The 114,925-nt window shown below is 42.1% G+C and overlaps 5 protein-coding genes and 3 long non-coding RNA genes across 15 annotated transcripts in view; 5 read left to right on the top strand and 3 right to left on the bottom strand.

The window, feature by feature from the left end:
• Window positions 1–6,949, top strand: part of LOC109865739 (repetin) — a 9,699-nt gene extending 2,750 nt beyond the window's left edge. For both annotated transcript variants that reach the window (XM_031799211.1, XM_020454154.2), the window contains 2 exons: window positions 1,126–1,263; window positions 2,430–6,949. In XM_031799211.1, the coding sequence (XP_031655071.1) occupies window positions 1,126–1,263; window positions 2,430–2,897 (606 nt within the window). In that variant the 3' untranslated portion in view covers window positions 2,898–6,949. The remainder of the gene's footprint in view (window positions 1–1,125; window positions 1,264–2,429) is intronic.
• A 13,059-nt stretch (window positions 6,950–20,008) lies between these two features.
• Window positions 20,009–24,017, bottom strand: LOC109865954 (group XIIB secretory phospholipase A2-like protein). Of its 2 annotated transcripts, none has more exons than XM_020454470.2 (4): window positions 22,821–24,017; window positions 21,798–21,874; window positions 20,923–21,088; window positions 20,009–20,575 (listed from the first exon to the last, which is right to left on the bottom strand). In XM_020454470.2, exons 1-4 carry the CDS (start codon window positions 23,074–23,076, stop codon window positions 20,457–20,459), a joined length of 618 nt encoding a protein of 205 aa, XP_020310059.1. In that variant the 5' UTR covers window positions 23,077–24,017; the 3' UTR covers window positions 20,009–20,456. The 2 variants fall into 2 exon arrangements, with proteins under 2 accessions (XP_020310059.1, XP_020310058.1); XM_020454469.2 differs by having other exon boundaries at window positions 21,786–21,874; window positions 22,821–23,732.
• A 4,319-nt stretch (window positions 24,018–28,336) lies between these two features.
• LOC109865279 (uncharacterized) lies at window positions 28,337–37,249 on the top strand. 5 transcript variants are annotated; one of them, XM_031799210.1, is made up of 12 exons: window positions 28,338–29,251; window positions 29,407–29,542; window positions 29,987–30,215; window positions 30,307–30,714; window positions 30,778–30,908; window positions 31,058–31,174; window positions 31,360–31,474; window positions 31,737–31,846; window positions 31,953–32,092; window positions 33,739–35,462; window positions 35,560–35,661; window positions 35,897–37,202. In XM_031799210.1, exons 1-12 carry the CDS (start codon window positions 29,178–29,180, stop codon window positions 36,565–36,567), a joined length of 3,957 nt encoding a protein of 1,318 aa, XP_031655070.1. In that variant the 5' UTR covers window positions 28,338–29,177; the 3' UTR covers window positions 36,568–37,202. The 5 variants fall into 5 exon arrangements, with proteins under 5 accessions (XP_031655067.1, XP_031655070.1, XP_031655068.1 ...); XM_031799208.1 differs by having other exon boundaries at window positions 30,757–30,908; XM_031799209.1 differs by having other exon boundaries at window positions 30,307–30,735.
• Window positions 37,250–40,337: 3,088 nt separating this feature from the next.
• Window positions 40,338–76,443, bottom strand: LOC109865735 (integrin alpha-L). Of its 2 annotated transcripts, none has more exons than XM_031799204.1 (31): window positions 76,303–76,443; window positions 72,168–72,282; window positions 69,226–69,323; window positions 68,940–69,007; window positions 65,737–65,851; window positions 65,395–65,525; window positions 64,484–64,626; window positions 64,218–64,371; window positions 59,879–60,014; window positions 59,576–59,652; window positions 59,202–59,325; window positions 58,917–59,059; window positions 58,543–58,683; window positions 58,143–58,340; window positions 57,897–58,027; window positions 57,573–57,727; window positions 54,066–54,232; window positions 53,743–53,865; window positions 53,518–53,588; window positions 53,266–53,407; window positions 51,798–51,896; window positions 44,553–44,632; window positions 44,281–44,358; window positions 44,097–44,175; window positions 43,758–43,865; window positions 43,620–43,661; window positions 43,374–43,499; window positions 42,153–42,266; window positions 42,021–42,050; window positions 41,810–41,920; window positions 40,338–41,712 (listed from the first exon to the last, which is right to left on the bottom strand). In XM_031799204.1, the coding sequence occupies exons 1-31, from the start codon at window positions 76,349–76,351 to the stop codon at window positions 41,659–41,661; spliced, it is 3,402 nt and encodes a 1,133-aa protein (XP_031655064.1). In that variant the 5' UTR covers window positions 76,352–76,443; the 3' UTR covers window positions 40,338–41,658. The 2 variants fall into 2 exon arrangements, with proteins under 2 accessions (XP_031655064.1, XP_031655065.1); XM_031799205.1 differs by having other exon boundaries at window positions 51,831–51,896; window positions 76,303–76,436.
• LOC116355443 (uncharacterized) lies at window positions 65,857–68,287 on the top strand. The gene is made up of 3 exons (XR_004204443.1): window positions 65,857–66,186; window positions 67,548–67,812; window positions 67,948–68,287. It is a non-coding gene; the product is annotated as an uncharacterized LOC116355443 (long non-coding RNA).
• A 1,632-nt stretch (window positions 76,444–78,075) lies between the features above and the next one.
• Window positions 78,076–81,394, top strand: LOC116355442 (uncharacterized). The gene is made up of 2 exons (XR_004204442.1): window positions 78,076–79,625; window positions 80,646–81,394. It is a non-coding gene; the product is annotated as an uncharacterized LOC116355442 (long non-coding RNA).
• Window positions 81,395–90,344: 8,950 nt separating this feature from the next.
• Window positions 90,345–114,272, bottom strand: LOC116355440 (integrin alpha-L). The gene is made up of 31 exons (XM_031799202.1): window positions 113,847–114,272; window positions 111,332–111,446; window positions 110,408–110,505; window positions 110,121–110,188; window positions 106,692–106,806; window positions 106,350–106,480; window positions 105,453–105,595; window positions 105,187–105,340; window positions 100,551–100,686; window positions 100,250–100,326; window positions 99,886–100,009; window positions 99,601–99,743; window positions 99,229–99,369; window positions 98,835–99,032; window positions 98,582–98,712; window positions 98,257–98,411; window positions 97,578–97,744; window positions 97,255–97,377; window positions 97,030–97,100; window positions 96,781–96,922; window positions 96,266–96,364; window positions 95,839–95,918; window positions 95,529–95,606; window positions 95,345–95,423; window positions 93,100–93,207; window positions 92,962–93,003; window positions 92,716–92,841; window positions 91,467–91,580; window positions 91,339–91,368; window positions 91,119–91,229; window positions 90,345–91,023 (listed from the first exon to the last, which is right to left on the bottom strand). The coding sequence occupies exons 1-31, from the start codon at window positions 113,893–113,895 to the stop codon at window positions 90,799–90,801; spliced, it is 3,573 nt and encodes a 1,190-aa protein (XP_031655062.1). The 5' UTR covers window positions 113,896–114,272; the 3' UTR covers window positions 90,345–90,798.
• LOC116355441 (uncharacterized) lies at window positions 106,810–110,538 on the top strand. The gene is made up of 3 exons (XR_004204441.1): window positions 106,810–107,141; window positions 109,151–109,415; window positions 109,552–110,538. It is a non-coding gene; the product is annotated as an uncharacterized LOC116355441 (long non-coding RNA).
• Window positions 114,273–114,925: the final 653 nt, after the last annotated feature.

The following is a 114,925-nucleotide window of genomic DNA, read 5'->3' as shown; positions in this document are numbered from 1 at the left end:
TTTGCTTTGGAGGGGAGGGGGGTAGCATCCATCCATCAATTGAATTGAATTATTTCCTGGGCACTGCTCGGCGATGTAACCGTCTACCAACCACGGAAATTCCCTGGTTGGTAGGTTCGGGAAATCAGACGCAAGGTGGGTAAGTGCTATTTCTTTATTTTTTTTCACCTTTATTCAACCAGGTTGGCCAGTTGAGAACAAGTTCTCATTTACAGCTGCGACCTGGCCAAGATAAAGCAAAGCAGAGCGACAAAAATGCCATACTGCTAGACCCCTGGGCTAAAAAAGAATTGACAACTCATCCCCCTAAAACAAGTTACAATTACAGTGGTCTGGAGATATATGCAAAGTTAGTTATGTAGGTTCTCTAATTATGAATCATTCACTTTACATGTTATTACATGTAATGATAGAAAAACATACATTTCTCAGAATGCATTTGAACAAACACTCCAGAATGGAAGGAACATTACATGACAAAAATACAAACAAAATACTGTTTGACATCATTGAGTTATAATCAAACTAGCATTTTAAAATGGTATCTATTCTTTAGTAAGAGGTGTCAGGTGATTTTGGCAAAGTATCATATGTCCATATCTAAGTTTAATTTATTTAAAATTCTACTTTATTAAAGAAATCTGCTTCCTGTGGGGTGTAAACAACTCAAATTCAAATTTCAATTAATGGGTTGAATTTAATTAAATTCTGAATTGATCTCAACACTTATGAATAAATCTTCCCTGAGAGATCCAAAAGAAGTTGATGATGGATAGTAAAGAATGCCAAAAAAGCCTTTGTCCCAAAAAATCAAGGCATTGGCGTGTAAGCGTAAAACATGTTAAGCTTTTTATTGTTTGTGGCTTATGCATAGCAAAAATAAACAAATCCACCAATGCGTTGCGGCTACAACAGCCTTCGTCAGGGTGACCATCAGATCTTTCCTGATTCTGATGTTTCTGCTACATGGACTTAGCAGCAGACCCCCTTTACGCCAAACACAGATCTAAGATCAGCTACCCAAAACCATTAAGAGTCTAAGAGGTAAATAGAAACTGACCTGAGATCACTATTCAGAGACAACTGCATTACACATACTAAAATATTGTCTCCATTTTCCTCCAGGATACCCCTGCCAAGCTGAAGAAACAAAACAAGATGCAAGCATTGGATCTGATGATTAGAGCTCCCCTAGAAAATGAAGAGGCCCGTCCTCTGAGACTGAGGGTTTTAATGAACCAGCGACGCTATCCCGACAATGAGGTATGTAGCCATAACAAAACATACAGGTCGGCAAAAGTATCATAAGAAGGAAGTCAAGAAAACCATGGCCCCCGATTTATACTATCGATTTCTCCCATTGACACCCATTCCAAATTGGCAGGATATGAAGTGCCTACTTAATTGTACGCTTCATAATATTTTGTTGTGTTCTTATAGGCCTATAGTTATTTTCTAAAATGTCACAGCTACATTAGTGTTATCCCTGTCAGCCACCTGATGCATCAATTGCTCCCTAGCTTGCGAACAGTCATTGAGAGAACCTGTAGCACAACTAGCCAGCTAAACGCCAATCATTGCCGAATGAGTCATGCAACCAAATGCAATCATTGTGACGTTCAGATGAACACAGCCAAGCCCATGATAACACAAAGGTAGTGTGAAATGGGCGCACACACACACACACAAGTGATACGTAAGTGAAGGATTCGTTTGATGCAAATCGAACACATTTTGATTGTTTTAGTGCTGAGCGATTAGTGCTTTTTCAGTTTCTATTATCATTTTTAACATGAAATGCATTGTGGGTTGAATGCTCTAATAGAGTACAACAATTAATATAAGCCCCATGATGGTAGTGACTGCCAATTACTGCTTATCACTTATTAACCTTTAATTTATTCACGTTACTTTAATTGAATAAAATATTTAATTTGTGTATATTACATTTGTTTTATTTGATGACCTTATTTCATTCCAAGTCATCTCATCTCTATAGAGCTTCTGCCTATTCTGCCTTCCTAGTCCCTCAAAGTAAATAAGGCATATTTTTATGACTGCTGAATACCAACTAGATTATGTATTTTCAGGGAGAGATACCTCACAAAGCAACAGTTGCTCTCTATATCACCTCACAATTGTGCATTCTTCTCTCTTCAATAGATGGCGTAAAAGAAACAGACCAGACAAGTAGATGGATTATGGTCATTGTAGTTATGCGCTAAAGCATGCTGAATATTGGCCTGTTGGAAACTACAATTCCCTACAAAAAAAACTGAACGAAGTGGTATTCAAATAATTGAACATACGTCGGTCAATTAGTTTAAAAAAAGAAAAATACCCAAAATTTTGGTTAATCGCCCAGCACTAGTTTGTTGATAGCTGAAGTGGTTAGATATTCATTGATATTTCATCATGTTTCCTGTTAGGTGGTCCCGAATGATAAACGGCAAATTCAGAGGCCAGTTCATTCACTCAGGACACAGGAGAAAGACATAGCAGCCACAGGCTTCCAGCGCTTCCTCAATGTCCTCAATGAAGGGGTGGACCTCAACAAGCTCTCAAAGATCGTCAACAACAAAAATGGGTTACTCATTGTGGGCGAGGAGCTACCACAAGTTTGGCCGACTCTGCCCGAGGGTCATGTTGACTCCAGCAGTAGATCCAAGTCTTCTCTAGTTGTGGAGAAGACGAAGGTGAGGCTTGAGGATGAGCAGAGGCACGAGCAGATGCAGACCCTGCTGGAGATCGTTGGGCTGGACTTGGGGGTTGAGGAGTTGGGTCAGCTGACAGACCGGACCAATGACAGGCTGTATGGGAAGATGGGAGACTTGAAAAGGAAGGAGTTCGAGAATGAGAAGGGGAAAAGAGAAAAAGGAAAGCGAGCCTTCATTTAAACATCTTAGTACTTCCTCATTACCATCAGACAGCGCCAGCCCCCTTCTAAACCAGCACTCAAACATGACCGTTGAATACAGCAGCTCTAGTAACAGGGTATGGGACATAGAGAGACACAGGGAGAGATCTGAGGGACTACCAGCGACACTCTGGCGCCAGAGACAAGGACAGAGGGAGGGAGAAGGATATAGTCAGAGAAATGGACAGATCTGAAAGAGATGGAGAGAGAGATGGTCACAGACACTCTAGTACCAGAGATTGGGACGGAGAGTGAGACGAGGACAGAGTCAGAAAAGGGGACACTCCTGCGAGAGAGAGATACGGGCAAAGATGCTCTCGTACCAGAGAGAAGGACCGAGTCAGAGAAAGGGACAGATCTGAGAGAGACTGAAAGGGAGACGGACACAGACACTCCAGTACCAGAGAGAGACAAGGACATACCGGTAGTCAGAGAAACGAACAGATCAGAAAGGAACAGAGATAAAGACAGGGACAAAGACCCAGAGAAAGACTGGGACAGAGGCCAAGAGGGAGACCGGGACAGAGACCCAGAGAAAGACTGTGACGGAGGCCGAGAGAGAGACCGGGGCAGATCTGAGAAAGACAGAAACCGAGAGATAGACAGGAGGCTGCAAAGGACCAGAGACAAACGTTCTGGGACCAGAAACTGGGACCAGAAACTGGGACACCGACAGCAACTGCCACACTATTACTAGAGACTGGGACATAGAGAGATCTGAAAGGGTTAGGCATGGGGATGAGTCTATAGACCGCTCCATTGAACTCTACTCATACTCCATGGACCCTATATACCCTGTTTCTCATCCTCCTCATGCATCTATGATGGCCTACTCCCCCACCCAGTACTCTCTGTAGATGGCATACCACAGCAGCCCCTACACCATTGCCTTCCCTCCAGGGAGGGGTTATCCCCCTGGTACCATGCCCCCTGATATCATGCTTCCTGGTATTATGTCCCCTGGTACCATGCTTCCTGGAATCATGCCTGCTGGTGCCATGCTGCCTGGTAACAAGCCCCTCCTACCTAACCCCCCCTCCAGCTCTCATCTACCCAGCCTGCTACTAGCTACCTCCAGCTCTCATCTACCCAGCCTGCTACTAGCAACCTCCAGCTCTCATCTACCCAGCCTGCTAGCAACCTCCAGCTCACATCTACCCAGCCTGCTAGCAACCTCCAACTCACATCTACCCAGCCTGCTAGCAACCTCCAGCTCACATCTACCCAGCCTGCTAGCAACCTCCAGCGCACATCTACCCAGCCTTCTAGCATACTCCAGCTCTCATCTACCCAGCCTGCTACTAGCAACCAGCTTGCTACTAGCAACCTCCAGCTCTCATCTACCCAGCCTGCTAGCAACCTCCAGCTCACATCTACCCAGCCTGCTAGCAACCTCCAGCTCACATCTACCCAGCCTGCTAGCAACCTCCAGCTCACATCTACCCAGCCTGCTACTAGCAACCTCCAGCTCACATCTTCCCAGCCTGCCAGCACTCCAGCGGTCTTAAGTCAGAGATGCACATACATCCAACCTGCTCGCAACCACCATCTCACATACACCCAGCCCACTAGCAACCACAAGGAAAAGAGACAGAAGCATGCAGAAGCCATAGTGAAAGTGTCCTGTCAGATGGTGACAAAGAAGTCCCCCGCGGTATTGATCACTCGGATAGCGACAAAGGAGTCCCCCTCTGAAACAGGGCCTAAGAAAGAACTAGAAGGCGAGGAACCACATGCTGACGCTGCAGAGAAAGTGCCTCAGGTGACTGCAATGGACTCTGCGGTCCCCTCTGAATAAAATCTGATAAAAGTGTTGTATCCAGGTGTCTTCATGAGGATTCTAACCGGATGTCTAAAGAGGCATCAGTACAAGATGAAGGGGAAGCGTCTTGCAAAGAGGAGGAAAAAGGCTTGCCAGTACAAAGGGAAGACACCACTTGTACACACTAAGGAGAGCCTCCTCTAGAGGCTGCACAGGACTCTGGGGACCCCTCTGAGCCAAAGCCCAAGAAAAATAACAAATAAACAGTAGAGGTAAAAGGAGAGAGATTCATAACGGTACACAGAACCTATTTGACAAGGGGGAAACTGTCAAAGGCGAAAGCGGATGCTAAAGGCACTGAGGCCAATTCTGAACCAGCACCCAAGATGGAAGGGGATGGAGGAATGACAAGAAGGGAAGGAAATGCTTGCAGACACAATAGAGAAAGTAGTTCCTCAGTTGATTACAAATGACTCTTGGCTTCCCTCTGAACCAGGGCCCAACAAAAAAAACAGAAAGAGGAGAAACTGTTTGCAGATCATATGGAGAAAGTGTCTGCAAAGAGCCCTCAGGCCCTCTTGGAACCAAAGGCCGAGAAGGAGAGGACGACGCAATTAAAGATGGCGAGAAACTGCTCGCAGACCTTGTGGAGAATGCGGCTATAATGGGCCCTGGCTTTCTCTCTGAACCAGAGGCTGAGAAAGAGACGAGGGGAGAAACAACAAGTTCTCCCTTGGTTATCTGAAATACCCATGTTTTCACTAAGATGAGGTTATGTTGACCTTTTATCTACCTATGACTTGGCGTTCACCATTCAACCACATTTTGTCCTTGTTATGGCAAAGCCTTTTAATGACATTGAATTTCTTAAATGTTCCTCAACATGAAGTGTTCAAGCTGAAGATAGGCGTGCCTAACATAGCGTCAAAGGATGGCTAGCTGTTGTAAGTAAAAGCACCAGAAATACTTTGGTTTCAAGGGAACATGATTGTATTATATCATAGCAAGTCGTTCATCTCAACTCTTTTCTGCAGATCTTCACTGGGTGTCATGAGCTCATCTCCCACTAGAATAGAACCTGCTGCTGACCCATCCAAACCCTATGGACATCAGTTGGCTTACATTGTTACCTATCAACCATTTTATAGATTTGTAATGACACTAACAAAGGATTTGTTAAAGTTGCTCCTGGTCCTTAAGTGCTTCACATTGAAGTTATTTTCAGTGTCATTTATTGGTATTGTGTGTATGTGGTAGGACCTAGGCCGCTCATATATGCTAAGTATCGTCTACTGACGATAGTATCTTCTGGCCGGGGGAGTTTTATAAAGACCCCAGACACTTGCACTAAATGTTAACATGCATCATTTCACACATCGTTTGCGGTACGATTTTGGAAACATAAACGCCTGTTTATTGGGTTAGGGTTCCCACACGGCCATATTTCCATGTTCCAGTGCTGGTTTACGGAAAACGTACAGAGACAGTTGACTACCTGTGCTAATTAGCGATCTGCGTCTCCAAAAACCTGTATAGAAACGGAAGATGGACACCACAAACTCATCAACGAAAAATACTGTCGGCTGCAACTGTTAAAACCAGTTTTATAAACTGGGTGGTTTGAGGCCTGATTTCTGATTGGCTGAAAGCCATGGTATATCAGACCGTATACCACAGGTATGACTAAACATTTAGTTTTACGGCTCTAATTACGTTGGTAACCAGTTTATAATAGCAATAAGGCTCCTCTGGGGTTTGGGATTATGACCAATACCACTGCCAAGGGCTGTGTCCAGGCACTCTGCTACCCTCCTCAGGCACTCTGTGTTGCATCGTACATAAGAAAATACCTTAGCTGTGGTATATTGACCATATACCACTCTTCCTCTGGCCTTATTGCTTTTATAACACTGGAGTAAATGTATATTTTGCATATGAAAGTAGATGGCTTTATGTTTCTAGAACGTTACCTCAATTTAGATGGAGTATTTGGCTGCCAGAGACAATTCGCCTGTTTATAAACCAAATAAGGGTGTGGAGTTTACTTGGTCTGGTCAGGAAAAACTCCTGGCCCTGGACATTAGTACATGTGTATCAATGCGATGAGAAGACTAGCGGCGGAATTATGTTTGTAAGTTGTCATGCCATGCCTGTCATAGCTAAAAGAACTGCTAATGTTTCATTCCTCAGTTTGGTCAGCCCACCGATTTCTATGGATCATCTTTCACTTTGTAAATATGTAATTGAATAAAATATTCTGTCTATTGTAAGTGTGTAGTGTGTCATATTTCAACGCATTGAGCTTCACAGTCCTTTTCAGGGACACCTTCCATTGGTTTTGTATTAGAAAATCCCATGCACTTTCGCATTCTGCCCTATTGGTGGCAGTATTGGAATTTTTGGTCCTATGAAGCTGAAATAATTTAACCCGAATTAGGGGCCTGGATCATTTGACCGTATTGTTTGATCAGTTACGGTTCTAACAATTGAACAATGTTCAATAGTATTTCCAAGTCAAAGCACTTCGATTTTTTTTCAGACTCTGGTTGTGTACGTGCAAGTTATCGGTACCTCTGAAGATCCAGAACGAGACGGCGAACACAAAGGCCTGCGAAGGTAGCATTAGCGCGTTAGAAGGGGGCAGACGGGAGGTAAACAATTATTACAATCATTGAGTGCACCTTTTAAGTGGCAACGTGACTTTAGATTTTGATATTTTATATATTTTGTCGATATTCTCCTACCTGGCATGCTTACATTTGACAATATTTAGCTAGCAAGCTATATGCGGGCCTGCTCTGAAAATTAGATGACTACCTAGCACATTTCAGCTGACATTCAAAACAATATTTTACAAGCAGGTTGGCATTATATAAGTCAAATTTAACTACCTATATATTGGAACTTGTTTGTTAGAAGCCTGTTAATTACTTTGAGTCCTTATGTCTTGCCTTGAACAGGCATATCTGGGCAAAGAACATCCAATGTAGCATAATCAACGACAAAACATATATTCATCACATGCTTAACGTTAGTGATATAGTTGTCACCCAGACAAACAGTACAGTTCACCACCCCTTTATTCTCTGGAGTATCAGCCCAGCTCAGGCACCTTGGCAGAATGTACCCAATGGATCCAGAGAGGCGCAGTCACCAGAGGGAGTATGAAGAACCAGAGACATGCAGTCAGCGGGAGGAGTATGAAGAACCAGAGACATGCAGTCAGCGGGAGGAGTATGAAGAACCAGAGACATGCAGTCACCAGAGGGAGTACGAAGAACCAGAGACATGCAGTCAGCGGAAGGAGTATGGAGAACCAGAGACATGCAGTCACCAGAGGGAGTATGGAGAACCAGAGACATGCAGTCAGCGGAGAGAGTATGGAGAACCAGAGACATGCAGTCAGCAGAGAGAGTATGGAGAACCAGAGAGATGCAGTCAGCGGAGGGAGTACAGAGAACCGAGTTCAGGGCAATGGGACTATGGCCTTGAGACGAGAGGCAACGGCCAGGCTATGGCCAGAGATCTCTACAGTGAATACTCCAGCATGAGGAGGACTAGAGAAGATTGGGAGGACTATGGTGCTTCCTCTGATATGAGCTACACAATGGACCCATTGTCCAGAGACTGGAGCGAAGGCTCATTGAGGGGTAGTGCTGCTCCCTTCTCCCCAGACACAGATGGGGAGGTTGATGGAGATCCTGTGGAGCTCAGTGTGGAGGACCTGGAGCTCCTTCGGAACAGGATGGAGCTGGAGATCATCGAGGAACAGAATGCCCTTAAAAAAGCTGTTCTTGCCATGGAATTGGTTGGGCCTGAATCAAAGGCCATCTGTAAACAGAAGACGAAGGACAAGGACCTTGAAGTGTTAACAACAAATGATTCCAATAAAGATGTTACTCTTAAAGAGAGGGTGAATTGCATTTTGAGAAAGCGGGCATGGACCAATGAATGTCGCTCAAAGGTATGTGCTTGTTACTACATCTGTATTGATGAATCGATTGATTTCCTGATGTTTGATGCACTGTTCTGTTCCATTACATAGACTAAGGAGAGGCAGTTGAATAACCCCCAAGTGAAGATCTAGAATCAGTTACCCATAAACCTGTCCCCATTAACCATTTAGAGGTAAAAAAATATATTAAACTGACCTTAGATCAGTATTCAGGGACAACGTAGGCTTGATCAGCATCATACATCTTCAAAGTCTTTCTTAGTTCTTTGTGTGTCCTTTTCAGGAAATGTGTCTTACATCGCAAACTCAACAGCACAACTTCACCACATACACATAAATACAATAGGGATGTCGTCCCTTTCAAGACGATTTGACATGTATCTAGATGCATGTGCTCTGATACGGGAACGATACGTTTTAGTTTGAAAGGATTCGGGTTTGATTAGAGAATTAATAGATTTGGTTTTGATACACTCACATTTGTAGCATAAACACATCCATTTTCCATTCTGAATTGAAACGTGCTGCTGATTTAGCTCATAAGCTGGGCCTCTCAGAGCTGGAGCTGTGTGTGAGTAAACTATATACAGTGCCTTCGGAAAGTATTCATACCCCTCGACTTTTTCCACATTTTTTTTTACATTAGTCTGATTTCTAAAAATGATTAAATCAAATTTCTCCTCACACAATCTACACATCTACACACAATACCCCATAAGGACAAAGCAGAAACGGGTTTAGGCATTTTTGCTAATTCATCATGAGGGGAAAAGGAAACCGCACACTGCTCTTGATAGTATCACCGATCATTAAAAAAAACTGAAATTACATTTACATAAGTATTCAAACCCTTTACTCAGTACTTTGTTGTAGCACCTTTGACTGCGACTACAGCCTCAAGTTTTCTTGGGTATGACTCTACAAGCTTGGCACACCTGTATTTGGGGAGTTTCTCCCATTCTTCTCTGCAGATCCTCTCAAGATCTGTCAGGTTGGATGGGGAGCGTTGCTGCACAGCTATTTTCAGGTCTCTCCAGAGATGTTCAAGTCTGGGCGCTGACTGGGCCACACAAGGACATTCAAAGACTCTTGCGTTGTCTTGGCTGTGTGCTTAGGGTTGTTGTTCTGTTGGAAGGTGAACCTTGGTCCCAGTCTGAGGTCCTGAGCGCTCTGGAGCAGGTTTTCATCAAGGCTCTCTCTGTACTTTGCGTCAGTCATCTTTCCCTCGATCCTGACCAGTCTCCCAGTCCCTGCTGCTGAAAAACATCTCCACAGCATGATGCTGCCACCGCCATGCTTCACCATAGGGATGGTGCCAGGTTTCCTCCAGGCGTGACTCTTTGCATTCAGGCCAAAGAGTTCAATCTTGGTTTCATCAAACCAGAGAATCTTGTTTCTTTAGGTGCTGTTTGGCAAGCTCCAAGCGGGCTGTCATGTACCTTTTACTGAGGAGTGGCTTCCGTCTGGCCACTCTGCCATTTAAAGCCTGATTTAGTGGAAGTTTCTCCCATCTCCACAGAGACTCTAGAGCTCTGTCAGAGTGAACATCGTGGTCACCTCCCTGACCAAGGCCCTTCTCCCACGATTGCTCAGTCTGGCCTCGCGGCCAACTCTAGGAAAAGTCTTGGTGGTCCAAACTTCTTCTATTTAAGAATGATGGACGGCACTGTATTCCTGGGGACCTTCAGTGCTGCAAAAATGTTTTGTTACCCTTCCCCAGATCTGTCTCGTAGCTCTACAGACAATTCCTTCAACATCATGGCTTGGTTTTTGCTGTGACATGCACTGTCAACTGTGGGACCTTTTATAGACAGTTGTGTGTAGAGGTCGACCGATTAATCGGAATGGCCGATTAATTAGGGCTGATTTCAAGTTTTCATAACAATCGGAAATCTGTGTTTTTGGACGCCAATTTCCATTTTTTGTTGTACATTTTTTGTTAGTTATACCTTCATTTAACTAGGCAAGTCAGTAAAGAACACATTCTTATTTTCAATGATGGCCTAGGAACAGTGGGCAGAACGACAGATTTTCACCTTGTCAGCTCAGGGGATCCAATCTTGCAACCGTACAGTTAACTAGTCCAACGCTCTAACCATTGAACTCCACAAGTAGCCTGCCTGTTACGCGAATACAGTAGAAGCCAAGGTAAATTGCTAGCTAGCATTAAACTTATCTTTTAAAAAACAATCAATGTAATCACAAATCCATTTTAACCAGGTGAAATAATTTCTCTTGCGTTCATTGCACTTAGAGTCAGGGTATATGCAACAGTTTCACTGAAATAATAAACGTTTTGTTTTCGAAATGATAGTTTCCCGATTCGACCATATTAATGAACAAAGGCTCGTATTTCTGTGTGTTATTATGTTATAATTAAGTCTGATTTGATAGAGCAGTCTGACTGAGCGATGGTAGGCAGCAGCAGACCCGTAATCATTCATTCAAATAGCACTTTCGTGCGTTTTGCCAGCAGCTCTTCGCAAGCACAGCGCTGTTTATGACTTCAAGCCTATCAGCCTAATGGCTGGTGTAACCAATGTGAAATGGCTAGCTAGTTAGCTGGGTGTGCGCCAATACTGTTTCAAACGAACGTCACTCGCTTTTAGATTTGGCCACGGCTTTTGTGGAGTGATGGGTAACGCTGCTTCGAGTGTGGCTGTTGTTGATGTGTTCCTGGTTCGAGCCCAGGTAGGGGCGAGGAGAGGGACAGAAGCTATACTGTTACACTGGCAATACTATAGTGCCTATAAGAACATCCAATAGTCAAAGGTATATGAAATACAAATGGTATAGAGAGAAATTGTCCTATAAATACTATATTAACTACAACCTAAAACCTCTTACCTTGGAATATTGAAGTCTCATGTTAAAAGGAACCACCAACTTTCATATCTTCTCATGTTCTGAGCAAGGAACATAAACGTTAGCTTTTTTTACATGGCACACATTTTTACATGGCACATATTGCATATTGGCACATATTACTTTCTTCTCCAACACTTTGTTTTTGCATTATTTAAACCAAATTGAACATGTTTCATTATTTATTTGAGGCTAAATTGATTTTATTGATGTATTATATTAAGTTAAAATAAGTGTTCATTCAGTATTGTTGTAATTGTCATTATTACAAATAAGTAAATTGGCCGATTAATCGGTATCGGCTTTTTTGGTCCTCCAATAATCAGTATCGGCGTTGAAAAATCATAATCGGTTGACCTCTAGTTGTGTGCCTTTCCAAACCATGTCCAATCAATTGAATTTACCACAGGTGGACTCCAATCAAGTTGTAGAAACACCTCAAGGATGATCAATGGAAACAGGTTGCAACTGAGCTCAGTTTTGAGTCTCACAGCAAAGTGTCTGAATACTTATGTAAATAATGTATTTCAGATTTTTATGGGGTATTGTGTGTGGATTGCTGAGGATTATATATATATTTTTTGTCAATTTTGGAATAAGGCTGTAACGTAACAATATTTGGAGAAAGTCAAGGGGTCTGAATACTTCCCGAAGGCACTGTATGTCTATGGTGTGTGTACTATATAGGCACCTGATCTGGCCGTAAGGGAGACTAGGCATCTACCCACCCCCCTGGCAGATTTGGGGGGACAATGTTTTATGGTTCTGTAATCGGCATAACCCACTAACTAACTTTGTCATTTTTAGTTAGTGGGTTATCTCAAAATTGAATGGTTTCAAAATCAAATGTTTTTTCTTTCTGTTGGTCAGAATAGTTTGTTTAATTCTCTGATACTGGTGGTGCCGGTACATTCAATATTTTCCTCAATTTACTCCAGGAGGCTGCCAACCAGAAGGTCCCTCCCAAGCTTGTTCTCCATCCGCCCAAAGTGGTCAAAAGCTTTGTGGAACGGATGAACGAGTCCAACCTGCACAAAGACAGCAGATTGAAGGGCAGCCTTACCCTGGACGTCCATGAAGAGGAGCATCCTCTGAAACTCAAAGTGGAGGCTTTATTGGCGCAGCGACACAATCCCACGGCGAATAAGGAGGTATGTACTATGTACCATATTTGGGACCAATTGTGTTTTGGAAGCGGACCAGCATACACGTTTAAAATGTATATAGCTGTTGCAGTGGATGGTTATTTGTTGACATTTCCTCATGTTTGGTCCCTTATCCCATTGTTCAGGACAAAGCAGCCAAGGGCTTCCAGCACTTCCTCGATGTCCTCAACAAAGGGGTGGACATCGACAGGCTCTCAAAGATTGTCAACAATTTCAAGGATTTACCCTCTATGGGAGAGGAGCTGCCACAAGGTCAGCCGCCTCCACTTCATGGCCAGCCCGAGACCAACTCTAAGAGTGAGAGGAAGATGCCCTCTCGCAAAAGGCGCTCCCGATTTGATGAGTTCCCACAAGGTTCGTTCAATATACTCTGGGGTCAGCCCACACTACTCGGGGTTCAGCCCAATCCGTTTGGGGATCTGTTGCGTCAAGTGGCCCAAGCAGGTAACGTTCTGCCACAGCACCGCAGTCTCTTACAAAATGGAGGAGGAGAGATTGGGCAACATAGCCTTAGCTTAGGCTTCATCCAGGCTATGGATAGCCCAAAAAACAAAAAGCCCAAGTCTACACAGGTGGAGGAGACGAGGAAAGGGAGGCTTAAGTCCAAGTCTCCACCTGTTGAGCCGAAGGGGAAAGGAAGGCATAAGTCCAAGTCTCCACCTGTTGAGGAGAAGAGGAAAGGAAGGCATAAGTCCAAGTCTCCACCTGTTGAGCCGAAGGGGAAAGGAAGGCTTAAGTCCAAGTCTCCACCTGTTGAGGAGAAGAGGGAAGGAAGGCTTAAGTCCAAGTCTCCACCTGTTGAGCCGAAGGGGAAAGGAAGGCTTAAGTCCAAGTCTCCACCTGTTGAGGAGAAGAGGAAAGGAAAGCTTAAGTCCATTTCTCCACCTGTTGAGGAGAAGAGGGAAGGAAGGCTTAAGTCCAAGTCTCCACCTGTTGAGGAGAAGAGGAAAGGGAGGCTCAAGTCCATGTCTCCACAGGTGGAGGAGAAGAGGAAAATGAGGCCTGAGGATGAGCAGAAGTACGGACAGATCCAGAGCCTGCTGCAGACTGTTGGGCTGGATCTGGGGGTGGAGGAGTTGGGCCGACTGAACGACAGGATCCAGGAGAGGCTGTATGGGAAGAAGAGAGACCTGGGGAAGAAGGGGGGCAAGAAAGAAAGCGTGTGGGGGGTTGAGAAAGAGGAGAGCGAGAAGGAGAAAGAGGAGAGTGAGAAAGATAAACAGAAGGAGAAAGAGGAGAGTGAGAAAGATAAACAGAAGGAGAAAGAGGAGAGTGAGAAAGATAAACAGGAGGAGAAAGAGGAGAGTGAGGAAGATAAACAGGAGGAGAAAGAGGAGAGTGAGGAAGATAAACAGGAGGAGAAAGAGGAGAGTGAGGAAGATAAACAGGAGGAGAAAGAGGAGAGCGAGGAAGATAAACAGAAGGAGAAAGAGGAGAGCGAGGAAGATAAACAGGAGGAGAAAGAGGAGAGTGAGGAAGATAAACAGGAGGAGAAAGAGGAGAGCGAGGAAGATAAACAGAAGGAGAAAGAGGAGAGCGAGGAAAATAAACAGAAGGAGAAAGAGGAGAGTGAGGAAGATAAACAGGAGGAGAAAGAGGAGAGCGAGGAAGATAAACAGGAGGAGAAAGAGGAGAGCGAGGAAGATAAACAGGAGGAGAAAGAGGAAGATAAACAGGAGGAGAAAGAGGAGAGCGAGGAAGATAAACAGGAGGAGAAAGAGGAGAGTGAGGAAGATAAACAGGAGGAGAAAGAGGAGAGCGAGGAAGATAAACAGGAGGAGAAAGAGGAGAGTGAGGAAGATAAACAGGAGGAGAGCGAGGAAGATAAACAGGAGGAGAAAGAGGAGAGTGAGGAAGATAAACAGAAGGAGAAAGAGGAGAGTGAGGAAGATAAACAGGAGGAGAAAGAGGAAGATAAACAGGAGGAGAAAGAGGAGAGCGAGGAAGATAAACAGGAGGAGAAAGAGGAGAGTGAGGAAGATAAACAGGAGGAGAAAGAGGAGAGCGAGGAAGATAAACAGGAGGAGAAAGAGGAGAGTGAGGAAGATAAACAGGAGGAGAGCGAGGAAGATAAACAGGAGGAGAAAGAGGAGAGTGAGGAAGATAAACAGGAGGAGAAAGAGGAGAGCGAGGAAGATAAACAGGAGGAGAAAGAGGAGAGCGAGGAAGATAAACAGGAGGAGAAAGAGGAGAGCAAGAAAGGGAAAGATAAAGAGGAGAGCGCATGCTCAAGTAAATGTCACAGTATTACCTTGTTATCAGATAGCTCCAACTCCAGCCCTCCTTGCCATCGGTGGACCGCAAAATACAAACGCTCTAGCACCAGAGACCAGGACCGAGACAGAGACAGGGGCAGATCTGAGAGAGACAGAGACAGACGCTCTAGCACCAGAGACCAGGACAGAGACAGAGACAGGGGCAGATCTGAGAGAAACAGAGACAGACGCTCAAGCACCAGAGACCAGGACAGAGAGAGATACAGAGACAGGGACAGATCTGAGAGAGACAGAGACAGACGCTCAAGCACCAGAGACCAGGACAGAGAGAGAGACAGGGGCAAATCTGAGAGAGACAGAGACAGACGCTCCAGCACCAGAGACCAGGACAGAGAGAGAGACAGAGACAGGGGCAGATCTGAGAGAGACAGGGGCAGATCTGAGAGAGACAGAGACAGACGCTCAAGCACCAGAGACCAGGACAGAGAGAGATACAGAGACAGACGCTCAAGCACCAGAGACCAGGACAGAGAGAGATACAGAGACAGACGCTCAAGCACCAGAGACCAGGACAGAGAGAGATACAGAGACAGACGCTCAAGCACCAGAGACCAGGACAGAGAGCGAGACGGGGGCAGATCTGAGAGAGACAGACACTCTAGTACCAGAGAGCTGGATAGATATAGATGGTGGGAGACAGAAAGGAGAATACGCTCTAGTACTAGAGACGGGGACAGAGAGTGGGACAGGAGCAGATCTGAGAGAGACAGACTATCTAGTACCAGAGACAGACCATCTAGTACCAGAGACAGATCAGAGAAAGATGGTGATGGAGACAGATCTGAGAGAGACAAGGACAGAGAGAGATGGTGGGAGCGAGACAAAGAGTGGGATGGGGACAAGGAAAGCTTCCAGGGGCTTTACCCATACTCCAACGATCCTACACACCCTCGTGCATCTTTGATGGCAACCGACCCAGTGCAGTACTCTCAGTACATGGCATACCACGGCAGCCCCTACGCCAGCGCCTTCCCTCCAGGGTGTAGCTTTCCCCCTGGTACCGTGTTCCCTAGTACCATGCCCCCGAGTACCGTGCTCCCTGGTACAGTGCTCCTCCCTAACCCCCTTGGGTATCCACTGTACCCCAACTGCCCACCTTCTTACTATAGTGGCCCTTCAGAAAGATTTTTCCAGCCATACACACAGGCCACTGGAAACCCTCCGTTCACAAACATGGATGTACAAGTGCAGGACCCAAACGCATCCCTGAGCATCCCTGAACAGGAAATAGAGACTGTGTGGCCCAGACTTGTCCATCCCAGCATAAACCAAGACTCAAAGCCTGCCGGACTAAAACGTTTGAGTATAAAAGTGCAACTGAAGAGGGAACGCTATCGGATTAACTTGATTAATCGCAAAAATATACAAGAATTGAGGCAGCTTAAAGAAACTCCTCTGGTGGCTGCCAAGGAGCCCGGTATAAAGAAAGTGCCAGAAGGAGATGCAGTCATGGAAGGGGAGAAACTGCATTTTGTGGTCCCTCCGGTGGCTACAACGTATTCTGGGGCACCCTGTAGAACAGGATTCCCAAATAGAAAAGGGAGAAAGGGGAAAACACTGGAAGAAAAAGGAGGTTTATTCAACCAAGGTTTATCCATGAGAAACAGAGCCTATATGACAAGGTGGAAACTGCGTTTGGCGGAAGCGGTTGCAAAAGGCCTTGAGGTCCCCTCTGAACCAGAGCCCAAGACGGCGCCAGAAGCCAAGGACAAATCATTGACAGAATGGCAGAGGCTGTTTGCAGACTCTGTGGCGAATGTGGCTGCAACGGACCTATCTGCCCTCTCTGAACCCGAGGCTGAGAAAAAGCCAGACTGGGAGACCGAGCAGAAAAGGACAGACGAAGAGATGAAGGTGAAATTAAAGAAAAAGGTTTGTGACATTTAGAGTTCCGAGACCACATTTGCTCAAATGAATCAAAGTACTGTCTTTGCTATGAAGGTACTTCACTAATTTGTGATGTCCCCTATTGGTTATGAAGAATGCATGTCTGCATCTATTCTAAACGTTAATACATTTAATCCCCAGAGTGGCAGAAACACCAAAACCTTGATATGTGTCCCTCTTGATTTTCTACTAATTAAATAGTGAGGATTTGAGATATCAATATGACAAAGCCTTTTTAAAGACAATAATTCTGTTGTTTTTTTCCGCAGCTTGGCGAGTTCAACCTGAAGATGAAGCAGAAATCGACACATTTAAAAGAAGTCCCATCAGAAGCCCCATCAGAAGCCCCAACATAACCTGAAAGGGCGGCTGTTGTGGGTAAAACAGCTTGAAATTCAACATCTGTTTCATGTCAATGAATGTGTAGTCTGATAACACCTTAAAATGGAAGATGTCACTAATAATACCTAGAGAATCTTTTATTTGTGACACTCACGCAATGACATCATTCATCTCAAGTCTTCTTCTTTTCTGCTGATCTTCACAGTGCGTCATGAGCTCACCTCCCGTTCGAACCTGCTGCTGACCCATCCAGACCCTGTGGACATCCGTTGGCTAACATTCTCTTTATCTAATATACACTCACTGGCCAGTTTATTAGGTACATAACGGGTCGGATCCTCCTTTTCCTCCAGAACGGCCTGAATTGTTCGGGGCATTCTACAAGTTGTCTGAAACGTTCCACATGGATGCTGGTGCGATTGCATCACGCAGTTGCTGCAGATTGGACGGCAATACATTCATGCTGCAAACAGCCCATTCCATCTCATCCCAAAGATGCTGTACTTGGTTGAGGTCTGAGGACTGCACAGGCCACTCAAGTAAACTGAACTTGCTGTCATGCTCCTCGATTGTCCAGTGTTGATGATCACATGCCCACTGGAGCTGCTGCTTCTTGTTTTTAGCTGTGGAACCCGGTGTGGTCGTCTGCTGCAATAGCCCATCCGTGACAAGGATCGACAAGTTGTGCAATCTGAGATGCTGTTCGGCACACCGCCATTTTTTGTCTGTTTGTGGCCCGTCTGTTAGCTTACACGACTCTTGCCATTCTCTTTTGACCTCTCATCAACAAATTGTTTTCGCCAACAGGACTGCTGCAGAATGGAGTTTTTTTGTTTGTTTGTTGCATCATGCGCAGGGTAGCCTAGTGGTTAGAGCGTTGGACTAGTAACCGGAAGGTTGCAAGTTCAAGGCCCCGATCTGACAAGGTACAAATCTGTCGTTCTGCCCCTGAACAGGCAGTTAACCCACTGTTCCTAGGCCATCATTGAAAATAAGAATTTGTTCTTAAACTGACTTGCCTAGTTAAATAAAGGTAAAATAAATTATCGGTTAACACTAGACACTGTTGTGCCTGTAAAGCCTAGGAAGGTGGCCGTTTCTGAGATACAGGCGTGTCTGGCACCGACGATCATAACATGCTTAAAGTCGCTTAGGTCAGTTGTTTTGTACATTCTAACGTTCAATGGAACAGTAACTGAATGCCTTGATGCCTGTCTGCTTTATATAGCAAGTCACGGCCACGTGACTCACTGTCTGTAAGAGCGATCCATTTGGGGTGGTGTACCAAATTAACTGGCCGATGAGTGAGTTGTTTTTGGGAGTATCTGTTCTTTATTTGACTATTTTTATTTTTGACTACTTTTACTACTTTTACTTGCTACATTCGTAAAGAAAATAATGTACTTTTTACTCAATACAATTTCCCTGACACCAAAAAGTACTCATTACATTTTGAATACCTAGCAGGACAGGAAAATGGTCCAATTCACACACTTATCAGAACATCCCTGGTCATCTCTACTGCCTCTGATCTGGCGGCCTGAGTATTAGTGTGTGTGTCTGGCTATCCGTAAATTAAGAGAACACATTGTGCCGTCTGGTTAGCTTAATATAAGGAATTTGAAATGATTTTACCTTTTGATACTTAAGTATATTTTAGCAATTACATTTACTTTTGATACTTCGGTATCTTTAAAACCAAATACATTTAACGTAAGTAGTATTTTACTGGGTGACTTTTACTTGAGTCATTTTCTTTACTTTTGCTCAAGTATGACGATTGGGTAGTTTTTCCACCACTGATTGCATTCTACCACCTGAATATTTCTAGATTTGTGCACTGAACAAAAACATAAACGCAACATGTGAAGTGATGAAGAAAAAAAAAATCCAGGAAATGTTCCATATGCACACATTTGTTTACATCTGTGTCAGTGAGCTTTTCTCCTTTGCCAAGATAATCCATCCACCTGACAGTTGTGTCATAAAGAAGCTGATTAAACAGCATGATCATTACACAGGTGCACCTTGTGCAGGGGACAATAAACGGCCACTTTAAAATGTATAGTTTTGTCACACAACACAATGTCGCAGATGTATCAAGTTTTGAGGGAGAATGCTGACTGCAGGATTGTCTACCAGAGCTCTTGCCGGATAATTTAATGTTGATTTCTCTACCATAAGCTACCTCCGTCGTTTTAGAGAAATAGTCAGTACGTACAACCGGCCTCACAACCGCAGACCACGTGGGGGGTGCTGTGAAGCATTTCTGTCTAGTGAAGCCCTTTTGTGGGGAAAAAAATATTTGTGATTGGCTGAGCCTGGTGGTGGGTGGGTGGCCCTGGCTGCCAAGTGGGTGGGCCTATGCCCTCCAAGGCCCAACCATGGCTACACCTCTGCCCAGTCATGTGAAATCCATAAATTAGTGCCTAATGAACTTATTTCCTTGTTTGAACTCTAACTCAGTAAAAACGTAGAAATTGTTTCATGTTGCTATTATATTTTTGTTCAGTATAATAATACCACCATAGGTTTGTCTTTTGGCCATATCCTCTGAGGATTCATATTGAAGTTTTTTTTCAGTGTACTGTATGTTCAGATTGCTTTTATGGCATGGGCAGTACCAGGAGGTTGTTTTAGTTATAAAAGCCAGATAACTGTCTAACTATTTTCAATCCCAAGCTTATAGATCCTGTCCTGTTTCATTTTGTAAATATTTAACTGAATAAACTGCTTTCTTTGTAGAGTGGAGTAATGTATCATTTGTAGAGTGGAGTAATGTATCATTTCTACCTAATTGTGTCAATTAAATGAATCATGAATTAAGTTATGGCGAGATATGAAACACATTTGAATTTAATAGAAGATAATGTCTGGATCTTTGTAAATTCATGTACAGTATATTTGTATAGTTAGTGTATAGTTTGAACTTGAGATTTGTGTGCGTTCTGTGTTCCCCTGTTTTCAGGAAGAGATGCAGTCTGAAGCACATGGCATTCTCATATTTTCCACAACTCAAGAAGACAAATACAAGATTGTATTGTAGTACACATTTTTTTGTAGATTTAAAAAAAGAAACCCAACAGTTGTTGCAAATATACAGCACTTGTTCTGTTAAACAAAACCAAGTAAAACACCAAATAAATTACACAAATAGCCAAAATATGAGTCTTTTGAAAATACCCTAATCAAGTCGAATCTCCAGCAGTCATTTGGAGTGACGTATCATCCCATATTACTTGGTGAATAGGAGAGCTGTGTGTGTGTGTATGTCTGTAACCCTAATTTAAAGCTCATCCCTCTCCTCTCCTTCACAGAGGCAGGCTTCCCTCTGGCTGTTCATGTAGGGCCTGCAGCCCAGAGTCCAGACTGTGTTGAACAGGGTGTCTGCTACCGTCTCACAGGCTAGAAGGTAAAGAGGGACATGGGGATGAGAGTTAATTACTGGCCTATTTAAACATCTTGAACAAAATATCAATAGGCCTGATGAAAGTGCAATGAAGTTCAGGTATAGGGCTGTAGGTGTAATCTGTGGCTCTGTATGAAAAGTGTACAAGCTGTCAAATCTTAGATTTTTACTTAATTCCTTGCGCCCCCTCAATGTTCATTGGAGAAAGTTTGAGGGGAGGGATGTTGGCGCCTCCTGCAATGGACTTTGAGAGGGAGTTGAGGAACAGAGGAATCAAGGGCTTGATGGCTTATACACTTTTCAGACTGGAGCTCTCCATGTACACTGCATCAGGTTGACTGACCTTCAACCTTTGACATGAAGCCCAGGCTCTTCTTGAGGTCAGAGCAGATGCTGTGGAGACACCAGCGGAACTTGGAGTCGCAGCGGTACTTGTTGGAGCCGCAGGTGTCGTAACACATGTCCAGCTGATTGCAGCACTTAGTCATGGCAGGAATACCCAGATCAACCTTGATGGAACAGGACAAGGGTGGTGAGTGTGTGCTATAATGGTGTTATACACTAAGTGTACAAAACATTAGGAACACCTTCCTAATATTGAGTTGCACCAACTTTTGCCCTCAGAACAGCCTCCATTTGTCGGGGTGTGGACTCTACAAGGTGTCGAAAGCGTTCCACAGGGATGCTGGCCAATGATGACTCCAATGCTCAAGTTGGCTGGATGTCCTTTGGGTGGCGGACTATTCTTGATACACACAGGAAACGGTTGACCGTTTACAAACCCAGCAGCATTGCAGTTCTTGACACGCTCAAAACGGTGCGCCTGGCACCTACTACCATACCTTGTTCAAAGGCACTCAAATATTTTGTCTTGCCCATTCATCCTCTGAATGGCACACATACACAGTCCATGTCTCACTTGTCTCAAGGCTTAAAAATGTCTCCTCCCCTTCATCAACACTGATTTGAAGTGGATTTAACAAGTGACATCAATAAGGGATCATAGTGTTCACCTGGTCAGCCTGTCATTGAAGGAGCAGGTGTTCCTAATGTTTTGTACACTCAGTGCATGCATACTCTTCAATCTGTATATTATTGGAGTTGTATGACCAATGTACAAGTCGAAAAATACTTGATTGGGGAAATGTTTCACCGAGCATTAATGTGTGGGTGTGCGCGTGTGTCCAATCATCTACATATGCATACACTATTGGGTACCGGAAGGCCTAGGAAGTAGGCGCTGCATCCGTTGGGCTCTGGCATCTGGTAGTCAGGGCGAGGAAGAGCAGCTTTACCTGAGGTAGAAAGAATGTTAGAGACATCAGTTCCCTTCAATTCAAGAAATGCCATGAGGAATATTTATTTCCACTTTTAATTTATTTTTAAATCCAAAGAGGAAAGTAGGAACTGGAATTTCAGTTTTACTTGATAAATTCATTGAATTGACTTGAAATGAAACTGAACCCATCCTTGTTTGCCATCCACACTTGATTGACCAACCCAGCAAAGAGAGCCCACTGGTCACAGATGTCAATTCAAAGTCTACTCCACACTGGTTCAACCTAATTTCATTGAAATGATGTGGAAACAATGTTGATTCAACCAGTGTGTGCCCAGTGGGAGGTTGGATGTCCATAAATTGTATGTCAAACAACATATGTTGTTGGAGAAGATTATCAGTTCATCAATGGTGGCAACCAAAACAGAGTCCATGATCAACACAGGTAAAGCCCATGGGACATGTGATATCAAAGGTGAAGACTACAGCCTAGCTGTGAATCACTGAGTAGTTCACACTTTACCTCATGACACCTCTGCCAGCTCTCTCTCCTTGCTCATAGTCCACTGACTAAGGAGCATTATCAGATGTGAGGTGATAAAGGTTATTAGTAATGTCAAAGGAATTCCTAGTATAAGCTCTCCCTAATCAGTGATATGGTGTTCTTGCATTTAAGAGTTTAAATGGCTTCAACATGAGGATGTGTTAAAGACCTCAGAAAATGTCCATGTTTATCTCCATTGGGTACCATCTCGCTAATCTATAATGGATCTCTACCTGCCCGGATAATCGTTACGCAATTTGAATTTAGGATCACATAGAAGCGGTCTATACAGAACAGAATATCTCGGCTAACTAATCACTAACCTGGTCTAGGTGGGCTTGTTTCGCCAACTCCTCTGACTATCGTTGGCATGCCACGCATATGATAGGCTAGCCAGAGGAGACGATCATGTTCTTACCATATCGACAGCGGTACTGGCACACTCCATCGCGTCCACCCATAAGCTCCAGCACGGAGTCAAAGTATCCATTGACGGCTTCAAAGCCTCCCCTAACGGAGTTCAGTCCCCACTCGTCCTCATCCTCTGCCTGGGAGGGGTCGACAGGGGCCTGGCTTGGGTCCACAGGTGCAGGTTCCTCAGCGTCCTGGGAGAGGGTCCCCTGGGTGGAGAGGCTCAAAACCAGAAGGAGAGCAAGGGAGGCCCAGTGCGTCATTGTGGTTCAGAGAAGCGGAGGGACAGCTAGGGACACAGCGTTGACGATCCACCGAGTTCAGCTGGAGGAATGAGAGAAGCACAAACACAGAGAGAGAGAGGGAACGAGACAACTCACTCTGTCACGTCAACCGGCACCCAGACCTGGACTTTGAGCTAGACACCGGGACAGCCTCCACTGTGGAGGAACGAAGGTCAGCTCCTATCTAGATTGTATTTCTGTTTCAAAGGTGCCCAATGTGTGCTATATGTATCTGTTTCGTTGTAATCATATTGGTCTCAGTGTTTTGACTATGATCCTATAAAGACTTGATGTTCTGTTTTGACTATGATCCTATAAAGACTGACATTCTGTCACCAATTTTGACTATATCAAAAGACTGGTGATTATGGCATGAAACAGTCAACTAACTAATTGTACTTCACACTTGTTCACTATTCAGTTTTCTTACAAATTATGGTTAGAAAAAAAATCTATGCCCTGCATTACTACACTTGACTTATTAAACAAATAACATTGGCAAAGCTTGGCCCAGAGACCTAATTGTGTCACGTATACTACCGATTATTTATCTTTCAACACGTTCTAGTGTGCTGATAGAACATGCCCTTTAAATGTTTTTTTAATGTTTTTTTATTAACAACAAATCAATACAAAGCACATGAGGGAACACAAGCATACATATATTAAACAATGGACAATCGAGCTAGGGGGTACAATATCACATTACAATTACACAAGGACCTTAAGGGACATGCATATACTTACAATTCTAACAGCTTTTTTGTTAGTAGAGCATTTAACCGTCTTAAAATACAGTTCAATTTATTTTTGTAGGGTACGAAAATTAGTTTTTTTGTTTGTAAATTTGAATTTATGTATATGAAATTTGGCCAAAAGAATAATGAAATGAATTACATAAAAATGTTTCAGCTTATTTCTATTGTATGTAAAGAATCTAAATAGTACATCTCTCCACAATAGTGTAAAATCTTCATAAATGTGTTCAGTTATAAACCTACTGATCTCTTGCCACAGTTTTCTTACACGCATACAATTCCAAAAAAGATGCAACACTGTTTCTGGGTGGTCATTACAAAAGGAGCAATTTGAGTTGATGTTTTCCTTAAACTTCTTCATATAGTGGTTGGCAGGATAATATTTATAAATAATTTAAGGAAACTTCCTTAATTTTGTTAACAAGTATGTGTGTGGCAACATCCACATTTTTTTCCAACAGATATTATCAATAAATCCATTACAATAAGGCATGACATATAGATACAACATCCTGCTGAAACAAGGTTCGTATCGCTCTGTTGTTGAATGGACCAAAAGAGAAACAAATCTTTCCTACTGATGAGTCAACAGGGTCAATAGAAGGTAGGCTCTGAGGGTCAGGTCTTGACACGTTCCTGAATAATAAAGCAACACCTGAGGGAATGGCATCTAAAACAATTGCAAAATCTTTAGGTGTTACAGGGACCTTGTAAAGTGATAAGAATTCTTTATAACTGAGTAAAAGACCCTCTGCATTTACCAGTTGGCTCACCAATAGGATATTATTTCGGGAACCAATATTCTAAAAACAAAGAAGTATTTTTATAAATATATCCCGATTATTCCATATATAATATCTGTGTGGAGAAAAATTGTGTTTATAAATTAAGGACCATGACAAGAAAACCTGCCGATGAAAAGCAGAAAGTTTCACTGGACCTTTGTCAATATTATAATTGCAAAACAACATGAAGTTAAGGCCACCAAAAGTAGAGAAGACATGATGAGGTATAAAATACCAGATAGAAGTGGGTCTTCTTAGGAATTGTTTTATCCAATTAATCTTAAAAGTATTATTTAAAGTAGTAAAGTCCAGAAGATTCAGTCCACCATTCTCATAAGTGTTAATTACAACAGTTTTCCTAATGTAATGGGTATGGTTTCTCTAAAGAAAGTTGAAAAGCATCTGGTCTATCTCCTTGCTTATTTTACTGTCAAGATAGAACGCCATATGTTAGTCTAGAGATACCTTCGGCCTTGGTTATTAGGACTCTACCTTTTAAAGATAAGTCCCTCTGTAGCCATTGATTTAGCTTCTTCTGGGTTTTTTTAATAAGAGGGTTGAAATTTAGTAAGCCTCTAGACTTCTGATCCTTTGTAATGGTTATGCCTAAATATGTAAGTTCTTCTTTTACTGGAATACCATAATATGAAGGTGTCACACAATCTTTGACAGCTATGAGTTCACATTTATTAATGTTAAGATATAGACCAGACACTTTGGAAAAGGATTGTATCACATTGATCGATATGGGAATTTGGTTAGGGCCTTTCAGAAAAAGTGTAGTGTCATCAGCCAGCTGGCTTATAATAATTTCCTTACCAGCTATGGAAATACCTTATTTATAGAATTTGCAAGAAGTTGGGTGATTAATAAAAACAGGTACGGAGAGAGAGGACAACCTTGCCTAATTCCTCTCTTTTACTCAAATCTAGGTGAGGTGCCATATTTCAATTTGATAGAGCTGTTACCATTTGCATAGAGTCTTATTAGCCAAACAGAAAAAAATCCCCAAAGCCAAGTCTCTCAAGGGAGTGGAAGACAAACTGATGCTCTACTGTGTCAAATGCTTTATAAATATCTAAAAATCTAAAAATAATATGAAGCTATCCTCAGTTATTAGGTCTGAATAGTCAAGTATGTCTAATACTAGTCTAACATTGTTAGAAATATGTCTGTTCCTCATGAAACCAGACTGTGTTTCATCAATGATTGCATCCAGGACTTCTTTAATTATTTTTGCAAGTCGTAAGGCTTGATCTTATAGTCATTATTAAGAAGACAGATTGGACGCCAGTTATCGATGAGCAGCACTTATTTTTTTATGCTTATGTATCAGTGTTATTAACCCCTGACTCATTGTAGGAGGGAGAACATTGTTTTTAATACTCTCTAAAAATACTTCAAATAGGGAGCTACTTGTTCAGAAAATAATTTGTACAATTCTGATGTAATTCCATCAACACCTGGTGATTTATTGTTCTTTAGATGTTTGATAGACTCTATAATCTCTTCAACTTTGATAGGTTCATCACACTGTTTAAATTCTATATCACTGATAGAGTGAACATTATTCAGTGAGTTAAAAAACATCTGTGAATTCCTGACAATATGTAGAACTATACAATTTTCTGTAAAAATTACTACTGTATTTAGCGATTAATTTTTGGTCATCTGTAATAACACCATCAATGTTTAACTTGTGGATAGTGTTATTTTTAGAGTGAAATTTCTCAAGTCTAAAGAAATAGGATGAATTATGTTCTCCCTCCTCAATCCATTTTTTCCTAGATCTAATAAAGGCTCCTTCTGCTTTTAATTTATATATATTATCCACTTTATTTTTTAACTCAATTAGTTCCATCTTCTCCTCCCCCGAAAGGTCAGCTGGGGACCTCTGAGAAAGGGAAGTTATCTTAATGATCACCTTTTCCTCCTCAGCAAGATTACTACCATATTTTCTAAGGTATTTGGACCTTAGAAAGAGCTCCCAGTTCTTGCAATAAGATTTTTCTTCACAAGCCCTTTCCCAAAAGTGTGAGAGCAGATCTTTAACCTCAAATTTAACAATATTATTATTTAATAATGAGCTATTTAGCTTCCAGTAGGATGCTCTACCAAGGTTCATATCAGGGGTAAATATTTTGATATCAATGTAAATAGCCCTATGGTCTGTGAGGGGAGTGGTACAAATATTTGTAGTAACACACTCACTATGAATACATTTGGATATAAGCCAAAAATCTATTCTGGATTGTCTGGAACCTGTTTTGTTACTCCAAGTGAATGATCTTTCGGCCGGAAACCTCTCTCTCCATATATCAGTAAGATCAAACTTTTCCATAAAAAGTATTCAACCCAAATTCTGATTGGTTGGCCTACCTGGGGGCCATCTATCAGTTGAATTATCTATTGTAATGTTAAAGTCCCCTCCTATCAATAATAACGATTTGGGAAATTTAGATAACCAATGAAGTATATGTTTCTCTATAGATTCAAGCAACTCATCATTCTCATGTTTGGTGTTGAACCCGTAGAAGTTTACAGTAATGAGCGTAATGTCATTGTAACTGATCACAAGACAAATAAAGTGACCAAAGGGGTCACATTCCGAGTGTAGAATATTACCACCAAAGGTGTTTTTCATTGTAGTGACACCGGCGGAGCGTTCAGATCCATGGGAAAGCCAAATATCGTTGCCCCACTGTGACCTCCAGAAGTTGGCATCAGCAGAAATTGAGTGAGACTCTTGAAAAAAGCAAAAATCTGTTCAAAATTGTTTAGCAAATAAAAATAAGGCCTTGCGCTTCACATTGTTTCGTAACCCCCTAGCATTAAGAGAAACTATAGACAAAACAACAAAGATTATATAAAAGTATAAACTGTAGTAGGATGAGTCAAAGACTTAGGAGCAGTGAACGTAAACGATAAGGAACCGAGGTCTGCACCATTTAAGTCCATTTAAAGTGAAAATAGCTTATTCCATAACTTTGAGCTAGACGTTATCTGGCTTTGAAATTCAACTCAACTGAAAATGATGTTCAAGACCCAAACCAAGGGTTCTTGTAGTAAGAGAGACGAAAAAAAAACATTTAGTGTAATCAGGAACTATTCTGAGAAATAAAATAACAAATACAAATTTAAATAAAAGGGTACCTACTATTTTAAGTGCAAATGAAAACTGATCATAAAATAATTTAATAAAAAACGTTTTACATATAAACGTTCCTAAGACCTTTTTTGGAAATAAGTATTAATAACTAAATAGAGCAATAACCGTGTAAAGTCAGAGCAGACCTGTATGCCCTTTAAAACAGTATCTTAGTTACTGTATACATAAATACAGCTTTCAATCTTCTTGGTAAGTTTGTAAACAAAATAGGTCTTCTGGTCATACAAGAACAAACGAATAAATTGAAATACCTGAGTATTCCTGAAAAATAGTCACCTGATGATTGTTAGGTAAACAACATAAGGAAAATGAGATTACCATGGCCGAAACCATCAACCTGTTCCTTCTAGTGAGATTTTAGGGAGTAATATAGATTTCTGAACCGTTGATGAAGCCTCGTCCTCCGACGAAGTAAGCTGTTATGGGTGTAAAATGGCACAGTGATGCCATCTGTTGGTAAATGTTCATTACTGCAACTCTTGTGTTTTACCGGGGTGCTTGAGATACCCGGATGTGTTGTCATGTACTGAACAAGACTGGTTACTCGCATCAATGCCTCTGTCTCGTCATTTAACATGCTTTCCGCAAATTAGGGTCGCCTGCTCTGGTTTACAAACAAATGCTTATTTGTGTAAAATTTCGCCCGGAATTGGCCTTAGCTAGAGTGAGTTTGGTAGTTACATTTCGTGCTATTTTGATCGTTGGCCACAACTTGTTCCTTCTTTCTATGTCCTCCGGGCAGAGATGGTCGGCGAAACGCATACCATGGCTCTGAAGGAAGGCGTTCTTCCTAGCAGCTTCCCAGACTGCATCCCTCTATAATCTGGCAGTGAAGAGGATGACGATTACCCCTAGGTCTGGAATCGTTTTGCTGTGCCCTTCGAGCAGTACTACTTCTGAAGGAACGCAGTTGACAAGTAGGCGTCGCCGTGGTGCACACGTGCTCGGAAGTAAGCAAGGAAAACGTCATTGTGTTTCTCTGGCGATAGCACTGGCTTCGTAGTGGAAATTATATTTTGGGAGCGTTTATCGTGGAAACATTACGAAACGTGTTTGTGCTGTGCGCTAATCTAAAACGAACCGTTTACAAGTGAAGTGCGCGAGCGTCAAGATAGAGCGGTGCAGGTGCACGAGCCGACACGCATGTGCAACGTTGTCTGCAGTGAGCATTTAGCGCTACATTATTTGGCTATAACCTCGACAGTTTGCCCGCTACTTTTTTTTAACCCGTTAGCAAGTTACCTGGCTAGCTACTGCAGTATAAAGCTGACCTAGACACATTTGGTAGTGGTAATGAATGAAAAGCACTCATTTCTATTTTGAGGAGAGGAGTAAGGCCTACCCGACACGACATTGCATGTCAGCAACATGGCATTCACCAGCCTTTTTTCAAGTCTTCCAAACAAAGAATTTGACCCGACGCCTTGTGAGCCGATGGAAAGGTAAGCTACTATAACACAAATAGTCATTATTTCGACTGTCTCTCTTCTACTATGCTGAATTAATGTAACAAGCTAACTAACCTAGTCAAGTATTTCAGCTTTGACTTGGAATACATAGCCAACTGAGAATGTATTGTTTCCTCCATTTTTCTCAGATTTCAAAGGGATGAAAGGCAACTGGAACCAGTTAAACTGGAGAAGGGGAACGAAAGGGATGCCCAGTCCAAAAAGTGGCCATTGCAACGGGGTCAGCAGAGTGGCCCCAGGAAGAGGAAAAAGGGGGACCAACAGGTGAACTTGTCATGTACTAAATAGATGCTGAATAGGCCAATTCAGAATGGAGAAGTTTTTTTGCTAAACATTGACATAAGCCTAACTAACACAGGCCTATCTTGTGTTTGTGCCGTGTTTTATACTACTAGGCGAATTGCACACCACATACCTGTAGATCAGGCCTCTCCAATCCTGTTCCTGGAGAGCTACTCTCCTGTAGGTTTTTGCTCCAATCCCAGTTGTAACTGATCTGGTTCAGTTCATCAACCAGCTAATTATTGGATTGAGGTGCGCCATATTAGGATTGGGGTGACAACCTACAGGACGGAAGTTCTCCAGGAACGGTGTCCGCAAGCCTTACTGTAGATTATAAAGTTAGTATAGAAATAGGCTGCAAACTGTTACCATTTGGCATTGCCCCTTTTGATGTTGTAAAGTTACCCTTTTTGTGTTTTTCTGCAGGAGCAGTGTGGCCAGGCCAAGAAAAGTAACCTTCATAAATGCCCACCACAATCTTATAAAGACTTTGACTCTGTGGCCCGAGACTTCATGGTGAAGTGTGATTTCGAGCAACCAAGCTTTGACTTCAGTAGAGAACTGGACTTCTACAGTGATAGCAAGGAGGGTGCATACCCTGGTCATGCTACAGAGAAGTCGGGTTGGAAGAACATGAGGCCCGGAGAAGCCACGGGTGTGTTTTTATGGATTAACCCTTTACTATTAGCAATGTATTGACTTTAAAATGTGTGTGGGATTTTAATTTAATTGAACTGTTTCCACAGATCCTGATCAGAACAAGGATGTTCAAGGTGTAAACAAGAAGAAAGGACGGGAGCAGAAGAAGCAGCGATGGGAGCCTCAGCAGCAGAGACTTGACAACCAGGGCAGAGGGGGAAACTCTGCCAGGAGGGGTGGTGATTTTACCGGACTGGGTGGACACGGAACTAACCAGCCCAGAGTCTTCTCCAACAGGGGTGGAGGTGGTTCCAACAGGGGTGGAGGTGGTTCCAATAGGGGTGGAGGTGGCTCCAACAGGGGTGGAGGTGGCTCCAACAGGGGTGGAGGTGGCTCCAACAGGGGTGGAGGTGGTTCCAACAGGGGTGGAGGTGGCTCCAACAGGGGTGGAGGTGGCTCCAACAGGGGTGGAGGTGGCTCCAACAGGGGTGGAGGTGGCTCCAACAGGGGTGGAGGTGGCTCCAACAGGGGTGGAGGTGGCTCCAACAGGGGTGGAGGTGGCTCCAACAGGGGTGGAGAGGGGAGCAATAGAGGCCGGGGCTGTGACAAGAGGGGAAGTTTTCTCCGAAGAGGTGATTGGTCAAAGCGAGGCACTGACCGGTCACGTAGTGGTGGACGACAGTTCCCAGATGATGGCCGTTTAACACTGGTAATTCAAAAGGAAATCATGCAAACTTCCTTGTCAATTTCCATAGAAATGTCATTTGTAGCTTTACAGTGCTCGGTTACAGCTAAGTAACCCAAGTCAGTGATTTCAGTCTTATGTACATTTTCACAGCTAATTCCAACCTCTTCCAGGAAACTTTGACAGGAAAGGGGAAGAAGAACATGACAAAGGAATTCAAAGACCAGAATGCTTTGGAGATTGACGGGAGGTTAATCTGTCGACATTTCCTCAGGGGAAAGTGCATCAAGGCAGGTTTCTATATTTTATGATTAGAAATTGTAACAATATTAATGGGCAATTGACAAATTGAACCTAAACCCAATATATCCAAATGATAGTCAGGTATGTTGATGTTGACATCTTTTACAGGAAATACTGTCAGTGGCCTGACCCATTTTGTTTAGATACCCCGTCAACTTATTTTGTTTTGCAGGGTGATGACTGCCAGCTAGAACATGCTCTGGACGTCAACTACTCGATCAACGAAGTGTGTAAATTCTACGTCCAGGGATCCTGTTCGAAAGGAGAGAGCTGCATATACATGCACAATATCCTTTTCTCAGCTTATTCGAAATGTCCCTTATGTTGTGGTTGCCACTGGGTGGGTGAAGGGGAAATGACTGTACTGTTTTTATACTGTTTCCTTGTGTATCTGTCCTACTACCTCTTTTTATATTTTGTGAAAAATTTCACATTTGATCACAAAACAATAACTTAACGACCCGTAGCGGACTGTGCCGTAACAACAAAATGGATGCCGTAGGGGTAGACACAGATGTTTTTGCTTTCTTTCCTTGACCAAGTACCCACAGAGTTTCCCCTGCAAGTTCTTCCATACTTACGAGAAGTGCTCCCAAGGAGACCAGTGCAGGTTTTCCCATGAACCCCTGACTGAGCTCACCAAACAGCTACTGGAGGCAGTCAGTAACTGTCAACCCTGAGATGACACTCCTGCCCTTACACACTGACATATTGTTGCTCCCTGTTACCATTATCTACTAAGTAGGGCTTATTTCTCCTATGCAGGCATTGAAGAGGGACAAGGACATTGAGGAACTGGCTAAAAAGGACAAGCCAATCTGCATGGAGGAGTCAGTGGCCACAAAGGAGTCGGCGTCAGCTGAGGAGACAAAGCCTGTCATTAACATGTTCCTGAATCCCCTAAGGTTAAGAACGCGAGTGCGCGCGCACACATTTATTTTACTGTCCTTGTGGGGACCTAACATGTATTTCCATTAATTTCCCCTAACCCTTAATCCTAATTGTAAACCTACATTTATAGTAGTCCAAGTCCTGAGAAATGTCCCCACGAAGGAGAATTTCTTGTTAAACTATCCTTACTAGCCCACACACCACAGTAGTGTTAGAATAGTAAGCCCCCCACACCACAGTAGTGTTAAAATAGTAAGACACCCACACCACAGTAGTGTTAGAATAGTAAGCCCCCCACACCACAGTAGTGTTAGAATAGTAAGCCCCCTACACCACAGTAGTGTTAGAATAGTAAGCCCCCCACACCACAGTAGTGTTAGAATAGTAAGACCCCCACACCACAGTAGTGTTAGAATAGTAAGCCCCCCACACCACAGTAGTGTTAGAATAGTAAGCCCCCCACACCACAGTAGTGTTAGAATAGTAAGACCCCCACACCACAGTAGTGTTAGAATAGTAAGACCCCCACACCACAGTAGTGTTAGAATAGTAAGACCCCCACACCACAGTAGTGTTAGAATAGTAAGACACCCACACCACAGTAGTGTGTTAGAATAGTAAAAACCCCACACCACAGTAGTGTTAGAATAGTAAGACCCCCCCACACCACAGTAGTGTTAGAATAGTAAGACCCCCACACCACAGTAGTGTTAGAATAGTAAGCCCCCCACACCACAGTAGTGTTAGAATAGTAAGCCCCCCACACCACAGTAGTGTTAGAATAGTAAGACCCCCACACCACAGTAGTGTTAGAATAGTAAGACCCCCACACCACAGTAGTGTTAGAATAGTAAGACCCCCACACCACAGTAGTGTTAGAATAGTAAGACACCCACACCACAGTAGTGTGTTAGAATAGTAAAAACCCCACACCACAGTAGTGTTAGAATAGTAAGACCCCCCCACACCACAGTAGTGTGTTAGAATAGTAAGACCCCCCCACACCACAGTAGTGTGTTAGAATAGTAAGACCCCCCCACACCACAGTAGTGTGTTAGAATAGTAAGACCCCCCCCACACCACAGTAGTGTGTTAGAATAGTAAGACCCCCCCCACACCACAGTAGTGTGTTAGAATAGTAAGACCCCCCCCACACCACAGTAGTGTTTGAATAGTAAGACCCCCCCCACACCACAGTAGTGTTAGAATAGTAAGACCCCCCCACACCACAGTAGTGTGTTAGAATAGTAAGACCCCCCCCACACCACAGTAGTGTGTTAGAATAGTAAGACCCCCCCCACACCACAGTAGTGTTAGAATAGTAAAAACCCCACACCACAGTAGTGTTAGAATAGTAAGACCCCCCCACACCACAGTAGTGTGTTAGAATAGTAAGACCCCCCCACACCACAGTAGTGTGTTAGAATAGTAAGACCCCCCCACACCACAGTAGTGTGTTAGAATAGTAAGACCCCCCCCACACCACAGTAGTGTGTTAGAATAGTAAGACCCCCCCCCCCACACCACAGTAGTGTGTTAGAATAGTAAAAACCCCACACCACAGTAGTGTGTGGATGAGCTTTACATTTTACACTGTTGATAGTAAATTAAAGTTATTAACTCATGTTTTATTGATTGGCTACATTTGTCTGGATTTCAGGCCAAACTTTTACAACAGTTCATCACCCTCTGAGCCACATGCTGAGGAAAGTACCCCCATGTGTCAGAATGAAGTGTCAGCTGAGGTCGTGGAGAAGGAAATTGCCCCTCCTACAGAGTCCATTTGGTCTCCTGATCCTCCCCCAAGCTCTCCTGGCTTTAAAGAACCGGTTTCTTATTCAGTTGAGGCTGTGCTTGGGTCCCATAGGCCACTGGAAAAACCCTTCCGCAGCTTCTTTGCAGCCTCTATCAGCCAGACCTCACAGACCCAACCAGATCCCCTCACAACTACATTCGTTCCTCCAGACTCTATCCACACTCCGGATCCACCCCTAAACTCTACATGCGGGAAGAGAAATGTTCCTTATTCAGTCAAAGCTGTGCTTGGATTCCAGAAGCCTGTAGAAAAACCCTTCTGCAGCCAATTTTCAGGATCCATCACCCAGTCCTTCACACTCCCCACACAGATCCAATCAGATCCCCCCAGCACTACATTAGTTTCTCCAGACCCCATTAGTTTGTCTGGTCCTCATCTGAATAAGAGGCAGGCTTCTTATTCAGTTGAGGCTCTCTCTACGCCCCAGAAGCTGGTGAAAAAAACCTTTTGCAGTCTCTTTGCAGGACCGATCAGCCAGACCTCTACTAGACCTCTCATACAGAACTCTGCTAATTCTCCCATCAACACCCCAGGCTGTACGAGACCAGCTTCTTATTCAGTTAAGGCTGTTCTAAAGTCCCACAAGCCTGTGGAAACCCCCTTCCGCAGCCTCGTTGCAGGCCCCATCAACCAGTCCTCTCACCACCCTGATATACAGACCCAACTAGATCGTCCTAGCACTACATTAATTCCTCCAGACTCCATTCGGCCCCCTGATCCTCCTTCAGTCTATAAGAGGCCGGCTTATTATTCAGATAAAGCTGTGCTTGGATCTCCTAAACCTTTGAAACCATCCTTCAGCAGCCTCTTTGCAGGCCCCATCAGCCAGACCTCTCCCCAACCGCTCACTCAGTCCCAAGCAGATTCCTCTAGCGCTACATTTGGTCCTTCAGAGACTGCTCCTCCTGCAGGCTGTAAAAGGCTGGCTTCGTATTCTGTTACGGATGTGCTTGAGACCTATAAGCCTGTGGAAAACCCCTTCCGCAGCCTTTTTGCAGGAACCATCAGCCAGACCACTACCGACCCTCCCTCACAGTCCCTAAACTCCCCCGGTTGTAAGACACCAGCTTCTAAAAAGCCCATGGAAAAACCCTTCCGTAGCATCTTTGCAGGCCCCATCAGCCAGACACCCAATAACCACCCTCCCAGACAGACCCGACCAAATCCCCCCAGCACTGCATTTAGTCCTCCAGACCCCATTCGGTCTTCTGAGCCTCTGCCAGTCTGCAAGAGACGGACATCCTCAGTTGAGGCTGTCAGTGAGTCCCAGAAGTCCATGGAAAAACCATTTCGTAGCCTCTTTGCCGGCCCCCTCACACAGACCTCCACTTCCGGCCATCCATCACAGACCCAACCAGATCCCCCTAGAAATTTCACTGCTGAAAGACCAGCTTCTCATTCACTTGAGGCTATGCTTGAGACTCAGAAGTCAGTGGGAAAACCCTTTCGAAGCCTTTTTGCAGGCCCCATCAGCCAGACAACCCTCCCTGACCCTCCAACACAGACCTGGCCATATACCCCCATAGTCAAGCCTAAACAGAAGGAGCGTGACCCAACACCATCCACCGGTAAGGCCCTGCTTTACTCAATACAATACTTTAAATGTCCCTTTGTGGGAAATGCACCTGTATTATTGACATTTCAACACCACTTCATGGCCTCCAGAGCCGTCCACAACCCATTCTGTTCTGAGGACCCTCTTCCTACGCCTGAGCCCATGCCGCCAGGAGGGGGAGCAGGAAATCGGTAACAGCTGCAAAGATCCAGGTACAGACAGACACATCATGCTAGAAGTAGTGCATTTGTCCTTAAATGTTTTTTATATTTTTTACATAAATGCATTGTGGTAAGCTTGCATAGATATTTTTTATACTTATTTTCTCTCACCTACTTCTGGCTAAACTATTAGAATGTTTTGGCTCCTAGTGTGTATCAAAATATATTCAGGATTGTCTCTGTTACCGTTGGAAGTGTGTTAGACCGGTTGTGACACCTTTTTCAGGAGGCAATGGCCTGTGTTCCAGTGAAGATGAAATCACGAGAGGATCTACTTCCACAGGACAGCAGAGGCAGAGCCAGGAGGTGGAGGACGTTGATGAGCTGGAGAGTGAGCGAGAGGAGCCGGAGGAGGGCGCTCTGAGAGATGAGCTGTTAGTAATTCCATTAGAGCCGTTAGTGCCTTACGTGCCACTTGGTGACCCTCGCCACCATCGCCAGGCTGATATCACCCTGCCACGGTCCACCTTCGCCCAGGACGTGGTGTGGTCCTTTGAAGACCTTGCCCCTCTTACTCCCCTCTCACTCCATCACCAGCCGTCTGTCCCTCTGGCCTCCCGCTCTGCTGAGAGAACATCAGGTTCTGCTGTTGGACTGTCCAGTCCTGCAGGACTCAGGCCACAGCCTTCCTCACAGGACTCCAACTCTCAGGAGGCTGCAGGAGAGCATCTCATTCCCTCCAGGAATTCAGGTAGGAGACAGGTCCAGGTGGATACCCCCGGCGTTCACAACCTACCGATCCAAGCGATGGTACGGATCACTCGACATAACACTGATGTACAACCAAAGAGACTGTCTGGACAAATGAGGTGCAAAAGTGGCAACGTGGGTGAAAAAAAAACACTGAAAGACCTTTTTAAGACTTTTGACCCCACATCATCTCCCTTCGGACAGTAACTGCATTTGGACTATGGCTCATATTGTATGCACTGTCGGTCAATGGACTACGCACCTAATGACTTACACAAACACTTGTCCTTCATATGAATGCTTTTGCTCTAGTGTATTACAGATCAGAACAGCAATTCATTGCAAAAAATGGTTGTGTAAAATGCAGGACACCAATTATGCATGCACACACACACAACCCTCCTTAACTACATTTGATGAAGTGTTACTCCCATATCTTTACTTAGCAACAGGTAATGTTACTAAATCATCAATCATGTACATTTTTAAGGTTAAAAAAACAAATGACATTTTAATTTTTATTAAAGCAGAAAGTAACCTATTGGAACAATTAGCCAGTTAACTAGTAACTAACCGTTGCCCTCTTCCTCCACTCCTGCTGACTACATTTCCTCTTATTTGATGAGTGAACAATGGGTTATTACTCAACTGATTCTTATTCCTGTGTGGAAAATGTCATTATTTAAACTAATGGCGCACCTTTATAGTATGGTACTGTGCTGTGAAAAACTATTTGCCAATCCTTTCTAATTGCCTTTACTTTTGCATATTATTTTTATACTGAATGCTTTCAGATCTTCAACCAAAACCTAATATTAGATAAAGGGAGCCTGAGTTAATAATTACAGAATTACTACTTATTTCATAAACAAAGTTATGCAACACCCAATGCCCCAGTGTGAGAGATTAATTACCCACTTTTTTGAGAAAGCCTTTGACGTAATCACATTGAGTGATTTTCCTGGTTCTGTGGTCAGGTCGGACTATATTAATTTATTTAGCAGTTTGTCGTGGAAATTTTCTGTATTTACCAAATCATGAGAGCAAACCACACACAAGTCAGAGTTAGTTATCACAAAGTCCATCTTTAATTATATGGGCTCCATCACAACCCTGTGACTCTCAGATCAATTCAGTGTCTATAAATGAATTCTCTGAGTCCCTTACACATTGCAACTGAGATCCTTTATTGCAAAGACACACATAGCCAGACAGCATTAGGCATAATTTATCGTTCAGCTTTGTCTCCTAAACTATGTTCTTTCCTCAAACTCAGAACCTAAACAAATCCTCAATATCAACAGGCATATATCAAATCCACCTTATCTTGACAAGATCACAGAGACATTGAGGAGCCAAGAGATACACGCTTGACCTCTCCCCTCTCTCCGGCCTAAGTAAGTCCTGACATAGAACATATCTGCAACCCCGCCACAGTATTATACAAAAATAAACATTCTGAGAAGTAACTTACAAACATATGATGAATATAAAACATCTTTCCTAAGTTACCAACTAATTCTGATTATTCCCCAACAAGTTATTCTCTTTGGGGACTATTCCGACCCAAGTTAAGCGCACGTAACTCAAACGTAATTCCCTTAAATGCACTTTTCTCTCTATGCATATTCTGACCTTTAACTTAAGCATGAGAACAGCAGGTTATTCGTCGCTATTCGTTCAGAGTGGAGATCATAAGACATTAAGGTGTGGAGGTGTGTCTAAAGATATGCTCTATTTTGACCTTGACTTAATTCCACCATCTTTACGCGTGAGGAAACGTGTATAAGGTCGAGCGAACCTACCGGTTTTAAGTGGAAAAAGCCGATAATAGATTTCTGTAGTTAATAGAAATAACAGCGTTCTCCATCTACTGTGATGTATACATTGATAAGAGCTAGGTAAATGAGTAATCCGCTTGGAGACATGACAATTGTTTTAGATGGTTTTTCCCTACGATCACTGGAGAAACTGAAAATCATGTCAACATGCTTATTGTGTTGCGGCCCCTTTTCCACAAAATGTTCTGCTGTCATTCACAATTGTAATTGAAGACCCTAACTTTATGCCTCAAGTCCACCAGATGCATCAAACTCTGCATTCCGGCGGAAGTCCTTGTCAAAGGAGCAGTCCCCAACCACCCTCATGGAGTCTGTTTCTGACCGCACATTTGTGGCCTGCTGGAGGTCATTTTGCAGGGCTCTGGCAGTGCTCCTCCTTGCACAAAGATGGAGGTAGCGGTCCTGCTGCTGGGTTGTTGCCTTCCTACGGCCTCCTCCACGTCTCCTGATGTACTGGCCTGTCTCCTGGTAGCGCCTCCATGCTCTGGACACTACGCTGACAGACACAGCAAACCTTCTTGCCACAGCTCGCATTGATGTCCCATCCTGGATGAGCTGCACTACCTGAGCCACTTGTGTGGGTTGTAGACTCCGTCTCATGCTAGAGTGAAAGCACCGCCAGGATTCAAAAGTGACCAAAACATCAGCCAGGAGGCATAGGAACTGAGAAGTTGTCTGTGGTCACCACCTGCTGCGGAACCACTCCTTTATTGGGGGTGTCTTGCTAATTGCCTATAATTTCCACCTGTTGTCTATTCCATTTGCACAACATCATGTGAAATTTATTGTCAATCAGTGTTGCTTCCTAAGTGGACAGTTTGATTTCACAGAAGTGTGATTGACTTGGAGTTACATTGTGTTGTTTAAGTGTTCCCTTTTATTTTTTTGAGCAGTGTATTTAAAACACAGACTCCAAGTAGCTAGCTTTTAGCTAGTTGTAAAGCAAAGCACGTGTCAGGAACGGAAAATGCAGCATAGACATCCGGTAAAACACAACTCATATGCATCTGGTGGGCATTAGGCTTCTAAGGCTGAACCAGCAGAGTTTCTGTACTGTATACACTTTAGAATGATTTAATTACAGTGCCTTGAAAAAGTTTTTGGCCCTCACCACTTTTTCACATTTTACGTCACACAGCCTCAGATTTTGATGCGTTAGATTGGGAAATTGAGTCATTCTTCTTCAGAGTACGCCCCCCCCCCCCCCCCCCCCCCCCCAAAGAAAATGGTGACAGTTCATTTTATGTATTCATGCCTCAAGCTGTGTCAAGTTGTGGAATGGTGGACTGCAATTTTGAGGTCTTTCCACAGATGTTTGATGAGATTAAGGTCAGGAGTCTGACTGGGCCGCTCAAGGACATAACATTTTTTTTAAGCTACTCCAGTGTTGCTCTGGCAGTGTGCTTTGGGTCATTGTCCTGTTGAAAAACAAACTTCCACAGTACATTTTTTTGGCAGAGGGGATCAAGTTTTTATCCAGCATTTCTATCTATTTTGTACCATTCATCCTCCCATCAATCCTGACAATATTGCCAGTCCATGTTGCTGAAAAGACACTCATCCCGCTTGGCGTTCACCAGACTTTCTGCCACAACGGCAGCATCTTCTAAGGGACGTTTTGCAAACTCTTTGCAGACAAGGATTTTCTTCACCCAGGGCTTCATCCTTGCCTCTCTCCCATAAAGACCCTTGTTGTAGAGTGCCTTGGAGATATCAAAATTGTCCATTGCAGCTGCTGATTAATATAACTCGGTCACAGTTGGCCTCCCAGTAGCTTCCCTAAGAAGTGCCTTTCTTGTCCGGCAACTAAGTTTAGAGTGGGGGCCTGATGTAGGGAGTGTCGTGGTGGTTTTAATATTTCCACTTGGGCTGCACTGAGCTCGGAGGGACGTTCAATGACGTTGAAATGGTCGTGTACCCTTCCCCAGATTTGTGCTTCTTTTATAATCACATCTGACTTGCTCTTTCTTTTTTAAGTCTCTATCATACAGAGAGAGCGGTATTTATCCTTATAGATTAATTTAAGGTAGGTGATCTATTCATTTCTTACAGCTTGGGAGAGGATCAGAAGACCAACAAATTATGACTTGTTGAGGAAATATATTGCACCTGAGCAAATGTAGGCTTGCAATTAAAAAGGGTATAAATACATTTTTAATGGTTTACATTTTTTTACATTTTCAATTCACCATTTCGTACATTGCACCTGGGCTGCCACCATGAAGACATTACAAAAGACACAACTACAAAGTATTGATAATTTTGATCATCTCAAAGCATTAATATCCAGCACAATACATATTTTTTAACTAGGCAAGTCAGTAAAGAACATTCTTATTTACAATGACAGAAAAGAAAACACAAAAGGGGGGCCTCCACCCCCACCAAGCCAACATGTTGCGCAGTAATTCGGGAGCATGGTGCACGGCGGCTGGACCGTTGTCATACAGCTCCATGATTAGGGTAGGACTATTGTTCAAAACTTTATTGTACACTTTAGACAACTTTCAGCTTGAATCAAACCACAATTTGTCTTTCATCAATATATATTGTGCCCAAAGGCTCTCTAAAGCTGTGTTATTTTTATGATTCATACTTTTCTAACCCAAAAAATGTCCCTAAATATACCGGTTGGTGCTGAACCGGCCATCTAATTATATGCATATTCATCTTTATCTTTCATTGATCCATATATTCTGATCACGTTCTCTATGTCTAGCCTGTCGACAAATTCAAATTAAAGCCACACTATTTAAAGGGATGGCTTAACATCAATATATTGAACCCTATTGAATGAAATCTGTTGGCCAACAAGTGGGAGGGTTTTCAGCTGTTTAATTATATGTATACGTTGTGCCCAAGGAAACCCATGCCTGCAAAGCCCATTGCACAGCTGCATAAGTTGTCTGAATACCAACTACTGCTTAAGAAAAGGCATACATTTCCTAAATCTGAGTTGGGCCCCTTAGAAAATGTAGGCCCTTCTCAGTATAATGGTTTGATTAATACTGAAAGTTGCCATTCAGTAGTTCAATATATTGAATATTGGATAATATGTACATGAGATAAATGTACTGAAAACCCTATTGAATGAAAACTCCATGAGAAAATCTGTTGGCCAACAAGTGGGAGGGTTTTAGGCGGTTGAATTGCATGTATTCAGTGTGCATAAGGAAGCAACATAAGTCTGAATACCAAGTACATTTCCTAAGTCTGAATCGGCCTGAGTTTGTTTAAAAAATTTTGTGGCTTAGACAACTACTCCTTTAGCCTGCATCTGACACATCCTGTTTCTCTTTTGGTCCCTCTCCTACCCCCTCATTGCAAGCGTGGAAGCCATTTTTTTACTGTCTGAATGTCAACAAGGAGAGGTTTTGGCTCTGCTCTCAGGCTATGGCTGCTTCTCCAAAGTGTTAGCATAGACATTGTTAGCCTTTGCAGTGTCATCTTGCTCACTCTATTCCCCTTCATTCTCTTCATTCTCAAGGCTTTTTCTCTGGAAGCATCCCATCTGAGTAGAAAGGGAAAAACAATGTTGAACAGTTTAATCAAAGTGTTGGTCCTTTACATTGCAGAAGTAAAATTTCTGTCGCAGCTTTGATACTCACCATATACATGGCCATTGTGATGATGATCAGGAGGAAGAGTCCTACTCCAACTCCTGTCCCTATTATCAGGTTTTTATGGGGAGGAATGATGAGCTCAGCCTGAACATCAATCTGGAGGAATACATTTTGAGAGAATGAGTGACGATGGAACAAGCATTTTTTAAATCAATTCTTATACAGTGAATCAGTTTAATTCCACAAATGGAATTACCTGTGTTTGGTGGAAGCTTGAAGAGTTATCCTAATGAGCAAATAAATATATACAAAATTGATGCTTTTGTGAATCTTTGCCCAATAAATATTTATATCTTTGTTGAAAGTTTTTTTTTAACAGGAAACTTACCCTTGGGTCACTCGCTGTCTGGACATATCGTTTTTTGTCATAGCTGAGTTTGACAAAACTGATGAAATGGACTGTTTCTCTATCCCCAGTGAATTTCTTTGGCAATGACAAGTTCTGTAGAGTGCGAGATTGTTAGTAGAACTAGGTGGTAATTTGACATTAAATAGGATGATACTTGCTTCAGTTCTTAAAATATTTTGTGGTAGTAGAAGTGTTCTGAATTCAGATTTAAATAGCAGAGAAGTTATACAAAGCTCTAAGTTTTTGTCTTAACTTGTTGGGAAAGTGGTCAAAACGGCAGATGTCTGAACTTTTTTTTTTTTTTTTAACAAAGTAGTTGTGGTTACTAGAACAGCTGTCTGATTTCAGATTTGAATAGTGGAGAAGTAGACCCATGTGTTATGTCTAAGTTGTGGTATAAAAAGCTCGGAAAGTGGTCAGATTTTCAGTTTGTCAAAGTTGACAGAAAATCGAGTCAATGCAGTAACTAACAAAGCTGCATCATTTGATGGGTAGAAGATATTTCTGTTCTGATTTTAGAATTGAAAGGCAGAGAAGTAGACCAAGATATCATACCCTCTAAGTTGTTGGGAAAGTAGCTTATTTGTCAGTTAATAAGCCAGGCAAGTGACTCGTTCCTACGTCATACTTCTGTGTTCCTGGTCTTTTGCATGGGCTTCAAGTTTATCATGAAATCGGATGCCTTTTATGACGCTATTGCGATAACTTGTGCTACGATTTTGCCCATTGAAGACCATTTCAAAAAGCCTACAAAACATCAAAAACTACAAGGCTACTTGCCACATCTCTTGCATTGTGTATTCAACAGTGGGAAGTCAACTTAATGAATGAAGTTGATGCGGTTGTTAAGACATCTTAACGTCTTGATTTGTATAATAGAATGTTGACATTTATGGGAGTCTGTAACAATGGAACCTTTTGAATGTTGAAGAAATCCCATGGAAGTGGATGGAGGACAAAAAGATTAATACTTTAAAAAGTATAATATATACTTAATATATACTAATATAAAAGTATAATAAGTTGTATGTAAGCACACTGGTCCTGACCACTCTGCACGTTTTAAATGGTGTAGCGTGCTAATGAATAATAAGCATGACAAAGATTTAAAGAGGGATGTTTGCTGTCCCAAAGTCTCATTAATTATTAGCATGTTGTTACTCTGTACCATCATTTGTTCATGTTGGCTTAATTACAGACCCTTGCATGTTGATTGAGGTCCTTGAAGGAAACATTTCCAGACAGCACAAATGTAACTGTCAAAAACTTCTCCAAAAGGAAACTTTCACACTCGATGGACTTGCAGTATTTTTCTGGAGAGCAGTACTGTAAACACAGTCAGAAGCAAAATGTGTGTTTCAGTAACATGATTTCTATACTGAGTTGTAATCTGATTGAATAGGTTACCAACAACGCCAAGAGTGAGTGGCATATTGGAATACTCACCTCTGTTGTTGAATTGATAATCTTTCCACATTGAGTATGGTTCTTAAAAGAAAATAAACTTGTATTAGGCTGTTTCCTATTGAAATAAATGGTGTCAGTAAAATGTCAGCATTTTTGTAAGCAATGTGAACAATTTACCTGTAAGACAGATATTTGGTAGTCCTTCATTTCAAATCTGTGCTCAAGCTTAGTTGGGAAAGTGAAGGTGACTGTGATTGGTACAGACTTAAATCCCAAGTTCTGCACCTGTAAACAGTGGGACATTTAATCACTCACCCATACTAACATTTGTATAGAGATTTCATACAAATGCATTTGTCACAGAATTTGTAACAAAACATAGACCTTAACTCCCAAAAGAGCAAGGTTAGAGTGACAGACATTAAAATGGTTTGTTTTTGGAGTATAATAAGATCGCGCACATTGTGTGAATCACACTTTTAATGTCAGTCACAGCAATAGCAGTTGATTGTTTACCTCGTATACATTCACCAGTCTTTTAGGTGATGTGTCCTCCAGAGTAAAGTTCATGTAAGTGGTGGAGTCTTGGGGAAGGCTTCAACAACAACAAAAAGATATATAAGTCACCTTGATTATATTCAATTAACTTGATGGAGTCATTCTCAAACAAAATGTCAAGTATAGTCTTGTGAAGACTTACGCTTTTGCTACCAGGTCAACTGCAAATTGAACAGGGATGGTCCTGGTAAGGGAACTATTGGTTGAGTTTCCGTTGTCACTGTAAATAAAGAAAAGGCTCATTCATGTTTTGTGTACATAAATGGAATGCTATGAAGTCCTTCAGCTAATTGAGTAGAAGGTATTGAGTTTGTATAAACACAGTTTAAATCAATGTATGTTCAATACTTTGACTGGGGAAATTGGATTTTCTTGGACTGATTCTCATTCACATTGTGGAAGCAGATTTTCTACCTCAGGCCGATGACGGTCATCTCCATTGTGTTGTTCCAGTCGTATGTATTCAAAATATGGAATTTACTGGTGAACACTGCCTGAAAAGGAAAATGTCATTGTTGACGAAGTCAGACTTGATATGAAATTGATCATAACTGTGGGAGTGGAAGTCATACCCTCAGAAAGTATTCATATCTGTTGACTTATTCCACATTTTGTTACAGCCTGAATTCAAAATGGATTCAATCAAAAAACCTCACCCATCTACATACAATACCCCATAATGACATAGTAAAAACGTGTTTTTATTATTTTTGTAAATGTAATGAAAATGAAAGCACTCATTTACATACCCTTGAGTCAATAGTTTGTTAAAGCACCTTTAGCAGAGACTACTTCTGTGAGTCTTTCTGGGTAAGTCGAAGCTTTCCTAGATTGTGCAACATTTGCCCATTTTGTATTTTTTATTTTTTTATTCTTCAAGCTCTGTCAAATTGATTGTTGACCACTTTCAGGTCTTGCCATAGATTTTCACGTAGATTTAAGTGAAAACGGTAACTCACTCCGGAACATTCACTCTTCTTGGTAAGCAACTCCAGTGTAGATTTGGCCTTATGTTTTAGGTTATTGTCCTGCTGACAGGGGAATTCATCAGTGTCTGATGTAAAGCAGACAATGGATATAGGATTTTGCCTGTGCTTAGCTCCATTCTGTTTATTTTTTTATCCTGAAACTCCCCAGTTAACTATTTACAAATATACCCATAACATGATGCAGTCACCACTGTGCTTGAAAATATGGAGAGTGGTACTTAGTAATGTGTTGTATTGGATTAGCACTTGGTATTCAGGATAAAAAGTGAATTTCTTTGCCACAGTTTTTGCAGTATTACTTTAGTGTCTTTATGCAAACAGGATGCATGTTTTGGAATATTTGTATAATGTACAGGCTTCCTCCTTCAAGTCAAATGTTTATTTGTCACATGCGCCAAATTCAGCAGGTGTAGAACTTACAGTGACATGCTTACTTACAAGCCCTTAACCAACAATGCAGTTTTAAAAAATTTAATAAAAGTAACAAATAAAGAGTATCAGTAAAATAACAATAGCGAGGCTGTGTACATGGGGTACCAGTACAGTCAATGTGTGGGGGTACAGGTTAGTCGAGGTTATATGTACATGTTGATAGTTATTAAAGTGACTATGCATAGAGAATAACAAAGAGTAGCAGCAGCTTCAAAGAGGGGTGGGGGGATGCAAATAGTCTAGGTAGCATTTTGATTAGATGTTCAGGAGTCTTATGGCTTGGGGATAGAAGCTGTTTAGAAGCCTATTGGAGCTAGACTTGGCGCTCCGGTACCGCTTGCTGTGCGGTAGCAGAGAGAACAGTCTATGACTAGGGTGGCTGGAGTCTTTGACCATTTTTAGGACCTTCATCTGACACCGCCTGGTATAGAGGTCCTGGATGGCAGGAAGCTTGGCCCAGGGATGCACTGGGCCGTACGCACTACCCTCTATAGTGCTTTGCGGTTGGAGGCCAAGCAGTTGCCATACCAGGCAGTGATGCAACCAGTCAGGATGCTTTCGATGGTGCAGCTTTAGAAACTTTTGAGGATCTGAGGACACATGCCAAATCTTTTCAGTCTCCTGAGGGGGAATTGGTTTGGTCGTGCCCTCTTCACGACTGTCTTGATGTGCTTGGAACATGTTAGTTTGTTGATGTGGGCACCAAGGAACTTGACGCTCTCAACCTGCTCCACTACAGCCCCATCGATGAGAATGGGGGTGTGATCGGTCCTCCTTTTTCCTTTAGTCTGCAATCATCTCCTTTGTTTTGATCACGTTGAGGGAGAGCTTGTTGTCCTGGCACCACACAGCCAGGTCTCTGACCTCCTCACTATAGGCTGTCTCGTCATTGTTGGTGATCAGGCCTATCACTGTTGTCATTGGCAAACTTAATGATGATGTTGGAGTCGTGCCTGACCGTGCAGTTATGAGTGAACAAGGAGTACAGGAGGGGACTTAGCTCGCACCCCTGAAGGGCCCCGTGTTGAGGATCAGCATGGCAGATGTTACCTGCCCTTACCACCTAAGGGTGGCCCGTCAGGAAGTCCAGGATCAAGTAGCAGAGGGAGGTGTTTAGTCCCAGGGTCCTTAGCTTCGTGATGAGCTTTGAGGGCACTACGGTGTTGAACGCTGAGCTGTAGTCAATGAATAGCATTCTCACATTGTCCAGGTGGGAAAGGGCAGTGTGGAGTGCAATAGAGATTGCATCTGTGGATCTGTTGGGGCGGTATGCAAATTGGAGTGGGTCTAGGGTTTCTGGGATAATGGTGTTGATGTGAGCCATGACCAGCCTTTCAAAGCACTTCATGGCTACAGACGTTAGTGCTTCGGGTCAGTCATTTAGGCAGGTTACCTTAGTCCCTGTGCCTAAGAACACTATGGTGGTCTGCTTGAAACATGTTGGTTTAAAGGTCTTACTCACATCTGCTGCGGAGAGCGTGATCACACAGTCGTCCAGAACAGCAGATGCGCTCATGCATGTTTCAGTGTTACATGCCTCGAAGCGATCATAGAAGTAATTTAGCTCGTCTGGTAGGCTCGTATCACTGGGCTGCTCTCGGCTGTGCTTCCCTTTTTAGACTAATAGTTTGTATGCCCTGCCACATCTGCCGGGTGTCAGAGCCGGTGTAGTACTATTCGATCTTAGTCCTGTTTTGACGCGTTTCCTGTTTGATGGTTCGTCGGAGGGCATAGCGGGATTTCTTAAGCTTCCGGGTTACAGTATCGCTCCTTGAACGCTGCAGTTCTACCCTTTAGCTCAGTGCAGATGTTGCCTGTAATCCATGGTTTCTGGTTGGGGTATCTACGTACAATCACTGAGGGGGTGATGTCATCGATGCACTTATTGATGAAGCCAGTGACTTTGGTGTACTCAATGCCATCGGTAGAATCTCGGAACATATTCCAGTCTGCTAGCAAAACAGTCCTGTACCTTTGCATCTGCTTCATCTGACCACTTTTAATTGACTGAGTCCCTGGAGCTTCTTGCTTTAATTTTTGTTGTAATTATGGTCAGATTTGCCAAATGGAGTGCAAGGGAGAGCTTTGTATGAGTCTCAGTGTGTGGCGTGAAGGTGCTCTAGAGGAGTCCCCCCCCCCCCCCCCCCCCCCTCTCTGGTTGCACATTTAACATGCTGGTAGAAATTAAGTTTCCCTGCATTAAAGTCCCCTGCCACTAAGTCCGCCACCTTAGGATGAGCGTTTTCCTGTTTGCTTAAGACGGTATATAGCTCATTGAGTGTGGTCTTAGTTCCAGCATCGGTCTGTGGTCGTATGTAGACAGCTACGAAAAATACAATCTCTAGGTAAATAGTGTGGTCTACAGCTTATCATGAGACTTCGAGACTTCCTTAGATATCGTGCACCAGCTGTTGTTTACAAATATACATACACCAACACCCCTTGTCTTACCACAGGCTGCTGTTCTATCCTGACGACAATGTATACCCACCAGCTGTATGTTATTCATATTGTCATTCAACCACAACTCAGGGAAACGTAAGATATTAGTTTGTAATGTCCCGTTGGTAGTTTAATCTTGCTTGTAGGTCATCTATTTTATTTTCCAATGATTGCACTTTGGCCAATAGAACGGATCTCAGTGGGGGTTTAGTCGCTCGCCTACGAATTCTCCGAAGGCAGCCTGACCCGGAGGCCCCCTTTTTCTCTGTCTCTTCTTCACGCAAATGACAGGGATTTGGGCCTGTTGCCGGGAAAGTACTATATCCTTCACGTCGGACTCGATAAAGGAAAAAGCTTCTTCTAGTTCGTGGTGTGTAATCACTGTTCTGATGTCCAGAAGTTATTTTCGGTCTTGAGCAGTAACATTATGTACAAAATAAATAAAAATAAAGTTACAAACGCAAAAAAACTCTGAATAGCATAGTTGGTTAGGAGCACGTAAAACCTCAGCCATCCTCTCCAGCGCATTCTACATTCCTCAGTTTTCTCCTATCACAGTCATTAAACTCTATTTTAAAAGTCACCATTGGCCTCATGGTGAAGTCCCTGACCGGTTTCCTTCCTCTCTGGCAACTGAGTTAGGAAGGACGCCTGTATCTTTGTAGTGACTGGGTATATTGATACACCATCCAAAGTGTAATGAATAACTTCACCATGCTCAAAGGGATATTCAATTTATTTTTACCCATTTACCAATGGGGGCACTTCTTTGTGAGGCATTAGAAAACCTCCCTGGTCTTTGTGGTTGGATCTGTGTTTAAAATTCACTGCTCGACTGAGGGACCTTACAGATAATTTTGTGTGTGGGGTTCAGAGACGAGGTAGTCATTCAAAATTCATGTTAAACAATAGCGTCCGAGGCTCCTAACCCTGTTGTAGTGAGCAAATTCTTTTGTCTTGCTTTTTTTGTGTGGTTGTACTAATGGCACTAAGAAGATTAAGTATTTGTTTATTCTACTACTAGCCGCACTGAGTTTAGATACTGTGGAGTGCACCAAACACTGATAGTGCAGAGACCTTGGTAACGTACAGCCAGGATGAACCTCATGCCCTACAGCCAAGTGAAGTTGGCCCACTACAGCTACAGCAACCAAGGAAAAGGGGAAGCAGGGGAGGCCTATGACTACAAAACAAGAGAGGATATAAGCATCCTTTATCATGGGAAATTTCCGCTCGCTTGTAATTAAGACGGAGGTACTATCGGCAACAACTTCATATATGAGATTACATCAGCAAACAAGTCTGGTATGGTGCACGGAAACTTTGCTTATGGAGGTCATACCTGATTCTCATGTGGTGGTTGCTTTCACAATCATCAGAGCTGACAGGAGCTCAGAAGTTTCGGGGTCAAGTAGGGGAGAGGCATCTGCCTGTATGTGAACAATCAATGGTGTCACAGTGAAGATGATCTGTTCCCCTCATGTGGAGGTGTTAGCAGTGGGCTGCTGACCCTACTATTTACCAAGAGTTCACCACCGTTTGCTGTCCGCAACACTTCCTACCTTAACAGTATGTTAAAATTCCAACTCGTCTGGACAAGACCATTGACATTCTCTACACCAATGTGAAAGATGCCTACTGCTCTGCCTCCACTGGACAATCTAACCACCTCGTCCAGCTGCTACCAAAGTACCGCCCACTGGTCCAGAGGTAACATGTCACTCAAGCGGCGATTCACGAATGGACACCTGAAACTGGAGAGGCGCTACAGAGCTGCTTTGAAGGTATAGATTGGAATCTATTTGTAGACGACTGGGAGGAGGATCTGAATGCATAACGGACTATGTTAACTTCTCTACTGACAATATTGTGCCAAGCAAAATATGAATACATACTGACGTTAGAACGCAAGCTGCAGGATATCTAGTATGGTAGGAAGAAGTCCGCTGTTGCTGTAACCGGTTAACAGAGTGGGGGCGGTGCTGGACTCTGATCTGGGAAGCACTGAGCCCATGAGCATCTCGAAGAAACAAGTGAGGCAGCTGAAGAGGATCCATGCAAGTAAGTCAGCAGGGCCTGATGGAGTCGACGCCAGAGTACTGGAGGTGTGTGCTAATCAAATGGCTTTCAAGCATCCTGCATAGTTCCCATCTCAAAGAAACCAGGAGGGACTGCACTGAAAGACTTTAGACCAGTGGCTTTGACATCACAAGTCATGAAAACCTTTTAGCGGGTTTTAATACCCTTCTTAGGAGTCGAGGTGGCAGCCTATCTGGATCCTTTGCAGTTTGCCTACCACCCAAAATCTGGTGTTGAAGATTGGTCTTCTCTGTCTCCTCCAGAGTATATGAGCACCTGGAGAAGCCTGGCTGTGTTGTGAGAAGTGTTCTTTGACTTCTCCAGTGCTTTCATTACCATACAACCCCACATTTTTTCCACAAAATGACATTCACGTAAACCCACACACAATCAAATGGATTGTGAACTACCTGACCAATAAGACCACAGTTCGTCAGACTGAACCAGGCAGTATCAGATTGGATGTGTACAAACATGTGTGCCGCAGGGGACTCTCCTGTCACCTTTTGTGTTTACCATTTACACATGACTTCTCACACAACAATGAACTGAGCCACTGGTGAAGAGATTGCCACTGTTGACACTTATATGTACTTAGGTGTAACGACAACAAACTTAACTGGAAGGAGGATTCTCCGTGGCTTCAAAAGCCCAATCCAAAATGCACTTAAGGAAGCTTTGATCTTTTTAAAGTATGTGACAAAATGCTTCGTCTGTTCCATAGCAATGTCGTGGCGAGTGTAGCGACCTATGCCATTGTGTGCTGGAAAGGGAATTTCTATGCAAGCTTGACAAAATCATTAAGAAAGAGTGCTACAATTGGCAGCAGTCTGGAATCAATGCAAGACATGTTCATAAAAAAGCTGCACGTGATCATGGACAATGACACACACACACACACACACACACACACACACACACACACACACACACACACACACACACACCCACTCCACCGGGGCTCTAATGCAACACAGGAGCAGCTTCAGTAGCAGGTCAAGCCTGCCCAGATGTTCCATAGAGAGGTTTAGATGGTCATTTTTACCGACAGCCATGAAGCTTTTTAATGTGTACTTGATGAACTGTTATGAGGTCTTCCTATTGGAAAATGTTGTTGCTTGTTTTATTTCTTTCCCAAAGTAGGATAAGAAAACAGCACTTGAATCAGATTATTTTAGGGATCCTATGGTGTATGTGCCTTTTCGTCTTAATGTTTGGTTTTTATCATGTTGGTCATTGTTGCATTTTCCCAAGTTGAGATGAATAAAGTAATGCTCTACTCTCTACTCATTATTGCACATAGTGAGTCCATGCAATTTATGTGACTTATTAAGACTCATTTTTATTTCTGAACTTATTTATTAGGCTTGCCATAACAAAGGGGTTAAACATTTTGAGTCTGGACATTTTCAGCTTTTCATTTTTAATTTGTAAAAATTTAAATCATAATTCCACTTTGACATAATGGGGTATTGTGTGTATGCCAGTGATTTTAAAAATGTAAAATAAATTCAAAACCAATGTAATCTGTTTTAAATTCAGGCTGTAACACAAGCCAAGGGGTCAGAATACTTTCTGAAGGCACTGTATCACCCATCAAAGCTGTCACTCAATTCGACATTGAGTTACTGCTTTTAACTCTGTATCTATCATTTAAGAATTACCGGTTTATTCACAGTTGAGGATTATTTACTGGTATATCTAAGTAATCACTCACTGTGGTTTTACTACGGTAGACAGGGAGGCTCACACTGCATGTAGTTCTGTCCATTTCACCTTCCAGACCACCACAGCTGAACACCGTTCTCCTTGTAGACTATGGAATACAGACAATACGTCAAGTGTGTAAATAATTCCGGTTTGTACATCCGAGTCCCTGACATAGTTTAAAAGAAACAAGCAAGCATGTTAAAAATGAACCACTTTACAGAACTAATCAATTCAACACTTATAGGTGCACTACGCATAAATCGCAATGTGTACGTTTTTGGGCGACCCGACCAAATTCACATACAAAGGGGAGTGTCATTCTCATTGATAGCAAGTCTGAGAAGGGGTAGATCTGTTCTATGTCTGCTATTTCTCTTGGATTCTAGCTTCAAATATACTTATGTTACCATTAACTTAATGCACGTCCCCTTGTCTCCCTCAGTAACTTTCCATACACCAAATTCCTATACATGTAGAGTATTGATTACTAGTATTGGTTGTATGGAAAGTTACTGAGGGAGACAAGGGGAAGTGCATTAAGTTAAGATTCTGTTCAAAGATGTTGTTGAAGATCAATGTTCCGACAGAGAAAAGCAAAGGGCAACAGTCTAGCTTCAGGCCAGCTGCAGAACTAGGGAGGACTGATGAAGAGAGAAGAAACGTCTGGGAGGGGAGCCAAAAGGGGCCCACCACAGACCCTCTTACTACAGTCCTATCACACACACTTCCACGCCCACGAAGGGTCCAGCATCAGGCAGGGCCATGACGACATCGGTGAGAGGAGCGAATTAAGTTCCTGCCTAGCAACAGAAACGTATAAGGTGTTGACCCCGCCTAGTAGGAGGTTATAAAAATATATGCTTGTGTAATCATACCTTGTCTTTGCAGCTGTTATGACCCAGTGGGTGAATAAACTTGGTTTGTGTTTTTTCTAGTCGTCTGTTTTACTTTTTACAATGCTTGTTAGGAACCTAGCACTGTGCTCCCCGTTGCATTTTGGTTTCGTACACCAGCTTCAAACAAAAAATACAATATGTTTGGTTTTGGAAAATATATTTCACAGCTGTTTAGATGGTACAATGATTCTCCACACTATACGTACTTGTTTTTGTCAAAAACTGAAATTAGGCTATTACAATTGTAGTAACCAGGAAATGGAGTGATTTCTGCACAGTGCACCTTTTAATATTTTGCTAACTCTTATGAATAATTATCACATGTAGTGAACATTTAAATGTTGGGATGCAAACTGATGTTTAAATCAACATTCTTCTATTCTGGTTCTGCAGACCCACAAGATGAGCAAGGCAAGCTTTTGTTCCAGCCCAGGAGGAACACCCCTGATTAAACTAATCATCAAACCCTTGATTGGCTGAACATGTTTTAGGTCTCCAGGTTTCAATAACACTGTTTTAGATGAGAGCAAGAAGAAAACAGAATGAAATACACAATAGATGGAGGGGTGTCGGTATTACCTTCAGAAGATGCATAATGGAAAATGAGAGGCCAGGAGGGTAGAGGAGAGTTAGACTGGTGTTGTATGAGTCATCCCCGTGATTGGACAGTCTTATAGTCACGTTGAAGTAACTCTGGTCCACCACTAATAAAGTTGATGTGCTGATAAGAGAGACAAGACTGTAGAGTCAGAAAACACACTTTTTTTGAGCAGTCAATATTATATTATTATAGAAACAAACAAGTTGCCTCTATGTTTATCAGATACTTACATAAAGTTGAAGTCCACCTCAAGCTCTGCCACACAGGTTTCATTTTCTTTGCAGTTCTTTTCAAAGGGCACCTGTGAAGAATTCAAGACAACTGTGAATGTGTTTAGATGACCTGTTTTCACAGGTATTTGGCTAAATTACAGTACTCAGTCCACAGTCATTGCTAGTACTGATGATCATTGTAAGCGAACAGGTTTTAGTCAGACCCAGAATGTATCCTCGTACCTCGACCACAGCCTGTGTAGGACTGTCAGTGTTCAGAATGGCAGTAAGACTCTCTTGTTGGCTTTCAGATTGAGAAAAAACTAATTGGATGATTATGGGCGATAATGTGTCGATCACGCATTGCTGGAAGAAAATAAAATGTGCCATTAATTTCCCTATCCATAGTCCAGAAAAACCCTCATTCTTCTCATCACTGAATAAAATCAACACACAATAAGAATTCAACAACCTAACAACTTAATGTTATTCATTAAATCCCCTCCTTACAAGAGACATTATAGTTGTTGTATTGTTGCATAGCTACAGTTTGTCATTGATCATACTGTCATGTAGACTGAGTGGTTGAAGCAAGTCCGCTCCTTTCTCAGCTCCACTGTAGAGAGAAGTCTTCTGGCCCCTTTGTTTGTGTCACTGTAAAAGGCTCGGCTCCTCTGTCTCACTGGATCCACATCCAGCGAGTAGGAGACGTTCATCCCTGCACTCAGCACCTCTGGAAAAGTACACAAGAGTCTGAAATGGCCTCCTTATCAGGGAGAGAAGTTCAGAACCTCATGGTTGCCTGCTGACGGACAGCATTGAAGTAGAAAGCAGAGATGGAGTCAAGACCTTAACTCTCAAGTCCCAGATCCACACCAAGGAACAACCTTTGGCACCTCAATTGGGGAGGACAGGCTTGTGGTAAGGGCCGGAGAGGAATACAGTGCCTTGCGAAAGTATTCGGCCCCCTTGAACTTTGCGACCTTTTGCCACATTTCAGGCTTCAAACATAAAGATATAAAACTGTATTTTTTTGTGAAGAATCAACAACAAGTGGGACACAATCATGAAGTGGAACGACATTTATTGGATATTTCAAACTTTTTTAACAAATCAAAAACTGAAAAATTGGGCGTGCAAAATTATTCAGCCCCTTTACTTTCAGTGCAGCAAACTCTCTCCAGAAGTTCAGTGAGGATCTCTGAATGATCCAATGTTGACCTAAATGACTAATGATGATAAATACAATCCACCTGTGTGTAATCAAGTCTACGTATAAATGCACCTGCACTGTGATAGTCTCAGAGGTCTGTTAAAAGCGCAGAGAGCATCATGAAGAACAAGGAACACACCAGGCAGGTCCGAGATACTGTTGTGAAAAAGTTTAAAGCCGGATTTGGATACAAAAATATTTCCCAAGCTTTAAACATCCCAAGGAGCACTGTGCAAGCGATAATATTGAAATGGAAGGAGTATCAGACCACTGCAAATCTACCAAGACCTGGCCGTCCCTCTAAACTTTCAGCTCATACAAGGAGAAGACTGATCAGAGATGCAGCCAAGAGGCCCATGATCACTCTGGATGAACTGCAGAGATCTACAGCTGAGGTGGGAGACTCTGTCCATAGGACAACAATCAGTCGTATATTGCACAAATCTGGCCTTTATGGAAGAGTGGCAAGAAGAAAGCCATTTCTTAAAGATGTCCATAAAAAGTGTTGTTTACAGTTTGCCACAAGCCACCTGGGAGACACACCAAACATGTGGAAGAAGGTGCTCTGGTCAGATGAAACCAAAATTGAACTTTTTGGCAACAGTGCAAAATGTTATGTTTGGCATAAAAGCAACACAGCTCATCACCCTGAACACACCATCCCCACTGTCAAACATGGTGGTGGCAGCATCATGGTTTGGGCCTGCTTTTCTTCAGCAGGGACAGGGAAGATGGTTAAAATTGATGGGAAGATGGATGGATCCAAATACAGGACCATTCTGGAAGAAAACCTGATGGAGTGTGCAAAAGACCTGAGACTGGGACGGAGATTTGTCTTCCAACAAGACAATGATCCAAAACATAAAGCAAAATCTACAATGGAATGGTTCAAAAATAAACATATCCAGGTGTTAGAATGGCCAAGTCAAAGTCCAGACCTGAATCCAATCGAGAATCTGTGGAAAGAACTGAAAACTGCTGTTCACAAATGCTCTCCATCCAACCTCACTGAGCTCGAGCTGTTTTGCAAGGAGAAATGGGAAAAAAATCAGTCTCTCGATGTGCAAAACTGATAGAGACATACCCCAAGCGACTTACAGCTGTAATCGCAGCAAAAGGTGGCGCTACAAAGCATTAACTTAAGGGGGCTGAATAATTTTGCACGCCCAATTTTTCAGTTTTTGATTTGTTAAAAAAGTTTGAAATATCCAATAAATGTTGTTCCACTTCATGATTGTGTCCCACTTGTTGTTGATTCTTCACAACAAAAATACAGTTTTATATCTTTATGTTTGAAGCCTGAAATGTGGTAAAAGGTCGCAAAGTTCAAGGGGGGCGAATACTTTCGCAAGGAACTGTAGGTGGAATGGTATCAAACACATGGTTTCTATGTGTTTGATGCCACTCCATTTGCTCCTTTCTAGCCATTATCATGAGCCGTCCTCCCGTCAGCAGCCTCCATCGGTCTTCAGACTGGGAAGAGACCAAGACACACTTATTGTTGTCAGTGATTTAGCTATGCACTGAGGCTCCGACCTAGACCATCAAGGCCACAATTACACTATATATACAAAAGTATGTGGACACCCCTTCAAAGTAGGGGATTTGGCTATTTCAGCCACACCCGTTGCTGACAGGTGTATAAAATTGAGCACACAGCCATGCAATTTCCATAGACAATAGACAAACTTTGGAAGTAGAAGAAGAGACTGAAGAGCTCAGTGACTTTCAACGTACCACTGTCATAGGATTCCACCTTTCCAATAAGTCAGTTCCTAAAATGTCTGCCCTGCTAGAGCTGCACCGGTCAACTGTAAGTGCTGTTATTGTGAAGTGGAAACGTCTAGGAGCAACAACGGCTCAGCCACGAAGTGGTAGGACACACAAGCTCACAGAACGGCACCGCCGAGTGCTGAAATGCGTAAAACACGTCTGTCCTCTGTTGCAACACTCGTTACCGAGTTCCAAACTGCCTCTGGAAGCAACGTCAGCACAATATCTGTTCGTCGGGAGCTTCATGAAATGGGTTTCCATGGCCGAGCAGCCACACACAAGCCTAAGATCACCATGCCCAATGCCAAGCGTTGGCTCGAGTGGTGTAAAGCTTGCCGCCATTGGACTCTGGGGCAGTGGAAACGCGTTCTCTGGAGTGATGAATCACGCTTCACCATCTGGCAGTCCGACAGACTAATCTGGGTTTGCCAGATGCCAGGAGAACGCTACCGGCCTGAATGCATAGTGCCAACTGTAAAGTTTGGTGTAGAAGGAATAAATGTTTAGGGCTGTTTTTCATGGTTCGGGCTAGGCCCAATAGTTCCAGTGCAGGAAAATCTTAACACTACAGAATACAATGACATTCTAGATGAATCTGTGCTTCCAACTTTTTGGCAACAGTTTGGGGAAGGCCCTTTCCTGTTTCAGCATGACAATGCTCCCGTGCACAAAGTGAGGTCCATACAGAAATGGTTTGTTGTGATCAGTGTGGAAGAACTTGACTGGCCTGCACAGGACCCTGACCTCAACCCCATCTAACACCTTTGGGATGAATTGGAATGTCGACTGCAAGCCAGGACTAATCGCCCATCAATGCCCGTCCTCACTAATGCTTGTTGCTGAATGGAAGCAAGTCCCCGTAGCATTGTTCCAATAACTAGTGGAAAGCCTTCCCAGAATAGTGGAGGCTGTAACAGCAAAGGGGGGACCAACTCCATATTAATGCACATGATTTTGGAATGAGATGTTCGACGAGCAGGTGTCCACATACTTTTGGTCATGTAGTGTATGTAGTCTCAGATCATGACTTAATTTCTGTTGGAAAGCACAAAGCCATCAGTGTTCCAAAGGTTCTGAGAGTTCTTACCAGCTTTACTCTTTGTTGCCTCTGCCATGTTAAAGCAGGCTGTTAACGTGACCATGGGGGAAATTATCTCTTTTGCCAGACAGTCAAAGTTATCAGTGCTGATCTCTGCGGGATGGAAGTGGAGATGAGCAGAGACGCTGAGGACCGGTCTGGACCTGTGAGCGATCGAGATAAAAATTGGGATGTTAGCCTACATTGTACGATGTTGGGTAGCTCCGCCCACATCTCATTGAGCGCAGCCCCCATTCAGTGCAGATATTTTTACTGGTTAAACAATTGTCTGTTTAAACCAGCTGTCTTTTCTTATCATTTTTGGACTCGTACCTCAAGACAACAACTGTACCACGCGCTCCTACTACGATATCAGTCAGTCCATCCTCACCCAGGTCCATCTTCCCATCAATCGTCTGGCCAAAGAACTGGAGCTTAGATCTCATCATCACAGCTGAGATGCGCTGCAGTAAGAAGACATACACATTTAATGAAAAGCCATTGATATTGATATCCCAGGAGGGATGTCTGTTTTCTTGAAGGGCCGTTTTGAATGATTTTCATCTTCGTCTGCCTCACCTGGCTGAATTCAGGGCGGATCCCCTTTAGCTTTTCACCCAGGTAGATGTACACGGCCCCCCTGTGATCGTCCTCAAGTGGAGCGCCCACAGCTACATCCTTCAGCCCATCTCCATTCAGGTCTGTGAGAGAGCAGATGGAGGAGCCGAATCTACCCTGAGATGGCACTGAAACATTCATCTCCATCCTCAGTTCCAGCTAATAACGGAAGGGCGAGGAGAGATCACATGAAGATAAATCCATATTACACTGTCTTTTTGTGCATTATAATTGAAAATGATGGATATGTACATCCAAATGAATATATTTCGGCTTCCAGATCACTTTGTCCCTGATGAACATATTCAACCACAAATTCAGCATTTGAATCTGTTGTTCAGAGGTTCACAGTTCAGCCCACCTTATCAGTCAGTGTGTAGACGTAGATCCTGCCCTCTCTCGGAGGTTGGTGAAACATTGGTGCACCCACCAGGAGGAAGTCTGTGTTGCCGTCTGAGTCTATGTCCACAGAACACAGCTCTGCACCGAAGAAGGAGCCCATCTGAGAAAATCAAAACTTACATTCATACAAAAATAGTTTTGAAATGTTTTAAGTCCTTTGGTTTTGAATGGAACTCATAAGTAAACATAAAAAGTGACATCATGTGTTCCTCTTTACTATCGGAGGATTGATTCAACCTTTGAAGTAACCCCAAAAGCTAGTTTCATGCTGTCCCTATTGTATAACTTGATTGAAATACCACACTGCTTGCAGAAATAGCTAATGTTACCAACCTGTTCTCCAGGCAAGCTTTGTGCCACAGTCCAGTTGTTGTTAACCTTGTTAAAAAGCAGGATCCGTCCCATGTGTTCAGATCTTGGTGCTCCGGTAAAATATAGAAGGTTCTCATTCTTCTTCCCAACAGCTACAGAGTATCCTGTAATAAAAATGAATAAATGTAGGCCCATTGTAACTTCACTCCCTTCACTGAAACATCTGAACTAACAGAGCCTTGAAAATAGTGTTTGTTCAAATTCACATTTGAGCAATAACTTTTTTTGAGCTTAATGTTCCATTACCCATATAGGAATCTTTGTCCAATGTGGGGTCCTGAATTTCCCTTTCCTCTGATCTCAGACCCTCAGTCTCAAAGAGAGATCCACGCCAGTTGTTTGATCCCACTGAGCCCAGAACCAAGGTGTCCTGTAGAGGAAATAATACATTGGGTCATATTGTATGACATTTTTATTAATAAGCATTCATTAACTATATACTGTGTCTATAAACTAGTTGCCATGGTGGTCATTACATTTATAAATGCGTATTTAAGAATTTACAAGGATTTGTAGTACAAATGTAGTACATTGTAGTTAACATTTTTTTTAAATTATACATATTACAAATGATCATTTAAGATGATAAGACATACTGGACATACTATTGTGTATCTCACCTTGTTAACGTAGACAGCACTGAACCCACTCTGAGACATTTCTTTAGTCAAGTTTCCAGCCAGAGCAGTCTTGGAACCTAGAACATACAAACACTGATATTAGTAGCGATACATTGATACTTCTACTGTGGACTGTTTTGAGTAATGTGTTATCACAAGAAATAAATACCAGTATATTTCAGGAAGTGACCAGTAGTGCCACCTTGTGTTTTTTTTTTTGTGAATAACAACTTTCAGTTGACAGGGACTTTGCTGAAAAATAAGTAAGTAGTACTAAGAGTTTATCTGAATCCAGAGTTGTACCTTCAATGTTGAAGATCTTTTTTTGAAAGTTGTCTAGGATTCCTTTTAGTTCGTTGTAGTCCTGGATGAGGAAAGTGTTGTTCTCTTTTGGCTCTGATGCCAGGGACTTGAGTTTCGTCAAATCAACGTTCTTGACCTGCCAAGAAATGTATCAATTGAGGGCAGGAATTATAGTGATGTCTAATTTCCTTTTCAATATGAATGATATTTAAACATCCACATCACAGTGGTCTAAGACACTGCATCTCAGTGCTAGAGGCGTCACTGCAGACAACCTGGTTCAAATCCAGACTATAACAACCGGCCATGATTGGGAGTCCCATAGGGCGACGCACAATTGGCCCAGTGTCGTCCGAGTTTGGCCGGTGTAGGCCATCACTGTAAATAAGAATTTGTTCTTAACTGACTTGCCTAGTTAAATAAAAGTGAAATAGAAAACTGGGACGTTGGACTGGACCCTTGAGACTAGGAGTAATAATAAAAACTCTATTTGTATAGCGCTTCTTAATACAAGTCACAAAGTGCTTCACATCATAAAATAAAAAGTAAACAACGACAGGAGGAAGGAGAATGAAGAACAGTTTTCAACCTAGACTTTGAAATGGTCAACAATGGCCTGTCAGAGGATCTCAGGCTGCATCCAGGCTCATAGGGAGATAAAATATATAATAAATGGAATGGCGCTTAACCAAGCCTTAAAAATTGAATCCTTAGTTCTCCTTCCACCAAAGGCAAACGCAAAGCCTAGAATCAAGACTAAACATTGACAGCGCTCTTATGCCTGCAAAAATGATGTGATGGAACACACCTGACTAATCAGGTGGGGGGGGGGGGGGGGGGGGTGTAGCCCAGAATTGACCCCTGAGGGATGCCATATTGAATAGTTGCTGGGGTTGGTATTGAACCACCCATGCTCACTGAGAAATGTCTGCCACACAGATATGACCTAAACCTGTCATAGATTCCCACCCACCTCTCCAGCCGTTCAACAAGGACGTTATGATCCAAAAGAACTAGAATAGAGCATTCACTAGTATCAGCAGCCAACAGAAAGAAGGTCACTATAGGGCTGTTTCGGTGACCGTATTACTGTGACACAGGCACTCATGAGTCATGACCGCAGTCAAATTCTATGTGACTGCTGAGTCACGGTAATCTCCTCTTGAGCAATCTGGACATGTGTTAGTAGCACCCAACTCGCTAATGACCATCAGGTGGCTAATGGCCTGTTACTCAGAGCTGTATTGTCCCTCTAACCACTCTGACATCAATGTAAATGCAATCAAAAAATCACATCAAACACTTAGCCTACATTATACAACGTTGGGTAGCACCACCCACACCTCATTGAGCGCAGCCCCCATTCAGTGCAGATCGCACACTAGTGGGATACAACAGGTTGAAACTGAGTGGACAACATAGGCTTTGCAACAACATCGAGAACAACTAACACAATGAAATGGAAAGCGCTTTCCAAGGTGGTGATTAATTCAAAACACCCATATGCATTGAGCTTATGCATAGGTCTATATATGAGCCCAAGCCCCCCCCCACCCCCCAAAAAAAGTGAATAATGACTGTGCCGTTGTTATAGTGCCTTTGGAAAGTATTCAGACCCCTTGACCTTCCACATTGTTACATTACAGCCTTATTCTAAAATGGATTAAAATTGTTTTTTCCCCCCATCAGGTTTTTAGAAATTGTCGATAAAATACAAATCTGATGTCATATTTAGATACGTATTCAGACCCTTTACTTTGTTGAATAACCTTTGGGAGCAATTACAGCCTTGAGTCTTCTTGGGTATGATGCTACAAGCTTGTCACACCTGTATTTGTCGAGTTTCTCCCCTTCTTCTCTGCAGATCCGCTCAAGCTCTGTCAGGTTGAATGGGGAGCGTCTCTGCACAGCTATTTTCAGGTCTATTTTCAAGTTCGGTCTCTGGCTGAGCCCCTCAAGGACATTCAGAGACATGACCCGTAGCAATTCCTGCATTGCCTGGGCTGTGTGCTTAGGGTCATTGTCCTGTTGGAAGGTGAACCTTCACCACAGTCTGAGGTCCTGAGCGATCTGGAGCAGGTTTTCGTCAAGGATCTCTCTGTACTTTTCTCCGTTCATCTTTGCCTTGATCTCGACTAGTCTCCGAGTCCCTGACGCTGAAAAACATCCCCATGGCATGATGCTGTCACCACCATGCTTCACCGTAGAGATGGTGCCAGGTTTCCTCCAGACGTGACACTTGGCATTCAGGCCAAAGAGTTCAATCTTGCTTCATCAGACCAGAGAACCCTGTTTTTCTTTTGGCAAACTCCAGGGGGCTGTCATGTGCATTTTACTGATGAGTGGCTTCCGTCTGGCCAAACTACTATAAAGGCCTGATTAGGTGAGTGATACAGAGATGGTTGTCCTTCTGGAAGGTTCTTCCATGTCCAATCAATTGAATTTACCACAGGTGGACTCCAATCAAGTTGTAGAAACATCTCAAGGATGATCAGTGAAAACAGGATGCACCTGAGCTCAATTTCGAGTCTCATAGCAAAGGGTTATGAGACTCAAAATTGAGCTCAGGTGCATCCTGTTTTCACTGATCATCCTTGAGATGTTTCTATATATATATATATATATATATATATATATATATATATATATATATATATATATATATATATATATATATATATATATGTATATGCACATTACACACACATTTGCAAACATTTCTAAAAACCTGTTTTCGCTTTGTCATTATGGGGTATTGTGTGTATATTGCTGAGGATTTTTTTGATTTAATCATTTTTTGTGTAACATATCAAAATGTGGAAAAAGTCAAGGGGTCTGGCAGACATGGCAGAAAAACATTTTTAAAAACCCACTAATTTAAGATTGGTACATAATTGGTCTAGCCTAATGAAGCAAATTCAGAGATAGCCTACAATTATAGCGCATTTGTATTTGATTTTGAATAGTTGTGAAACATGTTACTATCGATGTTCCCTAACAGATTTCACTTGGTTTCCCAAATTAAGCACTCGGTAGCTGCAGGGACAGGGTTGGAGAGCCCATGGCATACAGAGTTTGGGCGGAATATCACCTGTCACGCAGTGAAATAACCGGAGTAGTTTGACCAATGCCAGTCAAATATTTACAAGCGAGAAAGTGGCCTCCATTCGCTATTCGAGTGTTCGAGGCACGAGTGTGGTCCTCTAACCAAGATGAGACTCTGGCAGACAGTTTATTCTTGGTTTTAACTGGTGCCACTGAGTCTAACGTAGCCTGACATACATTATGTAATTGAACCTGTTCAGCAAATCATCAGTGTGATGACACAGAACGGGATCCTTAGTAGAGGATTAAAAAGCATTTGTAAATTTACTAGCAGTTGTGGAGGTATTGATGGGTGAGGGAGTGGGAACAGACACATTTTTAGGTGGAGGAGAAAGCATTTTAAAAGCAATACTGATATGGTCAGAGACACACACATCAACAGTTTCCAAGTTATCAATATTCAGACCATAGGACAGCACATGATCAAGAGTATGGCCTTTGTTGTGTGTAGGCCCTGTGGCATGTAGCACAATGTTAAAGGATTCTAACAGGTTAAAGATGCACGATGCAGAAATCACTCTGCCATTTTCTGGTTGCTGAACTTCTAATAGTTCGCTTAATTTCAGTTTGTGAACAAAGCAAACAAGTGTGGAGAATCACTGTACCATCCAAACCGCTGTAAAATATATTTTCCATGTTCAAAAATATTGTATTTTCAGCTGTTTGAGGCTGGTGTACAAAATTGAAAGTAAAAGATGCAAAATCTAAACTTAAAAACGGGGAGCATAAAAATAGCGCACATAGAAGATATCTACCAGAGCTACCTCTTCTTAGACTTGCATTCAATGAGAATGACAGATCTATAACACACATTTCTATGTGAAATTGGTCAGGTGGCCCAAAAAGGTACATACATTGCAGCTTTAAAAAACTCCCAACTAGTGTAATATTTGGGAAACACACATAAATGTAAGCAGCATACATTGAAATCATACATTAAAAGCACTAACACTGGTATACACTGGTGATCAACTAGTCGAAACGGCCATATGCCAATATATTTGCACCTCGGTGAACTTCAAGTGAAACAATTTGAAAATGTACCTCAATCCAGGGATGGAAGGTGTTGCTGTACTCCTAATTATCCCACAACAATTTATGGTAAATCGAGAAGATGAAAATACTGCTTCTTTAGCATTAGCTAACTAGCACACGAATGAACAGTTGTAATGGAATTAAGTCATACAATTGTGTGGTGTTGTGTAGGGGGTATTATAGATATTATAGGACTTACCCCGATGACAAAGCGGATGATGTTTTTCTTATCACTTCTTTCGATAGAGTTGAACCTTTTATCAGTATCGCTGGGATTTCCATCTGTTATTATGACCAGTACTTTAGTTGCATCTGCGGTGGCGCCGGCAGCTTGGTTTTCAAAAATGTTTTTCCTGAAATAGATGTATTCAAACAACAGATCAAGCTATCTTTCTTACACCACAATCCCCTTTGATCAGATTCTGAGTATTCGGTCAGAACTTTGAAAGTAAAACTGGGACCTACAAGACAAAGTCTATTGCCTTATGTGTGTTGGTTAGATCAGCCATGTGCTCTTCTTTCCAAAGTTGTGTCAAGGCTCTCCCCTCTTGGTAGTCTCTGAAGTTGAAAACTGTCCTGGTGTTTGATGAGAACTGAACCGCTGCGAACTGTCGTTTATAAAAGAGGAAGAGATGACTAATATTGATTTCATACCATACTTTCCATGCAACAACATGGGTGTATAGCACATACACTCTTAGAATTAGTGGTGACTCGAGGAACCCTGAAGATCCTCAAGGAACCATTGCAAGTCAAGTGGTTCATATTTGCACCTTTGGTTAGTTGAGGGGTTCTTGGAGGAACTTTGAATGGTTTAATGTAGCATTGGGTTCGTGGATGAACCCTGGATTAGAGGCGTGGCTTAGTAGGGGCGTGGCTTTAAAATACTGTATATATTTTGTAGGCAACCCGTAAGAGTAAATGTCGCTCCTGTTGATCTGTTCTGCTGTATTGTCATCACATGTGAAGGTTAAACACTAATATTTTTGTAGTGTCAATGAGGCTTACAGAGGTGTTCCTCAAGAGCCTATGCTCAATAGTTGTCACTTTATTATTATATGTGAACGTAATTAATATTATTAACATTTTATTTAAATATATAATATGTATAAATATTCAAGGATTTAGTTTGCAGTGTGAAAATTAACATGATGAACAGGAATGACATTTACGCTAACGTTAACTAAGGTTATGGTTTGAAACTTTACACAGAGGGGTGCCTCAAGGAACCTGTTTGAACTGGAAAGGCTACTCTGTTGTGGCAACCCAAAAGGTTCTTCTAGGCACCTTTACTTCTAAGAGTGTAGATAAACAGATGTATGTTCAGCAACGTCACGAGCATGTTTTAAGTTATGAGCTTTAAAAGGGATGAATACCTTAATTGAGGAGTTTTTTAGGGTTGTCATGATATTGTTTATGAAACCTTTGTTCTCATTAAATTCTTCCGTTGTCATGCTTGCTGATCCGTCAAAGAGGAAAACGAGGTCCACTATTTTCTTAGTACATTCTGGAAGAGAAAGTGAATTACATAAATGTATATGATGGATAACACTCACAACATTCTTCACATATTCAGGAATCCAGATCTTATCATTCACAATTAATATTTTGTGACCTAATGATAATGTAATTTAGCATGACATGAATAAACAGTCAATACATACCAAAAAATCTTAGGTTAAATTATCTACAAATGTGTTCAAGTTTCACTGTTATACCTTGGAAAGCAGGTGTAAAGTTCGAGGTGATCTGGAGCTGGCTGTTGAACTGATAACAGATACTGTTCAGATAGGAGTTCCCATCACACTCGTGTGCCAGGCCAGGGCTGCAGGCCTGAATGAGGAGAATACGTCATTGTAAATTAGGGTGACCAGACGTCCCCGGAAGTGTCCCCGTTTTTAACAGTGCATTAAAAACAGACTGCAAAGTGAAATAATATTTGACGTGGCAAGAAAGACCGGGCAGCAGACCCTACCGGTTGACGTCTCAATTGCGTTGTGCTTGTTTTGTCCAGCAGAGCGGGCTGCTCGCTATAGCAGTTTCATTCACTCTTCTACTAACTACTTGCTCGCTCTAGTTTTAGAGAAAACTGCTGTGGAAAACTCGGTCAGAACCTAACAAGTGTCAAGTGAATCCACAACATCACCACAAACGTATTTTCAAGCCAGGTAAGTTACAATCGTTTGAGATACTAGCTAGTAATTTTATAATGTCTCAATTTATTATATAGATAGATGATCTGCTCTATAAGGTTTTAAATAGGTTATGCTAGCTAACATCAGCTATGTCGACTACGTTATCTAGCTAGGATCGCTAGCTACTGTCATGGTAGCAAGGTTAAAAAACGTTCACATGTAAACAATTTTGAAAATATGATTATATTAAATGTGTGCAATTAATTCTGAGAATATTTATTTGTAGATTACAGTTAAAATGGTTTGGCATTATAATAAGTAGTGTGAAAATATATTTAGACCTTTTCATGGATAACATTAGCATAATGTTTTCTGTTAGAGAGTGGAGAGGAAGGAGAGGAAGACTGGGTAGGAAGAAGAGTGAAAGAGAGAGGAGGAAAGATAAAGATATGATTACAGAGCCTGCCAACTTATTATTCCAAACAATGTTTTTGAGATAAAATACAAAAATGAGGCAAGCAATGGGAATCTGTTAACCAAAGTATTTTATCTAATAGTGTAACGTAAACTAACTCACTCTTGTACATCGCCTTGGTCCGTACAATTAATCTTATTTTAGCGCCCAAAAAACGTAATACTTCCAGAACACCTGTAATGTCAATACCATTGTAAAGCACAATTTCTCCCCTTTCCAACAAAATCAATGACATGACCTCCACGCTGCCCGTTTCTGCATGATTCAAGAAGGTAATGAGCTCCGTCGGGTCTTTTTAAAAATGGCAGGTGGGGAAGCGAAACTAATGCGTGATAGTGAGAAGGAGAAATGTCCTGTGGGGAAACAGCTTTTTTTCACTCGATCTGTCCAATTTATCCCCTCTAAAATGTAAATAAAACACTATAAAGAGTTTATATAATGTGTCATTACATACCCAATTTGAAGGTTTGTGTCGAATTTGAATCGGGTTTTTAGGGTGGTGCTAAAGTGATCTTCAGAAGTAAACAGTGGCTTTTGAGTCATGATCGCTTGCAGTGATGATGCAAACATTGACTAGGTTTCCCCCCTTACTATCCATTTCTTGTTTTTAAACAATGAGAGAAGTGCTACACCTGGTGGAGAGAGATTGTAAGACATAAATAGTTGCTTTATGCGTGCTGTACGTTACGGCATGACACGTCACGATGTAACGGAGGGTCAGTTTTCTCAACTGTTCTCCAACACTCTAGAGCCATTACCATGTCCATCAACGCTTGAATAGAAATGTAGTTCACACCCCAGATTTTGAAGTCAACACAGCTAACGTCTCATTAGTTTTCTTTGCAGCCTTGTTTGAATGTCGCGGTTGCGCACATTTGTACGGAATGGGGTGAGTTTACGTTACTATTTGTTATTAAAGATTGGAGAGGAAGGAGAAGAAGAAATGAAGGGAGTAAAACGAGTGAAGCGAGGAGAGTGTAGAAGAGTGAGGTGGAAAGGTGAAGAGAAGGAAAGGAAGAAAGAGAAGGAAGACGGGTGAAGAAAAGAGGAGGAGAAAGATTGGAGCAGAAGAAAAAGTTAAGAGAGTAAGAAGAGCAACCTCCCCTGCCAGGAGTTCACGGTGAAGCTGGCCAAAGAGAGCAAACCTGAAGAAGATACATTCTTCTGAGAAATATACAGATTAGGTTGGTATAAGTATATTATGTAGTTACCAATCACATCATCGTCTTATTTCTTTATTATGTTGTTAAGTATTTCACAAATACTATTGCCTGTTTTTTTCAATTTTGCTCATCTTCTTGTCACGACTCCTACCGAAGGTGGCTCCCCTTCCTGTTCGGGTGGCGCGCGGAGGTCGGTTGTAGTCACGGGCCAACTAGCTGCCACTGATCCTTCCCCCCGCCCCTTGTCTGTTTATTAGTTACACCTGTGTTTAGTTATGTATTAGTTAGGTTAATTGGTTGGGCTTTATTAGCCAGCCGGCCCGCCTGCTGGGTGTGTGGGATTGTTTTATGTGTACTCTTGTGCACTCTTGTGCACGCCTGTAAGTCACAGTTTTGTGTGTACGTGTGTTGTTCGGGACTGTTTCGTTCCCCTGTGTTTTGGGGCATTTGTTTGAGTGGCGTCGTTTTCACCTGTGGTGAATAAAGAAGTATCGCTACTCTGAACTCTGTTTCCTGCGTCTGACTTCTTCCTCCACTACACCCCGGACATTACAGTTCTCTTATGCTCTTCTTCTACCCTGGCTACCAGGACCCCTGAATGGCTGTTCAGAATGGACAGTTCTGTCTAGTCTGTAGTGTTTCTGTAACAGTTGTTTTCTCTGTCACAATGTGCCTGTTAGACTAAATACACGAAACCGGAATTGTCCCCCTTTTTTTATTTCATAGATAATAACGGATATTTTTATGATATATTGACCGCCGAACTGGAAATGTCCCCGGTTTTAATTTCAGAAATCTGGTCACCTTATTGTAAATGTGCTAAAATAACGGATTGTCTGGTGGACCTCAGATGTCTTCAAAAGAGAGAGTTACTGGAATTTGCCATGATCATTTTTAGATTGCTGAGGTGTTTTATAACTCAAGTGAAACAAGTCATTTACGTTTACACAGGCAGCCCAATTCTGATCTTTGTTCCACTAATTGGTGGAGCTGATCTGATTGGTCAACAGACCAATTTGTGAAGAAAAATTCAGAATCGGGCTGCCTATGTAAATGCTGCCAAACATATTACATATGTACGGTACACTCACATGGAGTATTTGAAAACAAGAACATTATCAAATTAAATGTTTGGTGGTTTATCTTACAGTGAACGTTGGAGGAGAAGTAGGTTGTGCAACCATAGACAGTCCAATGTACTTGATTGTGTCAGTTTCTGTTGAAAGGGAAAAGGCAGGCGTGCAGAATCAACTAGTATTTCTCATTTTCAAGATCCTGTTGACATTTCAACAATATTTTAATACTCAATTAGCCATGGTTACCGTGAATAGGTGTTACATGTTCTTATAATTATTAATGTTCTTATAATTAACCACCTTTCTAAATTGCAGTCCAGTAAGTACAGTATAGTGTATCATCAACATCCATCTCTACCTTGAGGAGTGTAACAGTCTGTACAGTTTGTTCGGTCTTGAGCACATCTACAGATTCCACCAGATCCATTCTTCTGATATGGCGCACTGACCATTACCCTGTGGGTGAGAAATAACAGTATAGATTGGTCGATTTAGATGAGCCTGTGTCACTACTTATATATATATATATATATATATATATATATATATATATATACTCAGTTTATTAGGTACACCCATCTAGTGCTGGGTCAGACCCCCTTTACCTCCAGAACAGCCTGAATTGTTCAGGGCATGGATTCTACAAGGTGTCAGAGACGTTTGTTACTCAATTGGTACCATGGGACCTGACGTGTGTCAGGAAAACATTCCCCACACCAGTACACCACCTCCACCAGCCTGTACCGGTAATACCAGGCAGGACGGATCCATGGACTTATGCTGCTTAAGCCAAATCCTGATTCTGCCATCAGCATGATCACCAACACTGGACAATTGAAGAGTGCAAAAACATTGCCTGGTCCGATGAATCATGGTTCCTGTTGCTTCATGTGCCCACTGGAGCTGCTTCTTCTTCTTCTTCTTCTTCTTGTTTTTAGCTGATAGGAGTGGAACCTGGTGTGGTCGTCTGCTGCAGTAGCCCATCCGTGACAAGGGTTGACGAGTTCTGAGATGCAAGCTTTTTTCACCCACAGAACTGCCGCTGACTAGATGTTTTTGGTTTGTCGCAACCTTCTCAGTAAACCCTAGACAATGTGAAAAGCCCAGGGGGGGGCAAACATTTCTGAGATACTGGATCCGACACGCCTGGCATTGACAATCATGCCACATGCTTAGGTCACTCGTTTAGTTCTTTCTAACATTCAATTGAACAGTGACTGAACGCTTCGATGTCTGTCTGCCTGCTTTATATAGCAAGCCAAGGCCACGAGACTGACTGTCTATAGGAGCGATCCAGTTTCGTGAACAGGTTGGTGTACCTAATAAACAGGCCGCTGAGTGTATGACAAACTTTAGATTAAGAGTGGTTGCAAAACATTTGTGACAATGTAGTAAATTACTTTTGTATATCCGTGTTATTTTGGTTACTAAGGTTACAATAAGAACTGCATGATGAAGGAGGAAAGCATAGGCAGGATGTTATCAGAGGTGTGATATGAAGAAGCACAGTTCAGAATTTCCATTCCATCAACGTATATGCATTACAAATTCACCAATTAGGTAGTTTCAATGTGTAATAGTCATGGGCATTTGATGCAGCTCACATAATTAAAAAAACGTAAGTAAATGTGCACTGAGGAATATAGATCTATACAGAGACATATATTTTCTAACTACATTGCTATGGATATACAGTACCAGTCAAAAGTTTGGACACACCTAGTCATTCAAGGAGTTTTCTTTATTTTTTAAACAATTTTCTAATAGTGAATACATCAAAACTATGAAATAACACATTTGGAATCATGTATAAAACAAAAAAGTGTTAAACAAATTAAAACATGTTTTATATTTGAGATTCTTCAAAGTAGCCACCATTTGCCTTAATGGCAGATTTGCACATTCTTGGCATTCTCTCAACCAGCTTCATGAGGTAATCACCTGGAATGCATTTCAATTGACAGTTGTGCCTTGTTAAAAGTTAATATGTGGAATTTTTGGTAAAAGACCACGTCCATATTATGTCCAGAACAGCTCAAATAAGCAAAGAGAAATGACAGTCCATCATTTATTTTTAAGACAAGAAGGTCAGTCAATCCGGAACATTTCAAGAACTTTGAAAGTTTCTTCAAGTGCAGTCGCAAAACCCATCAAGCCCTATGATGAAACTGTCTCTCATGAGGACCGCAACAGTAAAGGAAGACCCAGAGTTCCCTCTGGAATCTGAGGATAAGTTCAGTAGAGTTAACTGCACCTCAGGTTGCAGCTTAAATAAATACTTCACAGAGGTCAAGTAACAGACACATCTCAGCATCAACTGCTCAGAGGAGACTGCGTGACTCAGGCTTTCATTGTCAAAAATAAACCACTTCTAAAGGACACCAATATGAAAAAGAGACTTGCTTGGGCCAAGAAACACGAGCAATGGACATTAGACTGGTGGAAATCTGTCCTTTGGTCTGATGAGTCCAAATATGGTATTTTTGGTTCCAACCGCCGTGTCTTTGAGAGACTCAGAGTAGGTGAAGGGATGATCTCCGCATGTGTGGTTCCCACAGGAAGCATGCAGGAGGAGGTCTAATGGTGTAGGGGGGCGATTTGCTGGTGACACTGTCTATGATTTATTTAGAATTAAAGACACACTTAACTAGCATGGCTACCACAGTATTCTGCAGCGATACGGCATCCCATTTGTGTTGCACTTAGTGAGACTATGATTTGTTTTCCAACAGGATCATGACCCAAAACACACCTCCAGGATGTGTAAGGGCTATTTGACCAAGAAGGAGAGTGATGTAGTGCTGCATCAGATGACCTGGCCTCCACAATCCCCCGACCTCAACCCAATTGAGATGGTTTGGGATGAGTTGGACCCGCAGAGTGAAGGAAAATCAGCAAACAAGTGCTGAGCCTATGTGGGAACTCCTTCAAGACTGTTGGAAAACCATTCCACATTAAGCTGGTTGAGAGAATGCCAAGTGTACAAAGCAGTCATCAAGGCAAAGGGTGGAATCTAAAATCTAAAATCTATTTTGATTTGTTTCCCATTTTTCTGGTTACTAAATGATTCCATGTGGGTTATTTCATAGTTTTGATGCCTTCACTATTATTCTACAATGTAGAAAATAGTACAAATAAAGAAAACCCCTTGAATGAGTTGGGTGTGTCCAAACTTTTGACTGGTACTGTATATAGTGCATGTTTGCAGACATTTCCTCAAGTGTGTAATACTGTTTTGAAGATGAAGTTTGTAACATAATGCTTGACATTTTTCACTAATATGATAACAGTAACACTTGCCCTTTCTCCTTGCCAGATATGAATTGCAGGACTTTGTATCCAAAGAAATCCTGTTCCTCCCCTTTGTAGAGTTTTGGGTTTGCTTCATCGATGTTGAAAGCCATTGAAGAGACAGCTGGCAAAGAAGGGTAGAGAAGCACAATCAGATGATAAGCTAGGTGTCCATCCAATTGGCGACAGATTTCCATTAGAAAACAATATGCACTCTTTCTCACCAGAGATCGAATTGACGTGTTGAGGATTAAAGTGCGTGCGTAATGAGGTAGTGCACATGGAAAAGCTAGATTATTTTTATTTGTCAAATGGCAGCCAAGCATTGATGATCGTGTCACCAGAATAAGACCCTCGATATTTATTGGAAATTATCATCAAGCTCATCATTTTGCACTTTCACCACCCTGTGAAGTGGTGAATATATATATATCCCCTCGAATATTCCTTCTTTTTTTTAATTCTCAAAATAAGTGACCAAACGATATTGCTATTCCTGGGACTAGCATTGAGCTAGCCAACTCATACAAGAGCTATTAGGAATAGAGAGAGGAGAGGGGAAGAGAGGCCAGCGGATATGCGGATATGTGTGAATTGTGCAGGACAGGAACAATGAAGATTGAGAGATAGAAATTAGGGTAATTCATATACCACCTGACCTGTGCTATGCAAGACAGAGGCAAATAATATCCACCAGAGACAGATTTAAATATCATCATATAGGCCTTCATAATAAAGGCGTACTATCACATATTTCATTGAATTGAATCTATTTTGGGTAACAGACATGTACAACAAAATGTACAATGTGAACCCAGAGGATATCACTTGAAAGTATTCATTAAAAGGTTTTTTTCCAAAGTGTTCCTCGATGGTGAAAACCCTAACACATATAAGGATTAAAAGGCAAGACAAAATTACAAAAAGTGGCACTATTCACTGCACTTTTCCCTAACCGTAAAAATTAACCATATTCATTTGACATTAAAAACAATCTATTCATTGCACATCATACCTATCATTCAAATGAATGCACCTGCCAAGCAGTAGGGGGCACAAGGAACAGTGGAGTGGTTTCTCTGACTTCGACAACCTTGTCCAAATAAAAACCTTTGCCTGCTTTTTAAAGCTATTTCTGCTTTTTCTTTGCTTGATCTCCAAGGGGAAGCTATTCCATAGACAAATGCCTGTATAGAAACACGTACTCTTCGCAGTACTGTTTACTCTTGGGATTCTACAATTACTCTGGTATTGTAACTGTTTTTTCATATAACCTGGGGCACAATCCCTTAAGATGTCAAACATATGATTACGTTTAAGTTTGTCTGCTCTGGACTCCAAAGGCAACAAGCACACCTCCCGAAACTCCTGTACCCCTATGTGGGTCCTAGCGGGGACATTCAGCATATACCTGATAACATTATTTTGCATGACCTGCATTCTCTTTTTCAGCTTTTTTGATAGCCCACTATACCAAGCAGAGCAGGCATAATCAAAATGACACAATCAAGATTGAGACAAGCCGTTTCTTAACTTTGTGTTACGATATAAACATTTCAATTTGTTCACCATTTTAGAAATAATTTTGGCAGCAATCAAGTCTCCAGAAAGGGATTGATCTAGGGACACATCAATCAATATAAGTTACACTTGTTTTAGATCCATGCCTGCATAGTTTATCTTTATCTTGTCAGCCCTAAGCAATCTGTAATAAGAGACCGAAACCACCGCTACATCCTTTAGACAAATGCATTCATCGGGAGAATATCTTGGTCCACAGTGTCAAACACATTCTGTAAGTCTAACATGACCATACCTGTATAGTTCCCCTTCTCACTTTCCTGCTTTAATGTGGTCAAAAAGGTGGACAAGGCAAGTATCAGTGGAATGAGCTGTCGTAAAGCCAGATTGGAGTTCATAAAGAAATTCTCGAGAAGGTATCCCTCAAGTTGATTAAAAACTCATCTCAACAACTTTGGATAAGGTGCTGAGGATCGACACAGGCCTGTAGTTTCCTCCATTTGTTTTACTGCTCTTCTTGTGGAGCGGAACCACCCGGGCTGTTTTGAGATCATTGGGAAATGTACTACTACTAATAGAAAGGTTTACAATATGCGTTATCATTTTAGCTGTGATACAAGCACAATCCTTTATGAATCTTGCAGGAAGGTTTTCAGCCCAGTTGCTTTGTTTGTGCTCATCAAGCATAGTAGATTGGAAACTTTGTCGTCTGTTACCATGCACAGCTCAAACAAATCATTTGTGATCCCTTTGCTCTGGTAAAAGTTGTTTATGAAAGACTGGCCATAGTGTCCAGAGCAGCTCGGGCACTTCTTAACTAGCGATTAAGCTATAGCGGTAAATAAAATTGTTAAAATAATTTGCAACCTTTGCCTGGTCATTGCATAAAACATCACCAATACCTGGTTCAAGTAGCATTTTGGATTTCTTACGGGTAAAGTAAGCTACCATATGATCACTAAAACCAATATTTAAGACTCCTGCCTGTCAGACGTTCTCTTGGTCTGATACAATAATCGAATCCAAAGTTGATTTACTGTCAATACACAATGAATTGTAGAATAAATCATAAACGCCAATCAAAGCTTCTGCCTAAAGCCATAATCCGCGGTTTGGAGAAGTTTTTTTCGGTTCAGACATGTCATCCCTTGCATCAATACATGTGCTTCTAATGATAGGCATAGCTCTCTCTCTCCCCCTTCAAACTTTCCTTGTCAATTCATTTGGTAGGCTACATTGTTTTAGCATTATCCAAGGCCTAGGCTTTTAATAGCCAACGTTTTTAGGAAAGGAGAAATGTGATTTGCTGTTGTGTGTTTGAAATGCGCTGGTGGCTTTAAATGGTGGGTCCTTTTGACGGGTATGCGTGTGAGTTTGCTTATTCTCTCTATGTCCATTCAGAACTTTTCCTAAAGTAAATGAATTAGTTTCTGTTGTTGAGCAATGCGATGAGACTAGTTATCAATTTGGCCGAGTGCTTGGCCTCTGGCTATGGTCCTGATATTGCCACTCCTACAGCGGAGACTCACAAAACAGCTAAGTGCTGGGCTGCACATCGTCTGCATAACCCAGGTTAGCCTATACGTGTCTCCATTTTTACCTGGGCTTCTCCCAAATCGTTACAACATGTACACTACATATGGCACCGCTGTGTTCTGAATTACATTTAGGCTAACAGTTGGTGAAAGACATTCTTGCCCTGGGTCCCATCATTGGTTAGTCCAGCCCAAATAAATGGCTCTGGTCAGTGTGTGTTGGAAACTTCATTGTTGATGCTTTGCTTATTGGTTATGTGGTGCATTGCCACAGAACCATGTCGGTGGAATTTTCGTTGCTTATATTATATATAGCCTAACGAGGAATATAGCATCAGAGTGCCATCCGTTGAAGAAATAAATGACCCACAGCTGATCCTTTTCTGGCAACCAGCGCTGGTGTTAACAAGGTTCAGTCTGTAATATGTGCACATTGATGAGAAGGTGCACAAACGTATTTTGAGAAATCATAATTTCAACATTTTTTTTGTAAAAATGGGTGTGCTTGGTGTGTTCAGCCAGAACTGCCCTCAAAAAGGTAATGTATCTTCAACATTGTAAATCACTTCTTTATTACTTTTTCACTACGAAAAATGTGTATAATAGTTCATGCTCATCATTGACTGTCTCAAAAACATGAATGCGTTATAAAGTGTTATCTAGGTTTAAAAGATGAAGTGACCTATGGTTCCAACCAACTATTGCCTCAAAACCCAAAATGTTTTTGGTGGAATTTGGTTATCGTTATTGATGTAAAACCACAAATAAAGATAGGACTAGTTCTGTAACTACATTTTAGAGCATTAGATATCGCTAATGGCGATATTTGACATAAATGTTCCCTGTGCAAGTTAAGCATCCATTTGAAAATATATCCTCCTCTACTTCAACTATATTTATTGATTACAATGGTGTGAACGGTTCAATATACTTGAGTATTTCATACTCAGGAATAGCGCTCCAAAAACTGTAATTTAAAATATGTAAGTAATTTACTTGTTTTTACGAGTTCCGCTGATGTTTTGTCCAACCCCTTTAATATGCAATTGAATATTAAGCAGAGTGAAATCCTGATAGTCAGCACTTACCCATGGCTGCCATGCAGGTGAGCAGGCAGAGGGGTCCTTGCCTGGACATCTTCTCTTCTCTTTCACTTTGTTCACTAGCATGCAGTGAGGAAAATATTGCAACACTCAACCTTTGCAAATGAAACTAACTCATCTGCCTGCACTTTGTTTCCTGTCTGCCTCTTCTTATATGAGGCGTCTCCACCCCCAAAAGTAGCTGTGGTAGTTCACTATCATTTGGGTGAGAATGTGGATTTACAGAAAGTATTCACACCCCTTGACTTTTTCCACATTTTGTTGACTTTAAAATGTATTAAATAGTTGTTTAAATAAATATATTTTACTGGCATACACACAATACCCCATAATGAGTATGGCTACATGCACACAATAATTTGATTATTGTGGATATTCAGATTAAGATAACAGTTTGATTGAAACATTTCCATGCTTTGCAAGAAGAACAATTTCCTTAATAATCCTGTTTAAATGGACGCATCTGAAATTAGGCTACTTTATGGCACTCTGATAAATGCAGAAAATCACCAATCTAAATAAACGCCCTTCTGCTGTTTTTGGAAAGCATATTTGATTATGAGTTCGAACATATAAAGTTTATGTGAAAATGTATTAAAAATGAAAAGCTGAAATGTCTTGAGTCAATAAGTTCTCGACCCCTTTGTTGCGGCAAGTCTAGATTAAGTTCAGGAGTAAAAATGTGCTTAACAAGTCACAGAATAAATTGCATGGAATAATAGTGTTGACAATGATTTTTGAATGACTATCTCATCTCTGTACCCCACACATACAATTATCTGTAAGGTCTCTCAGTCGAGCTGTGAATTTCAAACACAGATTCAACCACCAGGGAGGTTTAACAATGCCTCACAAAGAAGGCCAGTAGATGGGTAAACATGAAATGAAAAGCAGATACTAAATAACTCTTTGAGTATTAATTACACTTTGGATGGTGTATCAATGCACCCAGTCTCTAAAAAGATACAAGGGTCATTCCTAACTCAGTTGCCGGAGCAGAAAGAAATCGCCCAGGGATTTCAGCACGAGTTTAAAACAGTTACAGTTTAATGGCTGTGATTCCAAAACATGCATCCTGTTAGCAACAACGGCACTGAAGTAATACTGCAAAAATGTGGCAAATCAATTAACTTTTTGTCCTGAATACAAAGTGTTATGTTTGGGGCAAATCCAATACAACACATTATTGAGTACCACTCTCCATATTTTCAAGCATAGTGGTGGCTGCATCATGTTATGGGTATGTTTGTAATCATTAAGGTCTGGGGAGTTTTTCAGGATAAAAAAAAATCTAATTAAAGCAAGTACAGGCAAATTCCTAGAGGAAAACGTGGTTCAGTCTGCTTTCCACCAGACACTGGGAGATAAATTCACCTTTCAGCAGGACAATAACCTAAAACACAAGGCCAAATCTACACTAGAGTTGCTTACCAAGAAGACAGTGAATGTTCCTGAGTGGCTGAGCTACAGTTTTGACTTAAATATCAGAGAATGGATGTCTAGCAATGACCAATAACCAATTTGACAGAGCTTTAAGAATTTAGAAAAGAATAATGGAAAAATGTTGCACAATCCAGGTGTGGAAATCTGTTTAGAAACTTATCCAGAAAGACTCACAAGCAGCTGTAATCGCTGCCAAAGGTGATTCTAACATGTATTGACTCAGGATGGAATACTTTTCTAAACAAGATATATTAGTTATTCATTTTTCAGTGAGGTTTTACAAGTGTTCAAATTTCCCTTCCACTTTGACATCACAGCGTATTTTTTGTAGATCGTTGACAACAAATGACAATTAAATCCATTTGAATCCCACTTTGTAACAACAAAATTGAAGGGCTGTTGACATTTTCTGAAGGCGCTGTACATGTTTTTTGCTCATTCCTCTTTTGCATGATTGGTATTGGTAAATTTCCCCATCTCCTTCTTTTATACTTCCCCAGTGAGAATACCCAAGTATCAAATGTGAGAAACCTGAGAAGAAAAGCAGCACAGACTACATACTACACCAAATCTATAACAATGTGTTATTTGAGTCAGAACAGGTGTCTGGAAGTGATGTTTGAATGAGGTCAACAACAAACATATGAGAATGATTAGAGACACAGGAGAGGAGTGCTTCTGTGGTTTATAATTAATCCACGAGTTGCTCTTTGATCATGGGATAAAATACTATAGAACAAAAATAAGTTGTTGCTGGATAGTAAACAATGCCGGGAAAGCGTTTGTCCAAACAAACTTCCTGAAGAACTCAAGGCCCTCATGTAGTGGGAAATGTTTAAAGCCTTGTGGCTTATGCATGGCAAGAACAAAAAACACTGATGCGTTGTGGCTACAACAGCCTTCAACAGGGTGACCCTGAACTTATTTGGCTATTCAGTTGAGTTTCATTTTATTTCACATATGAATATATCAAATTTGGTCCCAATTGGCACATTGTACACATATACATTTGCTCTAATAAGATAAGTAGAGAGTATGATAGCTCAGCACACAAGTAGTCTGTGAGAAGAAGGGTATAGGTACCATTTTAAGCACAATGCTCTTTGGCTATGTAGTGACATCCGTTTGACACTGACACGTACAGTGTGAACTGTTGCTGCGTTTCAATACCCTCGTGTTTGCTGTTTGTGCAGTTTTGCATTTTGCAATTGTATTTGATGTTTGTATCTTTGTAATTAACAGGCCTCATTTAAGAAAGAGACCTTGGCCTCAATAAGACTCCCTGTCCAAATAAGGTTAAATATAAAATATAAGAAATGATACAATACATTTTTAGGTAAGTGTTCGGAAACCCCTTGTGTGTTTGATCTGTCGGTGCTCAGCTTATCGCAGTGTGTTGCAAAGTTCAGAGGATGTCCTCTGTGGATTGCACCATTTCCCTTCTGTTTGAACTATCTACACACCAGCTACACACCATGAAACCCCCATCCTACCCAACATTTGATTATTGAACTTTAGACAGAACTTTCTCTTTACCCGTTGCTATTTGTGGCAAGTTTCATCATAACAACAGTACCAAAAAAAATTTATGTTCTGTTCCCCATGGGGCTTTTATGCTATACTGCAGACATTGTCACATGTACATTGGAGTCATTTAGCAGACTCTCTTATCCAGAGCGACTTACAGTAGTGAGTGCATACATTTTCATGCTGTTTTCATACTGGTTCCCCCGTGGGAATCGAGTCACCGTGGGAATACCAAGTGTTATGACTGGGTGGGTTTCTTATTTCTGTAACAGGATCCACCTAATGTTGCAGAAAAGAGGAATTGCAGAATTCTGACAAGTGGAGTACTTCTGTGTGTTGTAAGTATGACAAAAGGGTCACACAGACAAGTGCTACCCCTGGGTGCCACAAGACCATAGTAGCCTGTTGAGTTAAAGGCTAATTATCTGTGCGACTTTAAGCTAGCTTAATAACATGAAGGAACTCATTTTCAATGCCAATAAGAATTTAATTTACATTGAGAGTCATTTTGTGCAAATCAATGAATATCAGTATTTCATTGTTTGTGATGATTTACTTTACACCGCCACCAGGCACCACCCTTTCCCATGTTTGAAGGATAACTTTTTTGTTTGCGCATACATCCACCCCAACTTATTGTGATACAGAAATACAACTATATTGACAGACACTAGTTTGACAATGAGACAAGATACTGAGGACACACGTAAATATTTACAAACAAATAGAGAGCATATCAACCCATCTAAGGAGATTTACATCCAATTTACAAAAATACATCAAATGACAAATGGGAGGAGTGAATGTTTTGGGGTAATGTATATCAATATCTACACTTACTAAACCCTCTTTGGCTACACCTATACTACACCTATACCAAGAGGCCAACAAATGACAGATGAGCTTACTGGCTTACTGGGGCTCTCTCATGCCGTCCCTGGAAGGGGTGCGTCACCTGAGTGGGTTGATTCACTGATGTGGTCATCCTGTCTGGGTTGGCGCCCCCCCTTGGGTTCTGCCATGGCGGAGATCTTTGTGGGCTATACTCAGCCTTGTCTCAGGATGGTAAGTTGGTGGTTGAAGATATCCCTCTAGTGGTGTGGGGGCTGTGCTTTGGCAAAGTGGGTGGGGTTTTATCCTTCCTGTTTGGCCCTGTCTGGGGGTGTCCTCAGATGGGTCCACAGTGTCTCCTGACCCCTCCTGTCTCAGCCTCCAGTATTTATGCTGCAGTAGTTAATGTGTCGGGGGGCTAGGGTCAGTTTGTTATATCTGGAGTACCTCTCCTGTCCTATTCGGTGTCCTGTGTGAATCTAAGTGTGCGTTCTCTAATTCTCTCTTTCTCTCTCTCTCTCTCGGAGGACCTGAGCCCTAGGACCATGCCCCAGGACTACCTGACATGATGACTCCTTGCTGTCCCCAGTCCACCTGGCCGTGCTGCTGCTCCAGTTTCAACTGTTCTGCCTTATTATTATACGACCATGCTGGTCATTTATGAACATTTGAACATCTTGGCCATGTTCTGTTATAATCTCTACCCGGCACAGCCAGAAGAGGACTGGCCACCCCACATAGCCTGGTTCCTCTCTAGGTTTCTTCCTAGGTTTTGGCCTTTCTAGGGAGTTTTTCCTAGCCACCGTGCTTCTACACCTGCATTGCTTGCTGTTTGGGGTTTTAGGCTGGGTTTCTGTACAGCACTTTGAGATATCAGCTGATGTACGAAGGGCTATATAAATACATTTGATTTGATTTTGATTTGATGAGTGAGAAAATAAATACACATCAACATATTTACATTTAAGTCTAGAAGAAATAATCATATAGCCTACTGCTAAATATGTGATGCTCTGCCCCACCTGCCCTAAATGACTGGTCACCACGGTGTACAATGCATCTCATTCATCAGTTGTGATACAATTTAAGGATCCTTTTATTGGGATTTTCTTAGAAAATAAATCCACAATTGTTATGTAAAGATTTTAGTGCATACAAACTTAACATGTGAACTAGGTCATTGTTGCCTAAAAATGACATTGGTACACTGTTGGGATTTTGTAAATACTGCACAAAAATAAATACAAATAAAATACTCAAATGTGTTATTAAATTGCGTGCTTGCCTGTTTTCCATGTTATTTTGGTAGTAATACCTGTTTGATTCGGTGCATGTAACAAATAAAATGTTATTTGATGATATGATTTGATAATAAAATCAACTATATGCACTGAGCTTGTCTGACGCTTTAAACGCACTGTTCTATTAAATAATTGAGACACACAGTCGACTCAAGAGGAAGCCAGAGCGCAAGATAACCAGAAAAAAACTGTTCCCAACTCTCCTCCTGCTGCTCCTGCTGGCCTTTGCAGATTCTGCCTTCACACTCCTGAAGTTGCCACTAATAGGCTACACAAGGGGTCTCGATGCAAGACAGGGTTTTTCTAGTTAACACAGCACATTTTACAAAAATATTTCTTATTTTGCAAACCCAACAGTGGCAAATATTTTTTTGTGAATATGACATTTGTGACTACAGAGATTACATTTGTGACCAACATTTGACATATTTATGATTATATTTGTGAGTTGTTCCACATATTTGTGAGTTGCGTTTTACAGATCAGTTTGTGCAGATCTAAGATACGGAATCCATATTAGCACATCCTCTGTTCTCATGAAAATAAGATACAAATTCATATATCACAATTACTTTTAGAGATGTATCCTTTTGGTATCCTATCTTCCTTTCCTTCCATTCCTCCCCTTCTTTGCTTTCCTAGCTCTCTTTCCTCCTATCCTTTCCTAACTCCCTTTCATTTCCTCCTATCCTAGCTTCCTTTCCTCCAGTCCTTGTTCACTAGATTCCTTTCCTCTGCCATGGAGCAGGACTGGACGCCGTGCCTGGACTGGGCACCGACGCAGAGGAAGGCTCCAGCCTTGTAGCGGGACTGGACATCAGCGCAGAGGAGGGCTCCGGCCATGGAGCTGGGTTGGCCGCTTTGCCTAGACTGGGCACCGGCGCAGTGGAAGGCTCCGGCCTCGGGGGTTGGACTGGACACCGTACCCAGACTGGGTACCGGCGCCGAGGGAGGCTCCTGTCATGGAGCAGGACTGGACACCATGCCTGGACTGGACACCAGCGCAGAGGAAGGCTCCAGCCTTGGAGCTGGACTGGACACCGTACCCAGACTTGGTACCGGCGCCCGAGGGAGGCTCTTGCCATGGAGCAGGACTGGACGCCGTGCCTGGACTGAACACCAGCGCAGAGGCGGGCTCCGGCCTTGGAGCTGGACTGGACACCATGCCTGGACTGGGCACCGTCGCAGGAGGTTCCGGACTGTGGACCGTCGCAGAATGTTCCGAACTGTGGACCGTCGCAGGAGGTTCTGGACTGTGGACCGTCGCAGAATGTTCCGGACTGTGGACCGTCGCAGGAGGTTCCGGACTGAGGACCGTCGTAGGAGGTTCCGGACTGAGGACCGTCGTAGGAGGTTCCGGACTGAGGACCGTCGTAGGAGGTTCCGGACTGAGGACCGTCGTAGGAGGTTCCGGACTGAGGACCGTCGTAGGAGGTTCCGGACTGAGGACCGTCGTGGGAGGTTCCGGATTGTGGACCGTCGCGGGAGGTTCCAGGTTGTGAACCGTCGCCGGAAGCTCTGGACTGTGAACCGTCGCCGGAAGCTCTGGACTGTGAATGCACACTGGAAGCCTCGTGCGTGGAACCGGTACAGGTGGCACCGGACTGGTGACACGCACTTCAGGGCGAGTGCTAGGAGCAGGCACAGGACGTACTGGGCTAGGGAGGCGCACTGAAGGCCAGATGCTTGAAACTGGTGCAGATGACACCGGACTGGTGTCACGCTCCTCAGCACGCCTGTGCTGAACCACTCTCATCGCTACCACCTCTCTCCGGAATCTCTCATCGAGTTCCTCCTTCGATTCCCTGACTGGCTCTGGTTCACCTCCTGGCTCCGCAGACCACCCCGTGTGCCCACCCCAAAATCTTTTGGGGGGCTGTCCTTTGGGCTTCCCTTGTGCCCGCGAATCCTGGCATCGTCGCTGTCCTCCCTTCTCTCCTTGCGTCTGCTTCCACGGCAGGCTTTCGTGTCCTGCCAAGATTTCCTCCCAAGTCCAGGATGTCTTCTCCTCCTTGGTCTCTTCCCAAGTCCAGGTTACTCTCTCCTCCTGAGCACGCTGCTTGGTCATGGTCTGGTGGGATCTTCTGTCACGATCGTCGTAGGAACATTCACACCAAAGTGCAGCGTGATATCGGTTCGACATATTTTTATTCAAAGTCAACCGCACAGAAACATCAAAGAATACACGACACGTGAAGCTACGTAGTGCTCACAGGCAACTACACATAAACAAGATCCCACAAAACACAGTGGGGAAATGGCTGTCTAAATATGATCCCCAATCAGAGACAATGATAAACAGCTGCCTCTGATTGGGATCCATACCAGGCCAACATAGAAATAAAACAACATAGATTACACACCCTAGTCACACCCCGACCTAACCAACATTGAGAATAAAAAGTCTCTCTATGGTCAGGATGTGACAAAGTATAAGTACTGTAAATAAGTGCATGTATTTTCAAAAGGCAAAACTTTTGCGTAGAATGTGAAAAAGTTATTTCTCCAAGGTCTTTACAGGTAATGTTGGTGTATTAGGATGTGGATAAGTGTGGTTCTAAGGTATTTTTGTCACGACTTCCGCCGAAGTCGGCTCCACTCCTTGTTCGGCGGTCGACGTCATCGGCCTTCTAGCCATCGCCGCTCCAATTTTCATTGTTCCAATTGTTTTGTCTTGTTTCCCGCACACCTGGTTTACATTCCCTAATCACACTGCATATATATTTTCCTCTGTTCCCCTCCATGTCTTTGTGTGGAATTGTTTTGTTACGTGTTTAGTGTTACGCGCCAGACTGATTTTTCCCGGGTATCGTGTTTTGACCCATAGTATGTTTATTGTCATACATTTGCATTATTGTGAGTGTTTTCTCGCTTATTCAATTTTGCCATTGGCTGGAGGTTTTTTGGCGCAGTTGCGTCTGTCTTTTGTGCTTCTGCCAAATAAAGTGCGCCTGATCTAAACTCTCTGTTCTCCTGCACCTGACTTCTTACCAGCAGCGCACAATCTTGACTGAATTCCACACCAATCATGGAGTCAGCAGGAGCAGGTACCCCGGTCAGAGGAGTCGAGGAGCGTGTCCGAGAACACTCGGCGATGCTGCAACATCTCGGCACCACGATGGATCGCGTTGTCTAGACCATGGACCGCTGGGAGAGACAGGGAGTCTCTCCAGCGCCTCGACCAGCACAACCGGGGTTACCTCTACCCGTCCCTCCTGTATCCGGTCCCAGTGGGATGTGCCTCTCCCTTCCCAGGGAGTATGATGGGACGGCAGCAGGTTGCCAGGGGTTCCTGTTACAACTGGACCTATACCTGGCCACCGTTCACCCAGCTCCCTCGGGAAGAGAAAGGGCGTCTGCGCTCGTCTAGTGCCTCTCGGGGAGGGCTCTGGAGTGGGCAAACGCCGTGTGGGGAGAAGGAGATACGGCGTTGGACCACTTCGAGGAGTTCACCCACTGCTTCCTGGCAGTTTCGACCATCCCCCCGAGGGTAGAGCGGCGGGAGAAGTGCTCTTCCACCTGAGGCAGGGGACGAGGAGCACCCAGAAGTTCGCCCTGGAATTTCAAACCTTGGCTGCCGGTGCAGGATTGAACGACAGAGCCCTTATCGACCACTACAGATGCAGCCTGCGCGAGGATGTCCGTCGGGAGTTGGCCTGCAGGGATACCACCATCACCTTTGACCAACTGGTGGATCTGTCCATTCGGTTGGATAACCTGCTGGTCACCCGCGGACGTCCAGAGAGGGCTCTGTCGGGTCCATCTTCCAGCACCCCCGCTCCGGTGCCAATGGAGCTGGGAGGGGCTGCTCTTAGGGGGCTGGAGGTCTTCACGTGTACCATCTGTGGCCGCAGCGGGCACACTGCCGGTCGGTGCCGGGTTGGTCCCTCTGGGAGTTGAGGCAGCAAGCATGGCTCTCTCTCCCAGGTCAGTCTGCACCACTCTCATCCAGAGTCCTCTGTTGTCCACCTGTTTGTTCATGTTTGTTTTCCTGAGTTTTCCCCGCATTCCCAGCATAAGGCGCTCGTCGATTCAGGCGCGGCTTGGAATTTTATCGACAGAGCGTTTGCCCTTAGTATAGGGATCCCCATTGTTCCTGTGGTTAGACCCTTCCTGGTACACGCTCTGGATAGTCGACCATTAGGGTCCAGGTTAATTAGGGAAGCCCCCTTCTCCCTGGACATGGTGACGCAGGGGGGTCACAAGGAGAGAATCAGTCTCTTCCTCAATGACTCTCCTGCATTTCCCGTGGTACTAGGCCTTCCCTGGTTAGCTCATCATGACCCCACCATTTCATGGCAACAGAGGGCTCTCACGGGGTGGTTGCGAGAGTGCTCGGGGAGGTGTGTAGGGGTTTCTGTTGGTGCTACCACGGTGGAAAGTCCAGACCAGGCCTCCACCGTGCACATCCCCCAAGAATATACCGATTTGGCTCGCGCCTTCTCCAAAAAGAAGGTGATTCAATTACCACTTACCGATAATTCTCCTGGTAGACACTACACTTCCCAGGAGTCACGTGTATCCCCTGTCGCAACCGGAGACAGCGGCTATGAAGACATATGTCTCAGAATCCCTTCTTCACGGGTACATTCAGTCCTCCACTTCACCCGCCTCCTCGAGTTTCTTTTTCATGAAGAAGAAGAAGGAGGGAGGTCTGCGCCCGTGCATTGACTATCGAGGTCTAAATCAAATCACGGTGAGGTACAGTTACCCGCTACCTCTCATCGCCACGGTGATTGAGTCAATGCACGGGGCGTGCTTCTTCACTAATTTGGATCTCAGGAGCGCTTACAACCTGGTGCGTATCCGGGAGGGAAATGAGTGGAAGACAGCGTTTAGTACCACCTCAGGGCATTATGAGTACCTCGACATGCTGTACGGGTTGATGAATGCTCCATCAGTCTTCCAATCTTTTGTAGACAAGATTTTCAGGGACCTGCACGGATAGGGTGTAGTGGTGTATATCGATGACATTCTGATATATTCCGCTACACGTGCCGAGCATGTGTCCTTGGTGCGCAGGGTACTTGGACGACTGTTGGAGCATGACCTGTACGTCAAGGCTGAGAAATGCCTGTTCTTTCAGCAGGCCGTCTCCTTCCTAGGGTATCGCATTTCCACATCAGGGGTGGAGATGGAAGTGACCGCATTTCAGCCGTGCGTAATTGGCCGACTCCCACCACGGTAAAGGAGGTGCAGCAGTTTTTAGGGTCGGCCAATTACTACCGGAGATTTATCCAGGGTTTTGGCCAGGTGGCTGCTCTCACTTACCTCACTGCTGAAGGGGGGTCCTGTACGTTTGCAGTGGTCGGCTGAAGCGGACAGGGCTTTTGGGCACCTAAGGGCTCTGTTTACCTCGGCTCCCGTGCTGGCCCATCCGGAACCCTCTTTGGCTTTCATAGTGGAGGTGGAAGCGTCCGAGGCTGGGATATGAGCCGTGCTCTCTCAGCGCTCGGGTACGCCACCGAAGCTCCACCCCTGTGCTTTCTTCTCGAAGAAGCTCAGCCCGGCGGAGCGGAACTATGATGTGGGGGACCAGGAGTTTTTGGCTGTGGTTAAAGCTTTGACGGCGTGGAGACATTGGCTTGAGGGGGCTAAACACCCTTTCCTCATCTGTACTGACACCACAACCTGGAGTACATCCGGGCTGCTAGGAGACTGAATCCTCGTCAGACAAGGTGGGCCATGTTTTTTTTTAACCCGTTTTGTGAATACCCTGTCCTACAGACCAGGATCCCAAAATGTTAAGGCAGACGCACTGTCCCGGCTGTATGACACAGAGGAGAGGCCCATGGATCAGACTCCCATACTCCCGGCCTCCTGCCTAGTAGCGCCGGTCGTGTGGGAGCTGGACGTGGACATTGAGCAGGCGTTACGTACAGAGCCCGCTCCCCTCCAGTGTCCCGTTGGGCGTCTGTACGTTCCGTCTGCTGTCCGTGACCAGTTGATCTATTGGGCCCACACGTCCCCCTCCTCTGGTCATTCGGGGATCGGCCGGACGGTGCACTATCTGAGTGGGAAGTACTGGTGGCCTACCTTGGCAAAGAACGTGAGGGTTTATGTTTACTCCTGCTCGGTGTGCGCCCAGTGTAAGGCTCCTAGACACCTGCCTAGAGGTAAGCTACATCCCTTACCCATTCCACAACGGCCTTGGTCACACCTGTCCGTGGATTTTCTGACCGATCTTCTTCCCTCACAGGGAAACACCACGATCCTGGTCGTTGTGGATCGTTTCTCTAAGTCCTGTCGTCTCCTCTCTCTGCCCGGTCTCCCTACGGCCCTACAGACTGCGGAGGCCTTGTTTACACACGTCTCCCGGCAATACGGGGTGCCTGAGGATATAGTGTCTGATCGAGATCCCCAGTTCACTTCGAGAGTCAGGACGGCGTTCATGGAACGTCTGGGTGTCTCGATCAGCCTCACCTCAGGTTTTCACCCCGAGAGTAATGGACAGGTGGAGAGAGTTAACCAGGATATGGGCAGGTTTCTGCGGTCTTATTGTCAGGACCGGCCAGGGGAGTGAGCGTTGTTCATGCCCTGGGCTGAGATGGCGCAGAACTCGCTCCGCCACTCATCCACTAACCTCTCCCCCTTTCAGTGCGTATTGGGGTACCAGCCGGTTCTGGCGCCGTGGCATCAGAGTCAGACCTGAAACCTGCCCCTCCGCTTGCCCTGCCAGAGCTGGGCCCGCGGTTTGTGGGGCCATTCAAAGTCCTGAGGAGAGTGAACGAGGTGTGTTACAGGTTACAGCATCCCCCCGATTACCGCATTAACCCCTCGTTCCATGTGTCTCTCCTCAGGCCGGTTGTGGTTGGTCCGCTCCAGGAGTCTGAGGTGCGGGAGGTTCCTCCGCCCCCTCTGGACATGGAGGGGTTTCCGGCGTACTCTGTCCGTTCCATCCTGGATTTGAGGCATCGGACGAGGGGCCTTCAGTACCTCGTGGAGTGAGAGGGGTACGGTCCGGAGGAGAGAGGTGCTGGGTTCCGGTGGCGGACGTGTTGGACCCTGAAATGCTGCGGGAGTTCCACCATCTCCGGCCGGATCGCCTGGCGCCTCGCCCTCCGGGTCGTCCCCGAGGCCAGTGCAGCCGTGCGTCAAGGGGGGTACTGTCATGACTTCCACCGAAGTCGCCTCCCCTCCTTGTACGGGCGGCGTTCGGCAGTCGACGTCACTGGCCTTCTAGCAATCGCTGCTCCATTTTTCATTGTTCCATTTGTTTTGTCTTGTTCCCCGCACACCTGGTTTACATTCCCTAATCACACTGCATATATATGTTCCTCTGTTCCCCCCATGTCTTTGTGTGGAATGTTTTGTTACGTGTCATACATCTGCATTATTGTGAGTGTTTTTGCGCTTACTCACTTTTGCCATTGGCTGGAGGTTTTTTGCGCAGTTGCGTTAAACAACCTATCAACCAAACAATCGACCAGTCGACTAAATGGGGTCTGGATTTTACGTTACATGAGCTCACAAAAATGTTTAAATGTTTTTTGATAGAATTAATCAACACTGATCATGTTCATTGAATTTGATTAAAGCAGAAAGTAACATACTAAAACACTTAGCCAGTAAACTAGTAACAACTTACCCTTTCTCTCGTCTTCCACTCCTGCAGACTACATTTCCTGTTATTTGATGAGTGAACAACAGAGTGTTATTACAGTCAACTGGCCCATATTCCCATGAGGAAAATGTTATACACAAACAGCATGTATTGGTTTTCCCTCCTTATAGTAAGGTATATTATGTTGAGCCTTTTCAGGATTTGGCTGTGATTAGTATTAAACGTTTGTCCATAGTTTTTGTTTCTTTTGCATGTTGCATGTTTTTTAATGATCTGATCATGAATTTTTCTCAACTTAGTATTTACAGTAACTCAAAAGTATATTGCTGTGCAATTAACAAATACACCAGATCGTGAATATTAAGCACTTCCCCTGTATACTCTACCCACTTAAAGTTGAAATGAAACAAGTAACATGTACAACTGAAAGTAAAGGTTTTCATGCCTTCAGAAAGTATTCACACCCCTTCACTTTTTCCACGTGTTACAACCTGACTTTAAATTGGATTATATTGATATTTTGTTTCACTGATCTCCACACACCACCCATAATGTCAGTGAAAGTTTGTTTGTAGATGTATGTCTTTAGGCAATAACCATTCAACCCCTTTGTTTTGGCAAGCCTAAATGATTTAAGGAGTAAAAATGTGCTCAACAAATCACACACACAAACACAATTATCTGTAAGACCACTTTATCAATTTGTGAATTTCAAGCACAGGTTCAACCACAAAGACCAGGGAGATTTTCCAATGCCTCGCAAATAAGGGCACAGATTGGTAGATGTGTAAAAATGATTAAAGCAGACGCTGAATTTCCCTTTGCGTATGGTGAAGTTATTAATTAGGCTTTGGATGGTGTATCAATACACCCAGTCACTACAAAGATACAGGCGTCCATCCAGTTGCCGGAGAGGAAGGAAACTGCTCAGGGATTTCCTCATGAGGGCAATGGTGATTTTAAAACAGTTACAGAATTTAATTATTAATGGTTGTGATATGAGAGAATTGAGGATGTATCAACAATATTATAGTTACTCCGAAATACTAATCTGAATGACAGAGTGAAAAGAAGGGAGCCTGTACAGAATAAAAATATTACAAAACATGCATTCTGCCTGAAATAAGGCTCTGCAAAATAAATACTGCTAAAAATCTAACACAACACATCACTGACTACCACTCGCCGTATTTTCAAGAAATGGTGGTGGCTGCATCATGTTATGGCTATGCATTACTGAGCTCTTCAGTAAGGCCATTCTACTGCCAATGTTTGTCTATGGAGATTGCATGGCGGTGTGCTCAATTTCATACACCTGTCAGCAACAGGTGTAGCTGAAATAGCCGAATCCACTCATTTGAAAGGGTGTGCACATACTTTTGTATATATTTATATAGTGTACATCTTACAGTATAATATACATTTCTTTAGCAAGACCATATTAATTTAAATTAATGACATTACAGCAATCATACAAAGTCATATTTTTTTTACCTTGACATAAACATTGAAACAGTATATATAATACTGAATCACTTTGGTCATGTTTTATCAAACATAAATGTCCATGAATCATCTATTTTTGAAAAAATATTTCAGACTTAATCACATATTGAGTGATATGCGTGGTTCTGTGATCAGGTCAGAAGCTATATTAATTAATCGAACAATTATTCTATATCTAAGTTTTTTTTGCTCGGACCTCTACTCCTTTCTCTAACCTGCTGCATTAATTATCTTAACCTGCTGCGTAAGTTCTCCTAACCTGCTATTAAAAAGTCCCTTCCATATGGAAGTGGCATGAAAAGAGTTTCTCTACTCCATTAGCCTGCTTCTGACTGACACATCCTGTTTCTCTTTTGGTCCCTCCCCTACCACCTCACTAATGGGGAAGCCATTGTTTTCTGTTTGACTTTCATCAAGGAGAAGGTTTGACTCCACTGCTCCACTCTCAGGCTGTAGCTCTTGTTCACGCTGTTCCCCTTCTTTCTCATCTTCCTGTGCATTATCAACAGGCCTTTTTCTCTTGAAACATCCCAGCTGAGTAGAAAGGAAAAACAATGTGAAGAATGTGAATCAAAGTGTTGGTCCTTACAATGCACAAGTAAAGTTTCTGTCGCAGCTTTGATACTCACCATATACATGGACATTGTGATGATGATCAGGAGGAAGAGTCCTACTCCAACTCCTGTCCCTATTATCAGGTTTCTATGGGGAGGAATGATGAGCTCAGCCTGAACATCAATCTGGAGGAATACATCTTGAGACAATGAGTGACGATGGAACAAGCATTTTTTAAATCAATTCTTATACAGTGAATCAGTTTAATCAGTTTAAGTCCACAAATGGAATTACCTGTGTTTGGTGGAAGCTTGAAGACTTATCCTAATGAGCAAATAAATACATACAAAATTGATGCTTTTGTGAATATTTGCTCAATAAATATTTGTATTTTTGTTTTAGGTTTTTGACGGGAAACTTACCCTTGGGTCACTCGCTGTCTGGACATATCGTTTTTTGTCATAGCTGAGTTTGACAAAACTGATGAAATGGACTGTTTCTCTCTCCCCAGTGAATTTCTTTGGCAATGACAATCTCTGTAAAGTGAGATATTGTTAGTAGAACTAGGTGGTAATTTTACATTAAGTAAAATTGTGTTACTTGCTTCAGTTCTTTAAAAGTATTTTTTGGTAGTAGAAGAAGTGTTCTGAATTCAGATTTAAATAGCAGAGAAGTTAGATGAAGCTCTACGTTTTTGTCTAACTTGTTGGGAAAGTGATCAAAACGGCAATTGTTTCAAAAAGTTTCGACGAAAATAGTTGTGGTTACTCTCTGATTTCAGATTTGAATCGCAGAGAAGTAGACGCATATGTTATGTCTAAGTTGTTGTATAAAATGCTCGGAAAGTGGTCAAAATTTCAGATTGTAAAAGTTGACAGAAAATGTAGTCGATGCAGTAACTAACAAAGCTGCATCATTTGATAGGTAGAAGATATTTCTGTTCTGATTTTAGATTTTAAAAGCAGAGAAGTAGACCAAGTAGTCATACCCTCTACGTTTTTGTCTACGTTGTTGGGAACGTAGCTGATTTGTCAGTCACCGTTTACTCATTGTCTCATGCTTAGAATGTGTTCACCCAGTGCTATTACTCTGAAAGTTCTATGGCAGTTAATAAGCCAAGCAAGTGACACGTTCCTACGTCATACTTCCGTGGTCATGTCCCTGGTCTTTTGCATGGGCTTCAAGTTTATTAACTATTACTCTACAATTTTGCCCATTGACGACTATTCAAAAGCCTACAAAAGTTTTGTTAAACTACTAGGCTATTTGCATGGCGTATTCAACAGTGGGAAGTCAACTTAATGAATGAAGTTGATGAGGTTATTCTGTATGTCTTGATTTGTATAATAGAATGTTGAAATTTATGGGAGTCTGTAACAATGGAACCTTTTGAATGTTGAAGAAATCCCATGGAAGTGGATGGAGGACAAAAAGATTAATACTTTAAAAAGTATAATATATACTTAATATATACTAATATAAAAGTATAATAAGTTGTATGTAAGCACACTGGTCCTGACCACTCTGCACGTTTTAAATGGTGTAGCGTGCTAATGAATAATAAGCATGACAAAGATTTAAAGAGGGATGTTTGCTGTCCCAAAGTCTCGTTAATTATTAGCATGTTGTTACTCTGTACCATCATTTGTTCAAGTTGGCTTAATTACAGACCCTTGCATGTTGATTGAGGTCCTTGAAGGAAACATTTCCAGACAGCACAAATGTAACCGTCAAAAACTTCTCCAAAAGGAAACTTTCACACTCGATGGACTTGCAGTATTTTTCTGGAGAGCAGTACTGTAAACACAGTCAGAAGCAAAATGTGTGTTTCAGTAACATGATTTCTATACTGAGTTGTAACCTGATTGAATAGGTTACCAACAACGTCAAGAGTGAGTGGCATATTTGAATACTCACCTCTGTTGTTGAATTGATAATCTTTCCACATTGAGTATGGTTCTTAAAAGAAAATAAACTTGTATTAGGCTGTTTCCTATTGAAATAAATTGTGTCAGTAAAATGTCAGCATTTTTGTAAGCAATGTGAACAATTTACCTGTAAGACAGATATTTGGTAGTCCTTCATTTCAAATCTGTGCTCAAGCTTAGTTGGGAAAGTGAAGGTGACTGTGATGGGTACAGACTTAAATCCCAAGTTCTCCACCTATAAACAATGACACATTCAATCAATCAATCAACCTAACAATTACATTTATATTGAGATTTTATACAAAGGCATTTGTCATAGAACGTGTAACAAAACATATACTTAAACCCCCAAATGAGGAAGCTTAGGGCGACAGAGGCAGTGGAGGCTGCTGAGGGGAGGATGGCTCATAATGGCTGGAATGGAGCAAATGGAATGGCATCAAACATGTGTTGGACGTATTTTATATCATTCCACTGATTCCTCTTCAGCCATTACCACGAGCCTGTCCTCCCCAATTAAGGTTCCACCAACCTCCTGTGGGCAGAGAATATATTTATATGCACACAAATAATTCAATATTAAACTGATTATGGCAATACTCAGTTTAGCATTAGCCATGTAAACACCTTTCTCTGATTATCTTAAATCGGCGTATGCTCATGAGCAAAGTAAGTGTAAACCTATTAAAACATCTTATTTGCAATCTTTACAAATTATTGGAACATGTAAACTCCTTTAAAGGGATACTGTGAGAGAGCTATGCTACCGTACCTATAGACTTCCAGTCATTGCGATAGCTAACGCTAGTTAGCATTGGCTTGCAAAACGACCACTAACTTCCTTCGTACTGCACGCAGAGAAATAAATTATTTCCACAAGTTCATCCAACTCTGGTTAAGTAGAACAAGAATCTTGCAGTATCCCTTTAATGGTGTATCTTTATCCTGTGGTGTATCTGCGCATTTGCTGTCATGAGCACCGCGAGCATCCCTCTGTGGTGCGAGTGATACGAGTCCAGAAAATCCTAACGTATCCATCTTATAATCACTTTTCACATGCACACTTTATACACTGAGTGTACAAAACATTAAGGACACCTGCTCTTTCCATGATATAGACTGACCGGGTGAATGCTTATCCCTTGTCTCTTGTTAAATCCACTTCAATAGGTGTAGATGAAGAGGAGGGGACAGGTTAAAATATTTTTAAGCCTTGAGACAACTGAGATATGGATTGTGTATATTCCATTCAGAGAGTGAATGGGCAAGACAAAAAATCTAAGTGTCTTTGAACTGGGTATGGTAGTAGGTGTCAGGCGCACCGGCTTGTGTCAAGAATTGCAACGCTGCTGAGTTTTTCACGCACCACAGGTTCCCGAGTGTATCAAGAATGTTCCACCACACAAAGAACATCCAGCTAACGTGACACAACTGTGGGAAGCATTGGAGTCAACATGGGCGAGGTCAGTACAGGTGTATCAAAGCTGGGACCGAGAGACTGAAAAACAGCTTGTATCTCAAGGCAATCAGACTGTTAAACAGCCATCACTAGCACATTAGAGGCCTATAGCCATATACTAGAAATCCCTGGCCACTTTAGCCGCGACGGGGAGACCCATGGGGTGGCGCACAATTAGCCCAGCATCGTCCGGGTTAGGGGAGTGCTTGGCCGGCAGGTATATCCTAGTCTCATCGCACACTAGCGACTCCTGTGGCGGGCCGGGTGCAGTGCAGGCTGACACGGTCGCCAGGTGTAACGGTGTTTCCTCCGACACATTGGTGTGGCTCACTTCCGGGTTGGATAGGCATTGTGTCAAGAAGCAGTGCAGCTTGGTTGGGTTGTGTTTCGGAAGACGCATGGCTCTCGACCTTCGCCTCTCCCGAGTCCGTACGGGAGATGCAGCGATGAGACAAGACTGTAACTACTACCAATTGGATATCACGAAATTGGGGAGAAAACAAAGAAAAATACAAAGAAAATAAAGAAATCACTGGCCACTTTAAGGAATGGAACACTAGTCACTTTAATAAGGTTTACATATCTGGCATTACTCATCTCATATGTATTTACTGTATTCTATACTATTCTACGGTATCTTAGTCACTTAATAATGTTTACATATCTGGCATTTCTCATCTCATATGTATTTACTGTTTTCTATACTCTCTCATTCACTTAATGTTTCCATATCTTGCATTAATCTTCAAACTATTATATTAATCAGATAATTCACAATATCTTATTATTGAATGTATGTAAATGGTTTGAGTAACAATAAAGTATGTTTTGTTTAAAACACAGAACATTACCCCCACATCGTGTGAATCACACTTTTTAATGTCAGTCACAGCAATAGCAGTTGATTGTTTACCTCGTATACATTCACCAGTCTTTTAGGTGATGTGTCCTCCAGAGTAAAGTTCATGTAAGTGGTGGAGTCTTGGGGAAGGCTTCAACAACAACAAAAAGATATATAAGTCACCTTGATTATATTCAATTAACTTGATGGAGTCATTCTCAAACAAAATGTCAAGTATAGTCTTGTGAAGACTTACGCTTTTGCTACCAGGTCAACTGCAAATTGAACAGGGATGGTCCTGGTAAGGGAACTATTGGTTGAGTTTCCGTTGTCACTGTAAATAAAGAAAAGGCTAATTCATGTTTTGTGTACATAAATGGAATGCTATGAAGTCCTTCAGCTAATTGAGTAGAAGGTATTGGGGTTGTATAAAACGAGTTAGTTTTAAGCAATGTTTTGTTCAAAACTTCGACTGCATGGGGAAATGAAGGGCGTTTCCTGGACTGATTCTAATCTCTCGTCTAGCTGCTGCTCTAACATGTTCACACTGGAAGCAGATTTTCTACCTCAGTCCCATGACGGTCATCTCCATTGTGTCCTTCCAGTCGTATGTATTCAAAATATGGAATTTACTGGTGAACACTGCCTGAGAAGGAAGATGGTATAGTTAAGAAGAAAAAATTAAGACCATCTGAAATGAGATCATAAAAAATGGGAAAGTGGGGAAAAAAAGTTCAAGGCATGCCTTCATAAAGTACTCAGACCTCTTGACGTATTCAACATTTTGATACAGCCTGAATTCAAAATTGATTCAATTGAATTTTTTTCCTCACAAGGCATATATCACTCAAAGATCAAAACTGCTTTAATGACATTGAGTTACTGCTTTGTCACTGCTGTTAGCTCTGAGTCTATCATCTAAGGACAACATTTTAAAAGATTTACCAGTGGATTCACAGCATTATTTACAGGTATATCTAAGTAATTACTCACTGTGGTTTTACTACGGTAGACAGGGAGGCTGACACTGCATGTAGTTCTGTCCATTTCACCTTCCAGACCACCGCAGCTGAACACCGTTCTCCTTGTAGACTATGGAATACAGACAATACGTCAAGTGTGTAAATAATTCCGGTTTGTACATCTGAGTCACTGACATAATCTATAATAAACAAACAAGCATGTTAAAAGTTTAAAGAATTAATCAATTCAACACTTAATATGTTGCTTCATTTTATGAATAATTAGCACATGTTCAATTTAAATGTTTGGCGGAAAACTGATGTTTAAATCAACGGTCTTCTATCCTGGTTCTGCAGACCCACAAGATGAGCAAGGCAAGCTTTTGTTCCAGCCCAGGAGGAACACCCCTGATTAAACTAATCATCAAACCCTTGATTGGCTGAACATGTTTTTGGTCTCCAGGTTTGAATAACACTGTTTTAGATGAGAACAAGAACAAAACATCAGAATGAATTACACAATAGATGGAGGGGTGTCGGTATTACCTTCAGAAGATGCATCATGGAGAATGAGAGGCCAGGAGGGTAGAGGAGAGTTAGACTGGTGTTGAATGAGTCATCCCCGTGATTGGACAGTCTTATAGTCACGTTGAAGTAACTCTGGTCCACCACTAATAAAGTTGATGTGCTGATAAGAGAGACAATACATATAGTCAGAGAAAACATGATTTTTTTGAGCAGTCAGTAATTATTATAGCCACAAACAAGTTGCCTCTATGTTTATCAGATACTTACATAAAGTTGAAGTCCACCTCAAGCTCTGCCACACAGGTTTCATTTTCTTTGCAGTTCTTTTCAAAGGGCACCTGTGAAGAATTCAAGACAACTGTGAATGTGTTTAGATGACCTGTTTTCACAGGTCTTTGGATAAATGACAGTACTCAGTCCACAGTCATTGCTAGTACTGATGATCATTGTAAGCGAACAGGTTTTAGTTAGACCCAGAATGTATCCTCGTACCTCGACCACAGCCTGTGTAGGACTGTCAGTGTTCAGAATGGCAGTAAGACCCTCTTGTTGGCTTTCAGATTGAGAAAAAACTAATTGGATGATTATGGGCGATAATGTGTCGATCACGCATTGCTGGAAGAAAATAAAATGTGCCATTAATTTCCCTATCCATAGTCCTGAAAAACCCTCATTCTTTTCATCACTGAATAAAATCAACACACAATAAGAATTCAACAACCTAACAACTTAATGTTATTCATTAAATCCCCTCCTTACGAGAGACATTATAGTTGTTGTATTGTTGCATAGCTACAGTTTGTCATTGATCATACTGTCATGTAGACTGAGTGGTTGAAGCAAGTCCGCTCCTTTCTCAGCACCACTGTGGAGAGAAGTCTTCTGGCCCCTTTGTTCGTGTCATTGTAAAAGGCTCGGCTCCTCTGTCTCACTGGATCCACATCCAGCAGGTAGGAGACGTTCATCCCTGCACTCAGCACCTCTGGAAAAGTACACAAGAGTCTGAAATGGCCCTATCAGGGAGAGAAGTTCAGAGCCTCATGGTTGTCTGCTCATGAACACCATTAGAAAGCAGAGACGGAATCAAGACCTTATCTCTTGTGACCCAGATCCAGACCAAGGCCCAACCTTTCGATACAATTGGACTTCATCTTCACCACAGGGTGGTGGCACTTAATTGGGGAGGACGGGCTTGTGGTAAAGGCTGGAGCAGAATAGGTGGAATGGTATCAAACACATGGTTTCTATGTGTTTGATGCCATTCCATTTACTCTGTTCCAGACATTATTATGAGCCATCCTCCCCTCAACAGCCTCCACTGGTCTTCAGACTGGGAAGAGACCAAGACACACTTATTGTGGTCAGTGATTTAGCTATTCGCCGAGGCTCCGACCTGGACCACCAAGGCCACAATTATGTGGTCTCAGATCATGACTTCATTTCTGTTGGAAAGCACAAAGCCATCAGTGTTCCTAAAGTTCTGAGAGTTCTTACCAGCTTTACTCTTTGTTGCCTCTGCCATGTTAAAGCAGGCTGTTAACGTGACCATGGGGGAAATTATCTCTTTTGCCAGACAGTCAAATCTATCAGTGCTGATCTCCGCGGGATAGAAGTGGAGATGAGCAGAGACGCTGAGGACCGGTCTGGACCTGTGAGCGATCGAGATAGAAATTGGGATGTTAGCCTACATTGTACGATGTTGGGTAGCTCCGCCCACATCTCATTGAGCGCAGCCCCCATTCAGTGCAGATATTTTTACTGGTTAAACAATTGTCTGTTTAAACCAGCTGTCTTTTCTTATCATTTTTTGGACTCGTACCTCAAGACAACAACTGCACCACGCGCTCCTACTACGATATCAGTCAGTCCATCCTCACCCAGGTCCATCTTCCCATCAATCGTCTGGCCAAAAAACTGGAGCTTAGATCTCATCATCACAGCTGAGATGCGCTGCAATAAGAAGACATACACATTTAATGAAAAGCCATTGATATTGATATCCCAGGAGGGATATCTGTTTTCTTTGATCGTGAAGGGCCGTTTTGAATGATTTCCATCTACGTCTGCCTCACCTGGCTGAATTCAGGGCGGATCCCCTTTAGCTTTTCACCCAGGTAGATGTACACGGCCCCCCTGTGATCGTCCTCAAGTGGAGCGCCCACAGCTACATCCTTCAGCCCATCTCCATTCAGGTCTGTGAGAGAGCAGATGGAGGAGCCGAATCTACCCTGAGATGGCACTGAAACATTCATCTCCATCCTCAGTTCCAGCTAATAACGGAAGGGCGAGGAGAGATCACATGAAGATAAATCCATATTACACTGTCTTTTTGTGCATTATAATTGAAGATGATGGATATCCAAATGAATATATTTCGGCTTCCAGATCACTTTGTCCCTGATGAACATATTCAACCACAAATTCAGCATTTGAATCTGTTGTTCAGAGGTTCACAGTTCAGCCCACCTTATCAGTCAATGTGTAGACGTAGATCCTGCCCTCTCTCGGAGGTTGGTGAAACATTGGTGCACCCACCAGGAGGAAGTCTGTGTTGCCGTCTGAGTCTATGTCCACAGAACACAGCTCTGCACCGAAGAAGGAGCCCATCTGAGAAAATCAAAACTTACATTCATGCAAAAATTCTTTTGAAATGTTTTAAGTCCTTTGGTTTTGAATGGAACTCATAAGTAAACATAAAAAGTGACATCGTGTTCCTCTTTACTATCGGAGGATTGATTCAACCTTTGAAGTAACCCCAAAAGCTAGTTTCATGCTGTCCCTATTGTATAACTTGATTGATATACCACACTGCTTGCAGAAATAGCTAATGTTACCAACCTGTTCTCCAGGCAAGCTTTGTGCCACAGTCCAGTTGTTGTTAACCTTGTTAAAAAGCAGGATCCGTCCCATGTGTTCAGATCTTGGTGCTCCGGTAAAATATAGAAGGTTCTCATTCTTCTTCCCAACAGCTACAGAGTATCCTGTAATAAAAATGAAGAAATTTAGGCCCATTGTAACTACACTCCCTTCACTGAAGCATCTGAACTAACAGAGCCTTGAAAATAGTGTTTGTTCAAATTCACATTTGAGCAATATCTTTTTTTGAGCTTAATGTTCCATTACCCATATAGGAATCTTTGTCCAATGTGGGGTCCTGAATTTCCCTTTCCTCTGATCTCAGACCCTCAGTCTCAAAGAGAGATCCACGCCAGTTGTTTGATCCCACTGAGCCCAGAACCAAGGTGTCCTGTAGAGGAAATAATACATTGGGTCATATTGTATGACATTTTTATTAATAAGCATTCATTAACTATATACTGTGTCTATAAACTAGTTGCCATGGTGGTCATTACATTTATAAATGCATATTTAAGCATTTACAAGGATTTGTAGCACATTGTAGTTAACATTTTTAAACAATTTATACATATTACAAATTATAATTTAAGATGATAAAACATACTGGACATACTATTGTGTATCTCACCTTGTTAACGTAGACAGCACTGAACCCACTCTGAGACATTTCTTTAGTCAAGTTTCCAGCCAGAGCAGTCTTGGAACCTAGAACATACAAACACTGATATTAGTAGCGATACATTGATACTTCTACTGTGGAATGTTTTGAGTAAGGTGTTATCACCAGAAATAAATACCAGTATATTTCAGGAAGTGACCAGTAGTGCCACCGTGTGTTTTTTTTAATGAATAACAACTTTCAGTTGACAGGGACTTTGCTGAAATATAAGTAAGTAGTACTAAGAGTTTATCTGAATCCAGAGTTGTACCTTCAATGTTGAAGATCTTTTTTTGAAAGTTGTCTAGGATTCCTTTTAGTTCGTTGTAGTCCTGGATGAGGAAAGTGTTGTTCTCTTTTGGCTCTGATGCCAGGGACTTGAGTTTAGTCAAATCAACGTTCTTGACCTGCCAAGAAATATATCACTTGAGGGCAGGAATTATAGGGATGCCTAATTTCCTTTTCAATATGAATGATATTTAAACATCTACATGACAGTGGTCTAAGACACTGCATCTCAGTGCTAGAGGCGTCACTGCAGACAACCTGGTTCAAATCCAGACTATCACAACTGGCCATGATTGGGAGTCCCATAGGGCGACGCACAATTGGCCCAGTGTCGTCCGAGTTTGGCCGGTGTAGGCCATCACTGTAAATAAGAATTTGTTCTTAACTGACTTGCCTAGTTAAATAAAAGTGAAATAGAAAACTGGGACGTTGGACTGGACCCTTGAGACTAGGAGTAATAATAAAAACTCTATTTGTATAGCGCTTCTTAATACAAGTCACAAAGTGCTTCACATCATAAAATAAAATAAAAAGTAATAACAACGACAGGAGGAAGGAGAATGAAGAACAGTTTTCAACCTAGACTTTGAAATGGTCAACAATGGCCTGTCAGAGGATCTCAGGCTGCATCCAGGCTCATAGGGAGATAAAATATATAATAAATGGAATGGCGCTTAACCAAGCCTTAAAAATGGAATCCTTAGTTCTCCTTCCACCAAAGGCAAACGCAAAGCCTAGAATCAAGACTAAACATTGACAGCGCTCTTATGCCTGCAAAAATGACGTGATGGAACACACCTGACTAATCAGAAACACCTGTCAATCCAGTTGTCCCAATACTTTAGGTGCCCTGAAATATAGGAACTACTGTGTTGTCATTTCTAAATGGTACAAACAATATTTACACAAATACTCTCAAATAAAATCTAATAGTCTGTACTTTAACCTCATAGTAACTGTTTCATTTCAAATCCAAACTTTTGGAGTATAGAGCCAAAAGAAAAAGAAGTGCTTCACTATCCCAATAATTACGGAGGGCGCTGTATTTCTTAGATTATATCATAAAAGCAGGTCTGGACAACCTTCTTTACATGCAGCTCGAGGTTCGGTGGGGGCCAAATGAAATAAAACTTCATATTTCTTATCATTGAGCTGGATAAATTGTCAAACATCTAATATTTGATGTCAACAAGACACTTGTGAATGGAAGCTACGCTAGCTTGGTCACTGGGTCTTATTGGTAAATAGAGCTGCGTGTGATCTGCATAGCAGTGAAACGGAATGTTATGATTGCGGGTGATACCACCAAGGGGAAGAATTGACAGGGGGTCACTATAGGGCTGTTTCGGTGACCGTATTACTGCCGCACAGGCACTCATGAGTCATGACCGCAGTCAAATTCTATGTTACTGCTGAGTCACGGTAATGTCCTCTTGTGCACTCCGGACAATGCTTTAGTATTACCCAACTCGCTAATGACCATCAGGTGGCTAATGGCCTGTTACTCAGAGCTGTATTGTCCCTCTAACCACTCTGACATCAATGTAAATGCAATCAAAAAAGCACATCAAACACTTAGCCTACATTATACAACGTTGGGTAGCACCGCCCACACCCCATTCAGTGCAGATCGCACACTAGTGTGATACAACAGGTTGAAACTGAGTGGACAACATAAGCTTTGCAACAACATCGAGAACAACTAACACAATGAAATGGACAGCGCTTTCTAAGGTGATGATTAATTCAAAACACCCATATGCATAGAGCTTATGCATAGGTCTATATATGAGCCCAAGCCCCCCCCCCCCCCCCCCCCTAAAAAAAGTGAATAACGACTGTGCCGTTGTTATAATGGCTTTGGAAAGTATTCAGACCCCTTGACCTTCCACATTGTTACATTACAGCCTTATTCAAAAATGTTTTAAAATTGTTTTTTCCCCCTCATCAGCCTGCACCCAATTTCCCATAATGACAAAGCAAAAAACAGGTTTTTAGAAATTGTCGATAAAATACAAATCTGATGTCACATTTAGATACGTATTCAGAACCTTTACTTTGTTGAATAACCTTTGGGAGCAATTACAGCCTTGAGTCTTCTTGGGTATGATGCTACAAGCTTGTCACACCTGTATTTGTCGAGTTTCTCCCCTTCTTCTTTGCAGATCCGCTCAAGCTCTGTCAGGTTGGTTGGGGAGCGTCTCTGCACAGCTATTTTCAGGTCTATTTTCAAGTTCGTCTCTGGCTGAGCCACTCAAAGAAATTCAGAGACATGACCCGTAGCAACTCCTGCGTTGCCTGGGCTGTGTGCTTAGGGTCATTGTCCTGTTGGAAGGTGAACCTTCACCACAGTCTGAGGTCCTGAGCGATCTGGAGCAGGTTTTCGTCAAGGATCTCTCTGTACTTTTCTCCGTTCATCTTTGCCTTGATCTCGACTAGTCTCCCAGTCCCTGACGCTGAAAAACATCCCCACGGCATGATGCTGTCACCACCATGCTTCACCGTAGAGATGGTGCCAGGTTTCCTCCAGACGTGACACTTGGCATTCAGGCCAAAGAGTTCAATCTTGCTTCATCAGACCAGAGAACCTTGTTTTTCTTTTGGCAAACTCCAGGGGGCTGTCATGTGCATTTTACTGATGAGTGGCTTCTGTCTGGCCAAACTACCATAAAGGCCTGATTGGGTGAGTGATACAGAGATGGTTGTCCTTCTGGAAGGTTCTTCCATGTCCAATCAATTGAATTTACCACAGGTGGACTCCAATCAAGTTGTAGAAACACCTCAAGGATGATCAGTGAAAACAGGATGCACCTGAGCTCAATTTCGAGTCTCATAGCAAAGGGTTATGAGACTCGAAATTGAGCTCAGGTGCATCCTGTTTTCACTGATCATCCTTGAGATGTTTCTATATATATATATGTATATGCACATTACACACACATTTGCAAACATTTCTAAAAACCTGTTTTCGCTTTGTCATTATGGGGTATTGTGTGTATATTGCTGAGGATTTTTTTTGATTTAATCATTTTTTGTGTAACATATCAAAATGTGGAAAAAGTCAAGGAGTCTGAATACTTTCCGAAGGCACTGTATACAATACATAGACTACCGCATATTACACATGGCAGAAAAACATTTTTTTAAAAACACTAATTTAAGATTGGTACATAATTGGTCTAGCCTAATGAAGCAAATTCAGAGTTAGCCTACAATTATAGCGCATTTGTATTTGATTTTGAATAGTTGTGAAACATGTTACTATCGATGTTCCCTAACAGATTTCACTTGGTGTCCCAAATTAAGCACTCGGTAGCTGCAGGGACAGGGTTGGAGAGCACATGGCATACATAGTTTGGGCGGAATATCACCTGTCACGCAGTGAAATAACCGGAGTAGTTTGACCAATGCCAGTCAAATATTTACAAGCGAGAAAGTGGCCTCCATTCGCTATTTGAGTGTTCGAGGCACGAGTGTGGTCCTCTAACCAAGATGAGACTCTGGCAGACAGTTTATTCTTGGTTTTAACTGGTGCCACTGAGTCTAACGTAGCCTGACATACATTATGTAATTGAACCTGTTCAGCAAATCATCAGTGTGATGACACAGAACAGGATCCTTAGTAGAGGATTAAAAAGCATTTGTACATTTAATAGCAGTTGTGGAGGTATTGATGGGTGAGGGAGTGGGAACAGACACATTTTTAGGTGGAGGAGAAAGCATTTTAAAAGCAATACTGATGTGGTCAGAGACACACACATCAACAGTTTCCAAGTTATCAATATTCAGACCATAGGACAGCACATGATCAAGAGTATGGCCTTTGTTGTGTGTAGGCCCTGTGGCATGTAGCACAATGTTAAAGGATTCTAACAGGTTAAAGATGCACGATGCAGAAATCACTCTGCCATTTTCTGGTTGCTGAACATCTAATAGTTCGCTTAATTTCAGTTTGTGAACAAAGCAAACAAGTGTGGAGAATCACTGTACCATCCAAACCGCTGTAAAATATATTTTCCATGTTCAAAAATATTGTATTTTCAGCTGTTTGAGGCTGGTGTACAAAATTGAAAGTAAAAGATGCAAAATCGAAACTTAAAAACGGGGAGCATAGAAATAGCGCACATAGAAGATATCTACCAGAGCTACCTCTTCTTAGACTTGCATTCAATGAGAATGACAGATCTATAACACACATTTCTATGTGAAATTGGTCAGGTGGCCCAAAAAGGTACATACATTGCAGCTTTAAAAAACTCCCAACTAGTGTAATATTTGGGAAACACACATAAATGTAAGCATCATACATTGAAATCATTCATTAAAAGCACTAACACTGGTATACACTGGTGATCAACTAGTCGAAACGGCCATATGCCAATATATTTGCACCTCGGTGAACTTCAAGTGAAACAATTTGAAAATGTACCTCAATCCAGGGATGGAAGGTGTTGCTGTACTCCTAATTATCCCACAACAATTTATGGTAAATCGAGAAGATGAAAATACTGCTTCTTTAGCATTAGCTAACTAGCACACGAATGAACAGTTGTAATGGAATTAAGTCATACAATTGTGTGGTGTTGTGTAGGGGGTATTATAGATATTATAGGACTTACCCCGATGACAAAGCGGATGATGTTTTTCTTATCACTTCTTTCGATAGAGTTGAACCTTTTATCAGTATCGCTGGGATTTCCATCTGTTATTATGACCAGTACTTTAGTTGCATCTGCGGTGGCGCCGGCAGCTTGGTTTTCAAAAATGTTTTTCCTGAAATAGATGTATTCAAACAACAGATCAAGCTATCTTTCTTACACCACAATCCCCTTTGATCAGATTCTGAGTATTCGGTCAGAACTTTGAAAGTAAAACTGGGACCTACAAGACAAAGTCTATTGCCTTATGTGTGTTGGTTAGATCAGCCATGTGCTCTTCTTTCCAAAGTTTAGTCAAGGCTCTCCCCTCTTGGTAGTCTCTGAAGTTGAAAACTGTCCTGGTGTTTGATGAGAACTGAACCGCTGCGAACTGTCGTTTATAAAAGAGGAAGAGATGACTAATATTGATTTCATACCATACTTTCCATGCAACAACATGGGTGTATAGCACATACACTCTTAGAATTAGTGGTGACTCGAGGAACCCTGAAGATCCTCAAGGAACCATTGCAAGTCAAGTGGTTCATATTTGCACCTTTGGTTAGTTGAGGGGTTCTTGGAGGAACTTTGAATGGTTTAATGTAGCATTGGGTTCGTGGATGAACCCTGGATTAGAGGCGTGGCTTAGTAGGGGCGTGGCTTTAAAATACTGTATATAGTTTGTAGGCCACCCGTAAGAGTAAATGTCGCTCCTGTTGATCTGTTCTGCTGTATTGTCATCACATGTGAAGGTTAAACACTAATATTTTTGTAGTGTCAATGAGGCTTACAGAGGTGTTCCTCAAGAGCCTATGCTCAATAGTTGTCACTTTATTACTATATGTGAACGTAATTAATATTATTAACATTTTATTTAAATATATAATATGTATAAATATTCAAGGATTTAGTTTGCAGTGTGAAAATTAACATGATGAACAGGAATGACATTTACGCTAACGTTAACTAAGGTTATGGTTTGAAACTTTACACAGAGGGGTGTTTGAACTGGAAAGGCTATTCTGTTGTGGCAACCCAAAAGGTTCTTCTAGGCACCTTTACTTCTAAGAGTGTAGATAAACAGATATATGTTCAGCAACGTCACAAGCATGTTTTAAGAAATGAGCTTTAAAAGGGATGAATACCTTAATTGAGGAGTTTTTTAGGGTTGTCATGATATTGTTTATGAAACCTTTGTTCTCATCAAATTCTTCCGTTGTCATGCTTGCTGATCCGTCAAAGAGGAAAACGAGGTCCACTATTTTCTTAGTACATTCTGGAAGAGAAAGTGAATTACATAAATGTATATGATGGATAACACTCACAACATTCTTCACATATTCAGGAATCCAGATCTTATCATTCACAATTAATATTTTGTGACCTAATGATAATGTAATTTAGCATGACATGAATAAACAGTCAATACATACCAAAAAATCTTAGGTTAAATTATCTACAAATGTGTTCAAGTTTCACTGTTATACCTTGGAAAGCAGGTGTAAAGTTCGAGGTGATCTGGAGCTGGCTGTTGAACTGATAACAGATACTGTTCAGATAGGAGTTCCCATCACACTCGTGTGCCAGGCCAGGGCTGCAGGCCTGAATGAGGAGAATACGTCATTGTAAATTAGGGTGACCAGACGTCCCCGGAAGTGTCCCCGTTTTTAACAGTGCATTAAAAACAGACTGCAAAGTGAAATAATATTTGACGTGGCAAGAAAGACCGGGCAGCAGAGCCTACCGGTTGACGTCTCAATTGCGTTGTGCTTGTTTTGTCCAGCAGAGCGGGCTGCCCGCTATAGCAGCTTCATTCAGTCTTCTACTAACTACTTGCTCGCTCTAGTTTTAGAGAAAACTGCTGTGGAAAACTCGGCCAGAACCTAACAAGTGTCAAGTGAATCCACAACATCACCACAAACGTATTTTCAAGCCAGGTAAGTTACAATCGTTTGAGATACTAGCTAGTGATTTTATAATGTCTCAATTTATTATATAGATAGATGATCTGCTCTATAAGGTTTTAAATAGGTTATGCTAGCTAACATCAGCTATGTCGACTACGTTATCTAGCTAGGATCGCTAGCTACTGTCATGGTAGCAAGGTTAAAAAACGTTCACGTAAACAATTTTGAAAATATGATTATATTAAATGTGTGCAATTAATTCTGAGAATATTTATTTGTAGATTACAGTTAAAATGGTTTGGCATTATAATAAGTAGTGTGAAAATATATTTTGACCTTTTCATGGATTTTTATTTATTTATTTATTTACCTTTATTTAACCAGGTAGGCAAGTTGAGAACAAGTTCTCATTTACAATTGCGACCTGGCCAAGATAAAGCAAAGCAGTTCGACAGATAAAACGACACAGAGTTACACATGGAGTAAAAACAAACATACAGTCAATAATGCAGTATAAACAAGTCTATATACAATGTGAGCAAATGAGGTGAGAAGGGAGGTAAAGGCAAAAAGGGCCATGATGGCAAAGTAAATACAATATAGCAAGTAAAATACTGGAATGGTAGTTTTGCAATGGAAGAATAATGTGCAAAGTAGAAATAAAAAATAATGGGGTGCAAAGGAGCAAAATAAATAAATAAATTAAAATTAAATACAGTTGGGAAAGAGGTAGTTGTTTGGGCTAAATTATAGGTGGGCTATGTACAGGTGCAGTAATCTGTGAGCTGCTCTGACAGTTGGTGCTTAAAGCTAGTGAGGGAGATAAGTGTTTCCAGTTTCAGAGATTTTTGTAGTTCGTTCCAGTCATTGGCAGCAGAGAACTGGAAGGAGAGGCGGCCAAAGAAAGAATTGGTTTTGGGGGTGACTAGAGAGATATACCTGCTGGAGCGTGTGCTACAGGTGGGAGATGCTATGGTGACCAGCGAGCTGAGATAACATTAGCATAATGTTTTCTGTTAGAGAGTGGAGAGGAAGGAGAGGAAGACTGGGTAGGAAGAAGAGTGAAAGAGAGAGGAGGAAAGATAAAGATATGATTACAGAGCCTGCCAACTTATTATTCCAAACAATGTTTTTGAGATAAAATACAAAAATGAGGCAAGCAATTTGAATCTGTTAACCAAAGTATTTGATCTAATAGTGTAACGTAAACTAACTCACTCTTGTACATCGCCTTGGTCCGTACAATTGATCTTATTTTAGCGCCCAAAAAACGTAATACTTCCAGATCACCTGTAATGTCAATACCATTGTAAAGCACAATTTCTCCCCTTTCCAACAAAATCAATGACATGACCTCCACGCAGCCCGTTTCTGCATGATTCAAGAAGGTAATGAGCTCCGTCTGGTCTTTTTAAAAATGGCAGGTGGGGAAGCGAAACTAATGCGTGATAGTGAGAAGGAGAAATGTCCTGTGGGGAAACAGCTTTTTTTCACTCGATCTGTCCAATTTATCACCTCTAAAATGTAAATAAAACACTATAAAGAGTTTATATAATGTGTCATTACATACCCAATTTGAAGGTTTGTGTCGAATTTGAATCGGGTTTTTAGGGTGGTGCTAAAGTGATCTTCAGAAGTAAACAGTGGCTTTTGAGTCATGATCGCTTGCAGTGATGATGCAAACATTGACTAGGTTTCCCCCCTTTACTGTCAATTTCTTGTTTTTAAACAATGAGAGAAGTGCTACACCTGGTGGAGAGAGATTTTAAGACATAAATAGTTGCTTTATGCGTGCTGTACGTTACGGCATGACACGTCACGATGTAACGGAGGGTCAGTTTTCTCAACTTTTCTCCAACACTCTAGAGCCATTACCATGTCCATCAACGCTTGAATAGAAACGTAGTTCACACCCCAGATTTTGAAGTCAACACAGTCGCTACAGTTTCATTAGTTTTCTTTGCAGCCTTGTTTGAATGTCGCGGTTGCGCACATTTTTACGGAATGGGGTGAGTTTACGTTACTATTTGTTATTAAAGATTGGAGAGGAAGGAGAAGAAGAAATGAAGGGAGTAAAACGAGTGAAGCGAGGAGAGTGTAGAAGAGTGAGGTGGAAAGGTGAAGAGAAGGAAAGGAAGAAAGAGAAGGAAGACGGGTGAAGAAAAGAGGAGGAGAAAGATTGGAGCAGAAGAAAAAGTTAAGAGAGTAAGAAGAGCAACCTCCCCTGCCAGGAGTTCACGGTGAAGCTGGCCAAAGAGAGCAATCCTGAAGAAGATACATTCTTCTGAGAAATATACAGATTAGGTTGGTATAAGTGGTAACTACATAATATAATCTCATCATCGTCTTATTTCTTTATTATGTTGTTAAGTATTTCACATATACTATTGTCTGTTTTTTCAATTTTGCTCATGTTCTCTTATGCTCTTATTCTACCCAGGCTACCAGGACCCATGAATGGCTGTTCAGATCGGACAGTTCTGTCTTGTCTGTAGTGTTTCTGTAATACAGTTGTTTTCTCTGTCACAATGTGCCTGTTAGACTAAATACACAAAACCGGAATTGTCCCCCTTTTTTATTTAATTGATAATAACATTGGATATTTTAATTATATATTGACCGCCAAACTGGAAATATCCCCGGTTTTAATTTCAGAAATGTGGTCACCTTATTGTAAATGTGATAAAATAATGGATTGTTTGGTGGACCTCAGATTTCTTCAAAAGAGAGAGTTACTGGAATTTGCCATGATCATTTTTAGATTGCTGAGGTGTTGTTTTATAACTCAAGTGAAACAAGTCATTTAGGTTTACACAGGCAGCCCAATTCTGATCTTTGTTCCATTAATTGGTGGAGCTGATCTGATTGGTCAAAAGACCAATTTGTGAAGAAAAATTCAGAATCGGGCTGCCTATGTAAATGCTGCCAAACATATTACATATGTACACTCACATGGAGTATTTGAAAACAAGAACATTATCAAATTAAATGTTTGGTGGTTTATCTTACAGTGAACGTTGGAGGAGAAGTAGGTTGTGCAACCATAGACAGTCCAATGTACTTGATTGTGTCAGTTTCTGTTGAAAGGGGAAAGGCAGGCGTGCAGAATCAACTAGTGTTTCTCATTTTCAAGATCCCGTTGACATTTCAACAATATTTTAATACTCAATTAATCCATGGTTACCGTGAATAGGTGTTACATGTTCTTATAATTATTCATGTTCTTATAATTAACCACCTTTCTAAATTGCAGTCCAGTAAGTACAGTATAGTGTATCATCAACATCCATCTCTACCTTGAGGAGTGTAACAGTCTGTACAGTCTGTTCTGTCTTGAGCACATCTACAGATTCCACCAGATCCATTCTTCTGATATGGCGCACTGACCATTACCCTGTGGGTGAGAAATAAAAATGTTAGTTCGGTCGATTTAGATGAGACTGCATCCACTTCTATTACATATGATAGACTTTAGATCAAGAATGGTTGCATAACATGTCTGACAATGTTGGTAAATTACTTTTGTATATCTGTTTTCTTTCGGTTATTAAGGTTAGAATAGCAACTGCATGGCGAAAGAGGAAAGCACAATGTTGTCAGAGGTGTGATATGACAGAACACAAGTCAGAATTTCCATCCCGTCAACGTATAACTGATACACTGATGCACATTAGTCATGGGCATTGGGTGCAGCTGACATCATTTAAGAAAGTAAATAAGAATATAATATGTGGATGCTACCATGAAAAGGATAATCCTCAATGAGTCTTGAATAATAATGAGTGAGAAAGTTACAGAGGCATAACTCCCCTGTTATTGTAATGGTGAGAGGTTCGCATGTCTTGGGGTGTGATATTTGTACGTCTAACATTCAAAAGGTGTTGTACTTTCTAAACGCTTCACCAGACATGGATGAAGATACCCTCAAATTAAAGCTGCCAGACTGCACTTTAACCTCATAGTCATTATATAATTTAAAATCCAAAGTGCTGGAGTACAAGAGCCAAAACAACAACAAATGTGTAACTGTCCCAATACTTTTGGAGCTTACAGAGACACATATATTTCTAAATACATTGCTATGGATATATTTTGTGCATGTTTGCAGACACAGGAATATTTTTCTGGTCATTTTTGTTTCCTCAAGTTTGTGATACTGTTTTGCAGATGTTTGTAACATAATACTTCGCATTTTTCACTATGACGATAACAACACTTGCCCTTTCTCCTTGCCAGAAATGAACTGCAGGACCTTGTAACCAAAGAAATCCTTTTCCTCCCCCTTGTAGATTTTTGGGTTTGCTTCATCTATGTTGAAAGCCATTGAAGAGACAGCTGGCAAAGAAAAGAAAGAAAGGTACAATCGGATGACAAACAACTATTTGGGTTAGATGCATAAAAATGATATTCGTAAATATTTGCTGTCTAGTAGGCCTAATCCACGATGTACAATAAAATACATAATTTAAACAGCATTTCACACAAATATTAGATATCCGATCTTCCCTACAACACAGGAAATAATTTCATATTTTCGATTGTGGTCAGTGATACCCGGTGCAGGTGCTCTATGGGGGCGTTGGGGCCCCAAAGCCTCCCTAAATTTACTTTTGTGCCCACCCAAAAAACCTTCTATCAACATTTGGATACAGTTATTTATTGATATAAATATTACTGCACCAGAGCTACATGCTCTAGCCAGTCAAACTGCCTGTCAGTTCATTGCCAACCCTGTAGCCTATTTTATACTCAGCAAGGAAGAGCAAGCTGCTTCTCCCTATTAGTGCCACAAAATTGCTCAAAATAAGTGACCAAACTATTTTGCTATTCCTGGGATTTGCTTTGAGCTAGGATACTCGTGCCAGAGCTATTATCAATAGAGAGAGGAGAGGGGAAGAGAGCAAGACGGGAATAGTGAAGACAGAGATGTGTTACAAATGTATGGTAATTCATATATTAATCAATCATTCGTAGGCCTATGCTGCCATGCTACCTGACCTGTGCTATGCAAGACAGAGGCAAATAATATCCACCAGAGACAGATTTAAATATAATATAGGCCTTCATAATAAAGGTCTACTATCGCATTACTGTCTCTCTCTCCCCCTTCAAACTTTCCTTGTCAATTCATTTGGTAGGCTACATTGTTTTAGCATTATCCAAGGCCTAGGCTTTTAATAGCCAACGTTTTTAGGAAAGGAGAAATGTGATTTGCTGTTGTGTGTTTGAAATGCGCTGGTGGCTTTAAATGGTGGGTCCTTTTGACGGGTATGCGTGTGAGTTTGCTTATTCTCTCTATGTCCATTCAGAACTTTTCCTAAAGTAAATTCATAAATTTCTGTTGTTGCGCATTTCTGTTGTTGCGCATTCACTATTCCCGTCTTGCACTATTCACGCATCTCTGCTAGCATCTCTGTAGTTATCAATTTTGCCGAGTGCTTGGCCTCTGGCTATGGTCCTGATATTGCCACTCCTACAGCGGAGACGCACAAAACAGCCAAGTGCTGGGCTGCACATCGTCTGCATAACACAGGTTAGCCTATACGTGTCTCCATTTTTACCTGGGCTTCTCCCAAATCGTTACAACATGTACACTACATGTGGCGCCGCTGTGTTCTGAATTACATTTAGGCTAACAGTTGGTGAAAGATGTTTTTGCCCTGGGTCCCATAATTGGTTAGTCCAGCCCAAATAAATGGCTCTGGTCAGTGTGTGTTGGAACCTTCATTGTTGATTCTTTGCTTATTGGTTATGTGGTGCATTGCCACAGAACCATGTCGGTGGAATATTCGTTGATTATATTATATATAGCCTAACTATAAATATAGCATCAAACAGTACCCCCCAGCTGATCATAGTCTGGTGAAAACAAGCAAAGGTTCAGTCTGGAAGATGTGCACATGGATGAAAAGGTGCATAAACATATTTTGAGGAATCACCATTTACATTTTTTGGGCTGAACATAGGTGTGCAATAGGCTACTGTGGTTCAACCAGAACTGCCATCAATAGTTAACGTAGCTGTAACATTGTAAATAACTTCTTTATGACTTTTTAGTTAATAGTTAATGCTTATCATTGACTGTCTCAAAAACATGAATCGACAATGAAGTTGTATCTAGTTTTAAAAGGTTAAGTGGCCTGTGGTTCAAACCAACTACTATCTAGTTTTTTAAGGTTAAGTGGCCTGTGGTTCAAACCAACTACTATCTAGTTTTAAAAGGTTAAGTGGCCTGTGGTTCAAACCAACTACTGCCTTAAATTGAAAAAAGTGGAAGTCGGTTACCTTTATTGACGTGAAACAACAGGATACTCTATGACTAGTTCTGTTTTCTAAAAAGCCCCCCAAATAGTGACAATGGAGCAACTAACAAGTAAATTAAATTCAGAGCATTGGATTTTGATTTGGTTGGGATCCCCATTAGCCGATGGCAATGGCAACATTAGGCACCTTCCTTTTACATAAATGATCCTTGTGCAAGTTAAGCATCCATTTTGAAAGCATATCCTCCTCTACAGTACTTCAAGTTTGTCTATTGATTACAATGGTGTGAACAGTTCAACATATTTAGATTTAGTCAGGAATAGCAAAACTAAAACTAAACTGTAATTTAAAACGTGTAATATTGAAAGTAATTGACTTGTTTCTACTAGTTGAGCTGATGATGTTTTGTCCAACCCCTTTAATATGTAATTGAATATTAACCAGAGTGAAATCCTGATAGTCAGCACTTACCCATGGCTGCCATGCAGGTGAGCAGGCAGAGGGGTCCTTGCCTGGACATCTTCTCTTCTCCTTCACTTTGTTCACTAGCATGCAGTGAGGAAAATGTTGCACCACTCAACCTTTGCAAATGAAACTTACTCGCCTTCCTGCACTTTGTTTCCTGTGTGCCTCACTCACGAAAGTAGCTGCTGTGAATCACTATCATTTGGGTGAGAAAGTGGATGTACATGTTTTATGCAGCTTCCTCTTTTGCATGATTGGTATAGGTACATTGTCCCGTCCCCTTCTTTTATACTTCCCCAGTGAGAATACTTTATAAGTATCAAATGTGAGAACCAATGTTACATAATAATTTTAATCAAATGTTGTCCCAATTGCCACATTGTACACACTGACATTTCCTCTAATGAGATAAATAGTTAGCTAGTTGCTAAATGTCTGTCGGAGGAAGGGTGTTGGTACCTTTTTAACCACAACGCTCTTTGGCTATGCAGTGACATCAGTTTCAACACCTTCATGTTTGCTGTTTGTGCTGTTTTGCATATATCATAATTGTATTTGATGTGTGTATCTTTGAAATTACAGGTCTCATTTGCAAAAGAGACATTGGTCACAATAGGACTCCCTGTCAAAATAAGGTTAAATATAAGAAATCTTACATTAGTGTTGGGAACCCCCTATGTGTTTGGACTGTCATTGCATAACTTATTGCAGTGTGTTGTAGAGTGCAAAGTTCAGAGGATGTCCTCTGGTGATTGCAACATTTCACTTCTGTTTTGAACTATCTACACACCATCTAGAGGTTTTTGTTTGTGTCTCTTTCTTACTGCCTCCTCTTCTACCCTATCCCAGGTAATTTGTTGCTTTTTGTGTTGGTTTTCCTTATAGTTGCTTTATTGTAGCATCTTTGGGTTTTAGAAAAGCGGTATAAACTAATAAGTAGGAAACAAAAAGCCTAATTTCTGCAAATGATTAATTGCAGAATTGCCTACATACTTGCCACTGGTTTAAAACCCTCAAGCAGGTATTCCCAAACTGAGACAATGCCGTCGGGGGTACGCCAAATTAAAATGTGATTCTATTAAATA

This window comes from Oncorhynchus kisutch, linkage group LG20, assembly GCF_002021735.2.
Source record: "Oncorhynchus kisutch isolate 150728-3 linkage group LG20, Okis_V2, whole genome shotgun sequence".
Classification (NCBI taxonomy): Eukaryota; Metazoa; Chordata; class Actinopteri; order Salmoniformes; family Salmonidae; genus Oncorhynchus; species Oncorhynchus kisutch.
Note: the sequence above shows the minus strand (reverse complement) of the source record. Positions and strands in the feature narration are given on the sequence as shown.

Bases quoted from the DNA above. Each gene is read 5' to 3' on its own strand.
- LOC109865954 (XM_020454469.2), bottom strand. From the start codon at position 23,076: ATGACGCACTGGGCCTCCCTTGCTCTCCTTCTGGTTTTGAGCCTCTCC. The intron at 21,089-21,785 runs GTATGCATATGT...TGTTCCATCAAG, and splicing joins GCCTTCCGGTACCCAATAGT to GTTGATCTGGGTATTCCTGC. The intron at 20,576-20,922 runs GTCAGTCAACCT...TTTACCTTCTAG, and splicing joins CTTCATGTCAAAGGTTGAAG to CCTGTGAGACGGTAGCAGAC.
- LOC109865279 (XM_031799206.1), top strand. From the start codon at position 29,178: ATGGCATTCACCAGCCTTTTTTCAAGTCTTCCAAACAAAGAATTTGAC. The intron at 29,252-29,406 runs GTAAGCTACTAT...CATTTTTCTCAG, and splicing joins CCTTGTGAGCCGATGGAAAG to ATTTCAAAGGGATGAAAGGC. The intron at 30,216-30,306 runs GTGTGTTTTTAT...CTGTTTCCACAG, and splicing joins GAGGCCCGGAGAAGCCACGG to ATCCTGATCAGAACAAGGAT.
- LOC109865735 (XM_031799204.1), bottom strand. From the start codon at position 76,351: ATGTCCAGGCAAGGACCCCTCTGCCTGCTCACCTGCATGGCAGCCATG. The intron at 65,852-68,939 runs GTAAGATAAACC...CTCCTCATTCAG, and splicing joins CTTCTCCTCCAACGTTCACT to GCCTGCAGCCCTGGCCTGGC. The intron at 64,372-64,483 runs GTAGGTCCCAGT...CATCTATTTCAG, and splicing joins AAGGCAATAGACTTTGTCTT to GAAAAACATTTTTGAAAACC.
- LOC116355440 (XM_031799202.1), bottom strand. From the start codon at position 113,895: ATGTCCAGGCAAGGACCCCTCTGCCTGCTCACCTGCATGGCAGCCATG. The intron at 95,919-96,265 runs GTGAGTAATTAC...CTTCCTTCTCAG, and splicing joins TCTACCGTAGTAAAACCACA to GCAGTGTTCACCAGTAAATT. The intron at 91,024-91,118 runs GTGAGTATCAAA...CTTTCTACTCAG, and splicing joins TCACAATGTCCATGTATATG to CTGGGATGTTTCAAGAGAAA.